At 42.3% G+C, this 144,179-nt stretch overlaps 1 protein-coding gene across 1 annotated transcript; it reads left to right on the top strand.

The window, feature by feature from the left end:
• Positions 1–54,762: 54,762 nt before the first annotated feature.
• Positions 54,763–139,128, top strand: gli2a (GLI family zinc finger 2a). Its single transcript, XM_051402834.1, has 14 exons — positions 54,763–55,256; positions 73,805–73,944; positions 102,464–102,569; positions 112,616–112,821; positions 115,963–116,181; positions 124,019–124,220; positions 124,782–124,980; positions 126,929–127,039; positions 127,821–127,961; positions 130,375–130,524; positions 132,307–132,471; positions 133,150–133,431; positions 134,785–135,151; positions 135,262–139,128. Exons 2-14 carry the CDS (start codon positions 73,830–73,832, stop codon positions 137,583–137,585), a joined length of 4,587 nt encoding a protein of 1,528 aa, XP_051258794.1. The 5' UTR covers positions 54,763–55,256; positions 73,805–73,829; the 3' UTR covers positions 137,586–139,128.
• The last annotated feature ends 5,051 nt before the right edge of the window (positions 139,129–144,179 follow it).

The following is a 144,179-nucleotide window of genomic DNA, read 5'->3' as shown; positions in this document are numbered from 1 at the left end:
CTTAACAAATTCCTTGAATCATACATGTTTCCATGGCAGTGAACCCACACAGAACTGTTACTGCTGTCACAGCAATGTTCCAAAGTCTTTATTCAGACAGAAATGTTGATGTTCATCCACAATCTGTCTTGAATGCAGTGTGCCGCCTCTGTTGGGGAATTTCATGTTTTTTGGGATGTGGTCCAGGACCTGTGGGTACAGACTGTGCGATCTCTGGAAATGCTGTCAGTATATAACATGAGAGAACCACAGCCCAAAGGCGTGGTTTATTGTGTTTGCTGACAGAAAAAGGAAAACATGCACATCCCCAACATCAAAAACCCATTCACTGCACTGCTGACAGGCATAAAGTATATATACTCGGCCTCACTCAGGCTTAGACAATGTGATTTTTCTCTATTTCACCCCTCCATGCTGGCACATACCTGTAACATCAGACTCAGGTGTTACTTTCATGTAAGGCAGTGCCTGAATTGGACCCAAAAAGGTGTCAGTACCCTAATTCAGCACAACCCCAACCCTAAACACAACATAACCTTAACCCCACCTTACTTGCTGTTTTCTATCCTTTCTAACAAGGACATTTTCAGTGCTGTTTTCTTAGCTTTCAGCTAGCTACATGTTCACACAGAAACGCAGTTGTGCAGGTGTTCAGGAGAAACTCACCAGCATTGCTGTAGGCAGGGTTTAAGAAATACTGAGGTCCAAAAACTGAACCTACAAAGCATCAAAGCAGTTATTTTAAGACAATTATTTCACAACTTTTATTGTATACCCTTTGATAAAAAATACCGGTGACCCCAATGGTGGGCACGGCCATGCTCTCCAGAGGCAGCAGTACTCTAAAAGAAGTAAAGGTACTCAGTACTGGTGAGTACTGGCCCATTTCAGACAATGACATACCATGTCTCATCGTCTCACATTAAACTGTTTGGCCCGTGGCAAGAAAAAAAGATCTGACCAAGATCTGTGGTAGATCTGGAGCTGATTTATCTGAAGGCCTTTGCAAACCAAGAATGCTACTTCTCTTGGCCCAACAAGCAGTGCTTCTGTTCATGGCAGCTGCTACAATTATATGCATCATAAGAGACAGTGATGAACACACAAGCAGGAAGTGATAGAGCAGAAAGGTTATGTCTTGCTTTGTGGAAAGTGATGTATTTATGGAGTATTTCTCACAAAGGTTTTTCGAGTTGTGTTAACAAACTGTCATTTAGTAGCAATAAATTGGAGGCGCCACTTTATAAATGGATGGTAAAGGGACTGCACTTTCACAGCGCCTTTCTAGTCTTGCGACCTCTCAAAGCACTTTACTCTAAATGTCACATTCACACTCACTGATGTAAGGTGCCAACTGCTTAGACGTCCTCGTGTTAAACTGTCTTTGGGTAAGATGCTGAACTCCAAAGTGCTCTCGATGATAATTGTTCAAGTCATTTTTCATGCAAAGACATTTCATGGTTCCAGCGAGTTTTGCTCCTTATTATTCTAATTTATTTGTAATAGATTTGGACTGTTGGTTGCTTTTAGGTAACTGTAAAAATTCTTAAAATCATGAGAAATGCTGTCACAAACCAAAAATCAATAGATTCATCGAAAAAATTATAATAAAGCAGATGAATCCATAATGAAATATCATTTTTATGCATTGAGTACTTTTAAATATATTTTCCTGATTATAATTTTAAGTAAGTAACAACTTTAATGCAGGACTTCCACTTGTAATGGACTATTTTTACCGTGTGGTCGTAGCATTTTACTGATGAAATACGATCTAGGATGTCCAGATTGTTTGAGAGCTTATCAGACACCAGGTTACTGCACATAAGTGTATCTAATGCTATGAGACTGGATTTTACAACTCTGTATAAAGTTACCACTGACAACCAGTTTATCCTGAGTCAATGATCAAAAGATAAAACTAATTACACCACTCACATTACAAAAGTAACTCCACCTTGACCTTGTGATTTTGTTTCTGTTTGTTGTGTGATGGTAACCTTGCTGCATCCATGCAGTGGCTCATTGAAATGAACGGGAGGACGTTTTCTCAAGGTCTGTTAGCATCAACAAAGAGAAACAGTTGTCACAAGTTGAGAGTGACCAACAAGGATAGGGTTGTCAGTGTCTATTGTGATGCCACCCATATGATCCGTCTTTTAAGACGTGTTTGCAAAGTTCCATAAAGTCCTTTGACATGTGTACACACAATTATTTCCCACTCACTATTATCTGGAAAACAGCACTGTCTTTATAACTTATTAATGGAGGCATAGCTTGAAGAATTCTCTACATCATTAACCACATATACTGTGTGATCATAAAACCTCTGATACTGTATCCTGTACTGCCCCATCCTGCTGTTTCCAACTGACAACCCCAGGAGAGACCTCTCTCTCTCTCTCTCTCTCTCTCTCTCTCTCTCTCTCTCTCTCTCTCTCTCTGACATCTTCAACATGTCACATCAGGCACAGGTGAGCCATGAGACAAAGGGCCAGGGAGGAATTTACAATCGGAAAAGGGAGCAGGAAAGAGGGAGCGATTGAGAGAAAGCCCTATTTTTCTCTCTATGGTTTTCATAAAGGCAAGCTCTCTGATTGCCAGTGTCAAAGTGACAGGATCTTTTATGAGCACTTGGCGGGTCCCCGCCCTGGTTTGTGTAGCCAGGCAGTGATAGCAGTGACCATTGTTGGGCTACGGGGAGAGGAGCGGCCCTGTGCTATTGAGAGGGGAGGGGCCCTGCCCTGCTTGCCCGCCCTGTGCAGTGTGTTGGCTGAATAGGCAGCTAAGGTGTCCATGCCCTCCAGTGCCCTTCAGTGTGGGAAAGCTGGTGGAGAAAGCACCTGCAGCATTCTGACAGCGGCTGACACAGGATCGCGTGCTAGCTCGGGACCCGCAGACCACGGTGAGGTGACACTCGCACTGACGGGTACAGTAGGAGTGTCACACTCCCATGCTGTGTTAACATCTCCTGTCAGAGATCAAACGGATCAAGTTCACATGCTCCGTAATGTACAGTACATGCTGCATTGTGCATGCTCGCGCTGGGCACACAGAGATACGCTATAGAGCACACTGACAGTGTAATATAATGCTCTGTACAGTACAATACGTATACAATCACCACACATGCACTTACAATCATATCAGTGCACATGTATACATGTTATTCAGCAACAAATTACAGTACATAATGCAACATGCCTCTAATGCTTTGGGAAAGTAACACACAATCAGATCAGATAAGATGTTTGAAAAGCTCCTGTGAACAATATAAACTATAATTATACAGCAAATATTGGTCAAATTAAGGCTAATATGTGCTAATAATGTATTCTGTTGTGAATTTGTCTGTAAACCTGCGGTCGGGGTCAGCAACTGAACAAAATGCCATCAACACTCTTTAATACTGAGTTTGGTGCATCAATCAGTCTCTCATTTATTGCCTGGCATGTCCCATGTGATGTGTCTGTGTTGCAATGCTATCATTCCTAGCATTCCTCTCTGGAACGCACAAATAGGACCCCACAGAATGGGATCAAGACTGCAAAACAAGACAACATTCCTGAGGCAAGTTTTAACAAAAAATACTGCACTGCCTTATATACAGTAAGTAGCACATAGATGGGAGATGCACCATATAATGTACAGTATCGGCACAGGAAGCAGAGGTCAAGTGTTATTACAGCTTAAGGTTTTTAGAGTTGAGAGGTATAAGCATATGTCTCTAACTGTCTTTAAAGGACTGCTACTTGCAGATGTGTTTTAAATTTTATGGGGGAAGAAAGTTGCCTTTGTTGTCTTTTTCTCATTGCAAGAATTCTGCTCAGTTTGGTGCACTTATTACACATAGAGAGCATAGAGGGGAAACTTTGTCCAACACAAACATTTCAGTTGACATTTAAATATGTCTCTCAGGTATGATTAATGTTATGTGTCCATCCACATGCTGAAAAGACTCCTGATTAGCACTGATTGGTCACTGCTGTTTCCCAGGACAACAAGTAAGCGGCAAAGCCAATCGACACATGACGAGCAGCTTGAACTAACTTGTTTTCTGGGGGGGGGGGGGTTCACCACAGTGTGGCTGTTGTTCCAGCGCCCAAGGATTACAATTAACCAGCCACTCCTGTTGGGGCTTAATGACCAAACACTGCAAAAGCCAGCAGCAGGGACACTTCCTGAACAGCGCTGGGTTAGCCCTAATTGGTTCTGGCACAGCAATCCTCGCTGCTTATCTCACAGCCAGCTGAGAAAAATCACCACTGAAGTGTGAATCAAAACATGTTGATTGCAGGAAATTCAGATTAAACAACCACACCTGAAAAGGCTATCGTGTTCAGCCACAGTTCAATGATATCGCGTGGTGCTGTTCTTCATAAGGTCAAAATGCGGGATTATTGGTGTGATGTGTGATGCAAGAAATATTAACATAAAGTCAACTGAGATATTCCTGGATCCAGATCATTTTTTCCAATACCAGTTCTGTCCAAAAGCTTTGGAAATAAATTAATACATAAATAACATTTGGTGGATTTGGGAGGGAATCAAGGAATCTCCTTTTTTTTCTTTTCTTTTTTTTAATAGGACCCTGCCAACACATGTCCAAGCTCAGAGTCAAATGGGGCGGAGGGTTGGGGGGGTTGGATGGGAGGTCCAGGGGATTTGGGTAAACCATCTGTTGACCAAAGCTTTTGGGAAAGAGCACTAATATGGATTTAGGATATTATTCTCTCTGCAGGTGGGATGGTCAAAACCCCTGTGGATTTCCCTGCGAGGAGGGGGCGAGCCTTAGATATAAAAAAAAAAAAGATTTCAAAAGGGGGACAGGGTGAAATAGACTTGAACAAAGATGCTGCATTATTGAGCTTTTCCCTAATCTCCACAACTCATTCGTAACTCAGTGGAGTCAGGTATGAGGGTTCAACAATGGGACGGAACAGAAAAGGAAAAAGCTCCCCAGAGGATCAATACAATTTTTCACTGCACATATCCGCGTCTATCTGAGGTGGTATTTCCTTCCTTCCACATTCCTCGCACAGTTAGAGCAGCAACAATAAGAGCTGTAGGACCTGGGTGGCTCTCCACATGAACCCGGACACCATGCGGAGTGGACTTGGGTAAGCCCAGACGCCGACCCTTGTGCTGGGTAGAGAAAGAGGGACTCAGGAAGTAAGAGCGCTCTTTGGTTCTCTAGCCGCCAGGGGTTATTCCAACAGCAGCCGTCTTTACTGGGCTTAACAGCGATTTGCCCCCTTTTGCTTACTTGTTTGTTTATCAGGATTGTACAACAGAGCTTTAAGCTGCCAGGTGCTTTCACTGTACCACTGGGGGAAGATGCACAGCTGCTCGCATCTGCAACAGTGAGACGCCCGTAGTCTCTGAGGCAACAAATAGTCGGAATGCCTGTTACAAGTTTTTAATGAAATTGTAATCTGCTTAAACTCCCAGAATAGAGGAAACTGACTTTCCTGTAACTGTCTAAACATCAGTTCAATCTCATATCTACAGAATGTATGCCAAAACAAACCATTAAAGGTATTTGCAAAAACTTCTTGGCCCAGGGCTCGGACCTTACAAGCCCTAATCTAAGCTTTAGAGAATAATGCATTTCTTAAGAGGCAGGTTGTCGGTCTTTCAGGTCATATGATGCTCAAACTATTGCCCAATAAAAGCAACTGGACTTTGTATGTAGTCAGGTGAGGAGTGTCCAGACTCAAAGGTATACATCTGAGACTCCTTAAACTGTTACGTGCCAATAAAATACTTAAAAAAATACTTAGTAAAATTAAAATTACAAAGACAAATCAGAACCAGAGTTATATGGCCTGAGGGTGATGGCCAGAGAAAGAGGGAGTGATGATGGGAAGCTCTTTCCCAGCTCCCAGTCAGTAAATTACAGCTTCCCTCTAATCCGGCTCTGATCCCACCTCCCCCCCTCCCGGCATCCCCCCTCCCACCACTCCATTTCCCAATCTGAGTGAATTTATTCCAGGAAATGTCTATTTTGAGGAACAGATTGTGGCATTGCTGTTGACAGTGGCATGAGGCGCCAAAGTGTGTATTACACACGCTGGTCCAACGTGGCAGTGTCCCATTTTTTATATGTTCTCATTTTGCAGTCAAGTTAGCAATAATTACGTGCCTGACGTAAGTTAATTATATTATGTAAGTTAACTTAATATTATGAAAGTTAGCAATTTTTGACTTTTGGTTTCACATGGGACTCAAACGGGGTTATTCCTTCCACTCTTTATACTGAACCTTCATACATGAGTGTCCTTTTTCCATCTAGGCGAAGCCAAACGTGACACTGACACAGTATCCTCTAGTGGATCAGCTGGTCTATTACATGCTTTGAGCAACACGTATCTGACATGCTTCCTTTTTTATTTTGACATGTCTGTCTTTAAATATGCACAGATGTGAGTGAAATATACTCCGTAAACAGTCTACAGCCATGCTCTGTGAGGCTTTACTTAGGCAGCAGGGCTTTAAACTAAATGCTAATATCTGCACGCTAACATGCTCACAATAACAATGCAAACATGCAGATGTTAATGTTTATGATGTTCACCACCACCATCTGGGAGTGTGAACCAAATCTGGTGCCAATCCATCCAGTACAGATATTTCACTAGATAAGCGGAAACTGTAACCTCCTGGTGGCGCTGTAGAGGCAGAGTCAGGGATCTCCAATAACAGTAGTATTAATCCTCTGGAGATGACGAAATTTGATGCAATCCATCCAGTAATTGTAGATATTACTGTCTGTCCCTACCGACCACTCGACTAAAAATACATAACTTAAAAAATTAAAACAGTGGCCCAACGTGGATTAAATTCAGAATAGGAGAAAGAAAGCTCTTAGACAGATTAATTGCTCTATCATTAAGCCATTAAACATCCATCTCGGTCGAGTTATTTGTGGGGGGTCTCTGGAATTAATTCATGGTCAATAAAGATGACTTAAAGCCAGATTAGTGGACTTTGCCCATATTAGATACAGGATCTGGCTGGGGTGATCCCATGCGTAAGGATATGTGAATCCGGCCACTTAAGGGGCTCTGCGGTTTTGGGTTGATTAGTTTCGCGGATGTCCTTCCTGATGCTGTTGGGATATCCTGCTGCTTTCCGGTAAACTACACATTTCTGGTCAAATGCTGCAAGAAAAAGGAAACTACTTTCCCAGCAAGCAATTTAATCAGAACTCAGACACAGGATAAAAATGACCTCGAAATACGCTTTGTGTAATTTCTTAATTCTTAGTCCTACCACATTTAGTATTGCACAGTAGGTTCATTTGGATCTTTGGCAAGTGACCAGCAAGTGACCAGATTGCATGTTAGCCATTAAAGAAGGAAGAACACGTCCAAGTAGAATGTGAGCTTGATTAACCAAGAGAGGCGTGTTGATCAGGGACACATGGGACACAAGTCCTATCGAGCATGCAGTTCTCAATGAAACAAGACAAGGAAATACAATCTCTCAAACTGTAATTCAGAATAATAGGCTAGCTTCCTCCAGGAATGGTTCTTTTTGATTGCTTAATTGTTTGCAGACATGTGGGTGAACTAACTGGAATCTGGTTAGATTTTTCTCCTGGGGATTAATGAGGAGCATGTTGGGGGGGAAACCCAAGAAGAGTTTTACAATCTGGACAGAGGATTCGTTACAGAAGAATGATTGACGTTGTGTTGAACTGAAGAACACAGGCACTATATTGGTGACTAATTGACTGATTTTCTTTTTCCACTCTTAATAATCAGAAGAGCCATTACTACTGCAGATCAGTCAGTAATGAAACCGAAGAAATTGTTAAGGTTTTGGTTAAGACTTTTGTGAACTGCACTTACTCATCTGGCACGTTCTCTCAATATTCCCAGTCACTAAAATCTGGTTCCCTCTGAATCACTACTTTAATTATCCTGAGTATTGGGAGTTCCATGACATTTAAAACCAGACTGTTTTAAGTTTTGAAAGAACAAATAACATATGCTTCCTCTTACAAATATAAAGTTGAACACAAAAGAAGCACAAGTTTGGTTTGGTATGAGCTCATGGTGGCTAATGTTAGTTAATGGTAGCATATGTTACATGGATATTTCCTTTACTCTTTCTGTTCTGAAATGGATTTATAAAGCCCCAGTATAAAGCCAAATAATTTGTTTAAAGGTTATTTATGAGATTTAAAACATCAATATAATATAGTATTACAACTATCAGCTATGTAAAGACATAGAGTCATGGTGGTCTGTGTTGTATCGCAGCCTCTCTGTGGTTTGTTTCCATAGCCGGTCTGCTCCAACTGACACTGCTGTTATCATCTACGTCGGTGAATTAAGAATTTATTTCCACCTAACCAGAGTTGGTGATTGTTGGAAACACTAATCTAGTTTTGGTGATTTTTATTTTGTTTCTGTCCACTTTGAAAGACGTTACGATGATTCGATAATCTGCAAGGTAAAATCTATCTATGGAGTCTGGTGACAAGCAATAGCGATATTGAGGCTGTTCCTGGTTGACAACATTATGGAAAGGATCCCTGTTTAGACACTTAGAATAACAATATGAGCCTGTCAGTGGCAAAAACAAACTTTTAGTGGACGTACTTGGCTGGTGCATTTGTCCCCAAGGATTAGCATTAGCTAATGTTGTGGCCATGCAGCCTTTTCACAAATATTTTAGCATCTAACTTGGTGATTGTTGGTGGTTTTATGTTATTTCTGTCCCATTGTTTTGGTCTGAGAGGCTACATCAAGTGTGACATCAAGTGTCAAAACGTTCAGCTTGCATAGACACAGTTTGTTGTCTAGACTTGCGTCTGCCTACGGTACATCTATTCACCTTTCTTTTTGTCTGAATAGACCTTCCAATTGCCTCATGAGGACACCCTCAAAGTAGATGACTCAAGAAAGTCTTTGCAAATTAAGGAAAATAAAATGTTTCCATTATTATGTAATTAACTCTAGTGGGCACCGTTAAGCCAAAGTTTCGTTCATTTTAAATCTCCATCCTAATTTGTGATTTGGTAATTAAGGTCGCAAGGGAGTCATAAGTGTCACATGAATTAAGGTGTTAATTGAAACTGCCTGGGAAGGGATACCAGGATGGCACAGTAATCAGCTGATAAGTGGTGTCACAAGCCAGAGGGAGGATCTATCTATGGGAACGAGTGGCTGTAGCTGAATGTAGCTTCCCGGTCTGGGAGCTACATCAGATCATGGAAAAGCCCTGCAGAGTGACATCATGGTGTTGATTCAGCTCGGGGTCGGCATCTGAACAGCACCTGTGATGAGGCTACCCTCTTCCGAGCCATAAAGAAAACACCTGGACTGCCTCTGTCATGAATAACATCATGCTGTAAATGCTGTCATTGGACTGCATCAGCAACACACCACATCACAAACATTTGTGCTGATACAGTGAATTATTTGCTCATTGTTTTAATCATTATTTGTGCATTGTCACAGGGACACATTACATGGACTTGAGTGAGTCATGTGTTTGTCCATGAGGACATCACCTGGGATCTCGCTGTTCTCTGACAGGACGTGTTCACACACGTCAGCTATCCCCTGAGTTTTGGTTACGCCCATACAGCCCTATCTGGAAGTGTTTCGTTGCTTTCAGCTCTCTGGGAGTAAACAGCCAAATGTACAGTTTGTGAAAAAAAAAAAAAAAAGAGGAGAGGACACCAGAACACAGTGCTGGGAGCAGATTCAGTCTCATGATGAAAACGAGAGAACTCAGCCCCGAGGCTCCACATTCTGAAAAATATTCCAAAACAGTAAATGCTGCTGCTTGACTACAGACAACCACATGTCCAAATAGAACATGCGTCCACCTAGCAACACTGAAGATAAGCATTTTGCTATGCACAAGGTATTTTGTGTATGTGTTATGTACATACTGCTAGACTCAAGCTGACAGAAATAGTAAGGCCTCAGGCAGCAAAGATAGAACACCTTGACATTTTGAATAATTAAGGTGTAATTTCTCCTCTAGGGGAGTGGTTCACAACCTTTTTCCTTAAGAGACCTCTTTTCTAGTAAGTAGTCGAGTAAACTGACTTAGTGATATATTTTTGGGGCATTTCATTTTATATTAATGGCATTACAGTAACAGTACAGAACAACTGATTACATACATACTTGACAGATTCAGTTTTTTCTTCTCCTGACAATTGTTCTATCGTTGCTCTTCTAATTTCTAATGCAGGATAAGGCTGTTTATCAGAGAGTGAAGGCTGTGAATAAAGCTTGTATTCAGGTCTTCAAAGTAGCATAATAATAATCTAAACTTTAAAAGTAAGAATTTTTCTGCAAAGAAATTAAGGAGTCTTAAGTCTTAGAAATACAATTTTTTCCAAGTATACAATAAAAGTAATGATACAATTGCCTAAAAATATTTTAATGCTTTAATGCACGCTCCAATCCCCGCCCCTAGCAAGTTCAGTTTTTGGATCTCAGTATCTTTAAATCCCTGCCTACAGCAATGCTGGTGAGGTATTCATAAACACCTGCGTAACTGCTTGGACACATTTCTTTTTGGCCTCTTCATCTGATGTGTTGGTAATAAGAATGCAGCCAGTCTTACCCTTTAACAGTTTGCACTGCTTTGCACTTGTTGCCATCAAACTGAAGATGCTTTCAGCTTCCTTAATGAACTGAACAAGTTAAACACACACACAAAATGTAAATGAACATGCTTGGCACAAACATCTACAGTCTTCAGCACTTCAGCTATTTATTTGTATGTTATCACATTATCCTCCTCCGACCTTTCATACAGCTTTGAGATTGAGATAACAGTCGAGAGCGCAGGCATAATTCAGCACAGGACACATATTTCTGTCAAAAGCCAAAAACTTACATCAACAGTTTTTATTATGTCACACTAAAGTAGCGTAGAGTAGGCTGGAATAGTCGGAATTCTGATCTCAGGAATTCTCACCAAATCTACACCCTTTTCCAGGAAGCTATATCTGTGAGAACACATAATTTGTAGCATGTGTGTGCTTGTGTGTTTCACCTGCAGCCAGTGTCTCCAATTAATTTTCATACCAAGATGACAAAATACTAGAATGTAAATAGAATAAGTGTGAGCAGAGCTCGGTGCAACCTGTAAACACTATCTATGCAGGCGGATCAACAAGTGGCTTAACCAAACGCGCAGACCTCCATCCCAATCGAGAGCATTCAGTTTCCAAAGTGTAGAGCGCTCTGCCGGTGGAGCATCGAGTGTGTAAGGCAGCCCTGATGTTACATAATGCTACTGTTTCTCAAACCACCAAAACAGCACACAAAAGGGGTGGAATGTTGTTTCATGCCAATGCACAGAGTAATAACCTCAGGTCAGCTCCAAAAACATGTAATTCACCCCCTCATAATCACTCAGCCATTTTAAAACAGATAAATGGATCTCCACTACACAATTATTGATATAATTATATTGTCATAAAGAAATAATAACAATGCTATCTGTCAAAGTCATCTTTAACTGTTACCTATTATTCATTTCTTTCAACTATCGTCAGTACCAGTATGTCTCCACACCCTAGCTGAGGGACTTTACCTGTGAACAGTCACACTGGTGCCTCTGCACTGTGGTGCTGGGAGCATGCTAACATTTGCTAATTAGCACGAACTCAAACTACAGCTGAGGCTGATGGGAATGTCGATTGGCATGAACCAAAACTTTGACTTGATAATGGTGTTAGATGAAAATTCAAGGGGTCACTACAGTTATAACTAAGGGGGAATGAAGGTCAAAACCTTGCATCCCGTTAAAGAGAGAGAGATAAAAAGTAAAACATGAAAGTAACAGAAAGGCCATATCTCCATAATATTAGTGGCGCTTGGTAGCAGTCGACATTCTCCTGTGCTGTACTTAGATACGCTGTGTGCTGTTGAAAAGACAGCCACATTTTGAAGATGGTTAAAAGCGACATAAATAGTTGCATCCTAAGTGAGCTAGCTAATATACATCAATGTAATTTTTCCAAACCTAGCTAACTTAATTAGATATATCAGTTTAACCTTTTAACCTTCTTTAAAATTAGATTAGATTAGCCTAGCACATAGCATATGTAGAAGTACAGGATTGAGTTGACCAAAGTTCTGGGTTTACTTGTATTTGTTTACAATATGGCATAGACATATTATGTATTATATATGACTATGTATTATATGTCTATGGTTGCCCCCTCTTCCCACTTCTTCTGCAATGGTTTAATGGCACCTGTCTGCAGAATTAGCCGTAAAGTCGTGCAAAGAAATGTATCTTAATTCCCATTTTCTCTTGCTTATTTTCTGTGAGAAAGAAAGAAGAAAGAATATTTGTGATTTTTACTTCTAAAATGACAAACAGTTCATCATTTATGGCCTTAAGCAGCTGGTTTTATTAGAATATGTTAACATTGTAGCAGTTTTTTTCTTGTTTTTGTAATGAACATGGTTTTGTGCGCCAGGTATATGACTGTGGAAACCATGTACAATGTTGCAACATCTTATTTGGCAACTGTGAGAGAGGTCACAAGGTAACCAAGCGCTGTCACTTTGGCATGACTTTCAGCACAGGCACCAGTCCAGAAGATGCATGAATAAGGGGCTTTTTCTTTTTTTTCTGCATTCCTAAACTGAAACCACTTTGGGTTTTTTTACAGGCAAACTCATAAACAAAAGCCGGCTCATAACTCATAAGCATAAACTCCTCTGCTCCTGTTACACCCCCTCAAAGCTTACATTTATAACTACGCAATTAATTTCCTCAGGGCAGATTTTCTCTCTGCTTTGAAGTGGGAAACAATATAATTTTTTGTACATTCTTAATACCATCACTTCTAGTTTGGTGACTTTACATAAAAGGCGTTTGTGTAAACAGCGCTGTGCGGCAGGAGGCCCTTTTTTACGGTGGAATAAAACAGCTTTGGCCTTCATGTTTTTTTACAGCTGAGGAGGCTGATCCTGAACCCCTGTGTTCTCAAGCTTCTTGAGCCCTGCACAATCCTCTATCCCGCAAAACCCCCCGCCCCCGCTTCTCGGCAGAACTGCTTACAATGGGCCCTCATTCACCCTATCTTCCTTTAAACACCAATAAAATCTTTTACATTTCCTCAGCAGGCAGTTAAAATTGGGCTGACTACCGTTCGTTCCCCCTGTACTCTGCAGAATCTCCCCACGCCAAGTTCTGTTGTTCTGTTGTTGTTGTTGTTGTTCCCAGCATTCACATATCGTCACCTTTGCTTTAACTCTCGCTAACCTCGCTGAGACAACACAAGAGAAGAAGCTTATTTTATGACCAGAGCTTTGGCTGCCTTGTTTGTTTTCCCGGGTCACCTTTTGGCGCGAGGGGGATTCTTTTTGACATACGAGAAGGGTGCCAGGCCTTAAATATTTCACAGCTTAGCGGCCATTTGTAAAAGCTGTGACGCGCACACTTCCCGACTGCCTGAAAGTGTGCTGATCTCATCCTTCCTCTCTCCCAGCCTCGATTCCTTTCGTCGTTCTTTTATTCCTCCTCCTTTGTCGTGCCCATCTCCCCCATCTGGCCGCTCCTCCTCTCCCTCTTTCCTTCACGCTTTCCACTCTCGCTTGTCTCTTTGTTGTCCCATCTGCCTTGCTTCCTCTCTCCGATGCCTCCATCACTTCTCTCCTTCTATTTCTATCTTTTTTGCGTCCATCCTACCCTCCACTCTCAAACTTCGTCCTCCTGTCGCTCTCTGCCTACCTTTTCCTATACTTCCCTTGACTCCATGCCCTTCATTCATTCATTCCTTCCTTCCTCCCTTCCTTCCTCTCTTCCTTCCTCCCTTCCTTCCTTCCTTTCTAATTAAATTCCTTTACTTGGTTCTGTCCTTTACCCTCAGATGTCCCTGTGGTCTTCCTACCTCCTTCCTTTCCTCATTCCCTGCATTCTTCCCTTCTCTGCCTCCCTTCCTTTCCTCATTCCTTCTCTACAATCTTAGATGTGTTCAATCTTCACCTCCACCTCTCATTACTCCTGTCTTTCCTACACATCCCTAGCCCTCATTTCATCTCTCCTATGTTTTTCCCCGTGTCGATTCTGGTCTCCACACCCACATGATCAACATCATGAGAAAACCCTCATGACAGCACAGTCTGCCAGCTCTACCATGCGGACAGTTACAGCCCAAGAGCAAGGAAGTAGTTTTGCACAGAGCTCCCCAGGCAGGCATTGTACCCTCACCTCGGTTAACTGTGAAGAATTCATAGCCCATATTCAGGGCGGGAACTTAACCAGAGAAATGTTTTCAGGATCTCAGGAACCGTTGCTGGATTTTGACCGGAGGAACCAGACTCTAAAGTTAGTTCCTCATACTTCCTGGCACCAAAACAGTCCCCGCTCTGGGGGAAGTATGTGCTATTAGCATATTACCGCTGAAATAAATAAGTGTAAGAATTCATAGCCCATTTTAATGGTTGGGAATTTTTCCATGAACCCAAGAAACTTTTTGTAACCATATAGAAACATGTCCACCCTCTTCATGTCTCCTTTGCAGCTCCCATTTAAACATTACAGCTATGTATCAGTAAACTACAAAGAACAATATGATAACTTTGCATTGTGGTTTCGTCACTAGTAGAAATTGAATATAAGAACATTTGTCAGGATAACAAATTAAAAAACAACGGCACTTAATAGACACTTTCTTTCCTCGGCCCCTGGTGCCTGCGTCCTGGTGGATATGGAGATGACTCTGCAGCCCCTTTTTGAACAAACAGTTCCTGAAACTGTCACAGTGGATGCACCTGTAAGCCAGTGTTTGTGTTTTCAGCGTGCTTGTCCGTGAGTGGAGTATGAAAACAAGGAAAAGAAGATATAGAGGAGATCAAGTTCAAAATGTCAAGTTAATATAGTTTGTAAGTTCAATTACACCATCATCAGTTAAAAATAACCTTTTTTATAAGGCCCCAGGTTAAAGAATCAATTCCATGGTTTTTAGAGTTAACTTATTAACTTATTGCATGTTCAAGTAATTATGAAGAGTAGAACTAGTAAGAGTATTAAGGGTATTAAGAGTACAAGTGCAGACAAAAGTTTCCTCAGTGTTTCAGCAGAATTTGATACAGCACTGCTCCGAGGTGTGGGTGTTAACCACTGCACACTGTGAGGCATTTCTAACATGAATGCAGCCTACCATTAGCCTAGCAGTGAAGATAATACAACTTCCTCTTTCCACATGTTAGAACCTGACAGCCAATTGGAGCCATAAAAGTCCAGAAGGTTCCCATAGCCAGCAGTTCACACCAGGCAGACTGTTGTTAATGTTAATGAGGTGTGATGGCAGGCTGCTCGGTTGTCAAGGTCAAGGCTAGCACTGCTAACAACACAGAGCGGTAGCAAGGTCTGGAGACAAGTGGCTGAGCACCTCATTGCTCTTGGAACAAGACTTTTTTGTCTTTGTTTCTTTTTTGTCTTTGTTTCTTTTTTGTTTTGTCCTTGTCTTTTTCCTGTGTGTGAAACCTGCTGAGTTGGTTCAAATTAAACTGTATGAGGACACTGATTACCTTAAACCATGAAAAAGATATTTGATTTGAGTAGAAGTAACTAAGTATTTATTGTTAAGGTAACTTAGGTAAATTAATAAATTCTACTAATTCCACTCAGTTTATTTAAGTTACACTCATATGCAGTATTCCTCCAAACTTATTTAAAATGTGTGAACAGAATTGATCGGAATAATGTAATTTTAATGCATCTTCTTTATAGAAATTTTAGAAACATAAAAAACTGTTAACATTTAATTAAGAAAACTAACATCAAATCTTTACACTTTGGTGGATCATTAGAATTATTTGGATGTTTACTTGGGCATGTGATGATTAATAAACTGAAAGAAAAACAAAAATGTAAAAATCCTGAGCTATACGGCATTATAATGCTTACATTTTTAAACTTAATTGATGTGAATGAATTTATGTTGACTATTTTATTAAGAGTTGTGTTGAGGGTTTTCTCAAATTAAGTCTGTATGTCCTACTAATTTGTTATCATTGAAACACTAACTGATTTTAAAAAGGTCAAAGCAGATTAATAAAAATCATTATTTATCATTTCTGAGTCATTTATACTTAATGTAATCAAAAGATGAAGAACTTGGATGCTTGGACTCAACTTCATCAACTCTATTTTGCACTCAGCTGTTCATTGCACGTCACGTTTCCCTACACGAACCATATGTGATGAAATGACATCAGTCAGGAAACAATGAATCGCTGAGAGAGACACGCACATCTTAAATCCTTTGCCGGGTAGTAATTATCTGCAATAAAAGAGGAAAATGCTGCATGCATGTCTTTCATTGCGGCCTAGCTTTTATTGTGGTAGAGTGATGTATGTGTTTTTAATGTACATATGTGTAGCTTTTGTGTGTGTGTGTGTGTGTGTGTGTGTGTGTGTGTGAATGGTATGTTTCTGTGTTAGATGTTTCACTTAGTGCTCACATAATGTAGTCTTGTTTAATATATGTCTTTTAATATCAGTAGTTCCCAGTGTTATGCTGTGTATTGTGTGCTTAGCTTTGCCTGTGATGTTCTGCATGATGAATACACTTTTTTATTGCTTTGAATGCTTATTATCTGCTTCAATAACATCTTCCATTTCAACCCTGTATTCTTTTTATTATCTGTCCAGGGACTGCAGATGAAAAACATTATTTTGGATAACTCTAGCACATTTACACAAATGTTTATTAAAGTGCACAGTCCCTTTTCACATGTTAGAGAGAAATAAAATATATTTTATGATATAAATCAAGTATTAGATTAAATGAAATACAAATTATAATATACTATAATCTCCCCTTAGATTTGTGGTACTGGTACAGACAGAAAATTGTATAAAAAGTCCCTGAAAATATCAGGAAAACTCATGAAGAAATAATCTGCTAGAAAATCATTTTACTCTAAATTTCCTGCAGTTACTGTGCTCACTGTTTGGGTTATTGTTATGCATTGAATATAATATGAAAGATACATAAAATATGTCTAGGGACTGAATGAATGAAACACAGCAGTAGCAGTATCCTTATATATGTATAATAATAAACACATACATACATATTTATCACACTGTCCTACTTTTACATGAAGAAGTTCATGTGTCAGTCATGTCAATATAGACTAAAAAAAACCAACAAAGAGTGAAGGGCTGCAAATAACAGTTATTTTCAGTATTAACCATATAGGGGAAGCATTTCAACTGCTGTTTACACAAATTCACATATGTGAGGACACGCACATGCACGTACTAGCTATATATACACACTATGTAGCCATTAATAGTATGGGAGTTCCACAGCAGTCAGATTGTAAGTATATAAATCTTCAAACAGCAAACACAGACCAGGTTCTGTCCGTGATGACTGAGTTCAGAAAAGTAGAGCGACCCAGCAGCGAGTCTTATCTTTAGTCATGATGAACCCAGAACAGATCCTGACAAGGCCAGGTCACATATTTAACCTTTGACCCTAGCACCACCACTGTGAGGTCTGCCAGGAGAGGCAGAGAGAGAGAGGGAGGGATAACACGGAGGGAGAGAGTGTGTGTGTTTATGTCAGACTCAGTCCAATGTAAACAGCTTGGATGCTGTCTGTCACCACAGCCCTGTAACACGGTTGTCCTGTTTTCACTGTCCCATTTACAGCTGTTATGAAACGGCTTTTAGGAGCCAGGTTATGGAGGCATACCATGTATTGAGCAGTTTTATAGTGCTCTGAGGAGAGTGAGGTAAGTTTGCTGCATTACTTCTGTTTGTAAAAAGGAACAAACTGTGCATGCCTGTGCTGAGGTTTGCCAGAGGTCAGAGACACTGATGGGATACGCGCTCATGTCTCATGTTTGATGCCCTTGAGCAAGGCACTTAAAGTAATCCCTGGTTCTTCAAATGCTCATCACAGAGAAACTGCTCCTGTTCAAAACTCTCCTTTGATACTTAAGAGTGTATACAAGCATAAGGGGTTTTCTGCATGAGTTCTCAAATGTATGCACATTCAGAATGTCATATGAGCTAAAGACAAAAGCAGTGACAAACTCACTCCTATTTTAATATTGGAAAGGCCAGTGGATTAGATGCGTCTGAGAAAGCCAACAAGCTATCAAATAACTAATTATAAACATCCTGTGTGAATTATAAATACCATGATGACAGAAAACACTTATTTTTCAATCCCTAAAAGGGTATTCCAGCATCTTCCATATTATTTATGGAGTCTCAAAAGACGTTAGATGTCAAAAAGTAGCAGAGTTTAAGTCCCTATATGGGTCAAGCTCCAAAACCAGCCGTAAATACACTGCATGGTACGGCTTGACTCATGTTTGGTACCTCTACTTTGTTTTACACTGCAGATGGTAAATTGTAAATGGACTGTACTTGTATAGCACTTTTCTAGCCTTCCGACCACACAAAGCGCTTTTACACAACATGACAATTCACCCATTCACAAACAGAAACTAATTTATTCATACACATTCAAACATAGATGCACAGCATTGGGAGCAGTTTGGGATTCAGTATCTTGCTCGAGGACACTTCAACATGCAGCGGGAGGAGCCGGGACCATCAAACTGCCAACCTTCTCTACCTCCGCTCTACCTACGACCTGCTCTACCTCCTGAGCCGCACAGTCGAGCTGACGAGGAAGAACAATGCAATCGGATGCTTTTTTCAAACTTTCCATCCATGCTAAATTGAATGCACTGGCTTCTGCTGCCACTGGTACGAGTCACCCATTAAGTCTGATTGGCCATATGGTATCATATGAAACTGGAAGACCTAACCAACCATGTCAGCACGTCGGGAAGGAGGCTAAATTCCCTCCAAAGGTAGTTTACATTTTGGCAATTAAAAAACTAGCATAGCCATTTTCAAAGTGGTCCCTTGACCTCTGACCTCAAGATATCTGAATGAAAATGGGTTCTATGGGTACCCATGAGTCTCCCTTTTACAAACATGCCCACTTAATGCTGATCCCATGCAGTGTTGGGCAAAAACCATGAAGTTTGCACGTGGTATAAATATCTCTGCATACTGGGGTCCATACAAAGTGTTGGAATTGCATAAATTGGGAATGACTGCAAAGCTGAGACACATCCTTCGTGCCACTCCTGCATCAGTCAGTGCCCCACTTGTTATCCCCCAAGTCAAAAAAGGTGTGCACACGCCCCTGCTTGTGGGGGGTACAGTCAGATAATTATCCACTCCACATGAGGTTTGGGCGATTGGCATTATTGTGATAACCCTGATGACATCATGAGGATTACTTTCCCACACTCGATAAGTTTCAGAGCCACAGAAACTGTTTTCATAGACTAAACACTGCTCCTTGTGATGTCTTATCTGACCTTCATGTGTAGAAGATTGCCTCTTGCCTTGTGCATAACTTTTACATTTAGCCACATCTCACTGTTTATCGCCCTTTGTTCTTTGTCTTTTTTTCTCTCTCTTTTTGGACCTGCTCTTGACCCCTGAAGTGGAATTGGAACTCTATTAAGGTGGTCCTGACTGAACCGAAAGTTTTATGGTCGCTGCTTTGTTGCTGCAAACACAGTCTGCTTCTTATATCATGACCTCGTACCCCTTGGCTATGTTTACATGCACATAATAATCCAATTATAGCTAATAATAAGGGTAAGGCTCTGCTCCAGTTAAGATGTTTGCATGGGTATCATATGGGGCTGGTCCATTTATATTCCAACATAGTCCCTGTTACATTATAGCGATGTCAGAGGTGCCGCCATGCGTGTTGTGGCAATCTTTGCAAGGCTACAATAAAATTGTGCTTCGAGCTGTTGGTAGCTTCAACATAGCAACATAGTAGAGCAAATATTTTCTTCAAAGGCTGTAAATGACTAAAGAACAAAAGAGACAACAGCAACGATGTCTTGCATTAAACATCAAGACTGCCATGTGTGTTGTAAAATGCATGGAAAACTTTAATAGTGTGGCATGTGTGGATTTAAGTGTTTACATGCCTAAAATACCCTTCAATGATGCAGCGAGTTCTGTGCATGTCTTATTTATTTCACTGAACATAATGCATACCACAATCACAGTATGGTTTCCATCTTACAGAAATACCTGCCTATACAGTGCTCTTGTTTCTCGCAATGATCCTTGAGCACTGTCCCGGATCATCATTGGTTGTATATAATATGCACTCTCTTTATTCTTTCCTCTTTTTATATACAATGAAAACTTCAAACAGATGTGTTATAAAACCCGCTATACAGGATTATGATGAAGTGGAATTAAATGCAGACAAACGTCTGGCTATATGGCCAGTGCCCATATGTCATTCATCTGAACTTGGATGACATGGTGTGAAAAAAGTTTCTGCATCTCTCTTCATCATCTCAAATCTCACTGTGGTCACGTTGCCAAAGAATGTTCACTCGTTTACATGATCCATCATTTCTAAGTGATGAAACGTATAAACCGAAACACATTCTTTGGCAACATGGTCAGTTTCAGAAGTAATACTATGAGACGAGATATATTCTGGTAGCTCTATCTTGAGATGCGGGTGTTCGTGAGATAAAACAAAGTGCTGCAGAGGTTTACAGTAGATTACTGTAACTGTGAGAAGTATAGCTATCTTTAAACCTCTGAATACCAGAAATTGTCTGTGTTTGCATGCCACATTTTTTTCAGTAGCAACTAAGGTTTAATGATGTGCTGCTTGACAAATACAATTCCTTTGGTATGCCTCATGTTTTAAGATGTTCGTTTCCAGTATTATGTAATTTTTTATGTAGAGCGCATAAATATTTAGGACAGTGTGACCTGTGGTGCAAGAATAAGTGTGAATTTGTTAGTGTAGAATCTTCTGTTTTAACCTTACTGTAGTGGCTGTTTTACCTCATGCTCCAAGTTCTTGGGCCACTTAGTCTGCAAAGTATATCTTCTGTTGACTCGTGTCCAGGGTGCGATCTACATGGAAGCCAGGGGAAGCTCCTCTTAAAATAAGACATGAGCTTCTCATGTTTTGTGAAAATCTTTCTCTCTTTTGGCAGAGACTCACTGTTTTACCCCACTTCAAGTCTTTGTGCTCGAGTAATGCTGAGATAAAAATGTCCTGGACTTCTGAAATTATATCAGCCTTCTCATCCAGCTACATAAACACTAAATTTGAAATGTCTTACAGTACTCTTTATGGGGGGAATCAAATACTGAAATGAATTTCTCTAGTCAGAATATAAGTTATTGGGTGCTACTGTACCTGCAGTATTACTGAGTAACACTGGCTATAAACCCACATTTGTCATGCAATCCTGTACAACAAATGTGATATTGGTTGCTTATGTGGACATCCTTAGTTCACATGACGTGTTATAACAAGCGACCAATCAAATATTTAACCATTTAATTAACCAGAATTCAATCAATTTATAAGCTGATCAACCCAACCAAAAACTCTATAGAGAACTATAGTCCGGCCAGGCCAAGCTTAATGTCAACACAGTTCTTCCCCACTGCACATTCCAGCTTATAGGCTGGGCAACAGTCAAAGGAACCAGGCAATTACAGTGCAGCCGCCTGCGTCACTTTTTTGTTTACTTCCTAAATGTTCAGAAGTCTCTGAGCCTTTTGAAGTCATTTCCCTCTGTTAGGGGGCTCCTCTTTCTATCTGAGGGGAAGAAACTATAGCCACAAGCAATGTGCACAATTCCAGCTGTGTGCCAATGATAATCAGCTCAGGCTCAGCTGGCTTACAGTCCACCTTAGCAGAAGGATCACACAATGGTCACACATGCAGGGTGTACACCGGTTTGGTTTTCCACCTCAAAATGAGGATTTCTAAGATGTTCAGATTGACTAATTGATTTTCAACCAGGTTTCATGCCCCACAAATTTAAAAGAAACAGGTCACTGTTTACAAAACTGACAGAAGATTGGAGCCTTAAAATGGAGAGAAAATTGAGCAATTGAGCTGCTGATTGTGTACCAGAGTGATAACTATAAAAAAAAAAACAATAAATGGTTAAACTACAAAGTGCTTCCTCTACAATTGGTATCTCCAGATGTCCCTCTGTATTCTGTTTTCTTCGTTTGAAGATGATTGGAGCTGGCAGTTTGGTGAGGTCACCATATATTCAAAAGACTGATAAAGATGTAAATTGTCCCAATTTACAGGGAGCAGGGAGATGGTAATCAAGCACAGTCTGCAAAGCACAGCCAAGTGAAAACACATAGTACACATTTGACTGATCTAAATGTTATTTCTTTCTTTTATTCCTTTGTTAAATGGGCTTAGTCATTTTTGTACAATAAGATGGATTTGTTACTAGCTTGTTTTGTTTTGTCGCACTGGGTGATTATTATTATTATTAATAATAATAATAATAATAATAATAATAATAATAATAATAATAATGACAATTCTGCAATAAAAGTTTTTTTTTTAAAGTATGAGTATTTAATACATGTAATTTGCAAGGCATCTGCACTCACACAAGATTATGCAAGAAACTTGTTGTCACTCACACCCAGCCTTAAACCAGTTCCTCATAGGACGCTGGCTGGTCCAGTACCGTGTTTAGACAGAAGTGGGAATAATGAGTGTTCAAAAACAACAATTGCAGCTGCTAAAGAGGTTAACGTAGTTGCTGCTAACATCAGTTATATCAGAACTGAAGAGTATTTCTTTATTAAAAGAAGAGCCAAGAACAACACTTTTCTCAATGGAAAAGATGTTTTTGCTCTTCTCCCGACGGACTTCGGTAAGACTTTGACTACGATATGTTGTTCGTTGATTGATTGAAGTTGGCCTGTGATAGACGCCATTTTGAAAGTGCCTGCCCTTTTCCAACAGATGGTTCTGTGTAACAAACAGGTTAAGCAGGCTCAATAAGGCAGCCTAAACTTCCTTCTCCATAGCCGTGTCCTCCGGTTCCTCTTGGGTGCTAACGAGGCGTTCGTGGCGCAGACAGGATATGTAATACCTTTACTGTATTTTGGGTCTGCCCTGGGCTTCCAGTACAATGTCTGCATTACTGCTGACACTGCACCAATCCCGCTATCATTCTCAGATTCCATCGTAAACCCAAATCATTCTTTCCATGTAGCCTTGAGGGTTTGTGAGGTCTAAGTGTTCGTGTCTGGGATGTCAGCAATCCATCCAAAAGCAATAAATGCGGATAGTAGACGCCTACAAACATGCTGATTTCACATGTGTGGAACACATTAATGTACGGCAACACCCAAGGTACTGTTTACAGAACTGTGTGTACATTCGCCCCAACATTCAGAAAACTACCATGGCTTTAGGCAGTGAAGTGACCCAGCACCTGCTGGAGGCGACGGTTCGATGAAGCCACCAGAACTGCATCATTGACAAAAACAGCCACATCCATTCCCTCCAATCTAGGTCTATGTAATGGCAGCAGGCTAGATTGCTCTCCTCAGCCACCTCTACCAGCTCTTCCTAGGGGATCCAGAGGCATTCCAGATGGGACATATAATCCCACCAGCGTGTTTTGGGTCTGCCCCTGGGTCTCCTTCCAGTTGCCCAGGATACCTCCAAAGGTATTGTAGGTATCAAGGACGTATCTTAAACAGATGCCTGGAACACCCCAACTGTTTCCTTTTGCTGGAAAATTATGAAGCAATGAAAGTTTGATTCAAAGCATTATGTAATGATGTTGCCTAGATATGTGCCCTTGAAATCAAAACAGCAACACTCAGAGGGAAGATTTCCCTGCAGATAAGAAGCACAGTAACTAAAAAAGAAGAGACAACATAAAAAAGCCCTTCTCTGTTTACAGATCTCTGTTGCAGGAAATATTCTCTGCCATGATAATTCCCCTTCACTCTCTGTGGAGCAACTGAAACTGCCTGTGTCATAAAAGCTTTGTTGAGTTTAGGGCCTATAGGAAGCCCAGGCCCCCAGCCAACTCAAGCAAGCTGCTCAGTGAGTGAAACCAGAGAAATGGCAATGCTACTGGGAGCAGGGATAGTGCCTCAAAGACACCCATTCACCAGCCAAACACTCTTCCCAGGGGTGTAAGCCATACAAGCAGGGCTATACACAGATCACACATTCTCTGTTGTTACCTAAATGCTGTAATTAATCCTTATTTTTCATTGATTAGTTTAGCATGCTGAGTAAATTGTTGAGTCTTGTTGAAATCTATTGACTTTTGAGAGGTTGGAGTCTGTTCCAACGGTGTTTGCGCTGAGCAACAACCCCATCATTTAACCTCTCACTCAGAAATAAAATCTATTTGTAGAGTCATCTTCTGAAAGCTTATTAAAAAAATGTTGGGTATTTGTCAGCAGTCATAAAGTAACACTAGGAAGGCCATATCCCATCAGATGCAAAGACTCTAATCTCTCCGGTCTATCAGGAAAACGTCCTCCTGGTAGAATGTTCATATGGCAGTAATTTGATCAAACTAGAGTCGGGCAATATTCTGATTAAAGCCACTGTCAAATTAACACCTTTATCAGTTTTAGGCAATCAATGATTCCACTAAAAGATCTTTCAATTTACGCATGTATTACATATTTATGTATAGCATAAATTGGTTGTAGTAGTACAAGAAAGACTGACAAATAAAGTCATAATGCTTAAACACATCCTGGAACAGTTTTGCTCATGTTCTCTCTCTTTCACTAATCAACTCACCATTGTACAGCATGTATCTTTGAGGTTTATCAAGCATCATTTTTAAAGATCATTTTAGGGATGGCATTGTCAGTCCACCACTGTCAATCTGGAGAACTAGATGGATTGCTGTGGATGTTTTTGTACAGACATCTGTGCTTCCCAGAGGATATATCCTACAAACTTTGGTGATCCCCTAATTTTTCCTCTAGCCAGGCTCCTCAATGAGGTTGAGATTTATGGTCGAGGGTGAAATATCTTGAAAGCTGTTGGATAGAATCCCATGAAATTTGAGGATGAATTCTAATAACTTTAGTGATTAGAAAGCTTTCACTTATTCAGTTAATATATCTCAACATCTACTTGATGCACTGGTTCCTCTCATTATGTGCAGGTATTCAGTATCATAATGACTTTGGCTTTCATCTTTGACAAGCAGGTTGACATTCTTGCTGCCATGGAATTTTGTACAGACAATCATTTTTTAAATTGTTGAAATATTTCATTAACTATTGGATGGATTTCTGTGACTTTGGTACAAACATTCATGTTCCCCTGATGAGAAAACAGAAAGCCTCTGACCTTACAATGCGCTGGCTTATGATCAGAAAAATATCACAAATTGAACTATTCAGTGAGTGGATTCATGTGTCACGTTGTTTTAATCAAGAAGACAGTCAACAATGTTGTCGTCTGCATTGTGTTCAGTACTAACCAGAGGTGGGAGAAGTGTTCAGGTTCATTATTTAAGCAAACCCACCTGTGAATGTCACTACAGGTACTGGATTAATATTCCAGCTGCATTAATGTGCATGTTACATTTTACTGCTTGTATTTATCAAAGGCCCTAAAAATTGACTCAATTCCAGGTTTTGTTTTGTGAATCTCTTGTGCTTGGTATACACAATATCAATATATAGATATATAATAGAAGGGTAATTACACAGCATAAACACAGTAATGGGCTATTACTAAAAACTTCCAGTCGTGAAAAGATTAAAAAAACTATAAAACACCTCAACTCTCAATTTTCCCATCACAATCCTCTATCTTGTCTCTGTCTGACCTTCCAAATAATAACTCAAATGTTGTTTGGGTTACTGTGAATCATGTAAAAGCCTTAATCTAACTATTACCATAATCTGGATTTTCACAGTAAGCGACTTGTTTGTGAATGTTTTGCGTGAATATTGCTTTCAAGTATTATATGACTCATGTTTGACTGGAATAACCCGGCCGCCCGCTGCCTGTCCCCTGCTGCCCTCCCAACACAACATCACACACTAATCAATATAAATATTAAGACACCATAATCTGTGTGTGTGTGGGTGGGTGTGGGTGTGTGTGTGTGCGTGTGTGTGCTTTCTCTTGGTACAGGGGAAAACTCTGTGCCCTACACCTCACACAGTCTGTGTGAGTCCTTTAGCACACATTTAGCACATTAAACAATTAGGCTCTGAAAGGGGCAATTCCCCCTTGCGTGTCCACCCATGTTCAACAATGAGACTACACATGTCAGTGTCCACACAGGCCGACAAGGGAGTGGCAATATGCTGAACATAACCACACACAAGTGAAACTCAATAGATTAGACACTTACACAGCGCAAAACTTGTGTCTAAGTGTGCGGATCAAATGCAAATGTGTGGAGCGGGCAAAGTGGGAACAAGCAGCGACGACGGGGGTGAGTCGGGGTGATGACGGCTGGGGCTTCTGGAGGGGGCAAAGCAGCAGAGAGGGTTTAGCAGCAGCTGCCCAGAGAGTGACGACTGTACGAGAGGGAGACAGAGAGATAAAGAGCGAGGGAAGGGAAGAATGGAGGGAGGGAGGATGGAGAGAGGGAAAACCAAGGGGGGAGCAGGAGGCAGGATGGGGACGAGACTTAGCTGTCAATCGAGAAGAGTGGATGAAGGAGGAGGAGGAGGAGGCAGTGTTACACTCCAAAAAATGCAAAGATTGTCATTTAGCTTCATGCATATTACGTAATTTTGGGAAAAGGAATCCACTGGGATGGAAAGAAATGGATTGGTGAAAGCACATGTTTGTATTTGTTGTATAATACTCACTAGGTGTGACAGTGTTGTATTCTCTCCCTGCTTATTTTGAGGAAAAAGGTGACATCTAGATGTTATATGACAAAATTACTAATTAATATGCCTCTTTTTTGCAGTGTGGATGGATCCCGAGCTCCCACCAGCTGCCAGGAGTGTCACAGGGTTAGTGAGGCCTTGAGCCACACAGATAATCAGCTTTATTAGTGCTGCCGCTAAAACCAATTTAAGAGCAGACTAGAGGGATCAGACGGGCCAGCTGTCCACACCAGCGCCTCGGCAGGCACCCTGGCCCCAGCCCACACAAAACACCAAAACAACAACGAGCCAACTGTGTGCGCTGCCAACTCAACTGTGTGAGCAGGCTTATTACCATATCTCAAACAGTGGCTCAGATAAATAAAACGCTGCAATCACACAATCTGTTTGCATTGATACGTTTGAGATGAATCATTATGAAAATATTCAAAAAGCGAAATTTAAAGCAGGATTTGTGAATTTTAGTTAGCTCCAGCTTGGCATAGCGCTGACCCATGATTTTTTTTTTTTTTTCCTAAATCCAAATCACTTCCAGTTCCTTCCACAGGCCAACTAACTCATCAGCGCAGTCAAAACATCCTCGCCTCATTAACAAGTCCCTGACCCTGACAGTGACCCGCCACCAGCCTCATGACCTCATGGTGTTTCCTCTCCACGTACAGTCCATCTTCCGACCTGCCTCCACTGCTAATTACAGAGCGTGGCGAAAGGAGGCTAACTCCATATTAGACAGGGCAAGCGTGCGGCTCCAGGCGCAACTTCAACCTTACGTCACGTTTCTGTCTGGGTTGAGAACAAGACAGTGGGAAGATAATCTGGCCTGGTCACAATCTCAGTCCCCATTCTTTACAGCGGGGCCAGGTCTTGTCCACTCAGACAGAGGTTTCAAGGCCAGATTAGCCAGGGAAAGGGTAAGTGAAAAATAGGACACTGTAATAGATTGGCCCTCAAACATCAGGGCACCAGGGCAGTGGAAATACTGTCTGAATACCCAATTAAAAACCAATGACTCACTTACTCTTTTTAACGTACATTGAGGGGAAAACGGGTTGCCCTGACTCCAGAAAATCCCTCAAGATCAGTGTCGGCCTTGTGCACATGAAGATTGAAAACTCTGTTAATGTATTATTAAAGCATAGCTTAGTTGCTATAATGCTGTATTTTGATTTACTTCTTTACTTCAGTAACTTTACTGTAATGCAACTGACAGTATATAGAACAATACTGTATTACTACAAAACTTTTTACTGTCATTTTGTAATTTAGTCAATTTCTACTGTATTTTTTCATATTGTACCATAACATATTCAGTTCCAGCTGATTCTACTATTATTACTACTACTAACTACAGTATAATCTTCAGTTAGTTCAACTTATTTTGATTTCTTTTGTCTGAACCAATCAGTAGACAGATTGTTAGGAGTACCAGACATTTTCCATGATGATCAAATATTTATGTTCAGATGATGATGATATTTCTGTAAATCGACTTACTGCTGCCTGCACATTTGCATTTACTCCAGTCTTGTTGTCATTTTTCTGTCACTACTTTTTGTGATAAATAGTATTTTTTTGGAGCCAGGTTGCTACTTAAGAAGGTCAGTGACATCCCCATCCTTAATCCTACTAAGCTTTGATTGGACAAATGTTTTTCTAACCTGAGGAAACAGCTGTCAGTGGGTGCAGCACGAGATTATTTTGATTTGCTCAGTGAGTTGAATGAATTCTTTTTCCACCAACCAGCAACCGGCTCCGTTCCGGTTCAAGCATCTAGTTTGGAACCTGAAATATTGGTTCCAAGATGGAACCAAAATATAGCATGTTTTCCTTGGGAACAGCTTGTTGTGCATTGTGCAGCGCCCTCTGTTGATTATGCATCTGATTACTATGGATCCACTCAAAACTGGTGGAAACTAGGTTCGGTAGCTAGCACCAAGGGTCCCAGAATCTTGAACAGAAAAAGGGGCCATGAAGAGACATTGTAATTAAAGTTTAAATTTGTTATAGACTATTATTTTCCTCTCAAGTAAATGCAGCATGATTATATGATTATATATATGTTATGCAACTATATCCTGCATTAAAAAAATGTATATTACTCATCAGTAGTCAGAGTCTTCGTTAAGTTCAGTTAGCATATGATTTAATGCTGTAACCTAACATTTCAACCTCCCTGTTGAAAGTGTGGGTCATCAAATTTGGTGTAAAATATTGTTGGTCAACCAATAATCCAAAAAGGAAGAAAAATAAAGATTCCTTTCTTCTCTCTGAAATTGGAATGACAATTTTGTGTTGAGATTAAAGATAATACTTTCGTCTATGAGGGGGAAAAAACACCATCTTGTTCACACCTATTAGATACATTAACAATCCATCAGGGAACCATTAGAATCCAAAACTTGGTTAGACATGACAGTCCCAAACTCCAGCAGCAATGCCCCAGAGGAAAGTAGGGCATGAATGATCTGTGTGTGTCTGTGTGTGTGTGTGTGTGTGTGTGTGTGTGTGTGTGTGTGTGTGTGTGTGTGTGTGTGTGTGTCTATGCACACACATAGCAACTTGTTTTTCAGACATCTGTGTGTGTGATTATGTATGCACATGCCATGGTGTGTGTATGCATGCTGTCTTGTATTTTCTTTTGTGAGTGTGCACTCGCATGCTTGTATTTGTGCATGTCTATGTGTGTGTGTGTGTGTGTGTGTGTGTGTGTGTGTGTGTGTGTGTGTGTGTGTGTGTGTGTGTGTGTGTGTGTTTGGGATCTGAACAGCAGATTCTTCCAACCAGGAGTGCAGATCTCGCTTAATCTGCAGTTAGGGTTGTTTAAACAACCTCCATAAATGTTTAAGGTTGCTGCCCATGCCCTATTGAATGGGAGGCATTTTACTTCATGCAAAAACAGGCCACCAGGGGCCTCAAGCCCCCCCCCAGAATTGCATTTAATGTGTGTAAGAAGGCAGCCATTATCAACCTTACAATGACACAATTCACTCCGGCTGTGTCTGCTATCCCATCGGGTTAGTAGAGCCCCAGTCCTGCTGATGGTTATCTAATTGGAAGAGTTAATCAAGAGCTAATGTCTGAAGAGTTGATGCGTTCACATTAGACTGTACACAATGTGTTTCCTCTGGTAATTCTTCATATAAAAGATCCAATGAGGGGATGAGGTTATGCACAGACTGGACCTCATCACAAGGATGAGATTTTATCTTTGGTGAGGCTCTTCATTTGTTAATCACATATAAAGTTGGGTCCACTTTTTGTGGGCTGCAGAATTTGTGCTTTTTTTCTTTTCGTACTCCATCAGAGTCTTTTTAAAAAATGTTACACAATGATGTTGAATACTACAAAAAAAAACATTTTCTGGATCCAACCTGAGTAACAAGCTCAGTGTCGTTTTCAGAGGTTTCTTAAGGACCTTAAGGCCTTAAAGAACTAAAACTAATGTGAAATTGTACATATTTAGATATATTTTCTTGTGCCAGGCTTGCTGTTCTGACCCCCCTGAAGCAAAGCATTCACACACATACGTCAAACTCATACACACACACAACTTTACTTGGATCACATTCATAGTTCGTAACCCCTGATCTTTAGAGGCCTTTAAACATAAAAACAGTAAGAAAATGGGCCTCTGCTACCGCCACTGTTGAGCACACACAGAGTCAGTGGTGTTTGTAGAATGATGACCAGTGCATTTAACAGGGCAGGACTCCCTCCACTCAGCGCTCTAGGGGAGCACAGTGATTTACTGTTCCTCTCAGCAGTGTTATGAACGCGGCTCCGTTCCCTAATGAGCCTCTGACATGCTGCATGTTTCTCGCGTGTTTTCCTTTGGCTCAGTGGCGACGGCCGCCTGATTGCAGCCCCCATTAAGAGGGCATTCCCACTGACACCAGCGTGCGCCTTCAGCCATACGCACTCAGGCATTACACGCAATCAACTAAGGCTAGGCAATAAGGGGGGGAGATGTGCAGCACCTGCTGTGCCACTGCTTTAAAACAAACACATCATCCTAGAGCCAGGAGGATATATATGATACATTAAAAAAGTATAAACATTAGTGTGAAAAGTATTTGAGTCTCTGCAGTTTTTATCCAACAGCAGCATCACATTCTGTGTGTGTTCCAATCACACGAGAGGCCAGAAGCATCTCAGTCATGTAACCAGCTTATATCTCCTATAATGTGATTATTTGGCCTCTCATTCCTATGTGTTCCTTGCAGTATGAAGGTGGTGGCTGTACGAACACTTCTGCAAACACATTGCAATACTAAAGCGTACTAATACTAAAGAGTATCAAAACATATAGTGCCATAGCAGTAGTAAAATAGAAGAACGAATAGAAGCAAATCCTTACTCTGGCAAGCTATGGTAAGACTATTAGACTGTTAAAGGACTACTGGGATACTTTCACATTCAACCTAATGGGTTTCAGACTGTATCTATCAAACTAATACTTTGCTCAGACTGGACATGCTCTTGGCAAATTAATTACACTCACCCCAGGTATGTGTTGGACATGCACATGGTGGTGCTCCAGTGATTCTCCTAATCCATGGAAGTTAAAAGATATAAATCAAAAATACATCCTTGTGAAATCTGGTGTCCCAATCATGTAAATACAACCTGTCCCCATATGCGCACACACAGTCCAAAGACCTGTCACACAGCCAGTCTACAAGCCAATCCAGTGCAAAGGCAGGTGGTGACTGACAGCTGCCAGCACAACAGCTGACACCCAATATCTGCACGCCACCAGTTGCAGCTGGACCAATGGGACGTGGCAGCAACTGTTGCTGGGTCGGCCCCGGCTCATTCAGTAAAACCCAGGACTCTACTCTGAGGACCACAGATCCCAGTGTGCCCCAGTTTCCCACTCCTGCGTGACCAAATCCCCTCTCTAGGTCTGTCTGGTCTGGACCTGCCGTGCAGAGCCGTCAGTCCCAAGGATGCTGTCCAGACACCACACGACACTCGTGCTCTCTCTCCTCACAAGGCTGGATTATTCTTTAACCACCTGGACCTCAGAACGAAGGCACGATGAGCAAGTTCGGAACCTGTTCACTTAGAATTCAATTGTTTCAGGAAGGACATTTCCCTTCAGCTGTGAATCTGGAGATCATCACTGGGATGCAAATTAGCATGTTGTGTACCATGAATGTATGAATACAAGAATATACACATTATAGTTTTGTTTAGTAATTTCCTGTGTATAAAATGTGCATGTGCATATTGTAGGTTTCCCAAGTATTGCATTGCATTTGCTATTTGCACTTTCAATTAAAGTGCGTAGCTCTTTGTTTCCAATGCCAACAAAACCCAACTTAATTAACTAAACCCAATAAAATTCAATTGCTCCAAAGTGAAATAGCACACGTTATGAGGAGGAGCTGACTAGTGGCAGAGACCGCTTAATAAGCATTAAGGAAGGGACAGTAGAGGGTTCTTTGCCTATTAGCCTGCACAGCACATGAGCTAATCCCCCCTTCTGCACACTGACTGCTGCTTTGGTTAATTTGACCTCAGGTTTCTAGAGGGTAGCAGCAAGCTACACAGGGTGAATTATGCGAATAAAAAAAGTTGAAGAGCTCATATGATCACAAGATGTTGTAAAAATAATACCAAGAGGAGGTTCTTCACTCACTGTTGGTGCCTCATTCCACACAATTTGGAATCAGGAGATTCAGCGTCACCTCTAGTCTCTTCTCCCTTCTGTGTGAATAGCGCATTTGAGTTTAGTGTGAATGGGCAGTCTGTCTTCTTTCCACATCCTCCTGGATCCCTGAGGCAAATTGTGATTTTAGGCTTTATAAATAAAATTTGACTTGACTTGACATCCAAGTCTTTATGGTGGAGATGAGTCTGTTTGGCACTTAATGTTGCTTACAGTCCTCCCAGATTGGGTTTTTATGAAATTATGATTTGTGATGAAAAAAATGGACATTGCTTACCTTCAAGTACATATATTTTATCAAATACCAGAGAATCCCAAGTATTTTTTTCTTTATGAAAAGAAAATGGAAGACAAATGCCTCATTTCAGAATTACATGTCATTGTGTTTATTGTCTTTCCAACAGCCGAAAGACTTTTCTTCCTTCTTATAGAATCCAAATATCTTCCAAACCTTAGATTTTAGATTTGAGGGTGCACTGGAAATTGTGTCGCCATTCTCAGACATGTTTGTTTATGTACCTACCTTGCGAGTGCAGACGTTGTTAGGAGGAACACTTCAGTCAAAAGATTCACAACTTTAGAACTGGACCATCAACAGGTCCATGGTACATTTAGAATGATTCAGGGGTCCACGTACTGATGTGGTTGCATCCATAATGTTAAAACTTAATGATTAGTGGATGCTACTACATAAATGACTGAATGTTATACTATTTGTCCAGGTTTTGGGATATCTGTCCTTTGGAGTTCTGACAATTCCTCAGAGATGAGTGGAATTGTGTTGTGGTGGTCAGGGTACTGAACAATGACACTTAAAAGCAACATCTCTTTTCAGAAACAGTGTCTTCTTACTTACTCTTGTGTTGGATCCACAAAACATGTTTTCATGGGGACTATTCCTTCAGTTGAAAGTAGATTCAATAACAACTGTTCCCAGTAAATGGGACACTGTTCCTGGAAAGACCTTTTTAGATAAGAAAGAAGAAAGAAGAAAACATATTTATAGAAAAATGTTAAATTTAAGGGAAACAACCCTTTAGGCCTCTCAGATGACAGGTTTGGTAAAATGTCTCATTACAAAATATTGACATGCAGTTTTGACAGAGTTAAATATAAAACAAGACACAGAATGAGAGAAAGATTTGATGTACATGTAGTAGTTGGTGTGTGTGTGTGTGTGTGTGTGTGTGTGTGTGTGTGTGTGTGTGTGTGTGTGTGTGTGTGTGTGTGTGTGTGCGCACGCGTGCATGTGCCTGTGCATACATGTAGCTGTATATGTGTGTAAACCTATACCTGCCTGTCCTCAGGGGGGTAACACACACTACCATGACACTTCTCTCTGAGGAGTTGCTGTATATTGAAATCTGAAATATGTGTCGCATCATGACCAAAACACAGAACAATGCCTTTGTAATTCACATGTTATTGATACTACAGGGGGACACAAAGGAACACGAAGCCAAATAATAACATTATAGAAGATGTAAGCTGGGCACTGTTTCACAACAGAGACCTTTCTGGCCTCTCACACGATCGGAACAAAGACAAAGACTGTATCGCTACTGGATGAAAAATTGCACTCTAAAAAATACGTATTTTTTATATTAGCTGGCATACATTTTGGAATTCCTCACAGCTGTTATAGGCTCTGGGAAGATGAAAATGTTATCTATAGTGGGTAATCGCTGTCACTTAAAATCTCATTAAATAACCACAACTGTAGCGAGTGGGTATTCTATAACACTAATGATACTTGGAGGGCCCCCAACACTAATTTTCAACCAAACATTTCCAAAGCAGTGAAACTAGCCCTGGGCAAAAAAAGACTCTAGTGGACAAACAATGTAGCGTTGCCCCAGTATCACTAGCACAGAGCTAATAGATAGCAGGTGAAGGATGAGAAAGAGCAATGTCAACACTGCAACCGGAGCTCTCCTTTGGCAGACCTCCAGACCTGCTTAGCTCCTCAAATCAAGTGGTACTTTAGTGCTCTGCAATGCCAACATGTGCATGTGCGGCGGGACCACTGAGAGATGTCTGAGTCCATCATGTAGCTTTCAGTCAGCCCTCTTATGTGGAACACATTATTATGTGGACCCAGAATATGTGCAGGTATTTGGTGTCTGGGTTCTGACCTTGTCACTACCTGCAAGGATACACTGAACTCGACGATAATTATGTAGAGACTATAGGTCTATATATGCATATGCATGCTTTATGAACAGAAGCAGTGTAGCAGTAATGCTGCAATCCATTGTATATTAGGAACTCGGAGAAAGATAAGTGCAATGAATGGTCATTCTAGTCTGAATTCCAAGTTGGAAACTTGGACAATATCCGTTCAACATAAATACACCTGACGTCACAGCATTATGGCGGCACACACAGTGAACACAAGTAGAATTAACCTTTTCATCAAGTTTTTACTAAATGTAGTGTTTGTTTTGTGAAACCTGCTATAACAGCTTTGTTTTTCAAACATCAGTTTCCTATTGGTATCCCTGTTTTCCTGATTAGATGCACTGGTATGCATTTAGATATTATTTGGAAGTTCGGAAGTTGTTATAGTTCATAGGGTTGGTGCAATGCTCAAAAGTGTTTTACAAAGCACTCTAAAATGTAGGTGAATGTAAAAGGGCACCAAGAAGCGCTACTGGACTCCCCATTTAGGAAACATTCAACAGATCTCTACATAATAGAGGTATCCGAATATATACAACTTTTTTAAGAGTTTAAAACTTTCAGTTACAAACTGTTGAAAGTGTCTCAAAGGCCTTCAGAGTGAGCTAGTATCCTCTGAAAGCAAGACAGAGGAGCTGACTGGCCTAGAATAAAGAAGGAAAACTAGGGTATGACTTTTATATAATGGAAGTTCCTCTTGCAGTTGTATAACAGTATTTACTGTATCTATGGTAGCTCAAATGCAGCGATCTTTTGGTGGAAGAACAAAAGGCTCTTGTGTGCCTAACATTACAGTAGCATCCAGCCTCAGTTGTATACTGGGCATTGTATCTAGACTACATCTTTGACAAAGTGCGGGTCATGAAAATGACAGCAATGACTGAATAATAATGCAGTTTTTTACATTTTTATTTTGCTAAAACACGGAAGGACTCCTCTCCTGCACTGTAATGGCTGTTTCCAATATGCCTTTATTATGCTTTGTATCATTGTGCAAATAAACTAAACAATAAAAGTCTGATTTATCTGTACATATATTGCATGCTCATATGTATGTGACTTTTTATTGCAGTCTGTGAAAATTCGACATAGTGCTAGCATTCTGCAAGCAGCACAGCGAGTGATAGCAAGCTAACAGTGTAAAGTACTGGACAAACAACATACTGAGGTTTTTGTGTGTGCTAGGACTGAATGCAAAGTGAATGTTAGGCGGGACACAATTGCATATAAAGCCAACAGAGAGATGTGAGCAGGCTCACAGTTTGCTGTAGGTAGGGAGAATTCAGGTGTAGATGGGTCTGCACAAGTTGAAAATGTTGAAAACAGAAATTTGCACTTATCCCGAGACTGAGCCAAAAGGAGAAAAAATGATTATTTATTTTATTTTGCTTCAGAGTTCCAGGTGAGTTCTGAGATCCGCCATAGGTTGAGCTGTCGGTCTACATGTGAAGCAGCTAACTGTGCATTCAGTACATTAGCTGTTTTGGAAAGATACAGAACCCAAGTCTTTATAGACAGTAGTTTTCCTTCAGATTCACACTAGCGGTTGATATAAAGACATTAAATTCATTCTGAGGCCTGTCTTAGAGGAAAAGTCATGGGGTGCCAAAAAAGTGCCAAAAGGACCAAAGTGTTCGTCAAGTGAACAGTTTGACCTGATGGTGTTCGGGGGGTGGTCCTCCAATTCAGCATATCACGCTGTATGTACCCTTCTCACATCATTTTTGGGCATGCAGGCCTCCGTGGTCAAGTTAGCAAGAATAAAAATGCAACTTCCGGTCAAGGAAGCGTCCAGTTACGATTTCAAAGTAAATTTCGTATAACTTACGTAATGTTCCCGACATAATTTACCTACGTTACTTTGAATACATTGTTTACTTTTGGTTTCACACGGGACACCAACAGCAGTCTCCTTGGTTCATCCCTCCACCCCACCACCTCCAAATGCGGCAGACTTTATAATTTTTCATTCTACATCACCTGACTTTGACAGCGTGCACATCAACAAACAACGCTAGTGGAATACCTTCAGCGCCACATTTTGAAGCGGAGAACTACGGATCAAGTGGCAGAATTTGACGACTTGGTCACTTTGGTCCAGCAGATGCAACCTGGTGTCACTCCCAACAATCCACAGTCCTCCCCCCACCAGCAGGCCAAAGCTGCAGGATTACATCCACTGGATGAACAACTACCTGAAATTGACTGAATGTTTTACATCATTTGAACTCCTCTCTGAGGACACTGTCATTATTTTCAGTTGTCCTACATTTTCATTGTCAGGGTGCTGATGCCCTCCATTTAAGGACAGCATCAGCATCATCATCAGTGAAAACACAAAAGGACATGTGAACTCGTGTTCATGGGGACAGTTTTAACTTCAGCTTGGCAGAGGAAATCCAGAACATTTTCATCTGCCTGCGCTTGGGTTACAATGTGTCCCTGTGCTCTCTAATCCACGTGTTTGTCTGGAACATGTCCCGCCTCACAAAGCAGACTATTAAGCACAATCAATCTACTTTGTGAAGAAACCAGACGAGACTGATAGGAGATGGAGAAAGTTGAAAAACAAAACAGAGTTGGTAAATGAATGCAAAGCATGAGCATACCCAAATGTATAATACAGCTTAGTGCAACGGATTCCACTCATTCATCTCTTATGCTGTATTTTTAGAAAGATCACAAATCCTCTACCCCCTCTGTCTGATATAATGCAGGGTTATGCTGTGCCGTTTGATTTAGGTGGATTATTGGGTGGGGGTTGGCTGTGTGTGTGTGTGTGTGTGTGTGTGTGTTATGGAGGGCAACCTCTGGGCTTCCGTTTGTATGTGTGGGAGAAATATAATGATATAAAAATCACGGATGTCATTTATGAGTAAAGGGTTTGGAGCACTACAGAGATCATGCTGTCTAGACTCCGGTAGTGCTATAATGGGATTCAGCCAGATTACTGTGATTACACTTGTAGTTGTAATACGGGGTAGCTTTCTGGGTAGCCAGAAGGCTTCAGTTTCATTCACTGATGTGCCAGATTGAATTCCTCAATGGCTCAGACTCATACTGCATGCAGGGAGGATTTTACCTTTTCTACTCCTTATAAAAAAAGGACAATTTCATCCCGTAGATGCATGTGACCGAAATCACTGGTTTAATCATCAGATCATCAATTTTTCCAAAAGCCTGGTTGCATAAGGTAAACAAACAAACTTAATTTCATACACTGTAAAACATATCTTAATAAAAGAAGAAATTAATCCTCAAAAAGTTTTGAGTGCACTTAAATGTGGATATTATATTTTAGTGATATTGTTCCATTGTTAAACAAATTGTTTACAAGTCTCTGGATCTCTGTCTTTTGGAAGAATGGTATTCATCCCTCCAATAATCAATCATTTGGTGTTTTGATGATGGTGGTGGAGAGCACTGTTGGTCCAAAATATCCCATAGGTGTTTAGTTGGGTTAAGATCTGGTGACTGCAAAGACCACGTCATCTGATTCACATCATTTTCATTCTCATCAAACCATTCAGTGACCCTTCGTGCCCCTATGGATGGGGGCATTGTCATCCTGGAAGAGACCACTCCCACCAGGATAGGAATGTTTCATACTCACCATCATCTCTGTAGACCAGAACATTTGGTTCTTATGATTGGTTTATGCACTGCTACCCTTTTATAATATCCCTCTGACTCATTTTGCAGGAAACTACCCCTTTGCACTTGGATGGGGAGGGTGAAGCGAGGGAGTTTCAATTTGTTCCTCCCCTCATTTATTGAGATTTTCCCTTTAATTTATCACCTCTATTGTTTCTATCTCAAAACCCAGGCTTAGAAATCTATTTTCATGTCAAGCCTATGAGTTTTTGTAAATTGGGTGACCTGACCCTGCTAAAGAAAACACAATATTGAGCCAAAGGTGGCATCAAGCCACTTAAACAGACACACAACAAGACACTCAGGTGAGTTACTTGAAGTGAATCCTGCCAAGTAAAGGTCTTAACGTTCTGAAATGAGGACACCCACGTCCGCCCTGCATTCTTACAACCGCTGAGACAACGTAAACAGGGTTAAGACAGTCGAGACAGTCACTTGGGGAATAGTCCCAGACAGTGCCCCAGTCTGGCTGATTTACCATAAAGATCTCTCTGACCTAAATGTCATGTTATGGTGTAAGAGCTGCTTACTGAGTTTCAATAGCTACCTCTACACTATGGCTTCATGCTTTAAGGGCAATAATGTGTCTTTGCTTTCCAAAGCAACTGCTTCAGGACTATAAAAGTGTTTTTGTTCTCAGTTTTTGTCCTTAAAATACCCAGTCACACACAACACAGCATATGTGGGCTCAGGTAATGTGATAGGAGGCTTGCGTTTGTGCTTTGTGGATATGTATCAGGTACCAATAGGGACCGCTTCAGTCACTGCAGTCTGATCTCTCTCAGCCATCAATCACAACAGGCCCTCAAGATGTTTTTTTTTCCACCTACATACTTCAGATGTAAAAAACAACACCAGTTAAGTAACGCGTCTATACAGACATAAAGACACTGAGTGACATAAAGCGTGGTCATCTGGGACTTGGACTTAGGGGGTTTTAAGTGCACTCTTGAAGCAAATCCCCTTTGTAACCTGCTCAGATACTCAAAGGTGTTTTTACAGTAGGACTGAGACTGTTGACAACACAATAAATGTTGTCTTTCATCGTCACTCACCTGTCTGAGAACATCACTAACCTGTCTGAGAAAGATAGCACCCACCCGCCCCTCCCACCCCTGTCACTTGCAAGCTCGTCTAATGGTACATCAAAGCACCTTAACTTAATCACCAAAGCTGCAGCGAGAGACCACAACAAAAGCAAGAAACAGTGGGGAAACTCCCCAACCTCTGACCTTTTCCCTCACGAGACTTCCCATGAGGAATCAAAGCGCTCAGATGTGGCACACATGAACCCCCTCTTTCCATCCGCAGCCCCCTCCTGCCCCACAAGCTTTTGCTTGCATTTAACTAGAGCCACTCATACGATGGGGGCTGCAGCTCGCAGGAACCGAGGGTCAGTTATAGCAACTGGATCATATCTAAGAGAACAAGTTAGATCCTCTGGAGACTACAATGTGCAGATTATTGGAGAGAAGTGGGAGGCAAGAGACTCTAAGTCCAATTTCCTTGACTGTCTCGACGCTTGAGGTTCCCAGACGGTTCGGTCATATGGGAAAAACAGCCAGGTATTTCTCTTGAGAGGAAGCGTCAAGCTGGCCAATCGTCGAGGTTACTAGGTAATATATCACAGGCCGACTATAATAAAAACAGAGGGAGGAAGGCATGTCAAAAAAGAATGGCCTTGATCTCATACATCTGCATAGCGTTTCGGCAACACCATTTGGACAGGTGTCTGAAAGCTCTCAGAGGAAGTTCAGACTGTTGATTGACACTAACAGGCAAAAAGTGCTACAGGAATCAGTGTCAGTGGTTAACTATCATCGGAGCAGCAAGGTTTTACTGCTAGACTCCAAATCATAAAGATAAATTAGAGCTAGAAGCCAAGGTGGTGAAAAGTTACTGAGTACATTAACTGAAGTACTGCACTTAAAGCAGCACCAAGGAACTTTCATTTTGTGCTGATTCTGGCGGCCCCTGTGGACAAAAGCCTTTCATTGATTTCAAGGGGACTCCGAGCCAATCCGACCCGATGGCAGGCATTAAAAATAACAGTTTGCTGATACTTTACCTGATTATTTTCAATTTTGTACAACATTTACATTTCAGAGATAAATATTGTCTATACTATAGTATACAGAAGATATGTAAATATGCTGCATTTTTATGGTAGTTGAAAGTAGTTAAAGTTAAAATTGGTAGTTAAAATTATTACCACCTCAACCTCAATATATTCAAAAGAAATATGTCTAATAATATAACACTCTTACAGGGTATGAGTAGCTTTCCTTTTCATACTTTAAGTATGTTTTGCAGATTATTAGGACACTTAATTTAAGTAAGCCTTTATTTACAGATTATTTTGTATTTGCTTACTTGCTACATTTTTCTGTTTGGTTGAACCACAAAATCAGTTTAAAGATAAGAAAGATTTTTCTTATCTGTTTTTTTGGCACGTTTGCCTTTATTGAATAGACAGAAAATAGACACCTGTTGGGAAATGAGTTCCCCAGTTGGACCCAAACCAAACTACATGGACTCCCTGAGCTTTCCTCTATTTTTGACACTATATACACGTTGTTCAGTGATGAAATAATTATTAGTTGCTGGCCTAAAATTAATGTGGGGGCTAATAAAGGATGAAGCACCCTGACAGGCAGTTGAAGAAGCAGGCAAATCACAGGGTAAACAGAGAACCGAAAGAGTTACAAGAAGGAAGACAAGCAAGCAGGCAACGTGGGAGAGAGATTGAGAGATGAGGGAGAGTTTATTTCTTTCCCCTCATCTGCTGTCCTTTTATTCTCCGAGGCTCAGGCCAGTGATGTGTATCTAGATCTGGCCTGCATATTTTGGACTGATCCCTCCCCGGGGTTCCTCAAACTGCCCCTCTGTGTTTGGGCAAGCTTGAAAGAGAGCTGATAGTATTCAAAGTACCATGACAAGAGAGTGACGCACACGGTCGTTGAGTTTTATCTCGACATCGGCAGCTGGGAGCGCGGCTTCAACGCATGCCCCGTCGTCTCATGTTTCTGCAGCAGCAGTCCCAGATGCAAAACGGGCCATGAAAGGTGCTTCATAGGTCAGTGGCTCGGTGATTTATGAGACAGTGAAGTACCACACAATAACAATACCATGCACGGTGCACTCGCCTGGTGGTGCCTGAAGAGATGCATTGAAGGTCTTGAAATTTCATCAGCTGTATCTCTGTTAAACCCCTCCCCAAAGCCATGGATGGATGAAAAAAAAGACTATAAATCGCTAACTCTTGCAGAAAGCCTTGAGGACCCGTCAGCTGATAAGTTAATTGTGTTAATGTGCCAAAGCGGTTGCTCTAATTTCAAACAGATTGTCCCAGTCAGAGAACAACAGGATGTATGTTGTAATTCAGACCAACCAAGATGCTTTCCTGCATTACTGTCAGAAAACTGGCAAATAAACCTCAGCAAAACGCGAAATCTGAAAGAACTGAGCGGATGTCACTAACATGGCCTCAGGTGAAGATGTGTGTCTATCTCTTCCTTGCTCATATCAGCACTGCAGATCACTGAGGATTGCTGGGAGGTCTTTCACATACAAGGCAGGTCATTGCTCCACTTGCTGCAGTTTTGATCAACAATGATTGTTTGTTTGATATGCTCCTCCGCAGTTATAAGATAATTTATCTCTCCAGATATCTCAGTAATCTTGTTAAAGGAGGACAAAAATACAGCCTTTAATTGAATTTACTCCATTTTGAGATTCTTTCTAAATGAATGTGACCAAAGAGGTCGTTGTACAGAGTCAAAGGTCCTCTGAGGTTACATCAGTGGAGGATTTAACAGAGGGTCTCAAGGACAGTGTGGTGTAGTTTTTGGGAGTATGCTGGTCTGGTGCCTGTGTTCCCTAAAGAAAGTAGGCGCATACATGTATGTTTGTGAACCGGAGGATGTAATTAATGAGGCTTGATTACCAACTGGCTAAAGTGGGAAATTGCCCCAGAGCCCTGGGTTTTCCCAGTGCTAACTGGTTTTTGGCAAATTTGTTTAGTAATGTGCACCATTAAAGCTACTGATGAATTATAAGACAATGAGCTCCTGGGCACAGACATGTAAAAGGCCCTACATAAGAGACTTTCAGTTTGGCATCTCTTTAGGATGATTTACATCTATTTTTTGTCATTTTGCTTTCCTTGTGGTTATTTTGGGTCTATTTGTTTTCATTTTGTGTCTTTTTTCAGATATTTTGCATCTATGTTTCATCATTTTGCATCTCTTTGTGGTTGTTTTGAGTTTTTTTGGTAATAACTGTCTGCTGTTTGTTGTCATTTTGAATTTCTGTAGTCATAATGTGTCTCTTTGGGGTCATTGTGTGTCTCTTGTGGGTCATTGTGTGTCTCTTTGTAGTTGCTTTGTGATTCTTCAGTGACACTTTACGAGTGAAGCCCAGGGGCCCAAGGGGTCAAGGGCCCTGGTAGGCCTGTTCACTAAACCATCCATAACAAAAGCACTATATAAGCTGAAATGATAAATGTGTCATTATGCAGGACTAACTGGTTCATACGGTCTGACCACATCCAAAGGCAGACGCTTGAAGACGGAGTGAGAAGCGGGCCATCATAGAGCGGGGTGAGATGTGCTGATTGGTCAGATATGGGGATAACAAACAAAGAGAGCTTCAGACAGACTGTGCTGGCTTTGGTTAAACACTGACACCTTTAAAGGTCCAGTGTGTAACATTAAGGTGGCTCTGAACAGAGGCTGAGGATCGCCTTCCGTGGAGTCCACCGTGTTGAACTGCCATGTTTCTACAGTAGCCCAGAACAGACAAATCAAGTTAACAACCTGTTCTCATTCCCAGGTCGTCAAATACAGATGCGAATGGTATTCAGTCAGTTGCAATCTGCAACTTCACCGCTAGATGCCACCAGATCCTTCACATTACACAGCAAAAACAGCCCTTCTAGAAACAATAAATATAATACAATTTTCTCGTATTGAGCAAACAAATCTGCCAATGGGGTAAGACAATTTTGCTTGTCTAGAATTCTTTAAAAGATCTAGCCACTGAAAGACAGTAAAAGGCCTTACAACTACAAAAAAGAAAATGTGTTTTTAATTAAGCAAGTTGTACTTAGCTATAAGCTATACGTTATTTAAAATTAACTTTCTTAAAATCTGTATTTTGGTCACTTTATTGAGCTGAATTTAGGAATTTGTACCTTCATCTAAGGTTAATAATTAGCACAAAACAATAAGACACAGATTCTTCAAACAGCATAATAAAAATAAGATAAGTGAGGCACCAGAAACATTTTTATTTTTAACATTTAAAACAATGAAAAACTAAACAGCTGCTTCATTTCCAACACTGGGACCAGTCGACTTTCTCTTAAACTGAGAAGTTGTGCGAGTGCTCTCACTCTGAAAATAAGAAGAAAATAATCTTGTTCCTCTGCTGGGATATTACGCAAACCATTGTTGTTACTGGTTAAATCGAGCTCAGTATTAGCTGTAATATCTTATTATGACAAAATTAGATATAATTTCTTAAAACCAGATTCTTTTTGTAATGCAAAACATGCTTGACAAGATTATTTTTCTTTTTCGACTATAATAAGACTCATTTCCCTGAAACAAGTCTTTGTTACTTTCTTAAGATTCCTTTTTTGCTGTGTGGTCCTTTAACACACCTCTTGCTTGGCTCCACAATCAAACCACAAACAGCTATGTGCACTGTACTTAATGAATGCTCAAAGACAACAGGGTACATACACAACTCACAGAGAATCCAAAGAACAGTGGGGTCCAACAGGGGTCCATAGCTCATTTTGGTCCATGACCTCCGAGCAGGGAAAACCAGCTCTGGTAATTTACACATCATGATTAGCAAAGAGCCTTGGGGTCTAATACGTGTCCTATATAACAGTGATGCCCCAGGTTTGAATCCGAGCAGGGATTTTATTGCATATCATCCTGCCCTCTCTCTCTCTTTCCTGTCTGTCTCTCGGCTGTATACAGTACTATCAATTCAATGTATACAGCCCAAATTATAATCTTAACTCAGTGACATATAGCAGCACTTGTAGTTTTTTTATTGGTTAGCAGTGATGGAAATGTCAGGCACCATGATTCTGGGACTGTTCAGAAGTCAAGTTCTTGCCTGACCTTACCTTAATCATTTAATTTGGCTTCTCATTTTCCTTACTTTACATTTGAAGGAGTTAGGACACAAGGTAGTGTGAGGTGTGAGGTGGTATTGATGCAAATTAGATGAGGCTTCAAGTCTCAGTCCAGTCATTCAGTGTTTGTCATCATAAACATACTGTAATGCTTAAATACTTAAAGCAATGATGTTACTTTAAAGAACCATTTGGTAAAAAAAGGCTGTAGTCTCTCTATATGAAACTTTATTTTAAAGAACACTAAAACAGTAAGTCTTCTTTTAAAGTTTCATATTTTATTGTAACATCCTCAGATCCACAGGTATCGCTGATGTTATTGGGTTCTCTATCATCGCTCATTTAGAAGGATTATGTTTAAGTCAAAAACAAACAAATATCGGCTTTAAAGATCACTAGAATATCAAAGGAAAGAGCAGATATGAATTTCAATTCATGGTTATAAATGTTTCTGTTACCTCGAACCGGCAGCAAAAACAGATCACTGGTTCCTCCTAGTGTTCGCCAAAGGTAATGCACCTGACGCCCCTGCACACAAGAGTGAGTGGGAATCTAAACTCAGCACAAACAGTAAAAGCACATTTATTACTTCTATAAAAAAAACACTGGCTCCAGCTGTAAACCTTTCTCTAATGTGTGATTTTGTTGCTTCTCTTTACCGTAACAGCGGGGAAACTTTTTACTGGATCATTTGGAGACATCACAGAACTCCCTCGCTGATTCCTCCCCCGAGAGAGACTGTTAATGTGTGATTAGTGGTCCTGGGTGTGTGTTGGCGTCTGATGCGCTTCCATAGGCTCTGCGCCGCACGCTACCGTGACTTGGAGAGCCAGACTGGGGCTGTGAGTCAGAGAAGACGGGGCACTTGTGGCCTGCTATACTGCCAGCTCACTCCGCCAGCTGTGACTGCTGCGGTGGGGCCTTGGCTGCACATAGCCTGACAGCTACTGTATCTGCAGCAATCTGCGGCCGGCAGTCTGGACCTCAAGTGACCAGAGCTGCGTTCTCATGGCCCTCGGAGGGGAGATGAAGGAAAGTCCCAGGCAAAGTCATATCCCAGAGAAACTGCCTTGTAATTCTTCCTGTAAAGTAAAATTAGGGATCTTAAACGTAGAAATGACTTGTTCCCACCTGCTGAATTCTTCAAACCTCAAACAATGACAAGCTTTTGACCACTTCTCCCAGTTAAGCCAACAAAATGCCTGGACCGGATGTTATAGACCGGGTCCTTTGAGGTTGACCATGAGTCACTAAGCGGGGACAACACCCTCCCTCCCCCTCCCTCGGTCCCCTCCCACGGCTTTGAAGTGGTGGCAGATTGTGCACAAACAACATAAACCTCCCTGCGACAAACGCTGTGATTTACCACCCAAGGCAAGGAAATGGCCACTAAGACAGTTCTATTCAGTTTATAGGGCTGTTTTGTAGCTTTCGTACCTCCGGACGGACGCTCTTTTGTGATGGTCACTTTGAGAATGCTGGAAATGAGGATTCCCAAAGCGGAGCCAGAACAAATGCCTGGCCAGGCACCTAACTGGGGCTTACAAGCCCAGGACAGATCTGTCACAACAAAACTCACACTCTCACCGCTGTGGTCAAGAGATCCAAAAGGCCAAATGTCACTGAATTCAGAGGTTAGCTGCTCCTCTGTTTCAGATCCAGTGCCTGAATTGGACCAAAAAAAAGTCCCAGTATCCTAATCCAGCACAACCCCAATCCTTTCCTAACAGGAACATTTTCAGTGCAGTTTTCTTTGTGTTAAACTAGCTGTGTTTTACACACACACAGTTGTTCAGAGTGCCTTAAAAGCTGCTGAGCTCCAAAAACTGAACTTGCTTGGGGGATTGCAGAGCATCAAAGTAGTTATTTTTAGACAATTATTTCACGACTTTTATTATATACCCCTTGTAAAAAATAGTGGTGGGTACGTACCTGTACTCAGGACTGGTGAGTGTCGGCCCACTTCAAGCACTGGTGTGATCCAACTTGAAAACCGAAATCCTACATATTTTTGTCAATGAAGTAACAGATTTACCCACAGTCCAATTATAAGGGTGCAAATTTTAAGTACACCCTCACTATATATAGTGTAGTATATTTAGAGTTCGATTTGAGAGTATGTTAGTTACACTGTCACATGAAATGTTCATTCTTGGGAGTATGAATATCCCAAAAAGAACAATGTTATGTCTGTGTATAACAAACTATAGTTAAGAGGGATGTGCATCTGGCGGGACTCTGCCCGGCCCAGGACGGCGGGACTCTGCAGCGGGTGATTAATTCTGCCCAGAAGTCTTAACTCCATAGTTAAGACTGGGACTGAATCTGCAGCTTGGCTTCCTGATGAAGAACAAGAGGTGTTTCTAATGTTTCACCCACCGTTTACGTGAATGAGGTGGGAGAAATATTAGAAACACATCAGTCCCATATGCCACCACGACCAACTGCAACCTACACGTGCAGTTAAATGACTAAACTGTCTCTGACAGTGTCAATCAAAACTGAACATCATTACATCATTCTCTTTGTAACGGGAGCATTTATTCCCATTACTTTGATTTTAATAAACAAAACTGGATTTTAATTGTCTGATAATGAGTCTGAATTTTGGAGGGAAGGGACAGAATTACCCATTTTGGGGGTAGTAGCAGAAAAGTAATATAACTTGTGCAACTTATTACTGTTGGAAGGAAGAAATAAGTAAGAAAAAATACTTTTTATTCATTTTGAGAAACTAGCTTAATATTAAACATACAGTATAAATTAACAAACAGGGGTTATACTCTGGTTGGTAATGTGCAGTATTGTTAATAGTAATCTGTTCTTATGTACAATAAAAACAGCCTGTTTAGCCTTATACGTGACAGTGACAAGACACACAGTCCTGCACCGTATATATTACATTAACAAAATGTGTGTGTAGTGCTGTTAGACTCAATCTAAAGGCTTATAATCAGAGCGGTCAACAGGCATTTTTTCAATGTAGATAAACTGAGAAACACACTCTTTTTTTATCTAGAAGTAAAACACAAATAACTGAACTGTGAATTAATTTGAAATTTATCTGATGATTGAGCCTTAAATGACAAACAAGCTGCAATATTACAAAAGGTAACTAGAGGGCAGCATTTTCTAAGAAATCCAGGCCACTGCTTCCTGTAAGGACTGACAGAGACTGAATGCATCCCCTAGTTGTTTGTTCCAGGAGACTTTTTATAATCTAATTTCTCTAATTTGAGCTATTTTTGTCAAATACTGAATGTGTTCACTTCTTCAGGCCTCTAAAAATCCTTCAAATGAAACTGACTCTTTGGTTGGACCATAACTTGCTGAGGGGAAGCAAAAAAGGTTGACAACCACTACTTTAGTATACTATATTGTATAATAGTCAAATATAGTAGTGTAACAGGCAGAAGAGTAAACCAGAATACATTTCCCTTAAATAGTTCTAATAATAGTTACATTTATTATTGAAAAATAATAACTTTTTTTTATTTAAAGGGGAACTTCGGCAGATTTTTACCCTAGTCTTGATCACTAGAGGTCACTGAGTACTGTCGATAGGAAAAAGAACGACCAGAATTGGTTCTAGCAAACTGGATATCCTGCAGCTAATGGCCAGAGCTCCCAGTTAGTTATAATACACTTCTTGGGGGCATATCCTAAAGAGTGCCTTTTGCTCCTCTTAACAGACACAAAATGCAATTAAAATGTCTGTGCAACATGATCAGGGCCCTTACGTGACAACAACATGCCTTTTCAACTCATACATTGTGCAGAAACCGTACAAACAGTACTGTCACCTACCTGTTTTTCCACCGCTCGCTTCACCGAAAGCCCAGAATAATCGATCACAGAGATAATGCCATCACGAGGAAAAAAAGTTTATTTCCCCCTCAAAAATGTCCATGTCTTCACACACTACTCTCCGATTTGCACACTTCCTGCAACAATCTCTTCTTCTGCGTTTCCCTGCAACAAGTGAAATCCCACGGGACGGAAAGTTAAAAATTTTCGCGCATGCGCACATAGCTTTTCTACGTGTTGTTTTTACCGGAACACGCCGCCTCTGTTTACTCCAGAGAACAGCTGATCCCGCTAATGCCGGCCGGCGTAGTGGCCAGACCAGCTGATATACCACCTGAACTCTGGAGGAAAACACACCGGGGATGCAGAGGAGGGAAGCAACGTCAGGGAATGAGAGGAGGATCGAGACGGGACGGGCTTATGGAGAGGGTCCCTTAGCAACAAAATGGACGAGCTAACGGCGCTGACACGGAGCCACCCGGAGTACCGTGAGTGCAGTCTGATGTGTTTCACTGAGACATGGCTGCACAGGGACATTACGGACCAGATCGTCCCTGAAGTCCCGTGGGATTTCACTTGCTGCAGGGAAGCGCAGAAGAAGAGATTGTTGCAGGCAGTGTGCAAATCGGAGAGTAGTGTGTGAAGACATGGACATTTTTGAGGGGGAAATAAACTTTTTTTCGTCGTGAAAACGTGAAAAACAGGTAGGTGACAGTACTGTTTGTACGGTTTCTGCACAACGTATGAGTTGAAAAGGCATGTTGTTGTCACGTAAGGGCCCTGAACATGTTGTACACACATTTTAATTGCATTTTGTGTCTGTTAAGAGGAGCAAAAGGCACTCTTTAGGATATGCCCCCAAGAAGTGTATTATAACTAACTGGGAGCTCTGGCCATTAGCTGCAGGATCTCCAGTTTGCTAGAACCAATTCTGGTCGTTGTTTTTCCTATCGACAGTACTCGGTGACCTCTAGTGATCAAGACTAGGGTAAAAGCTGCCGAAGTTCCCCTTTAAATAACTTTTTAGCACATGTAAAACAAAAATGTTTTACCTTAATTTTGCCCATAATTTCTTCACTCAAAGCTGCTGTCTGAATACTCACTGATACGCACCGACAACCTGAACCTTCCCACTGTACCTGGAAGACACAGGAAAGGTTGCTAAAAACACACTGTGGTTCTGCCAAAGGCGCAGAGAGTCTGTTTGAATAGACTGTCAGGGGCCCAGCGATGAGAAGATAAGAGGACAAAGTCACTACTGTGCTCCAGCAGAGGGCTACCTCACTTACCTCATCCAGATTTCATGAATGTGAGTGAAGTCAACTGCACTTTATCAGGTCTAAAGATAGAGAGCGTTGTATGTCTTAACCTCTGAGGCAAATCTGTGATTCAGAGCTATACGAATACAACTGACTTGACTCCTCCATGGAGAAGTCTGTGAATCAGAACAACCCTTTCTAACTATTTGGTCTACATGCTTGTAAAACACATATAATAATAAATTAAATCAGCACATATCACAGATTTTATGCACTGTTGTTGACACTCTCTTGATGAGATAGTGGAAGAGAATACAGCACAACAGTAATATATATAATAGTAATGTTGATTTTTAAAGGTTATATATACTACCAGAAGACGCACAAGAGCACAGCATCTCAGACCCAAACAATGGGCACTACAGCCTACCAGACTCCATTGACAAAACCAGTAATTTTGCAATTTTATTTCGTAAATAAACGTCAAACACACTTTAAACTACACAGAAACAGAATAACATTCAGCAAAAACATTTTCCACAGTCTTTCCACCATTTATCAACACTGGTTTGAGTCAAAATAAATCCTTAATTCATTGAGATGTGAAGATAGCAGCAAAATAGCTGCTAATTAGATAATTCTCTGGAACAAATGTGCCAAAGTCCGTTGTTGTTGCTATATTAATGTTTGTTCTCATAGCTGGAGGGTCTGATAGATGATGCAGACAGTTTCACCCGCCTAATGTCTGCACATATTTATAATTTTCAAGCAGGAAGATGTGTTAAAACCTCTGCGCACATAAAAAAAAAAATGCTTTAAAGAAGCAACGGAAAAATTTCAGAGGAAGCATTGGGATCATTGTCAAATATAACACTGGCCCTTAAAGTGAGGAATACATTTACTAAATAAATGAATGAATAAATACACAAAACATATACATACTGAACAATTCGATTCAAATATTGATTACAGACGTGCCTAATGATCACTAACCTACAACTACATCAGTGAAACCTTGACCACAACATCATTTACATTTGTTTTAGATTACCCACGTAGTACATGAGCAATGAGTTCATTTAAACAGTGTGTACCCCATAAACATTCGGGTAAATAACGAGTTGCACCATCACGGGCTGCAGATGTTATCATAAAAGAATGCATGAGGTAATATGATCAAACTATAATCTCATGGCCTCCCTATCAAACTTCAAATCCTCTTCGCCCCCTCACCTTTATTCCATTCCCTCCTCTGTGATACTCTATCCAACAGCTTTACTGTCAGCGCTCTGCACTTACATTCTTCTATTACAATCAGAGAAGCCCAACAAGCTCATTAAAATTCCTGCTTGTAAGACCATGCTAGTGCGGGAGAGAAGGCCAGTGGGCCTGACACTGGCATTCACCCTCTTTTTGAGGACGAGGGAGCTGCAGAGGTCGCTCATGTGCACGGCCTTGTTTTGAGAGTGGGCACTCAGGCATGATGCAAGCACAGAGAGAGACAATAGGTGGCAGCACCTCGAGCCCTGGAACCAACCGGGCCTGACAATCCTCCTGTGAGTCAGTCTCTTTTCATCCTCTCCGTCTATCCACCTCGTTTTGTCTCCGCTGCTGAACAGTGGCTCAGTAGTTTGAACTGAGTTTACATGTGATTCCCATGTTTTCGGGGAATGTCCCCCACATATAGAAGACCAGGCAGGTCTCTTACAGATGCCTCTAAGACTCTTTTTGTGCATGGGGGGTGCAATATAGGGATGAGCAAGTAATGGGGAAAGAATGAATGAATGAGGGTGGAGGCCATGAAGGGATGCAGCCCCATACTGAGGGATTGTGTGCTATCATTTCATTTCAGCCCCATTCAACCCAACTTCCAACAATCATCAACGCCGGTTTGAGTAAAAACAAACCTTAAACCTTAATTCAGAGAGTTAGATGTTAAAATAGCTGCGAAACAACGTTAGCTGGTCCTTGGGCACAAATGCCTACAGTAGTTGTTTCTGCCACTGACAGACTCAGGTTGTTATTGTCAGCGTCTGACAGCATTATGGAAAGGATCCCAACAGAGATAGACCTTTAGTTTAACCACAGACAGCCTTTGAGTCAATTGACAACAATGCTAATTTTACCTTGTAGCATTGTAACTTCATTAAAGTGGACAGAACCAGAATAAAACTCATTAAACCGTCTCTGTTAGTGTTTCCAACAATCACCAACTCTGGTTTGGTGGAAATAAATCCTTAATTCACCGACGTAGATGATAAAAACAGCAGTTTCAGTCGGAGCAGACCGGCTATGGAAACCAACCACAGAGAGAGGCTGCGATACAACACAGGCAGAGGGAGAGAGACACCATGTGACTCTGTAAAAGTTATAAAAATAATAATAGAATAATAATTAAAAATAGTTTTTTATTCGACCAAACTCGACCACACTTTGGAAGGAAATTATGCACTTGCTTCACAACATTTATCAAAAAAACAGATAATGAGTTAATAAGACATTGTCATGAACTGATTAACAGCAGATAACACTCTATTTGGATAGTCCACCCACAGATTTAGGGAGTGTTTATTTGAGATTCAACAATTAAACTTCCACAAATAAAACCATTTCCTGACATTCCATCACTGTGGTTAAGTTTTAGACTTGTATGTTCATGAATTGTCACATACACTCTATAGCCAAGGTAGGCCGATTATCAGAATACCCAACAGTGGTTAAAATGACCTCCACAGCTGTAAGGTTAAAATGCACAATAGTCCAAGATAATAACCCAATAATATTAATAAATGTTAACATAACACACTTTAAAGAGGCTGTTTTGTGATATCAGTACTTCAACTTTTGATACTTAAGTGCAACTTTTAAAAAAGGTTGGCTTTGTCAGTGAGTGTAATGAGAATGAGAAAATGAATTACATAATTAAAATATTCTCCTTTATATGATAATGTGTAGTAACTGCAGAACAAGATGACTTTTTGTTTGAAGATGCTGAATTAATGAGAAGACACAGAAACGGATGTCTTTAGAGACATGTACATATAGTGTAGTTACCTTAACAATAAATACTTTAGTTACTTTGACTCAAATCAAATATCTTTGAGTTAATGAACTTAACTCAGGTTAACTCGGCTTCCTCAAAATGTTTGAGTTGAACTAACTCATCAGGTTTTACAGTGTATGTATGTAACAGTAACAGATTACATTTAACTGAGTTATGTAATATAGATATACAACAAAAATCTAACTGTGATCCATTACAGTTACAGAAAAAATAATTATATCGTTCTGCTGTCTTATAGAAAACAAGAGGGAAAAAAATCAATAAGATAACTTATATATATATACACTACTCACAAAAAGTTAGGGATATTCCACTTCCGGGTGAAATTTATGGAAAATGCAAAAAGTTGATGCTACAGTGATATTATATCATGAAAGTAGGGCATTTAAGTAGAAGGTCAAATTAAGATCACCTGGAAAGGTTATAGTGCATTTTATGTACATTCTGAAATTTCATCCGAAAGCCGAATATCCCTAACTTTTTGTGAGTAGTGTATATATATATATATCTTTATTTGCATATTTGGAGTTGAGGTTATCCAAAGGTAATGCAAAGTAATCAAGTCACTTATGATGGATTAGGTTACTGACTACATTTTAGTCAGGTAGTTAGGTAGTTAGTAACTGTATCAGATTACATGATTAAAGTAACCCTCCCAACACTGCTAATACTTATACACTGAAAATAATAATTGCCCCTTAAACTAAAGAAATTGACGCAGCAAAAACAATTTTAATTCAATAAATTCATAAGTATTATCTTGTCCCTGGAGCTTGGCCATTGTTCTGTTAGACCATGTATTTTACTTTTCTTCACAGAAGTGAACCAGCTGCTGAGATATCGGCCCACTGTGTATATTTGTAAAGTTTTCTTACACCCATTAAAATCAAGAAGGCCTCACAACCCCCCTGTGAAGCTTTGGCGACCCCTAGTGGGGGAACCACTGATCTAATTACACATTATTTTCAAATGTAATCTGGCTTGATTGTAGTTATTTATTTTTTGCAATCGGATGAAGTAATCCTGAGTACATGTAATCAGTTACACTGCTGTCATGTGGGCTGGACTGTTTCAGCTGTATGACACAGAAATAAAGAAATCATTCACTGATACATCTCCTGTACTCTCTCTAAAGTAAAATGCAGAACTTTGACCTCGGATGGAGCTTTTTTACATGGTGGTGGTGGTATTCTGATGCAAACTGAACCAAGGGCCCTGAGAGCTTCAGTCTTACTCTGATTCCACTGGTTTGTGCAGATTTAACAGGAAAAGCGAAAGTGAAAAGTAAAAAAGAAAGTGGCACAATAAAGACTTTTAGGTGGGGTCCTGCTTTATGATCTAATCTTGGCAGGGCTGCACTGTGTCCAAACCTAGATTTAAGACCTTCATCATTGCACTTTTTGGATGCTGCATATTCATAAATGAATGTTCAATAATAAAATCACAGTTTTATTCCAGCGTAGAGAAACTGCACACTCTGCGCACAGAGTGGGAGGAAAAGGGAGGTTCCTTTCCTTTCTTCTCTTTACGTCTACATTTTAATTTAGCTTTAAGACAACAAGAGGACTTAATGAGCGTTTAAATGCACTGGCACGGACAGGGTTACTTTAGGTGAAATCTACATGAATCACATAATAAATGCTGTTTGTCCGCAACCTATCACCGCCCGCTCCACCGCTGCCCCCGCTGCGCTCCTCAATAAAAGGTTCCAACCAACATGAAAAAGCCTGCATGGGAATAAACAAGGCATGAATTATAAAGATTGTTTGCTGTCTACTTTTTAAATCAACAAACTGTAACTATAGGCTCTGGATGGATCTGTTGGTAAATGGGAGTTTCATGATCTTAGAGTGCCTTGATTATCCGTCCACCCACTCAGAGAATAACTGCTCCTACAGGGGAACACAACACAATTAGGGCTTCATGCGCTCTTTTTCCAGCTGTAGGAAACTTGATGAGACAATATCACCATAAAGCGCGAACTGATGCACATGTGTGTGTATGTGGGGTGTGACACCTCCTGCACCCCCCGGACGAAACTGGCTCTGATTCTTAACTGTAAATCCCGTGAAACATCCAACAATAAATGAAACTTTATCTTAACTCTCCCCCCCTCTCCCCCTCTCCCGGTCTACAACTGCTGGATAGAGTTAGCCCGGCCCATCTGGTGCAGCAAATGGCCCAACTCACCAGGGAGCAAGGGGAGTGAGAGAGGAGGAGATGGTGAAGGGGGGGAAAGAAGGGGGGGGGTGTTGGATTGAAAACAGATCAGCAGCCAGAAGATCTCAACACCACCGCATGTCTCTGCTACAACTGCCGAGCGAGTCCACACCGCCTCCAGTTCCAAAACTTTACGCAGAAACAACAACAAAGCCTTTACGCGTCATGTTGGTTTGCTGAAACGCGCGCACAGCACGCACACAACCGCGCACCTCTCGGAGAAGATGGATTGTAAGAAAAAGTTCGAGTCGACTTCTGCTCCGCACTGAGCCGCTCTCCGGGACGGCGGGGGTGGGAATGCCGTGCAAACTTTGAGCGTCTCGACAAAAACTTTTCTCAACTCGGTTCATGGAGTTTCGCGTCAAGTCCGGAGAGGCTTGTTTGCGCGTCGTGCGTTCAATGGTGGTGCCAGCTCGGTCCTAGTTCACGGGAATCAGACAACCAGGCAAAGTTTTCCTCGGACAAACAGAAGAGTGAGTGGAAGAGGCTCGGGTTGGGAGTGAGCGGAGGACGGCAGTGAAGGTAAGGAGACTTTGTGGTGATGCTGACAGCGCCGGGGTTTTTTTTTTTTTGGTGAAGCGGTTTTAATTTCTCCTTTTGGTTCTGTGTTTTCGCCCTTTCGGCTCTTGTGTTCGCACTTCGGGGTCGTAAAAAGTGTTTAACTGGTGCGTTTTCTCCTCCTTTCCCCTCTGTTCCTGCTGTCCTGCGTGTCAGCGGCAGATGAGGCTCAGGGGCAGCTTCACATCTCATTTGCACTTTGAACTTATCTGACACAGGAATCCAAAAAATTCTTGGTCCTGCAACTTGATCCATATGGGAAGAGATGCGATCAGAAAGCTCGGCGCCAATCCCTCAACAACGCTTTTAATAGTTCACAAACTCCTGTAGTGTTTCTGTCGGAGGCTCCAAACTGTGGAGCTGCTTTTATTGTGAAATCTTTTATTTTAAATCCAATAAAATAGCCTGCAGACTCAACTTTAAGCACATTTTCCAACATTTAGAAAACCACTTTTTATTCTTTTTTTCTTTTTAAAACTTAAATGTAAAACTAGTCACACTCACCCACACACTTTCTCACTTTTGGGAGCTCTTCACTTTTTTTTAATCTCTTAATGCTACAAAGCAGAGGAACAAACAGCAGGCAGAAAGTGCAGTAGCAGCAGCGTGGACACATTGCTGCCTGTGACAGGGCTGTGGGAGATGTGTACTTATTGTTGAAAGATTCAAAGTTTGCTGTTTGCTCTCCAGCCTGAGCAGTCAACAAACACTTGACGCCTTTGTGGGGCCCTTAAGCAGCTATATTTGCTGTTGGCTTTTCCCCCTATCTAACAGGCGCTGCTAATGATCTCCAAACTCATGTGTGGACTCCCACTTTTTTGTTAACTTGTTTTGGCCTACATATAAGTGCAAAAAGGGGGCTGTGTTTTGGTTCTCCACTTAATTCACATTCGAAAATCAAACCTACTTGCATGACCTTTTTTTTTTTTTTAAGCACACTGATGAGAAGCAGAGCTAGAAAAGTTTTTTGGGGTTTTAAGAAAACTTTAATACATGTAAATTAAAAAAAAAGGAATGCATGTGTGAAAAGTTTCAAATAATAACAATATCCCTAATCTCGCATGTGTGTTTTCCGCTTCACATGATGACAACCCCGGTCAGGGCTGAGGGTGATTTGCATGAGAAAAAAAAGAAAAAGTTTTAGTGCATTTGGCCATTGTGAGGAATGAAGAGTTCCAACAGTTAGGGCCTACGGAGAGTGAAAGGAGTAAAGAATGGATGAGCCTATTCAGCTCATTCAGCCTCAGTTCGGGGGCTCCGCTCTGCAGCGTTCAGAGACCCATAGTGGCCATGTCACTTTCATCTCCACAGCCCGGCCCCTGTTGTATGTACGCTGCCGTAGCCCCCGTTTTCACACATCGCCTCCGTGCACAGGCCCCACTTTATTGATCTGCCTCCTCTTTTTTTTTTTTGTGCCTCTTTTCTGGAAGTCCACAGAAAATTTAATGAACCAAATACTGGAAAAGGAGTGACTGTGTTGTGTGTGCGTGTGTGTGTGTGTGTGTGTGTGTGTTGGACTGAGGAGGAGGAGGAGGAGAGGGTGGGAGAGGAGGAGGAGGAGGAGGAGGAAGGGGGGTAGCAGCTTTTTTTGAAAGCAAATACCGATGAAGTCTAGCGTACAGGGACAGAGAGGAGGGTTAGAGGAGAGGGTGAAGAGGGTGAAGTCTGAGTGACTCTGAGGAGGGGGGGGGAGAGCACCCCACCACCACAACCACCCACTCCTGCTGAGTAAACTCAAAAGTTGGGGGGAAAGTAGAGAATGCCTTCAACCCCGTCCCGTCCCGCAGCAACCCTCATTCCACCGAGCTGAGACACTGCACCGTCCCAATGAAGCCGTTCAGCTTCCTGTCGCCTCTCGATGGCTGCCGTAAGAAAACGCAGCCTGCGTGGGGATGCGGTAGGTAGGTGGATGGGTGGGTGGGGGGCTGCTTCTGAGGCCTCTGTGGTTCTTCTGAGAAATGTTTGCACTGGAATTTAGTGGCTGTGGATGAAGGGTAGCTGCTGCTTCTTCACTTAAGCACTGTGTAAACCTCTGACCTGCTGCTAAACAGCACAAGAGTCAAGTTTTCTACAATATAACAGAAATCGAATCCCATTTATTCTCAGGGTTCTGTTGTTTAAGTAACCAGGGCTGCATGATGTGGTCATTTTCTATGAAAACAACTAATAAAATCATGATGATGTGAATGTTTTTGGGGTCTGTAAACAAACAGGCCAGGGTATCTCTACTTCATCATTATAATGCTGTTTGTCACACATTTTATCTTTATCAAACAGTGTTAGCCGCAACATGTGAAATATTACTGAAACAATATTAAAAAAGCTCACTACTGTTGAATCTTTTGACAGCAGCCATATGAGTGTTTTAACTGGAAGACTAGGGGTGTAAGAAAATATCGAAAAATATCGTATCAGGATATTTTGTGTTTTGATATTCTATCGATTTTTGTCTTTATACCCCCAAATGCTAGATAGCAGATCTAGCATTTGGGGGTATAAAGACAAAAAAAACCCAGGGCTGTGATGTTGGATGTTACAGCGACTGTGATTACTACAAATGCAGATTTCACTGTTCTGGTTGCAAATAAAGTAAAATAAAGTAAAAGTTAACATTTCTACCATTGATTTTATTAAATGGTGGTGCATTGTTTATACTACAACAGTTAAATTAGTCTTAAATGTCAATATACCGTCTTGGTGACAGTATCACATGGAATTAAAACCCCTGTATTCCCATATGTATCGTATTGGAAGGTTCTTGCCGATACACAGCTCTATTCGTCTGCATATATCTGCCTGGCTTCAGTTTTCAGACTCGTAGCAGCCACACGAGTTATGAAGCAGAAACCCTGCTGATTTGCAAAATTTGTAGAAATATACAAAAAATTGCAGCTTCTGCGATTTGTATCTTTGCACTTGGTCAAATTGCAAATTATTTATTTATATATTTTGATGAATTGTGCAGCTCTATAAGCAACTTCTCAATTTCCCTCATTCACTTCATTTAGTTGATTTCCTACAGTAACTTTGTACGAGGGGCCAGAGAATTAATGTTTGGACGGCTGTAGCAACAAAAAACTGATTATACGCTGCAGTGCATTCTGGTCTATTGAGGATGTAGACATTACTATCTGTGCTTGTTCTGACGAACATTTGCAGGTGCAAAATGGCCATTCTTGCTTTTTGATTCTGGAGGAGTCAAACACAGGCAGCCATGTTGCATTTTTGAGCTCATTTTCATTTTTAGACACCGGAAACAGGACAAATATTTTCTCCACAATAATGTCAGCGTCAGGAAATATCACATCAATAACTATCTGGAAAGGTTTTGTGCGTCAGACGCTTTTCTTTTAAGAAAACGCTGTATACACTGAACTGGGTGTGCAGTTTGAGTGAGATCACACGTTTGTCACAGAGCCATGACGAAGCATTTTATCCATTTCTGTGGTCAGTGAAGGGCTGCAGCAGTGATTACGTATATCAATATGTTTTCTTACTGATACTGTAGTTTAGTCCATAAAAGGCCTGAAATTAATTGTTATTGTCATTGTAAATTTATTAGTGACAATCACATCTTATCAGACAAAGAGAAAATGGTAAAAAAAAATGCACATCACAGTTTCCCAGAACCCAAGATGACGTCTTCAGATTAGGTCACTTTGCACAACCAGCAGTTCAAAACTCAGAAATATTTAATTTGAAATGATACAAAACACAGAAATGCAGAAAATCTTTAAAGCGGAAAATCTTTAAAGCGGAAAATCTTTAAAGCGGAGAATCTTAAGCGTTTTTGATTGATAAATTGCTAAATATATTGATGAAATTGAAATAAATTGATAAATTATAAATATATTTGATTAATTTTCCTTTGATCGATTAGTCGACTAATTGTTTTAATCCATAAAGTGATGTTTTAAATTAGATAATTGAAATTGAAATCGAGAGAAAAGCAGCTTTAATAGTCACAAATGAGAATCTGTAAGCAGCAAATGTTTGAGCCTTTTAGTGAATAATTTACTAAAATAATAATTAATGGTAATGAATATTATCCCATCATCAGTGATCCGAGTGGGACTTTTGTTGTGGTGTCTCCTCCACTCTGTGAGGCCTGCAGCCCACAGAGGACGGGCTCGTCGTGGACTGACGCTTACTCCTGTGCGGGGATGAATTGATGAGACTTTAATGGCCATTTAGGGGGCTGTAAAAGGCGGCTACGTGTCGAGCGATGTGCCACCGCGATCCTTCACAGTCAGCCTGCACTTCAGCTGGAGGGAAAAGTGGGAGAGCGAGGGAGAGATGGCCGCTTACATTCAACTGTAGAGCCCTTCACTGAATCCCGTCTCCTTCGCCTTTGGCATGAGGACGGCACGGGACAATCCCCCGCTTGTTTTAACGCCTGTTGTTTCATTCTCCCTCAAGTGTGCGAGGTTAAATGGGCTTGCATCATATCTGGGTTTGGGAGTGCTTGCCCCCCCTCTTTACACTAGAGCTGCAATGAGTGGGCACTCGAATCCCAGAACAGAAACCGGGGTCACGCTGGATTGTACCAACGCCGTCAAAAGGACACGCTCACACCGGAGGGCCTCTAAAAACACACGTCGTTGAGGAAACGGCACAGAGCCTGATGTGCGTTTAACAAGCCGTTTTAAGGGCTGTATGGTAAAATAACTGACGAGCTCATTACTGGCAGATTGACCTCATCAATCACCGGAGAAATAGGTTGTCTCAGGAATACAACATGTAACAACCCTCTGTCATTCTTCAACTGCAGAGGAAGAAGGTCCAGTATCTCCAAAAGGGAGGAAAGCTTAAACAGATTATTTTATACAGCGTGTCTGTGTGATGCATCGTGTGTCATCACCAAAGATCTTCCCATCGCGGCCCAACTGCTCTCACACTCCTTAACTCACACACTGACTCATCGGAAACCCAGTTTCCCAAAAGCATTTCAGCGGTAACATCATCATTGTCTGTCGGCTTACAAAGGAACAATGGTGCTCGTAGCTCCGGGGTCTGCTGGGGGAACCCTGCCCAGGTCGCGGGAGGTCAGTTAATTTGTAGGAGGGGGATGGTGGAGCTAATTTCATTATCTCCACACAAGATAAACTCTCCGGACAATGGAGAGTGACAGGTTGTTGTTTTATCCCAACACTTCTTATTTGCCTTCACTTCTCAGGGCACAGTCAGTGTGGAGCTGATGTTAACTGTTGTTGTTTTTAAAGCAGAAAGACACTTGATGCAAAGTGTTCCCGTGTTCCTCTCAGCTCTGAATGGCTTAGCTTGGAAACACAATGAAATCAGAGTTTTAGGGCTGCAGGGATTAGTCGATTAGTCACTCCAAAGGAAATTAAAGCTGCAGTAGGTCATTTTTATAAAAATATTTTTTGTTATATTTGCTGAATCTTTTCATGAGACAGATAATCTGTGATAAAATCAGGTTCCTCTGGCTCGTTCTAGTGTTCCTAATGACATTTGCAGAAATCCAAAGGGCCTGAACAAAAACAACCAATCAGAGCGTAGAAAGATATAAAGACACTTTGGGTTGGAGGCTTGAAGATAGTTGAGTCTCACTCCCAGGTTCCCAAAGTGTCTGAATTTGACGCCCTGGGAATGAGACTTAACAAACAGCTATCTTTCCTGGCTCTGATTGGTTGTTTCCGTCCAGGCCCGGTGGATTCTTGCAACTTTTCAAATGCGCTGGTTTCATTAGTCTTCTATGATCGTAAACTGAATGTCTTTAGATTTTGGACTCTTGGTCGTACAAAACAAGACTTTTTTCACCGTTTTCCAAAGATTTTTGGACAAACTACTAACTGATTATTTCAGAAAATATGTGACAGATTAATTGATTGTGAGAATAATTATTATTTGCAGTACTACACAAAAAACCCTAAAAACCTAAGAGTGAAGAAGAAAGGAGAAAGATAGGGAAAGAGAACATTGGTAGCCCTTTTAAAGCATGATCGTTGGTGATGGTAAAATAAATTTGAGTTTGTCTCAAACAGACATTTATCTCAAATCTGACTGATTCTCTTTATTTTGAAAGTTTAATATCACAGTAGTTTGGATAATATTTGCCTTTGTTACTGCTTTTGACTGTTCACATGATCATCAGAGGATTATTGGATGGCTAGAATCTGGACCTTTCAGTCATTCAGAGGACTTAAAGGTGTAAAGTAAAATAAAACATGAATTATCATGATTAAGAAAAACATGCTACAGTAATAGCTAATTCACCTCAATACCTCAGGTTGGGATAATGTGTGGTTTTTGTTACTTTACAGCAGCCTGACCTATTGCCTAGCATCCTGTGAGTGTTTCACATTGTCCTCGTAACAGATTTGATATATAGAATATGGCCGTCCAGGACCGTGAAATGTAGAATGACGGTCCAGGCCTTAAATTATGTTAAATATTCTGCAACTCTGTGGGATAGTATGGTGAAATATGAGAGCTCATGTTCGCTCTCCTCGCTCCGTCATGTGGTAAATCGTTGTAAAAAGATAATCAGCTGTTAGCACCGTCAGCCATAATGTAAGAAAGATCATGATTTCCCCTCACTGTATCATTATCACTTCCTCATCAAACACCCGACAGGCTTTTCTGTGTGACTGTGAGCTATTGAGATAGACCGACACTGGCTCGCAGACAATGGCGTATTGTCTGCGATGTTTGCCGCGGGCCCTAATCTGATGCAGAGGCAGAGATTGGGGTCTACGCAGAGGCCACTGACAACAAAATGCAGCCAGCATACAGAGAAAGAAAGAGGAGAGGAAAGTGGGATCTGTTTGTGTTTGGGGTTTGCATTGGGAGGGGAGAGGGCAAGGAGTTTGTAAGTTATGATTTACGCTATAGGCCCTCCCATAGCTATAAAGTCGACGCAGCCTCAAGGGCAGGGCGGTTGGGCTCCTTTTCTTACGTTTCCATATGATGGGAGATATTAGATTCCAAATCGCGCTGACTGCGTGCCAGGCCACAGTCTCCTCTCAGATAGAAGCTGGAGACAAGAGGCAGAGAGTCAGAGTTGAGCTTGGATATAGAGACATGTGGTTGTCTTTAGCAACAAGCTCCACGACCTTCCCCTCCTCCCTCGCAACATGTCTGTTGCCGCCATCATCTCCCCTCTCTCGGTCTCTCGCTCTGGCTCGGGGCCAGAACGAGGTTTGCTCATGTTTTGTAATCAGCTCATCAGAGAGAAAGTGGGATGAAAACCGCGCTGGTTACATGCAGGGCCGCCTTCGCTCACATGCACGGCTTTGCAATGTCGGGCTGCTCTCGGAGTGAACCCTGTGGTGTCAACAGGTGGTCGTAGCGTTACAAAGCATTCCAGGAGGAAAAAGTTGGTGAAGACAGCAGAAAATCTACACACATGTCATTCTTATTCTCAGTGTGGAATGCTGTATGCGGTTCATGTTTCTGTTCAAACAAAAGTAGAGTGTGAAAGTTGCATGTTAAAGGAGGCAAGAATATATAATGAATTATGTTAAAATGGAAGTAATGGTACTGTGGCTCTGATTTAATTCATTACAACTTGAGCCACATCTTTATATATTTTAGAGTTAAACTCCACACTATACCAGCTACATGAGGAGTATTACTCAGCTTGCGGATAATGTTTTTTTTCCCCTGAACTAAACTTTTTTAGTTAATTCTGTCTCTTGTAAGTCTGCCAACTTCATGGAAGTACAATAGTAACAGATTGAAACATCTAAACAATGCAAACACTTTTCCAGTCTGTAAATCTGGTAAGGAGTTGGACAGACTTTTTCTGATGGAAATGGCAAAGGGGGGCACTGACTTCTGCAGGGGTGGCAGTGAAGTATATTTCCAATCATTTCTAATTTATGCAATTCCAATACTGTTTATGGGTATGCAGACACATTCAGACACACTAGGTGAAAATAACACACTTATAACGCTGCAAAAAACATGCATTGGATTAACGTAGCGTATCTGCAAAGGGGAGACCCGTGGGTGCCCATAGAACCCATCTTCATTTAGACAGTTTGAGGTCAGAAGTCAAGGGATCCCTTTACCAGTTTTTCCAATGCCAAAATTTAGCCTAAGTTTGGAGCGTTATTTAACCTCCTTTCAGACATGCTAACATGACATGGTTGCCACAGACGGATTCATTAGGTCATCTAGTTTCATATGATATTCACTCTAGCTTTGAAAGGGCCTCTGAAATACAGTATGAGTGGAAGAGGGAGGGATAAAGGGGTGGCACTTGGGATGGATAATTAGATTTCCAGGGTGGCCACCCCAGGCCCCCCTCTGAACGCCCCTGGGACAGACACAGTCCGATTGTTCATTCTTAGCTGGTTAAACCTTCTTTCTGTACCGTCTTGCTATCTATGATAACCTTTAAAGTGTTTAAATGCAGCCAAGCTCAGTATTTAGTTGTTCTTGCGTACAACTGAGGGAGCGTAATGTAATAATTGCAGCAGATACGTTAAGTCTGTTAACCAGGAGAACAGAATCTCCCATGCTGCTGCTCTAATCTTTATTTTATGATCACAATGTTGTCTGACATCATAAACAGAAATATAGTTAACGCCTGTTTCATGTGATCGGTTGTTCTGACATTTAAAATGAGTGATCATGCAGTGGGTTAGAGTTGCACATAACCCTAGCACTAACCCCAGAGGGTTAGAGGTGACAGAAGGATGTCTTCCTGACTTTACTGCTTCATAGCCTGTCTGAGCAGGCTTATGTCATACTTTTCTGAAAGGTCAGTTTTCACCATCCACAGAAAAACAAAAGGGCCTGTGTTTTATAAAATGTATCCACCAGACCAAAAAGCTCCTTTTTGGGTCGAGAAGAATGGTGAGAAAAAAATATGCATTTTTAAATTTAGCCGGCTTAGTTAGTTATCACAACATCTCACCTGGTTACATGCTCGGACAGCTGCTACCGACAGGTCCCGCGCCAACACAAACACACACATACACTGACCCCCCCCCCCCCCAACTTCAAGGGGAGTCCCCCTCCTGTCACCAAAGGCCCGAGATCTGGCTTGCAGCAGCTGGCTTGTACGGGCCAGCGATTCACGGCCACAGACGCAGACTGTCAACTATCACAAGCACTTCTACTGGAGTGCTGAATCCACCGCAACAATGTGGAAGTTGCACCACAGTGAAACCTGAGCGTAGCAAATGCCAACTTTGATTTGGCCAAATCTTTACTCACTGGCTTGTAGGCATATCCGCTGTGGTTCTGCACAGGAACACACACACACACACACACACACACAAAGCCAGCCTTGCTTAAGTAGTTGTCGGGGTTATTGACAGCTGAAGCAGTCGAGAGTGAGTGCTAACAACACATTTAGGATGAATGACCCAGTCCAAATGCTTCAGAGAGGAAGCCGGCTCGACTCAGCAGTGTGCAATGTGGCACCAGTGACAGCTGTGAATTTTACACACAGACACACACACCTCCATCCCTCCATCACGTGGTTACAGGGTGGGTTTAGTGTTAATTCAGCTGTGCTACGTCAGCAACAAAAACATTACGTTTTCAGCTCAAGATTGTTTTTATTATCAATGAATCTGAATTTAGTTTTGTTGGATTTCAGAATATAAGATGTTTGCAAAGAGGGAAACGTGCAGTTCACAATTTTTCAAAGCAAAACTAACTTATTCATATTGCTTGTTTTTTAGATTACAATTACAGAAATCGGAGATGAGCAGAAAATAGTCACATTTAGCATTTTTAGCTATGTTAGCAGGATGGCTCAGCGTCGGTCGGTCAGTCTACCAGACTAAAATATCTCAACAACTATGGGATGGATTGGAAATACATTTTGTCCAGACATTCCTGGTTCCCAGAGGTTGAAGCCTGCTGATTTCAGAGATCCCCTTAAATGTTTCCTGTATGCCACCATGAGGATGACATTGGTATTTTTAGTGAACATTTGGATGGACTGCTATAAAATTTGGTACACACATTCATGTTCCTTTGACCTTTTGTCTTTCACATTCATCTGGTCAGTATTTCACTGTATTTCACATTATTTGTGAGCCTTATCCCATGCTAACCGACCCATAGTGTTGTTGCTCAATGATTAACTTAAAGGTCCTTTATCTGGGAGCAGGTCCACCATGCTACAGTAGCCCAGAACAGTCAAATGAAACACTGGCTCTGGATAAGACCTTTCCAGTCTCACAGCCACCGTAGTTTCTCCTGCTCATGTAGGTTGTCGGTACGCAGTTGGTTGCAGTCTGCAACTTTGCTGCTAGATGCCACTAAATCCTGCACGCTGACCCTTTAAATGTTATTATCCGTTATTATCTTCGGTCGACTGACTGATCGATTGACTACCTGCTCACACATCTTCCTACAGTACCTGCCTGTAAATCTGTTAATTTGTACGTTTATTTACTGTAGTTATTTGATTCTCTGAAGACCCCAAATTGCATCCATGTAGATTCCTCCCTGCCTGGGACTTTGTGTAGGCCATGAGTTCCACATCTGTTTTCTGTTGGTTGAGGGAGACGAAGAGATCAACCACAGGATATTGCCTTTACTAGCAGGAAAGGTCAGGTTCAGGGGTGGGGTAAGAACTCATCCACAGGGCTTTTCTCTGCTGTTTTAGATGCCTTTTATATTACATCAGTTGTTAGATGCTCATTACTCTGTATCTTCCGCAATCCACTGGGTGGTTGGGTTTTGGTTAGGGATTTAAGTCCCCATGTGCAGTCTGCAGATTGTAAAGATTTGGAACGGACAGGAGATTAATAAAAAACTGGAATGTGGCGGAAAAAATCTCTGTTTAAAAGCCCTAATTTACATGACTGCATGATTAAAAACGTACAATCTTGCGCTAAGTCCATATGATAGATGATTTTGAATTCAGACCCACAGGTTACATTTCCTATACTATCTAATTTCCCTAAGCCAAGTGAAGCACTTAAAAGGTCTGCCTAGAAAAAGAACCTGGTTTGAGGAAGCATATTGTGGCAATATACTCTCCTTCCCGCTTGACTGACCTGAATGTATACACGTGTGACAGCCTGTAGTGATGTTGTTTCAACCTCTGAATCAGACTAATGGCTAATGTGTTGCTGTCAGGCCTCTCACAATCTACTCCGTGACCTTTTAGACCTGAGCTTATGTTTCTCCAAAGTCACAGTGATTCACCCACGGAGAATGTGTCCTGTCCTAGTCTCTACTTGTCTTCTCCACTGCCATGTATCATCTGTCAACAAAAACATCGTCAGTCTCAACTGAATGGCCTCGTTATGATACCAAATTTTGACAGTACGAAGTTATATGAAGTAAAAAATCATCAAATAAGATGCTGACAATTTGTATCTAAAAGAGATACAGGAAAACAATTTTTTTTATTTTGGCAGAGTGTCAGATTTTGTTGCTGTCTCCAACATTCCTTGCTTAAGCTAAAGGTCTTTAAATTCACAACAACTAATTGTCTCGGGGGCAGTGGAAACAAGCTGTAAACACCACATTAATATATTATCACTTTTTAGACTGATATGGCGAACCTGTTAGCATACAGTTGCCTATTCCAGCAGATAAAGAACATTAGCATCAATTTTGAGTCTTGTTTTCTGTCCATCTGACAATTTAAGTCTAATATTCATTATTCTTTCATCCCTGTTTCAGTTTCTAACTATCACTATCTCCTCAGGAATATGTTGGGCCCTTGAGCTGTTAAATGCTCCACAGTGTTCACCAGCTGGTTGCTAACATTGTCTGCCATTTGGTGCTGGGTAAGTTGTGTACAGTGTTAATGTTAAATAGTTTAAGCGTGTTAATGAAAACAGCTGAAAACAAGGCTATGAGAGCAATGACAGTGAACCATGATCCAACTGGCCTGTTAATATTTTTCTCCTTATCCTGGCCCAAAATATGCAGAATTCAAAAAGTTCAATCGTTTAAGCGATGGAAGTTGGCAGGAATACAGTTTCAAATGTGGTAAACCAAAGGTGAAAGTTTTAGCGTGTGGTTTAAAAACTAGAGAACGTAATTTCTGAAGAAATTGCGGTGGGATCGCTGGCTGCTCATAAAGTTGATGCTCAGCTGATGGACTGTAGCTGGGAGCTGAACGGCATTGCTTTGTAAATGGCCGGGAGCTGCATTGCTGGGTTAACTTCATATGAAGGAGCAACTGAAGAAATATGAAGAGTTGAAATAACAGGAAAGGCACAATATAGTGTAAGCACCCTCCTTTGTTTAGTTATAGTGTGAGAACCTATACTGTGTATGGAGAAGGAGTTGAGGTGTCATTCAAGTGTTTTAGTTGCAATCAGAGTAAACCATCAGACGAGGTCTAAGCCCTATATGCACTGTGTGAAAAAAGTAAGTACATTTTATATTGAAAGTCTTCAGCTCTAATGAAACCTGGCATAAGCTCTGGCTTTTATTTTGAAAACCCAGCCTACTCCAGAGCCACCCAGTAAGCTCCTGTTACTGTCTGGGGTTTTTGTTTTGAAAAATCCCAAATTAGGTACTTGTTCAAAGGTCCATGACTTGCTTTGTTTCTGTGTGCGTGTGTGTGCGTGTGTGTGTGTGTGTGTGTGTGTGTGTGTGTGTGTGTGTGTGTGTGTGTCAGTTAAGAATCCACCAACTGCAGTTAACTGCCGAGTGACTCTTGGCTCAGACTGGTCACATAATAGAGATTAACATGAGAGGCAGGACTCATTACTCAAAGGGAATACATGATGAAACAATGTGTTGTAGCAATGAAATGAGTTACAGTTAAACATGTTAAATGTTTGTAGATGATACTTGGCTATGCTGCTGTGAGATACAGTATGCAGCAACCCAGTGGTTGGTATACAGTATGTCTCAGTTAACGCTGGAATCAATGGGGCAGTTCACTTTGAGGCTCAGTCAAAATGTGGGAGTCAGTTTTCTTACATACCCACAAATATTTCTACGTTTTGATGAAAAAAACACTGTAGGACTGAAAACAAGCTGTGTTGTCTAAGGAAGGAAGTATTTGGTTAGTGAAGCGCTCTCATGGAGAGAACATTTGGTGAGTTAAATTAAAGGTTTCTCATGAAACTGTCACAGAGTACCGGAGAGAGCCCCGGCCAAGGTGGTTAGAGCTGGCTGGCCATGTGAGGGGAAAAACAGCTGTATTTTGTATGAATTATGCAAAGAGCTTTCTGGATCCGGATATAAAGGTACAACTGAAGCACAGTGAAAGGAGAAGCCTGTGTGGACTCCCTCACCGCCTCCTGCCGTCTCTCCTACACCTGTCCACCTGTAAATTAGATCTGACGGTTCCAGCATTCCTCCTTGGTGTATCACCGCGTTTAGCCTTTTGCCCACTTAGGGAGCAACTGGAGGAAGGGTGAAGAGCTGCGTGAGTTGAAAGGACAGATCTGGAGCCTTCAAGTCTCTCTTAAAGAAAGTTATTAGTCACTGGAATCATTCCTCCTCTCCTCCTTTGAGAATTGTATAAAGATAGACTTTTAAAAAATCCCAGCCTATTATTTAATGTGTGCTCCTCCGCAGAGCTGAGTGGAGCTACATAATTCTCTGTTGGTTCGTCACAAGAAATCCCTTTCACATTACACTCATTCGATCTCATTGTCCATATAAAAATGAGGATTATAAAAATCACCACATACGTTTAGTTGCCTTTAAGGTCCACTATGAAACATATAGAAGCATCTATTGACAGAAACTGTGTATAATCCCCTGAATGTTAGAACAGTGTTGTAGTTTTTGTTACCTTAGAATGAGCCATTTAGGCTATATATACAGATGGAGAGAGTCCACCATGTTTCTACAGTAGCCTAGAATGGATGAACAATGAAACTGGTTCTAGATAGGGGTGTTCGCTTTTCTTGCGCACTTCGCGTCCACAGTAGCTCCTCCTTCGTACTTGGAAAGGGAGGGTGAAGCGAGGGAGTTGCAGTCTGCAAATATATAGCTAGATTAGAAGCTAATTTTAACTACTTTATATATAGAAAATAACTCTTTGAATGATCATGGAAAGTATTTCCTTGGGATTAAATGGTTTTCTTACCACATTAAGCAATTATTTTGGTCCAACTTAATTTACTTCAGTTAATTTAGTAAAGTTGAGTCAATTTACTTACCAGGTTTGGATCTGACTTTAATTTAAAAGGGTCGGTCCAACTCATTTTACAGCTAGTGAATGATCCAACCCAAGTAAATTAAGTTGGTACAAAAGAATTACTTAATCCTAAAAGAAAGCCATTTAATCACATAGTATATCTCCATGATTTAATTAAGTTAAATAATAACTTTTTAACCCTAGTAGTTGTTGTCTGTTTTGTTTTTGAGTGTATACTGTTTGTTTATATCTATAACAATCCATCAATTAGGAAGTGAAAATTGTAATCTGCAAAGTGAAGTTATTTTTCACAACAAACTGGTGGAGAACCACATAGGAATAGCACAATAAAGACAAATCTCAACCAGTCCTCAAAAACAACATGTCAACATCTCGTCCGTGATGAAGACACAAAAGTATGTAAAACAAACCATATTTTGGCTTTTGATGGTTGTTATGTTGACCTGCATGAGTGTCAGCATCAGAAACCTGAGTAGAGAGGTCTGCAGGAGGCATAGGGGCAGGAGACCTCACCTATCTCTCTCTCCTGCGTTTGCCAAGTGAGCAGAGTGTGGGACAGCAGTTGGTGAGCCTGTCGTTGTGTGTGTGTGTGTGTGTGTGTGTGTGTTTGAGCTGCCAGGAAAGCGAGCCCTACCAGCATGCGGATCACATTGACTGAAAGATAGGAAGGAAGAAAGTAAGAAGAGCAAAGCCTGGAAATCTTCAAAATGAGAGGGCCCCGTTTGATGTGTGTTTGCATTCCTTTCAGTGTTGGTGAAAGGAGAGCTGTTGAACGGTAGTGGTGGAGAGGAACACTTGAAACTGATCGAGGCGCTAAGAAAAACACACACCAGGTCTCATAACAAAAGTCTGGGACGTAGGGGGGCTGGAGGTAAATTAACAGAGAGAGGAAGAGGACTTCAGAGGGGACAGAAGACAAGATTTAAATCTGAGAAAATCAGCATTTTCTCAGAAGAAACTCAACACAGTGATTCCGCACTGGAAACAAGTGGAATTATATGAACTCCTTATGATTTTAAGGCTGACCTTGGCAGAAGAAAACATAACAGTGACTTTCCCCATTACCTCAGTCTTTTTCCTGTTCCTTGTGTGGTTAAGTGGCATGTCTGGATGATCCATCAGAGCGAGGGCTGGTGGAGCAAAATCAAGATGTACAATCTCCACTCTACTCTTCTCTCTTAATATTTGCCAACCTGTGCACAAACCCAGCTGAAAAAGCGGACCTTTCTGCCATCTATTTTAACTACGAATCACTAAATGTAATAATTTTTACATTCAGCCAACACATACACAGTCTTCCCAGCGTGGAGTTTGAAAACAGCAACGAAGAATTTTTATTTAATTTATTAAATACAAGACATTGGCATCTGTGTTCACTTCATCAACACTCAAACCAGAAGTCTTGCACTTTGGAAAAAAACAAATGCACAGACACAGATTCCTCACCAGACCTCACTTTAAATGTTTGGAAGATATTTCACTAAAGGCAAAGACATTTGTCAATGGAAAAAACATCCAGTTTTGTGGCTGTGTGGCAGGAAGGAACAAGAACAAAGCAGCCTCACTGTAAAACTGCTTTCGGATATGGTTAGTCTAGCCTTACCCGCGAGAAAAAGCAGATTCCCATTGGAATGAACTAAATAAATCACTTAAAGCAGTAATCTGTTAGACTCTTGTTTTTGAGATTTTGCTGTTAGACAGACATTGTGAAGGTGTTTATGCTCTCCACTTCCCAGAAACCATTTGGTAAGCAAACCGTGAAACCGATCCTGGGCCGTTTTTTTCCTCGATTTTCAAACTTGTAGGTTTTGAGGTCTGTTCACCAACACTTCCTGTTTCTCCAAGACACCAGATGTAGAAGTTTTCATGATGTAGCTTAAAGAGGTGATATGTGCAACCTTTGAGAAAGGATCATATGATTTCTTGGGAGTGTGGCGACTGCGTGTGTTGGGGGGTAATCCTGCCCTGCTATCTGAAGTCCCCAGCCTGTGGTCACATGGCGCAAGAGGGTGGGGTAAGGAGAGGGGAGGGTGGGGGGGGGGCTTATCCTGTTCGTGCCGCAACGGGCTGCCCAGCCAACCAGAAGATGAGAAAAGAAGTGCACCCTTGTTGTTTGTTCGCCTTTGGCCCCTGCCATCTGTCCACTTGGTTCCTGACACCTGTACCAGCCTGTCAGAGCTGGGCTTCCCTGTCATCGGGGGCAACACGGGTCTGGCCTATAGGGAGACACGGGGTAGGAGTGGTAATGTAACAGCTCCACAGAATTAGGGAAAGTGGTGGGTGGGGGGGATCAGGGTGAAGTTGGGGCCACTTTCTGAGAAATGGACTCAAAGCTAGCAGTTTTTCTTGGACAGTTTCTGGTCCAACGGTCCCCTAAACTGCACCTGCTGATATATTTTCTTATTTTTCAGTAAATGACCTTTACAGGTGCTTGTACCCCAAAACCTCCCTTCATCAAAATATTGGCACGAGGTTCAGAGGCAATTGGAAAGCAAATAGTTGGCATGCTGTAAAAGCATGGAAACAGCTATTAATGTGGTGCCAGATGTTCATCAGACGGTGATGTTAAGGGGAGGATACTCAGTTATTTTTAAGGGGCAGGCTGCTTGGAAGGCATACTCTGTTTCTGTGAGCGCTGGTGTGTTCATGGGCACATCTTATCTGGGCCAAGAGGGGTTCACTACCAAAAAGAGGCCTGCTTTCTGGCCAACTCTGAATAAGATAAAAGCCCATGAAAGAGCACATTAAATTCTATCACAAAGGTGATGTCAGAGTGACGGAGTTCTCCGAGACAAGACTCGAGGACGTTTTGGCACCAAAAAAAAAGAAACAGATGCAGCCTAAACCTGTTAGTCACCCACCTCTAATCGGCTTACATTGGCTCGGTGACAGGCGACTGGCACCTCCGAAGGGTCACACACTCGGCTGCTAATACACACACCTCACAATAAAGGATGACATGTTGGATATCCACATGAAACCAAAAACAGCACTTCACACATTCGGCTAGCAGTAACCAGATCTCTGAACAATTACTTATTCCTTTCAATGACAGTATAATTCTCAGCCCTCGTAATTATGTATTTGCATGTTCTCATACCCTGTAGTATTACAACGAGTATGTTTTTAATCTGTTCCTTTCATCCTTTAGAATTTTTTGTGGTCTTTCTTACGGCCAAAAATCACATTTGTTTCCCTGACTTGAGTGAGAATTAATTTCCGGATTGCTGTTTCAGGATGTTGTTTGTGTCCTTTGGGCACAAATCAACTCATAAACACTATTGTTTTATAAGACTGCAAAATGATTTCTTCGGTATGTTCGTGTAAAGTTTTAATCAACTGTCTTCCTGTAGCTGCCAACAGGTGTGAGGGATGAAGTGAAGTGCTGCATTTGGATTCTCCAGAGCATTCAGATGCATGTTGTGTTTTTCACTTTTCCAAATATGGAAAGATGTCCTTCTCCCCACACCTGTGAAACATAAAGTCGCCCCCTCTGATTACATCCAGTTGCTCAGTCTTACCGTAATGTCATCTCAGCATTCTGTCAAAGCACACAGACATTTTCTCGCCAGTGTCTGAAAGCAGGTGGAAAAGCGTTGACCACAAGCTTGCTGAAGAGTGTGGAATGACCTCTCCCTCCCATGCTGGGACCCGGTCCTGTTTGTTCTCGACAGAGGATGATCTTGTAGGTCCCACCAAGTCAAACAAGTGGCACGTTGCCAAGTCATGCAGCCATTCACACAGACGTGAGGAGGTATTGACACAGTGTGTGTGGCTAAAACCTCAGCGCTAAGGGCCACTCGCATTTACAATTGGGACAGAAGAGCACTGTGAGCTCTTTACATCAAACTGAGAAACCTGCGTGTGTGTTTAGGGCCTAACCTGACATTAGTTACACTGACAGAATACATACACACCTATGGGGAAATCACAGTGTCAACATTATAGTACACTTCACGCTTGTGTAATGTACTATCTGTAGCTTAAATGAGGAATGAGAAATTGGGTTGGGCGATGTTCAAATCAAACAAAACAACCGTCGATTACTGAAATGTGAAAAAAATGACAAAAATTGGCCGAAACAAACGAAACAAAAGATTGTAGTTACCTGTCTGGAGTATTTTTATGGCTAAAAAATCTAATAAATATGGTTTATTCCATATCCGTAATATCCACCAATGCTAATGTAATTTCTCTTGCTGTCTGTGCTGTTCGGCCATTTTGCCCTGCTGTTATTGCAGCCATGTTTGGCTAGCTAGAGTAAAGGTTGCATTGGGGAACAAAGCCACTTTGGAACAGAACCAGGTGTTTCTCCTTGTTCAGCCATGTTGGCGATCACTGCTACTAAATTTCTCACTCTGCTTCAAATAAGTCACTGTTTTTCTTTTGTGTGTGTTTCAAATATTTTACCTAACATTAGCGTCTCTCGCCTCTCCAGGTGGTGACAGAAATTGAAGAGCATCATGGAGACTTCAGCTCCAACAGCCACTGAGAAGAAGGAGTGTAAGGGTTCAGGTCTGGACGGAAGCAGCTTCTCAGAAATCCCAAAGAAGCCCTCGCCCACCACTCTGACCAGAGGTACGGCTATTTTCCAGTTTCTCATGTACCCTTTATACTAGATATTTGGCATAGGGTGGACATACTACACTCAGTAGCTGCAGAAAAATACTTATTAAGGTTATTTTGTAATTTGGTACAGCTCTGTTCATTTTCTATGCTAGTAGAATATAGCACTCTTGTATGAAGTACTTTTGTTTTTCTGTAGGATCATGTACTCTGCAGAGCAGTGAACTGAAACATTATGGCTACTCACATAAGTAGCTGGGTGGCACATGAAAAGAGTTAGACCAAGAGATGGGGGCTGCATGTTTCAGAGATGTCAGAGAATGGGTAATGAAAAAATGTTATAATGAGGTCGAAAGACCTTGTTCTCACCTCCCGAGTGTAAATTTCATAAATTACTAAAAGAGGCTGGCATAGCAGTGGACAACATGGTGTATCAGAGGCCTTGGATAAAGGCTGGGAGGAGGGTAACACCTTTGAAATGCTAAGAAGATGTCGTATGACATTGTGGCGTTAGCGGTATTTCTGCTTAATGATGGGCTTGGTGGCCTGCCACAAGATGAGCCATGAGCATTAATTGTTTAGGGATGCGGGGTGAGAAACTAGGACGTTTCAGTGCGCCCTCCCTGGCACCTCCACAAAGAGGCCGCAAGTTTTTCAAACCAGCAAAGAAGAAAATATTGTGCTTGCCATGGCATAAATTATTCAGTCATTTACACAGTTATGACCATTGTGTGTCATGTAGGCTGTAGGGGGTTGAATTTCCATAACCTTGCACCACTGAAAAAAAAGTAGTCTGCACCCATCAGGGGTTATTTGTGCTTGTGAGGTAAAACATAGGGTGCAGGGTCTGCAAAATCCCGCTATAAAGGGGTCATAATTTAAAGATGAGAGCTCATGTTTTCATTAGTGAATGTGTGATGAAAACTCCTCATAACGAGGTTTGAGGACCTTGTTCAGGCCTCTGAGGTATCCAGAGTTATAAATTACTAACGCCTGCTGGTAAGAGCCGGCTGTTGGACACTGAAACCCCTCAGGAAGACACACTGGCATCATGCGAGGGGCCACCGCAGGAACCTATCATTCAAGTTGCTTTACAGTTTAATGAAGGACCTGGTGGCCTGCCATCACAAAGCTCACTTTGTCACACGGGAACAGTAAAAGTAGGACGTTAGTGTGCCATTAGATACTTTTAATTCTGCTTTTGTTTTCAATTTGATTACTCCTTCTTTATATTTGAACCGGTTCTCAAATTAATATGCATGTGGAAGCAAAAATATGGGGCAAATGTGAATAAATCAAGTAGCTTGCAAACAATCTTTGTAAGATGTCACAAACTTGCTTACTTAAAGGTCCTCTTTTATTATTTTTATTTATATTTTGTATTTGAAACAGAATTGCAAAGCACTCCGAACCATGCAGAGTGCATTATAGCGTTTAAGCTTGACAATGAAACCGCACAACATAATAGTGTAACTTAAGAGGAAACATCCTGAGAACATCATGTTCACCCTAATCCTTTGTGTCAGCTGGCCACGAATCTCATAACTTGTTTCATGAGAGCTCACTTTGCTTGTGTTTCATGGAGACATGCCTTGCCCTGTTGAACCTGTCTGTGTCTCTGAGTGCAAAGACATAATGGAAGTGTGTCTGGCCTCTAAAGCAAAGTGTGTTGATGAAGAAAAAAGTGCACTGTTAGGTCCAGTCCATATGATAGGAATCCGGCTTCTTTCTCAGGACCTCGTTAATGGTTTTTAATGGGCACCCACATTTTGTGTGACAGCCTGCATCTGTCTCGCAGCTAAAGGGCGTGCTTCCACAGGCTCGGCCCCTGCAACCTGACTCCCAGGCCCCCGGGATTTACGAGTCTGTGTCGGCTTGTGCTTTACCATGTCAGAGTAACATGTGTTCAGATTAGGTGCCCACTACCAGGATTGTAAAACATCTCATGGTTTCAAAGGAATACCTGTGATTGATGCACCCCCTCCTCCCAACTTCACACCACAAAGTAGCGTACGGACGCTCAGATGTGCTGTATTCTGCTGCCTTCCTCTGGCCTCGACTGAGGAAGAGCGACGGTTTCAAACACAAATCTGCCAACTTGTTGTTTTACGGCCCTTATTATATTCTGAGAAAGTTTGCCAAAGAGAATTTTTCCATCATCCCTCACTTTGGTGTTGACTGTACGAGGCCAGTGGAGCAGACAAGCTCGGTAACACTCTGATTATTTCTGCCTAACCAGTGTGTTATATTCATCTTTCTTAGAGTTTGGCTGTAGCTTGCGAACTCAGGACAGAGATTGATGTTCTTCAGCATAAAAAACACGTTGTCCACAGATAATTATTCACAGCTTTGATATATCTGAGGAGGAAGCCAATGAGAGGCGCCACAAAAAAATTTCCTCACCTTTGTCAACACTTGCCGTCTCACTTCTACTCAAACAAGAATACAGCATTAAATCACCCGACCTCCAGTTTTTCCCTGTGAATATGGATCAGCTGCAAGTCTGACTCAGAGTGGTCACTGCAGCGTAGATGGATGAAGAGGAGAAGTCTGGTATAATTAGTCTTGCAGGGAGTAGAGCGTGGCTTTGCGATAAGAACCTGTGTGTTAATCATGGCCATCATGGGTAAGTCTCAGATGGAGCTGGAGTCTGAAGGGTCTCCACTGGGGTCTCGGCACTGACCACGGGGCCTTTCTTTGGAGGGTGCTCTGGAGCGGGTCACGGCCCCCCCTGGCAGAGAAAAATGTCCCAGAGAAAAATAGACCCCCGCCTCTCGCAGCTCCCTGCCCGTCCACAGGCCTACTCCAAAGGGACAGCCACTAATCTTCCTGAGAAAGAGATTTCTGCCTTTCTTTCTATGTTCCTAAATGAGGCTCTTACGCTGCTGTGGTTCCACAGACCGGGGTGAGGAGGTGGAGGAGGCGGGGCCGGGGCCGGGGGCTCAGTGACCAGGGTTATGCAGGGATGACCGCATTCATGCCAGATCCCTGTGCCCCCTTTTGGTTTAACTCCTTGGCCCTCCACCTTAGTTGAAAGAATCAGAGAATTCATCTCCTGATGCCTGAAGTATTAGCAAAAAAGAAAGAAATGTGCAGTTAACAATAGCCACCCATAACATCCGGATGAGTGAATTATTCTCTGACCAAAGCCAACTCGTGGGTTAAGTGTGCAGTGCAATGCAACTTTATGTATCTTTCCTATTTAAAGAAATGCCGTAGATCGAGTTACGAGGCTGTACATACAAGAAACACCTCCCCTGGCTCCAAACCCTCCAAACATGTCATATATTTCATTTTTAACAGCCCAAAGTACATATTCGTATCCCCAGTGTTGAGAAAGAATCAGCTCTATCAGGTGTCATCTACAGTAACATTTTGTAATAGCATATCAATAATGCCTTTCCTGATACTTGAGAAGACCTGCAAGCAACAAGCTTACAGGAAGGCCTATTGACCAAGTCCCAATGTTGTTTATTTTCCTGTCAGGGTCTATAGCCGCACACTATCAGGAACTCAATGCTGTCCTCCAAGAATGACTTCAAGAGAGACCGATATTGTTTCTGTCCCGGAATGACTTTCAATTTATGGCCTTCTATTCGCAAACATATTGCTTCATCATCTGCAGAGTCAGTTTACACCTAGCCTTTGTGCCTGATATGTCCAGTATGTGCCCCAACTTGGGACTGGATACATCTAATGCAACATTAAATCCATTTTTTTGTCATTTACATATTCACATATTCCCAGCCAGCCTGCTAAAAAAAAACCTTGCTCAAAAACTTGAATGGCTGAGCGGCTATCTGGGTTACAGAGATCAGTGCTTGCATTAATTCATGTGGCTTTTATAAACAGTTAACTTGGTCGCTTTCCAACTCCCCTCCCAGCTTCCATCCTCACGTCTTGTTCTCTGCCGGTCTTATGTAGAGTTTCATTTTGTTAGCTGGCTGGCCAAGACTGGATTTAAAGATTAGATATGCTAAGTGAAAGCAGAAGGGGGACATCTTGTTTTCTCATTGTTTTCTTGGCCTTGCTGATTGCTGCGTAAAAGCCAAAAACACAGGTTTTTGAGCCTTCTTGTACTCGCTGAAGTTCCTGCCTTTATCATCACTCATTACAGGGCGTTCTCATCACAGAAGTGCTGGCCTACATATTAAGAGAAGGGAACTGCAGCAGGAGGCAGCCTGCGTCTTTGGTAGCAATTGTTCACAATGATTCTGAAGCACAATATACTGTATATACATGTATTATCATTATTATTTATTTCAAACTGAATTATAAATAAGTTCCCTGGATTCTTTTTTATGTTTACTTGAAACAAGTAAGCAAAGAAACCCCAAGCTGAATCCAACCATAGAGTTCAGAGGAATTCTTAACAAGTTGAAAGCACCACAGAGACTTGTCTTCCTAGTTTTGAAAAGGAATTTCTCAAGACAAATGTTTATTTTAGTGAATGCTTAGAACACAGTCTTACACACTAACAAACACTGGGTTAAAAATGTACCCAATGTGGGGTCAATAAAGCAACAACACAATACTGGGTTAACTTTACCCAGTACAGTACTGCGTTACTGGATCAAAACAACCTTCTGTTGGGTGGTTTCTACCCATTGGCACTGGGTAAAATGAACCCAGTATTGCATCGGCGCTGTATTGACCACACACTCAGTTTTACCAAATATTAAGCAGTCTTGTCCTCAAATTGTATTTTCTGAGGCTTCCTGCCTGTAGCATGTTGAATGAATGGAGGACTGACAGCCATTGGCAGGTCTCTAATGTGGTTATGAAAAATAAATCAGGCTCAAATGAGAGGACATTTCTGATATTGGTTGTTTCTTTGGAACGCGCTGCCTTTTCTTCAAAGCCACCAGAGTTAAAAAAGCAACGCGGTATGCTTTGGGCAACGTCTGTGAATATAAATCTCTCTGTACCAGAGGCGTCTACACACACAGGGCCCAAAGACAACATGTTACATTCCTCGCCGTTTACAAGCAGTGGGAGAGGAGGTGGAGGCAATATATGGATGCTTTAGGGGATTAACCAACACCCCGTCAGCCAGCTTTCTCTCCCTATCCCCGAGTCTCTCCCTTCTCCCTGGCTTGTACTTCCCTTTTTCTTTTTGTGCTTCATCCTCTCTTAAACAGAAAGCTCTTTCCCAGCATGCAGAGTGTAATCCATGCCCCGGTCTCTAAGACACTTCCTGCCTGTTTTGTTTGTTGGACTGATGGGAATCAGCCCAATAAGGTGCCTAGCTCTTGCCTCTTCTTTAAGGTGTCGCCTCAGGCAACCGCTTTCTTTTGACGAGAGGCGTGTTATTAAAGAACCTGTTGAAAGTCCATGCCCGTGCGTTCCTACTCTGTGAACTCTCAATCTCCCCGACCCAGCGTAACCCCATCAGACTTGAGCCACCAGCCTGCCGCGCTCGGCTACTTTCATCTGCTAATGTAGCCCCGACACTCACAGTTCAAGTGAAGCAAAATAAACGTCCGAGGAGTTTAGACGTGGTAAAACAAAAATGTGTGCTAGCTGTAAACACGGGCGGGAGGCGCTTATGTAAACAGGCCTGGTTCCTATGGCTGAGTTGGTCTAGAGGCGGACAGTTTGCGGTCAGGCTCTTCCGGTTCGAATCCCCTCACCCCCTCCTGCCCCCCTCGCCTGCAGACACAGCTGCGGTCTGCCCTTGTAGAAACGCTGCTGGAGGAAAAGAATTAATCACAACGCCGCACGGAGCAAAAAAGAAGCCCACTCACACATGATGAGGATTGCATGTCTGCAGTCAGTCAGGCATCAGTCGTGAATATATAAAACTATATCACACCTCCAAAACTTTGCATCAGAATACATCCCTCCTGGGAGGAAGTTAGGGTGTTTTATTAAATGACTTCTGATCTTAAGACCCCCAACAGCCACAGTTGTCAGCCAGCGGATAAAAGGTGTCTCTGCAATTAATGCTGTGGTGTAATTGTGTTGTAGCTGCTCCAGAAAACAAGAGGAGGAAATTGATTTTTGCCATCAGTGAAACTCCTCCTGAGGGAAACTCTGCTTTTTGTAATTACAGATCTAAGGTTTCACTGCTGCTGCTCTCAAGCCTCTGCTAGCATTTAGCTAGCAATTAGCCTAATCACTGGGAGCTCTGGGGCACATAGAGCCAGACTTGTTCATGCATATCACCTGCCAGCCAGTGGGTAAACTAAGTGAAAAGAACTGGGCTCAAACTCTTAAATAAAATGGCCGTCGCCAGAAACAATAGCAAACCGTCCTGCAGAGTCAGCGGTTAGGTTTGCAGCGGAGGCGGAGGAATTCCATAAACATTTATGAAAAAATAAACTTTTACTATGTATTTTAACGGTCACATCCCCAGGAGGGTGAATCTTTCTCCAGACGGAGTGTGCGGCCGTGACACCGGCCATCTCTTGTGGCCTCTTTCCAAGGACAGGATGCAGACGAGTCACAGTAAACCGTGCGACCAGCAAAATAAGCATACGAGGTTGCTTAAGCAAATACAGTGGATGCAGGTATAATAAACAAAAGCTGTCCATGCACAGCACACGATTGGTTGTGAAAGAGAAGAAAACCTGAAAGTCTTCCCAAACAAATATCAAACATATCAAACTTGGTGTCATTTTTGCCTCCTGCTGTTTATTGGTGAATTTCTTATGAGTAATTCAGGCACCAACTACATTTTCAGCCTCTTACAAAGTCAAAGATCAGAAGAAGTATATGTGAAAAAATATCTCATTTGAAAGGTCAGCAGAGATTCTGGCTCAGGTTTCATCACCTGACCTCTGTGTTGGTCACACTTTAACAAGTGAAGACCAACAACCTGCAAGCACCATGCTTGAACTGCGACAGGGTTAAAGGTTGACATTTTGTCTCACATGAATGAAATGAAAATGGCAACAGTCTCATCCGTTTGTGAAGTATGGAGCTACAGTCAGGAAGCTAGTAGCTTAGCTTAGCATAAGACTGGAAGCAGGGGGAGGACAGCTCTGTCCAAAGTAAAAAAACAAATACACCTACAGTAACGTAAAAACAACAATTTGTGGGTTTCGGGGGAGTTGTAAGTATTTCTTGGGTGGAGAGATAAACTGTTGTTAGTGGTCATGGGATACATTTATTAGTGAGCTGTAGAGATGCTGGTAGGTGAAATTTTGAACTTTCCAAAGAGTCGAGCTAGCTGCCATCTCACATCTTTGAGATCAATCTTCTCATCTTACTCTCAGAGAGAAAGCGAGTGTCCTAAAATGTCCTGTAAGACCACCCTACTAATATACAACCAGCTGTTATCATATGACCAAAGATCCACACTGAGGACACCTTATGAAATCTCCAAAAAAAAGCAAATGAATTGCCTTTTTCTTGACATTATTTTGTCACACATAGAATAGAATACACATTCACAGTTCATGGTCTTCTTCAGCAAACAGAGCTAGCTCTTGGTGTCATGGTCTTGGTATGGTATCACATGTATGGCACCTGATGAAGACTCTCAGCTGTGATAAGCTAGTAAATAGAATCTATTTAGTCAGACATAGGATAAAGAAGGAATTCCAACTGGAGGCTGGTTTTCCTGCTCAGTTCTTGTATTGTTCTTGACTCCGGGATAAAAAAGGACTTTCTGCTGCTTTTTCCTACAGTGTCATATTCTTTGTGAGAAAGTGCGCTGCTATTAGTTACACCGCTCTGTAATCACAGCAAATCCTGTCATAAAGCCGTTGCATGGTTGTCATGGTCCCTCGAAAAAGAAAGCAAATAAAATGCTGCCATATGGAAAACTGATTTGTAATGTCATTCATCATACAGCTGCAAGAAATATGCCGGGAGAAACGGGAATAAAGACGGTCCTTCTGTAACAGCTGGGTAGCAACAGATGATTGAGTGCTATCCCTGGCAGAGGTTGGTAGGGTAGTGGGTTTTTTTTGGTATGAAAGAAGCCAAATACGTTTCTAGAAACAGGATGTCTCAGATTTGAGTCTTAAATTCTCCTCATTTCCACTTACCCAGACATTACATTTGCCCCTTGGCTGATACTTTCACCCAAGTGCTTTCCACTGCCATTTCTAGCAGATTCATGAAGATGGTGGTAAACATGCTGCAAAGTAGATCCTGCAAGATATCAGCTGGATAAAGTGTCATTGTGACTTTTGTTTTTGTGATTACATCAGTCAGGATATGGAAAAGTGTAATGGGCAACCTGAGAGTCATGAAATTATGCAGTAAATAACACCAAGCCAGTGCCTGAATTGGACCAAAAAAGGTGCCAGTACCCTAAACACAACATAACCATAACCCTAACTCTATCTCCTATCTCCTATCCTTCTTTACAAGGGCATTTTCAGTGCTGTTTTCTGGCGTTAAGCTCGCTACAAGGTTACACAGAGACGCAGTTATGCAGGTGTTTCACCAGCATTGCTGTAGGCAGGGTTTTAGAAATACTGAGGTCCAAAAACTGAAGTTGCTGGAGGGGTTTTGGGGCATCAAAGTAGTTATTTTCAGACAATTTTTAACTTTAATTGTAAACCTTTAAATACCGGTGACCTCGATGGTGGTGGAGGTGAGGTGGTGAGGTGGCGGTACGCAGTGTTGGCCAATTTCAGGCCCTGCACCAAGCGATAAATGTTGCTAAGAGGATGTGTGATAAAAACGAGAAGCCTCTTGTGATATTTCGTTCCAGTTGCAGATGAACAAAGCATTAGACTTTAAAGCCTATGGTGTTCAAAGACATTCTTTAATTCTTTCACAGATACCAACAATGAAAATACCCTCAAACACAGTTCTGTCAAATAAACATCCGTAAGTGCAGAATTAAAGTTTTGTTCTATGAAGATATAATTACTCTCCGAGGTTCATCACTTTGGATTGGCTTCATTACGTAAGTGGAAGGAGGCAGCTGTCTAATAAACAGTCTACGAATGAAAAGGGTTTGTCGAATGAAAGCCTGTGTGTGTGTGTTGGTATAGCGTGTAAGCCTGTTGTGTTTTGTTTGCCAGGTGATTTCCCCAACGGTGTTAGCTAAGCCTGAGAATTTTTGGCTCCGGCTTCAAAGAGCAGCGGGGTCGTCCCCCCCTTACAGCAGCGAATACAGACATGTTCACGGCAGACGTTGAACTGGCGTGCAAAGTACTGCAAGCAGACCGATCGTCAGCTTGACCACCAACATCCCACATTTTGTCCAATAATTTGTTGTAGAATTGTCTCAACTCAGCAAGTTGAAAGGAAAACCATCTATTATTCCGCACTTACTGTCTCACAAGCCCATACAATCACTCTACAAGTTACATTCAAGTCATTTATCAGGCAAAAATGCCCCCAAAAAATGCCATTTATGCTGTTTCAACTGTTAGTCTAACGAATAACAATGAGGACGCTCTTGACTCTGGGAAACTGTGTCGGTAATTTTCAGATTAGATTTTCAGATGGGCATTTTTCAGAACAGATTACTCAATAATGAAAACTATCATTACCATCAGTCAGCCCTATACTTACATTCACATACAATGTACACAGTAATACCCTTCCAAGAGTACATCCACTCTAAAGCTGTATTTATATTTGACACAAGGGGTTTACTGTGGCCTCAGATGCCTACCGGGAAGGTTTTGATTTATAAGTCAGCGTTGGATATCTCCTGTTGCTTGCACCACCGCAATGAATGTATCGTACTGTATGTGATGTGGCCATATTGTGCGTTAGTTATGTTCCCTACAGTAATTTTTTTACATTATGTCATTTCCATTGTTCAATAACAAATGTCATGTTAGCAAGTTGGGAAGGGGCTGAGTAACGCTCTAAAGTTAGGCTACATTTTGGTAATTGAAAAACTGAACTGGCTATTTTCAAAAGGGATCCTTTGACCTCTGACCTCAATATATCTGAATGAAAATGGGTTCTATATATCTTCAGTTATTATGCCATAATTACATTCTGTCATTCACTATGCCAAGGCTTCAACCCAACCCCTTAATGCACAACTATAAACCCAATGTGAAATTTGAAAACACGTCTTTTTCTCTAGATTTGCGTCTTTGTTCATATTTTACAAAGAGTATTCAAATGTAGCCTCTTGACCCTGGAGGCTTAACACAAACCCGTCGCCAGATCGTTGTCTTATCAGAGATTAGAAGGTCGGCATCAACTGTCATGGTAAACAGTTGTAACGTCTGGCATGTTGTGGCACGGAGCCTCCTCTGTACGCACACTCAGGTAATTTAACTCCCACATGCAAAGCATATCATAACAGTCAATGCACACATCCCCAGGGCTTAAACGCTTTGGAGCCCCACAGATAGCTTGGACATTTTGCATTCATATTTATTTGTCACCATCTTGACTTGCAAAAAAACCTGTAGTAGCATGTGTAGCTCAGCTTAAACTGATGAAATTTTATAAACATGTGCACTGGCAAGAATGTGTGTGCATCTGTGTATTCTTTCTGCATGAGTGCAGAGCACATTCTCAGAGTGTTAGCTTTGGCAAAACAGGTTTGAGATGCTGAAGCAATAAAGGTACTGTAAATCCTCTTTATTCAGCGGAGTTGTAGTCTTAGAGAGAATCTGGCCCATCTGAAATTCCCACGGAACAAAGAGGGATGCAGGGGGAGGCGAGGGGGGTGATGGAGAGAGAGAGGGAGAGAGGGAGAGGGAGCGGGTACTCAGCTGAAGAGGGGGTATTGTTTACATATCAAGACACTTCCTCTAACTCTGAGGAAAAGCAGTAATTTACCTTGCAAGGTTTTACAGTTTAATTTCTCCATTGTGCAGGGGGATAACCCCTTAATTATAGAGGAGGAAGTAGCCCTAAGCCCCGGACAGAGGGTGAGGGCTCACAGAGAGCCTCAGTGAGTCTTTGGACCCCCTCTTCCGCAGCCTCGTTCTGGATTTCTCACTCCCTCTCTGCCGTGGCCATTTTGCCTGTTCATTAGCACTTGTGGGGTGTCTGGGTGTTTGCCAATTAGTGCTCCGCTCCAAGTAATATTTCCTTCCGTGAGGCCAGACCAGCTCTACTGGTGGAGACTTATAGGCGTCTGGGCCCGAAAGACGAGGGGGGTTGGGGGTTGGCACAAGCTGCCAAAACTCTGCGGACCCTTCCCTTTACAGACTGAAAATCACTTCATAAAATCATCTCGACTTTTGGAACATTTAATGCAAAAACCATCTCATAACAACTTTGGTAATTAACATCCAGACCGGGTACTTGCACAGTGAGCCATAATGACAGACATGAGCAAATGTTGACCTAAGTTATAAATGTTCCAAGGAGTATGTAGGGTCAAATATATGGACACTGCTAAACTATCCATCAACAGGTTATTAAGTTGTGTGTTCAGTCTGAATAAATGTGCCGAGGCTTTGGGTTTTTTTCACTTTCACTTTTAAATGCACTTTAACTTGAAGCGACAGGTGCCAAAAACCTTAATGGAGGTTAATTTTTCATCAAGACATTTTAACATGATTTAGGACTGGTTGGGTTTTATGGCAGGTGAGATTATTTCAAACAAATGAGGTTAAACAATGAGCAGAATTAGTCAACTAGTCGATCGACAGACTTTGAATTTGCAACGTTTTTGATAATCCTTTAATTATTAAGTCTTTTTTCAAGCAGAAATGCGTTTTTTAAGCCAGCTTTGGTGTTTTCTTGAATCAGGTCATTCAGAAGCCATCAAGGACATTTTTTTGGTTCTTGTTTGCTGGCTGAAAGGTGAGAAGAAAGTTTTTGTGAAGGCTTTATTTAGTGTCTTGTACAGCGTCTTATTGCATTGTCAGAATAAATCAACTAAGTCATGCAAGGGAAGCTGCAACAGAGCTGTTTTTGCAGGTGTGCATTAAGTTAAGTCAATACTAGATGGCCTGTGATTTTGTGAAATGAGCCTTGTGCGTATATCTGTGTGTGTGTGTGTGTTTGTGTGTGTGTGTGTGTTATCCTGACTGGTTAGTGTTTAGCTTCGGCAGCTTGTCATAGCTGTAGAGACAGTGTAATTGCCCCAGAACTTGGCTGTGTGGCAGATGGTGTAACAACAATAATACAAGGTTTTCATTTTGGGTGACTCACCTCTCCACACACCCAACAGGCAACCAGAGCAGCTCGCAAAACTACCCTAGTTCTGAATATTTCTGAATGCTTTCTACAAGGAGTTTATGAAAAATTTGTGTTTCGGCTTTAATGGAATATTTTCCTTATTTATTTGAGCAATTATTGCTGAAGGCAACACCTCAGACCCCTGACTGAATTTTAGTAAACAGAGCTACAGGTTGAAGATATTATTTGACCTGATTTTAGTTCAAATCAAAATCCCTAAAACATTCCATTCTAATAATTCATTGTTTCCCTAAAAGCTGCACATCCTTCTTTTGCTCTGTCCTCCACCCATGCTTAATATAGACCTTGCTAAAACCCTGATCTGTGTGAAAGACAAGCATACGCTTAATAACCTCTGTCTTACTTTCTCACTCTCTAACTTTCTCTCTCTCTCTCTCTCTCTCTCTCTCTCTCTCTCTCTCTCTCTCTCCTCCCTTTCCCTATTCACTCTACTGCCACACAGTTACTAGCACCATTAGGCTGTCATAACACGGCACATATAACCTGAGGTGATTCCAGGACTGAGTGAACCGAGCGTCCCTGGGGCCAAGGCGCTGCGGCAGCCAAACAGGATTGCTACCTCATGGTCTGGGGTGATGGGTACCACATGTAAGCAGAGGCAACCGCTGGCCCTAATAGGAGCTGACAAGTGGCGGTCTGACAGGGGGAGATCAGATGGCTTGGGCTGGCCTATCGCTATAGAAACAGAGCTCCGTTTCTATAGCCCCTATGCCCGAGTGGTTTGCTTTAAATAGAGTCTTTGTACAGAAGAAACACTCAATCATGGCTCCCCTCCTGCTTGGTCTCTCCATCATTCTAGCCTGGTAGATGCACATGCTGGAATTCATATGGTCCCTCGTCTTTAACTAATCCTTTTAATTAAAGGGTCCTGTGGAGTTGCAGACCTCTAGTAATGCTATGGAACTGCTTTTCGATGAGTAGGTCTCCGTTTAGTTTATCTTGTGCATGCACATAAGGTAGCACGTGCACGTGGGTGACCCAATACACAGTCCAACCAATACGTTTCACACTACTCCACTGATGTCCAGGTGGCTGTAACATGCCAAGATGTGCACCAGAAAAGTGAAGAAGAAGACTGTGAGCTAGTAAACAAGGATAAAACCAATACGAAATTTAAAATATTTTATGTGGCAATTGTTTTCTGAGGAATGTACTCAAGGTTTGTGAGACCTCGAGGATACACTCAATGACTTTTGATGAGTAACCCTCAATATAAACAGACAAGTTTTGTCTGTTTACAAGAAAACTCCACAGGGCCCCTTTCTGGAAAGGGTAGTACGCTTTAACAAAACAAAAATGTATCTAACACAGTATTTGATTTAGTTTTTGCCAGGTAAATATACATAGCACAAGGCATTTTAACAAACAACTAATGCTGTCCCTTTTTCTTGGGACGACCGTCTCGTCAGTTGCTCCTTCACCTAAAGATCCGGTCTCTTTTTATACAGTGTTTCCCTCCTCACCAGGAAATGTCTTGTTGTGAAAAGTTATCTTTATATTGGTGGGACAGTGGCACGCTAACATCTGCAAATAACACCTACAACACCACACAAGAAGACATGCTATCACCAATCCATGGGGAAATGTGGAAGATTCACAGCTTTTCCGGAGTGTCAACTGGTATTGAAAATGGGGCGGTGTTGTGTCCTGACATAGAAAATGCACCCCAATGCTGGTGTGTGGGCTAAATTGGGATTTCTATCTTTTTAGTTGAGTTACTCCACATATCCCTCTTGCAACTGCAGAAGTACCCCCTGGGGTATGACTGGTTTAGAGAGATGGGTGGAAACGAGTGGTTACGTTATCTGAAATTCTACGCTGGATCTAGCTGAAGCCGCAAAAATCTCAACCCTCTTTATAGCCTTTTCTGGAGTCATGAATCATTCCCCCCTCTCCTAAACCACAGCATACAGTCTCACTTCACATGGTGTTTGTTGTGAGTGCTTAATGTGGTGCATTTAAAGGAAAGATTAAGAATAATACAGTGGCAGCATGTGGCACCCTTTCCCCACAGAAAGAACAAGAGTTGGTTGATGAAGATCACAACTCTGCCACATGTGGGTCATTATCAAGAGCCAGGCAGGGACTGTTAAAAAACCAATGTGCTCTTAGATTGGGGCTTTGAAGCAAGGCAAAGGGAAAATGCTGTCTAATCAAGGCCTTGCAAAAACAAAACCCACAATGCCTAAACTCTAAGAAGACCATCCCCGACCTAAGGAGCCAGATGGTTTTGGTTTGTTTGTTTCTATTGAATGGAAAACCAAACTAAATAGTGAAAGAATTATATGATAAGTCAGTCTGTAGTCATTTGTTTGTTTAGTACATAAAAGCTGAGCAGAAATTCCCTTAGGGGATTCTTTAAGACATATAAAACAACACCATTTTCTAGGTTTAATAAATGGAATTCAGCACTGGAAACAGACTGTAAAGAGAACTTACCAGGCGATTTTTTTTCCCTTTTTGAATTGAATCAAGATAAGTGTACACGACTTTACCCTGGATTTGCTCTGGAGTCTGGAGTTTGGCACAAATCCACACCGTAATTGCTTCACCATGTCGCCACTCAATTGCGCCGTCACTAAGACTGAGATAGAGTATGCAACGTTCTCCCATTTTCGGCCGTCTTATTTGAGCCCTCCAAAATGTCAAGATATGATGAAATCCCACTGTTATCATCACTGTTGTAGTCTGAGTAAGAAATACTTAACTGACAGTGTCTTCAATTTATTCCCCAAATGTTTCATTTTGTATGTTGATGGAAGCTCTCTGGCAGTACTTCAGTCTAGAAATGAGCTCAATGACAGAGTACACTCGTACAGTATGAAGCTCTATAGTCAACATATTTTAAGTATGGGTCACCAAAACATGTTGTAATAATACAGTACAGATTTTATAATCAGAAATGTTGTATGTTTTTATTGTCTAAGCTATGATGGTGCAGATAGGGATGATAAGGTTTTCATTACCAATTCTCAGTTTTGAATATCGGGCCCATTGTCCACTCCCTTATTGATTCCTGACCAATCTTCTGTTTGAAAATAAGAAGGCCTACGCAGGTGTTCGGCATCACCAGAACTTTTTTATTATTCTCTGAGTCTGAACACAGTGTAGAAAAGGAGTAGAGCTAAAGTTTCTTTCTAAAACGCGGCCACGCTTTGGACCGTTTCTTTTTCTCCGCCATGACTCCTTGTTACAAGTTTCCAGCAGCAAAGGCACATCAGACAAACATGCTGGAATTGGTTGGAGGTGTACGATTCCAATGGATCAGACAATTTTGGAACCAGTTCCTCAACTGGAATCGCTTCTTGGTTCCCATCCCTGGGTGCAGATTCACATTATTCAACCTCTATGTCACAAAATGGTGATGGTTACAACCGGTTTAAAGGCACACATCAAGGATTTTGTATGAAACTGGACGACTCACAGGAGAAATAACACTGCACCCTACATTCCTTTTCTTTTCACATGCACAACAATTGTGCTTTTAACTTTTCTACAAATGAGGCCCCCATCTCTGCAATCACAGCTCAGTTGCCTGCTTCTCTTTTAGTTTCAGGTTGCATGGGGACCGGGGGGATATAGGGAGTTCAGGCTTTAATCAAAACCTGCATGCTTTAGCTACATTTTCAACTACTTGATTGTATCGCTGTCATCGCCATTTCCATTCTATTTTTCATTTGCTTTGACCCCCCCGAAGCAGCCTTTAACTTTTTGATCATATGCCTCAGTGTGGAATCATATTCTTCTATTTTGACATTTGCTTGTTTTGACATATTTGCTGAAACACTGTAAGGGCATATCTGTGTAGTGTAGAGCAAATTAACACACAATGCAGTCCAGATGCAGAGGGAATGTTCACTGAGTCGATTGGAATCCAGTAGATTCATATAAGAGTCACTTCCTTTTTACTTATTCCATATGAACAGTGGAAACTGTCAGTGACATAACCCTTGTGCTTTACGTCCCCGTTGAAATCTTCAGAGGAGTAATTTCACCCTTCACCTGCAATTGCTTCATCTCAAATTGAAGTCTCTTGTTTGACAGCTAGATCTTTTGTGATCACTAATGGCCTTTCATAGCTTTGACAGCCTATTGATTGATAATGCCCCCAATCTAGTGATTATCATAAATTAGGACTTTTATAATAAAGATAATGTGGCGTCTAATGTGGTACAGAAATCTATTAAATTTAGTAGTTACAAATCTGTGCTATTAGTGGTGTACCTCACACAACAATTTACCATTTTTAGCAAATACATCTCTGCTCTTTAGGACGTCACAAAGACAGGATGGATGGAAAACGCCTAGTGTATAGAATATTTCCATAAACAATATTGGAATTGCATCAATTGGAAATGACTGAGAAGGTGAGACACTTTCTTCATGCCACCCCTGCAGAAGTCAGTGCCCCACTTGTGCTACCCCAGTCAAAAAAGTCTGGAAATGCCCCTGCTCAAAGAATCAAGCCAGCAAAGAGGAATTCTGCTTGGAGCACTAATACCCTCTTAAACACATACACGAGAAGTCAGCAACACCAAAAGCTTAGCACGTAAGGAGGAGGGTGGGGCCGCCACCCTAACTTCCTCCTTATGTGCTGCAGCCACTAATGGTGTTGGCATTATAGTGTCATCAGCTTAGTGATAGTGAGAAGAATTATAAGGTTAAAAATCACAGGCAAATGATTTGGACTTTGGTGTGTTTAAATGTCAGGTGACTTTTAATCTGGTTTGGCTTTCATCTGGATAAAAAGCAAAACATACAGCGAGTATTCCTTAAAAAAATACTTTTAAGTAAAGTCTTGTAAAAGTATTATAAACTAGTTTGACACTAGAAGACTGTTTTCACATTCATCTGCTGACAGTGGAAAGTTTCTCTGCGCTCATTGAAAATCAGATTTTAAGGGGCTAAGAGCATGATTTGTGACATAATAGTTTGGAAGTCAATTCTGGTGCAGTATGCAACTTATACAAGTGTGATCCACCAGTGCACAGTCACTGAGAGTTGGCTTTACAGTGAAGTAGGAGACAACTTGTGTCTGGCAGCAAAACCTTAGAAATGAGAATTACTAGATTCTGTCATTTTTAATGAGATAGAAGGAGTAGATGTCTTTTTAAGGATTTTAATGTGGAAATATCAGACACACATTATTGTTTAAAGAAGACCATTAGTATATAGGTCTTAATACCTGTGTGGAGAGGATCTTTAAGGGCAGAGAGCAGAGATATGGAGGCAGTGTTTACCAATGAGATTGCTCCGAGTGTCTGAACATAACTTCTCAATTGACTCCTGGGCTTTACTCCAGACATGGCAAGCATGGCCCTCAGTATGCAATCCTATTAGCAATTAGAGCTTGGCTTTGGATGCTGCTGCCTGCTTTAAACATCAGATATACATGATTATGTGCAACACAGTGCTTTTTCTTATATTTAGTTATTGTAGGAAAATGTGCAGTAGTGGGGAATTTTACTAGCCTGTAGAGGGAAATCTAGTTTGGTTTACTAAATCTACTTAGAAAAAGTAGTTCCAACTACACACATGCAAACAAAAGTGCCAACTTGTTCACAGGTCATATATAAACCAAAAAATAAATAAAATACCCAGATTGTTTTGTAATTTCCATAGTTAACTACACAAAAAATGGCAAAAAAGTCCAACTGAATCACTATGCAAATATGAATGTAGATAAACTACCAGCTAGCTACTGCAAAATATAGTTAAACTGCTAGATAAATTACATGTAGTTACTCCCCAACACTGAAATTGTGGTTTTGAGCAAGGCACTCCCTGGAGCCAAATGCTCCAGTGGAGTTGCTCAGTGGTCATCAATAGAGGTCTGTGGTTAAACTGGGCAGATTCCCAGTGTGAATGTTTGTAACTGTGCAAATGTTAAACAGAGGAGTGAAAACATCTCAAACATCACAACAATCCTAAAATTGTGTTTTAATAAATAGCTCATAGAATCACATCATTAAACTGGAATCCATAGTGTGAAAATGTTTTTAGATGTACGATAAAATCCTAATTATATTAAACCAGTTTGGTTTAATTTCCTATCTTGTTGTCATTCATTATTGCCTGATTTCATCATAACATAATTTAAACTGATAAAACATAATTACTATTCAACTCGAAGCCAAACCCTTACACACATATATACAATTTTACAACCGTTTAAACGTATTGTCTCCAACAATTCAAGCAGGAAAAACTTACACTTAACTTGAGTATTTATTGTTAAGGTAACTTGGGTAAATCATATTCATTGTACCATTTTCATTCAGTTAATTGAACTTAAAATAAGTAAGTATATTACACTCATATGTAGCATTTCTCCAAACATATTTAAAATGTGTTATTTATCTAAAGTAAGACTACCTTCAATGCTTTTTCTTTTTACAAATGTTACCATTTAAATTTAATTTGCTCAGTTTTCTTCCTCTAAAGCAAATTATTACATTACCCGTCAAAGCAGCTGACGTTTTGTGTGTTTTTGAATTAATCAATTATCAAAATGGCAATTCATTTTGGGGTTTACATTTTTGTAATGATATAAAGGCAACTTAAAGAAAATGTGGAACAAACTAGAATTAAGTCACCAATACTTTAAATCCTGCACAAATTTAAGTTCACTCAAAACAACTGAGTTATAACTTCAACAATTTATTTTTCATTCATTCATTTGTTGAAGGATTAAATCAGTTATCTTACTTTATTAAGATGTGTTGTTAGTATTTATAGTGTAAATAAAAGTTACAAGGAGCAACTTCCTCATGATTGAGAGCCCTTCCTCCTGCCCATATCCATAACAGTGTTTGTCAGATAAAGGAGATTCCCCCACTGGCTTACCCCGAGGTGACTCAACTCTCTGTGTCACACAGGGGAAGCGGCGTGTTGGCTAATTTTATCACACAATGCATGCTGTTTGTCAGTGCAGCCCCAGTGACAAACGATTCCTTATCTCAAGGGCTGTTGTTTGTTGTTGCTGAGTAATGTCCTGGCCACTCGCTCTTGTCTCTGGAGCCTTCAGAGGCTTCTGCCGGCCTGCTGTCAACTGTCAAGAACCACGTTCGCATTACACTCGTGTGCACATACAAGCGAAGATGCACAGGATTACGAGTACTGCTTCGCAGAAAAACAAACTTTCTGTGATTTGTGCACAAGCTCAGGTGTCATTTATCCTGTAGGCTAATTGTTTTCTGTGTTTGCCATTTTCCACCACTCAGCCATTGAGCTTTTCCATTTGCCTGCACACAATCTAATGAAGACAGACATGTAGACTAACACAGAGCAAGCTCCTTTTCTCTTTCAATGTCGCAAATCCCTCTCTTTTATAAACGCTTCGACCCTATTGCCAGCGAGGGATTGATGAAAGCGACATGTGTTACTCATAGGACCCCTTGTTTATTTGACTTCCATACTTGCATTAAGGCCAAGTAAACATATCAGCTGCCCTCCGGGCTGCTTTCACAGCGCCACCCTTACTGCCAAAGGTAGCTGCAGGGAGGAGAGGGAGAGAGATCTCCCTGCCAGTGAATGAACCACTGATTAATGTTATTTAGCTCTGATATAAAGGATTTAGTGCAGTTTTATATGTCAGACTAATAAGCCTTTGTATCTGGAAAAAACTAAATATATATATATATATATTGCCACAAGAGATAAAGTTTAGTTCACAAACTGCTCAGCTCGAGGGCCATTTAGTAATCCTGGCATCCCAGAGGTTGTGGCCCTAATAATTCAGGCCATTGTTGACCCATGGCCTCTTCCCCAAGCCTTCTTCTTCCTGCTTCCTTTCCTCTTTGCTTATCACAGTATGAACCGACTCTCTTCGCTTCAGGCAGTCTTCTTAACTGTTTTTCTTATCTCAGCCACAACGGACAGGTAGGAAAACTGGTGATTGAATTGACCAGTAACCAGTAGCACTCCCTGTCCCCAAACCTACACTTCAGTCCTTCCAGCCTTGTATAACAGATCCATCAGACCGGTATGAGGGAACAATGCATTTTTGTGGTTCCCTGTCTTTGCCTCTTTTCATACTGAGCCTTACTCTGTGTAAAACAACCAGGGTTTTAAATCACTGTGATATTAGGAGTCATCCTTTTTCAGGTAGTGCTGACATGAGTGTGTTTGTGGATAATTTACAAAATGAACTTCATGCTGCATGAAAGATGACTTGAAACTAGAGATTGAGACCATAACAAGACAAGACACCTTTTGAAACAAGATAGTGTGTGTGTGTTGAACTAATCCCACAGTGTAAGAGAGCGCCAGCCAACACACACTGCTGTTATAGGGACAGATAGAAAATATTAAATGTCACACATAAAAACCGTAATCAAATGCATCTTTTCCTCGTAAAACACAGACCGTAAAATGAGGGTCACTTCAGGAAAAGAGAAAGAGCAATGCAGCATTATCGGACGGAGGGAGGGGGCGGTTGGTCGGAGGCCCTCTGACCTGCTTCACAGCTGCTTCTTGTTAGTGCTTTAAAACAAATTCCCAGAGTGAGACGGTTTCCACTCTGAATCCTGCCCCGAAGAAAGAGGCCAGACAAGACTGGAGTTTATAAGACCCCGTTGCTGTGTGTGTATGTGTGTGTGTGTGTGTGTGTGTGTGTGTGTGTGTGTGTGTGTGTGTGTGTGTGTGTATAAACAGCCCAGTCTTAACGTTTTATCTTATCGGGATAGATGACCTGAGAGCGCAGGGGCCTGCACTTAAGAGGCTCTGCCCTGCGCTACGAACGCCACCAACAGTCTGCTGAGCTCCTTCAAAATCTCCAGCTTTAAAAGTATCAGCCCTTAACTGAGCTTCAGTAACACTCAGAGGATGTTTACGGGGCTTTAGTGAGAGTCGACCTTTGATTCAACTGTTGCTGAAGCTAAACAAATGTAAGTAAGCCTTATCTCAGATGGTACAGTATACAGAGGTTGAATAAAAACCCACTCGCCCGCAGATTCACGTCTTAATGCGACATTCGGGCGGACCAAATGTTTTTGACAGTTTATTCTCACCTGTCACCAGACTTTTAAAATACGAAGAATGGGTCTGCTTTGTAATGCAAACACACGTGTAGGGAAAGTAGAGGGATGTTCGCTGTTTCCTGCAGTTAAGTCTGAAACGGGCCACATGTTTTCAGAGCTGTTGTAAACTTTTCCCGCTATTAATGTCACTATGAAACTAATGGATATCAGTTGTTTATTTAATAAACCTCCATGCTGATGGTTATAAACGTTTTTAGGGACATGAATTATTTTAAACAGGAATTATTTTAAAGGTCCCTCAAGAAGAATTTACCTCTGGCCTTTTTAAGCCGATCTGTGTCTTAAATAACTTTGCTGTCTTCGCGGTTCAAATGGGAAAATGTTGTGTGTCATTCCGTAAGGCCGCAGACACATCTAACGGGTTCAGCTTGATGGAGAACAGGCCAGGTCCGTCAAGGAGATACTCCCCAGCCTCCCGCTCCGGCCTGGAGAGCAGTCTCCCCGGGGGGTGCCTCACCTCAGAGTGACCCCCAGCTGAGACGGCTTTAGATTGATGTGCGCTGCCTCCTTCTCCCACACATTGTGTGCTGTTTTGGGTTATTTCCTCTGCCTTTCCCTTCTTTCCTTTAATGAAAAAAGCCCTGTTTACAAGCCGGGGAGGGGGAGTGCTGAGCTTGCGCTGAGGATGCCGTCATAGGGCGCTGAGGACGCTCTTTGTGTGAACTGGCAGCTACTCCGTCAGCTGTGTCTGAGAGGTTAAAGGGCTCAAAGAAAGACAGAGGAAAGCTCTGAGTTCCCGCTGTTTGAAGGGATTTGGCTTGATCGGTGCGTTGCCAGAAACTGGAAAAGTTAATGCTGCTCAGACCTGACAGAATGAGGAACAGATTGATGAAGTCACACATGAACTCACATTTTTTTGTGTTGTTTTGATAAGTGCAGAAAGCATATAAAAGTGACAACTTAATATTACAAGGATCAGCCCTGCATCCTTCCGAATTGGCCCCCGGTTTATTCTTACCATTGCCGCAACAATAACAGACCCATTGCATTCATTTCTTGATCAGGCCTACACCTGCGCTCTAAAGGGGCCAGGCGATAAATCAGAAGTCTGCACGGGAAGCTGATTATCCTGACACCTCATCAGTCTTCACAGAGAGGCCCAGTGCCTGCCACAAGGAGAGGCTTGCTAAGCCTAGCTACCTGTATGCTAACATCACACACTCACACATGAAGGACACACCCGGCCCCGCTAAACGCCCAACACTCGCCGGGTGATCCATGGCGGTCGTTAGGCAGTGATCCCCCAGGTGCTACTGCTGGACACCAGTGATTATACAGTACCGCCATTCCCAAGTTGAAAACCTTCTAACTCTGATTGCTGTCAGTTTTTGGTAAAAGAACTACAATTTTAAAGATGTTTTTAATATATTTTTAATGACATATCGGATATCTGACAAAAGCAAAAGTCTCGTCATTCTTTGCTACTTCCCTCGGTACCTATTTTACACTGAACGGATGTCGGTACTGCCAGTTAATGGCAACCCAGGTGAGATAGGGTCTTGGTAGCACTCAGTCTTTAGAACAATTAGGAGAGGCGGTGCAGCACCTTGTAGCCCGGGTGATGGATCATACCTGTGGTGGGTTCGTGAGGTTGACGCTCAGACTAGCGAGTGATTGGCTGAGGCAGGCCTACAGATTTGACAGAGACTGATCGCAGAGGAGGGAGGCCAGCTGGGTCTGAGAGGGATCTGTAAACACGCCGGGACAGGAACGGAGGCAGCAGAGGCCCGAGCCCCTACATAACAGCCCCTGTGAGATGATACAACACATCTGGGGGGGGTGTAGGCTGGATCAGGGCGTCATGGCGACAAGATATAAACACAGGCCCTCATAGTAACCCGCTCAGATTTTAATCTCACACTGCAGTTCATCAAAAAAAGCATACAGCTTCACTGTTTTGGTTCAGTTTCTCTTTTCTCATCAACCTCATTGCCTTTGGTCGCCAGAAACACAACTCTTAAATTAATGGCAGTGTGTTAACATTGTTTTGTCATTGCTTGTTGCCACCAGGTGGCCAAAGAACTGATTAGTGCTGCTTTAATACTAGTTAATACAGTACAGAATCAGGTTTATTGACAAGTAGAAGGACTTTGCCTTGGTATATTGGTGCATAACAATACACACAGGACAAGAAAAATGTAAATAAAGATAATAAGATAAGATATGTACAGTATAAAAAGACCCAAATAGTTCTGGTACCTTACCAAAAGCAAAATGTCTCAGATATTACATGTTATCTAAAAACCCAAGGAGCTGTAAAAGAACTGTCCAAACAAAACAGTCACAATTACTAATCTGAGTATGAACTCGATGTCAGTCTGACAGTTTTGAATATTATGGACTTTTATGGACACATTTGGGCCCGTACTATAAAAGTGTTGAGGTTCAGGACCCAGCCCTAGCCACAACCACTGACTAATAACACTGTTGTATCTGAAATATAAACATCTGATTTCATAATGTGCCATAAAGCAGTGAGAAGCTTCAAGCCCCCTTTACAGTGCTGACTCAAACCCACTGGAAAACAAGTGTGTTAGTCTTCCCAGGGAGGGAGTGTTTGATGTGTTCATCATAACATATACAGACTTTGCACGAGTTCACAGGGACTAATGAATTTCCGCTCAAACCATCTTGTGTCATTACAGAGACCATTGGCCTAATCCACTTACCTTCTGCCCAAAATCCCCCTATCAATAAAAAAGGTATCATTTTACCCTCCCCGAGGGCTGTTAAAAGTAAAGAGCCACTCTGTTAAGACTTCCTTTCATAGATGGCAGTGGTTCCGTGCTCTCCTGTAAGCCTCTAATCCCTCTGTCGCCATCACTCGCCCATGTACTGCCCTAGAGGAAGCGACGTCTTGCAAACTAAACCTGCAGGTCTCATGTTGTGTGTGTAGTGCGGGATTCCCGGATTAGGCTAAACATACACTTTTTATTAACCTTGGGCATAACACTTGCTGTAGTGTGTTTTGTGCGTGTGTGTGTTTAAGAAAGGCATTTCTGTTCAACCTCAAAGTAACACGTTTGTGTTTGTCTCAGTCCCTCTTGATGGTTGCTTACCGAGAGCGAACTGCAGAACAAATCACTGTCTGTGTGTGTGTAATTGTGAGTGTGTGTGAGTGTGTATGCATGCACATGAGCATTTGTGTATAGCCGTTGGCACGGCGCTGTGTAGTTAGGATGCAGGCCAACTTTTTCTGCTGGAATTTCCTGTCTGAATTGAGCACCCCCACCTCTCCTGCTCCTCTGCTCTTCACTTCTCTTTCTCTCTCTCTGTGCTTTCCTCTCCCCCTCTCGCCCTCTGTCTCTCCCTCACTGCCCCTTTCTCTCAAAGCACGACAAAGGCTTTTTTTTCCTTCCCAAAATTATTCCTGGCCTGGCCTGGCCTCTCAGGGCATTATTATTATCGTTGAGTACTTCCTCGAAGACATGAGCCCACTCCACTCTCCACTTCAGCATGGTCCTGATCCGGGGCTTCATTTGGACATAATGAGAGAGTGCTTTTCCTTCTTCTTTCTCTGAGTCATGAGACTCGAAGGGGCCTTTGTTAACATCGAACACCTGGCATTGTCTTTAGCGAGAGATCAAACCGGGGCTTTAAGATGCAAACTAAAAAGGAGGAGACGATGTGGGGCTCTAACCCTGCTGCTTGGCAGGATGTTTGGCACGTCTGGAGCCTCGTTATGGGGGCTAGGGGGCAAAGATATGTTCAGGCTTAAAACAAACATGTTGATGAGAGATCAGAGCAGATATGGTGCCCAAGAACGACCACCAGCTAAAGGTTCCTGTGCGTTGGATTGATTTATGATATAAGATTACACTAATATAAAAGCCCCTCAGTGCACTTAACTGCATTTTAAACTCCTGCCATGGTTTAAAGTTAGTTAGTGACCTTTTCCAGGTAACAAATTATAACACAGGGATCCATCAGTGCTGTGTTAGGCACATGTGACAGGATGAAATACATTTCAGGAAGTCCAGTTTGAGCAGTAGATCCATGATTTTTGAGACTTATCAAGAATTAAAACACACCATTGCCTCATAGCAGGACAGGATCTTACAACTCTGGAAAGTTGTCGCAGTGATAACTTTCTGCTTCAATGTCACGCTGTGTTGCGGTAAAAGTTGAGACAAGTTGTGCTAAAGTCGGTCTGAACAGTCCTCTGCTCTGTTTTGGATATACAGTATGAAGCCCAGGGTGGAGTAACCCTGCATGCCAACACACCCAAAGGAGACAGGAGGGCGGTAAATCAAGAAACTGCTGCGTGTGAATCGTCCCAACCATGTACCTGTCTGTAGTTGTCCCTGCAGCCCAGGAAACAATGCAGCTGTCTGGGTGATGGAAGGGCCTGTTCAGCCCTTATCGCCCCCACATCCAGCAGCCCCAAGCTGGGAGCGGGGTGGGGGGGGGAATCAGCCTCTGGGGCTTCTGCTTGATACTGTTTATTTTAGTTTGCTTGTGTATTCGTTTTCACTAATGGACTGAACATCATTCCTTAATGGAAGATTTAAACAAAAATCATGTGATTAATAATCTATGACTTTTCATATAAACAGTGAGACCCGATCATAAAGGCTTTTACATCCTGCTGAGTGCAATCACATACATCAAAAAATACATCACAACACAAGTACAATGCAAAGTAATGAGCAAAAAAACAACTAAAGACGAGTCCAGGTTTGACAGTTTAATTGATCAACTCTCCGACAGGTCCAAAAGAATCTCCTGCGCCGCCCCGACTTCCAGCACAAGCTTGTTGTCTTTCTCATAGTCTAGTCTCCTTGTCCCGTGGCCTTCCCACCCTCTCCACCAGAGATGTGCCAGGCAGCACAAGCAGGGGGCACCTCCCAGACAAAGCCTGAACTTCTGGCTCCACTTGTGAAACAAAGCTCGGACTCCTTTTTCCCAGCTCTCACTCCCTCTCGCTCATTTACTGGGCGCCTCTTTTTGGCTTTGTAACACACAAGTTGACTCGGAATTGGCCGCCTGTCTCGCACACAAAAGCAAGGGAGGCTCGCTGGCTGAGATCCAGCGGCGTGGATCTTGATAGAAACGCAGAGCCCCATGCCTTCTGAGCTCAAAGACAAGAGGAGACAGCAGACATTTTTACAACTCCCTTTGGCCTCGCACACAATTTTGACTATTCTGTGTGTGCAGTGGAACGTCCAGTGATTTGTAAAAAATTCAGGGTATTCATTAATGTTACTGCAGTTCTGTCATGTCTATCATTTCTGAAGTAAAATTCCTTTAGAAATTATCCCAGCATGTTTTGAAGACATCGGTCTTCTGGCAGTGTAATGTTTTTATGGCTAGTGTGTCTAGGCACACGCCTGACGGACATCTTTTCAGTAAAATAATAACTATTTTTGGCACAACCTTCATATTTTGCTTAACAAAAACAGGAATCACCCAACTGCACAAACGTCTTTATCTTAATCGACTGTATGTGTGCCACGGCTGATTTCAGCAAATGTCATGCAATGCAACACCCATGCAGACTGGAAAAACAATCATCGTTGGGTAATGCTCGTCCTTAAACAAATTCCACACCAGTCGAATGTTTCACAGTTCGAAGCTGCCTTCAGGGGGACTCTCCTCCACCAGTCGTGTGTAATCCCGTCAGAATTAACTAAGAACAAGATGGTACAACGTCACAATGATTACCTCGAGCACAACAACAAAAGGCTCAATCAGGGTTAAGTAGCAGTAATGTCTGTCTTTGTAATTGGCATCACCTAAAAACAACATCCAGCATTCTGCCATAGCCCACAGGCACAGAGTCCTGTTGCACCTTGTTTAGGGCGTTAGGACCCCTTAAGGCACATTTCAAACAGGAAGGTGTTTACAAGGAATGCAAACTTTGAAAAGAAAATCCGTAGCATGACAAACTGGACTTTGAAACATGAACTATAGAAAGCAGCAAGTAGATTAAGAAATATTCAATAGCAGAAACCAGGCTTTTATTTTGGAAAAGGCTTATATCGGTATTTAATTTCCACTCTTTTTCAGTATTATATAAACTCAAAATCTCTTTCATATTTACCTGTTGTCTTGATACAGTCAGCATAATGTACACTCACCACTCTGTTGATCATATTTTTTTAAATATAAGTTTTTTATTTACACATTTTTTCCAGCCGTTTCTACATTTCAGTTTTATTATTTTGTTTTTTTTCTAATCTGCTAAAATACCATCAATGAAACACAACACTTCCTGCACAGATGTTTCACATTAAAAGCAGTCCATTGGCTGAATCAGCATAATCAGTCCCTTTCCTGGCAGACATTTAATGTGAAAAATTAGCAGGAAGCATTGGGTTTCATTGACGGAAGCTAACAGCGATCCAAAAAAGTGGAATTAATTCACAATCACAAAGTGAATGAAACTAGTATTCCTGCTATAAAGGGAGAGAGAGAGGAAGAACAGTGAGTGTGGCGTGACTGTTGTTTTAATTCTGGCAGCAGGTCATTTGGGCTTAGTCTTCTTGGCATATTGGGCATTACATTGGTGTGAAAAGACGCACCCATTTCCCCCTTGTTACCCAGTCCCAGAGGTCCTCTCATATAGAAATAATGATCTGCTCTCACTGAGCTTTGACCTTTAACCCTAGTGGTCTCTGCTCCCAGGTCATCCCAGGCTTACTGGACCGTACAGCCAGAGAATCCTAATAGCAAGCAGGGATCGACCCAGGGGGTTTGCATTGCTCTACACTCTCTGTCTCTGTCCCCCCACAGTGCACACACACACACACACACACACACACACACACACACACACACACACACACACACACACAATGTGAGATCATTCTGGGGTTTTTTGGTTTATTTTCCTGCAACAAACATGCCAAACTTCAACATATCAAACCAGAGAGAATTAGTAGGCTTTCTGTCTATGATTAGAGCTCTCCTCCCCCTTCAATCATGACAGTAATGTCTCCTACTCAGCGGTTGTAATGACAGTAATTAATGAAGATCGGCTGTGTTGTCTTAATGAGACTTCCCTCAAGCCATCAGACCATTTATGGCAGGAAATGGTGGATTTGTGCATTCTTTGTCTGACACATAAAAACACATTCATTGTTGTGTAAACCCTGCTTTGGTCTCATGGATAGAGAGCCATTAATGAACGTACAGTTCCCAGGGCCAAAAGCCACAGACAGTGTGGAAGGTTTCAATTACTGGTGGATTACGGGAACTGTAAAATGGTGCAGTTGCATCTCATGCTGCGTTGCAGGCACTAGTCAGGAACTGTATTTCAGCCTCAATATTAGCTTGTCTTGCTCTACGTTATCTCTTCTTATTTGGCCAGCTTTGAAAAATGTGTCAACATATTTGTTTCACTGTATTTTCTCGTTTTTCTTTTGTGACCTTTACTCTCTTCTTTGCCCTCACAGGTGCCCACCACCTCTTCCCCACGTTTCACACACCCATCCCAATCGACATGAGACACCATGAGGGGCGATACCATTATGAGCCACACCCACTCCATGCCATGCATGGGTAAGTATCATTCTGAAACAGTCATGGTGACGTTCACAGTTTAGGCTCCCTAACAAACTGTGGGCCAGTCGATAGGCTCGTTTGAGATTTTGACAACAAACACAGCGTTTTCCTAATTTTCTGTGCGATTTTAATATTTAACTCTAGATTGCAGTTGTTACAGGTCTCATGTTGTGCAATGAAGGTTAAATCTGTTCACCAATAGGTCTTGTGTGGTTGATAATAATACTAAAGTGTATTTATATATCCAAACATGGTCTGCAAACTACAGGCAGCCTACAGATGATCTAACAGGATGCAAAGATTTCTATGACTTCCTGTATATTCTTTAAAGGCTGCTGGAAACTGTCCAACTTGTATGCAGCTTTTTGTCTCCGCCTCCTGCTGCTGCTGCCGCCTGATCTCGGCCATTGACAGGCGAGGCACAGTTCATCTCGAACAAGCCTACTGCTGTGCAACCAAACATTATTCAACTCCGCAGAATTTTAGCAGCAGATCTCTTTCAGAGATCCAGAAGTTTCCAGAGATAGCAAATGTGTCAGGCAGAGCTTTGGGGAAATGTGAATAAAATGACACACAAGAAGCCTTAGTAGTCAATTCTGATTTATTGCTCACATTATTTTTTGAATGTGGCCCATATCAGATTCCAGTGTGAACAGGTTGCGGTCCTGAAGTCCAACATAATGTCTGATATGACTGTTCACACAGCCTTAGTGTAAAGACAAGTTGCTATAGAATATAAAACACATATTATACTGCAAGGCAATGTGGAATACAATGATTTTTGCTGCTTAAGGGAAAATTGGGAAATCAGATCAGAATCAGAAATACTTTAATAATCCCAGGGGGAAATTTTTTTTGTTGCAAACTCCAGATATACAAACAGCATATATTATACAAACAACATATATTAAGAACAAAATATAAATATATATATAACTATATATATATATATATCGTATGTGTTCAATTAAATAGAACAAAAAGCATTCTTAAAACTGCACCAAGCTAATTCTTATCGTTGGCAGTGAGCTACGTTTAAAAGTTCATCAAAAAACATCAATACTCCAACATCATAAAATAATCCATCAGTAAATCCAACACAGTATGATTGTATTTATCATTCATACTGCTCTGTGGTTGCCTTTTACCAGCAGCAGGGAGGGACCACTCGATTGTTGCGACACCACTTGGTGATGAAGGCTAAGACTTTTATGTAAAACAGTCAGCAGTTCCACTTTTCACAAGGGTAAATAATGTCTGAAAGCTAATGTGACTTGTGAAGGTCAGTTGTCGCTTTCCATTGTTTTATCTCTCTGAGAGTTCCCTACAACTCCTTCCTATTTGATAGAGCTGGGGGGGGGCAGCCCCTCTTTCTGAGCTTCAGTGACGGAGCCAAGTTCAAATACATCAAAGCCAGACAAGATACACAGAGTGAGAGGGAGACAGAGATGAAGGGAGACAAGCCACATTAGCACAATACAACAGACTGTTAACATTTCGACTCCTATCTCCTCTCCTAACCCAGAAATGAGGAACTCTGCCAAGAAACATCGTCTCTAGTAAAACTGCCTTGTTGAGAGAAAGCCCAGTGAAAGACAATGTTGGAAGAAGTACATTGATGCTTCACTAAAGTAAAATGGGCAGCACTAACTCTTAGAGTAAAGTCCTTGGTTTGTATTGGATATTAAAGTAGAAATATGTCCGAACTTATACCAAACATTTATTTAATGTCTAAAAAGCTTTTAAAAACACAGTATACTGCTTAGGATAAATAGGTTGGCAGTCCAGTTGTGTGCTTGGTTTTGAAACTTGCTTCCTAACCTGACCTACAAAGAAACACTAATTTATTTTCTGACTTTATTAATGTGGCATTACCATAAAATCCTGGCCTTGCTAACATTGCCAGGCCTTCTTATGCTTATCTAAAATATTCGAATCCAGGAAGGGAACCCGGGAGTAAGATCAATAGAGGTTTTGTGAGAACTGTGCTGTTACATTTAAATTCAGCAAGATCAGGTGATACACAGTGTAGGCAGAGCTATTCATCACCTGCAAAGCGAGGGAAAGGAGGGGGAAAAAGTGTGGCTGTGCACCCGGTTTGTTTTGATTAATGTGATGTGACTCTGACAGAGTGCTCCCACTAATTCATCAAGACCTTGATATAGCTGTCTTTTCCCCAGCATGCGCCAAATTCACCTAATTACTGCGTGTTGTCCCGGGGAAATGGAGCAGGGTGTCGGCGCAGGGCGCTTGGTGGCAGCACTTTGTCAGTGGTTGGTTGCTGTGTGTCAGGGTTGTACTTCCTGTCTGAAGGATCGTGCTAACTCCATATGGAGCGCCCGTCATCGCTGTTTGCATGTAACATAATGAGGGCTGCAGGTCAGTCTGTCACAGCTGTCATAATGCAGATCCTGCAGTGCTCACTGCTTTATTATCTGCCTTGCTCCCTGGCTGACAATGTAAGAGAATAGACTGGGGTATTCTGTGGGCTTAGGCCAATGCATATGTGCACACTAGCTTTGAGCAAGCTGTTATCTATGTTTCTTATCAATGTTTAAATAAGCTAACATACTAAAAAGGTTTGATTTTTGATTTATCCACCGATTCAGCCTCACTGTCCTGTAACTCACGGTGGACAGATTAATGAAAAGGATCAAAATCGATCAGAATTGATGCAGCAGAACCAGAGAGATTGTCTTTTTTATTTCATGCAATATTCATCCTTGATTTAAAAAAACCCTGCCGCCTACATTACCCACAGTGCAACCGCCAACAGGTCAAAGATTTGGTTGTGTTATGCTACTACTAGTAACTACTTCAGCCTCAACCAATCATTTGCGAAGCTGCCTCTGGAGCCAGACAAGACTTTGTAAAACTTTTTCCCATATACAGCTGTTCTCCCCTAGATCTGGACTATGATGTGTAAAGTCGGTGGAGTTCCTCTGTAAGTAAGAAAGAATTGGGCTCAACGCTTATTTCACCCTAATCAGTGAGATCAGTGAGATTACCACAAAGTAATTCATAAGCCATGACGCCCAGGTTTGCCTAAAGGACAAAAATAGATGTTCCAAATGGTCTGACTCAAAGGCGGGATGAAAAGCTTGCCACCATAGCCTCCTGGTTGGCTGCATCCCATTTTTGTCCAATTTCTTTGCAAGTTTTGGATGTACGGTTTCGGAAACAGGGTTTTAAACACTGATTGGACAAGCATTTAAGGAAAGGGCCCAAAGGAAGCAGAAGTTAGCATAGATAAGGGGTCAGTGTTTGTGGGATTGTCCAAGGCCCATACAGTCCTACAGACCTCCTTCAAAAGCTGTGACACAGACAAGTGGTTGGACAAAATAGTCTCCTGGGCTATGAATGAATATGAATCAAATTTCAGTACATAAAAATCTTTCAGCACATTTCCAAATGCTTGATCCAGGATTTAAATGTAGCAACCTTCCGGCTGTGGTCTCCCTGCCTTTCACGAACGTAGCATTCCAGAGAGAAGAAACGTGCCATATCCGAACTGTCTCTGGAACACATTAGGAAGAGCCATTTGTAGGGTGACAGCAGAAGTTGGACTCTGAGACAGCACTTATGTGATGTTTGCTGTATATTGTGGAGTCGGGCATCTTCTCTGCAAACCCACAAGCCAGGAAAGCCAGCCAGCGTGCCAGCATGTTTGACCGGGTAATTAGCATCCGAAATCCAGCCTTCCGTTCCCAGAACCTCAACGACAACGCAATGGATGAGAAAAACAGATCCCCCGCTCATTCCACAACCCGTATTTATGCTTTTTGGGAAGCAGTCGGGGGGCAAATTGCAGCACTGAAAAGTTGAAATATGCCCAAGGTTTTTGTGTGGCAGAGCTGTGGCCTACACCGCCCCTGTACACAAACAGATGTGGTCCCACACACCAGGCAATCAGCCTGTTCGGGGCCCGCAACCCCACACGGAATGTGTTGATTAAATACAGTTTACAGATCAGCCATTTGGGTTGATGTTGTTTTTTCCTTTCATTGTTTTGGTTTGGTTAACATGGAAAGAGGAAGGGTAGGGAGACGAGCAGAGGGTGGGAGGTAAGGGGGGGGACAATCTGACGATTGGTTGTCAGTGGTTTTGACAGACGTGTTGTTATCTCATGTTGTTGTTCGCTGGCTCCAGCCCCGGCTCATCGTCACGGGTAATGTTTGAATTTGGATGCTCCCCTGAGTTACAGCCAGGAATGTGCTGCTGAAAAGACAAGGGACCCATCAATCAAAAGACGGCAAAGTTGCAAATCAATAGCCTGAAATTTCCACGGTTTATCGCACAGTCTCAATGTAATTTTCTTGCACTCAAAAAGACTAAATGGTATGTGACAGCAACGGAGCCGAATAATGGATAATTACCCTCTGTAATCCCATCTCATTTAAGTATATTATCCCATCGTCTGACATAGTTCTACTGGGCCCCTCCTTTGTGCACAGTCCTCGCTTCTCAGGGAGTACAGTATCAAGTTGTGTCCAAATCCTCAGCATCCTGATCAGGGCCCCAAAAACAACTAAGGCAGGATCTTAGCATGTCCCCTGTGGGGCAGTGTGGTGATTTATCTTGATCGCCTTGGCTGCCCAGAAGTACAGAAGGGAGTGTGTCACATCATAATTCATCCCACCCCGAGCCAGTAGGGAAAATGCCAGAGAGGCAAATTCTAACTTGTTGGTCAGCCAGGAGGGCAGGGAAGCAGGCAGACAGGCAGAAAGGGAACTTGATGTTGGAGTGTGGCTTTAACACCTCACCTTGAAAACAGGTTACATGGGCAGCATCTTGTCATCGCTTGCAGACAGACCCATTCAGACTTTGTGAAGCTAGAAAATCTGGGATATGCTTTAAATTAAGTTTTTATCAAGTGTCCCTTCACTGTGCCCAAAAGCAGAAGTGTTTTTACCTGTTTCAATTGGCTACACTCAAAAGCTGGGCAAAAATAGGGGGGACGAGACATGAGGAATTACAAACAGGGATAGTACAAACTTTTGTCAGTCTGTCTACAAAGGCATTCGTGGTGTTTCACTTGGATTTACACATAATTATGGAAGAGCTTGGGGCAACAATGGTATAAAGAGAGCTAACCCTAAACCCTACCACTTTTCTCACCTTTTACACAAAACCACAAGTTGTCGTTGGAAACTGTTTGGAAAAGGGCAGGCAATTTCAAAAAATACTTGGCAGGTGATTGGATGAACCATCTGTCTATCACCATCTACATTACCCTCTTTAGAAGCCACTATTGTTACTCATAGCTCTTGCCGTAGCTGCCAGTAGTTCTTAATCAGGATGCTGATTGGTGTGAACCACTGTGGTTGGACACAAGCCCATACTGAAGCCTGGCAAGATGGATTCTCTGCATGATTTTGTGATCTTGAGTCCAGCTTCCTTGCAAGGTTAGCACACATGGACAATTGCTGGCAGAAGTGGACCTGATTGATTGATTGTTGCTTTCAGAAAGTTGAAAAAATTGACAAACACAGCCCCCTATAATTCTGATGTGGCAGTGTTTGTCAGACACTTTCTGACCCCATTGTTCTCTATAAACCAATACCAAAACGTATTTTTACTATGTGTTTCTGTGTGGTACAGCACTGGCTAGACTATAAAAAGAGACTTGGAAAGGCTGAGTTCTAATATGACATCTTTCTTTTCTAATCATGCTGCAATCTGCCCTCGCCAGCAATCTAATGTACATGCACTCTGGTATGCACTTACTCATAGGGTTACTCATATGCTCAACAAGCTGTACCATGTCCAAATCACTTTTTCTCACAGCATAGTTTTAACAATGGAACAACAGAGAGCATGTAATCACACAGTACAGAACACAGAGACAAATAGCAATTACCTTGTTGAAAGCATGTCATCTACTGACTTACATGGGTTTCCCATTCCTCTATCTATCCCTAGTTCTCCTCAAGTATCATCCTTACAGGGACAAACTCCCGGCACTTTTATTTGGCTGTGAAGAAGAATTCTGTTTGCAACTGTATGCAAGCACTGTTACCATTCCTTAGTCTTTTTCCAACAGCCACCCATAGTGTTCAGGTATGATGGAAGTTTCTTTAAATGGCAGCCACTGATTAAGAGACGGGGCTCTCCCAGGGCTCTGAGGCCCTCTATGAGCTTCCCATTCAACCTGTGACTGAAGGCTCTGGAAAACACACAGACTTCAAGTAACATCTTGTCAGAAAAAGGGTGGATCGACAAGGCTTCAATAATGCTACCTGCCACAGAGGACTATTATTTGTAGCCTCCTGACAGGCAACAGCAGTAAATTTCACCTTATTATCAAGGCCTCATATTCACTCTTGGTTGTTGGAGTGATTTATTGCAGCCAGAGAGATGCGTGCCGACACGCTGGTTTGCTATCGGCCCAGAAACAAATAACTTTTGTTGATGGATATAGGTTGAAAGTAAAATCTTGCTAAATGGTTGTGGTAGGTGGATCATGGAAAGGGGTCATGCTGATTATAATGGAAATGTAATTAATTTCTTCTCAACGCAAGTTTGCACTTGAATTTTTTGATTATATTTTTGTTCATACGGCAATTTAAGGGTGGCTCATATTGTATTATCAACAAACATCATGAGACTAATTTGGATGAGGCTGTTGTTCCATGTTTTCTCTCAACAAATGAGACTATGTTGTGCGGAAAGGTATTGCCCATATGGCCAAAGCCAGAACTATTAAAACATATTAATGAACCATACTGTTGCAATGTTCCTTCAATACTATGAACACATGGGAGTTTATTTTCACAAGAGCACATGCATTAATGTGCAGGTGAAAACAGTCCCCAAAAACCATGTAGGTGGATTTTAACAGGTTAATATTACCGGCACAGACAGTGTAGAAAAGCTAGAAAGTATTGAGAGATGAGGTTCGGATTTGTTAACAATAAGATAATATAAAATGTACAATAATGCCAGCTTGATTCTTTAAAAGAACGCAGCATTTTTATGACAATACAAAATATTAAAACCACACATTTTCAGGAAACTTAGATGGAATCTGGCCTCCATCCTTGGATGGAGGTAAAGATGAAACAGGCTCCTGCATTACATTAGGCAGGTGTTTCTAATATTCTGTGAAATTTCAGGGAACATACTCGACAATATTGCACTGTAGCTTCAGGCTTTAGCTTAACACTGGGAATCCTAGTGTGTGATTACTTTGAGGAGCTTTGAGTCACTCAGTCTGATAAGAAAGAGAGCCAACACCAGTGCCAGCTTACCCAGGTATCCTTCAGTGAAGCACCCGAGCACTAATCTGAGGAGGCACTGCCAAGCTCTCTGTATGCTGCTTCGAGGCGGACCGAGGGAAGCGTGTTTTTGTGTATGGAGCGTCTGTTTCTTCTCACTTCTCCCCTCCCGCCCAGAACAGAGGGCTCTTTATGGTTGTTTGTAGGGGAAGAGTGGGCCTGACGGCAGAAAGTTGGCCCTAGGACAAGGCCAGCAGTCTGCAGGCGCTTACTGGAAATGGAGCGAGGGCCGAGGCTCTGGGTTGGTTGGCTCGGAGTGAGTTGGGCAGGGCTCGGCCGGGAGCAGGTTGGCGTCTGCACAGGGACAGTGAATGAGAGACTGAGCAGGGAAACTCTGAAGGGAGGATGGAGGGGAGTTCTGCCAAGTATTCTTGCTAGGTCTCAGGCCCACCTTTCATAGCCAGAGCCAGTAACTACAACCTGGACCAGTCACACTCATTTTATCAGTCAAATGATTTGACACCCCTGACTGATTCCTTTCAGATGTATCAGCACGTAAACGTATCATCATTTCACATATTCACATACCTGGTAGCAGTCATACACTCATCTTTATATTTAACTGAATAACATTAATGAATGTTGTTACCAGCTAGTGTGAGCCTTGCATCTGTCAATTAACCATTCCTTACGCCCTTCTCTTACACATACACACACATGCTGTGTACCCAGCATGCAGTTGATGCTGCCAAGAATCAAAACCACACTTATAAACACTCATGTGTTCAGCCATCGAGCTGCTTAAGTGTCAGCCTAAACAGCATTTGCTCTCAGACTCATAAAGACAGCCATTCTGTTGTTTTTATTACATTGTAGTGGCGTATGCGAGTGTCACTGTGGTCATATTTTCTACCAAAAGATTATGAGGCAGAAGTGAAGCAGGCTGTGATGGTGATGACCAAAGAATCAAACATTTAGAATGAAAAATGTTGAACTAATAGTGACGTGATCTAAAACCTCAATTCCACATTGTAAGGAGGCTATAATGCCTAACATTTTACTCATTTGTTACCCATTGTGTGAGGCCCTCCTCTCCCCCCGCTGACAGCATTATGACTCATTAGTCTGGTCATCTCCCCTGAAGGGAGGATTTGCTTTCATAGGTTCGCTTAAGGCTGTGGTTCCCAAACTTTTTCTCTAATGTACCCCCACAGCCCTGTCAGATAAAGGTACCCCTCCATTGCCACCACCCGTCATGTTCTAAACGTGTTTATTTGGGTTGATTTTAAACTGCATGTTGTACAGTTGAATTGGAAATGTTTAGTTCAGTTTGCACTGCTACCTTTTGGAGTGACAGAAACTGGAGACATTCAGCCCTTTATCCATTATTATAGTTATTTTAACCTTTCTTTCATAGTCTTTGGCTATTTCAACTGTTTGTTTGTATTTTATGCCCTCCTTTAGGTCATTCACTTTTTCTCACTCACTTTTAGCTATCTATGTGACCATCCATTTATAAGCATTACTATAAGAAGTTATGGGTAAATACTTGAAAAACAGTAAAATGGCTCTGTGTCTCAAATCAGTTTAACTTCTCTTCAGTCTTTGTCCCAATGCAACTGCAGAAGTAAGTTTTTCTTTTTACAGAGATGACTTATGGGGGCTAAATTTTGAAATAACAATTGTAGCCAGTTAGCCAATTAATCAATTACTAGTTCTTCTAGCTTCTTCTAGCTTATGTCTTAAGGAAGTTTCTGGATCAATCCCTACTTGTAAGAGTGTTCGTCTGCTTTCTTTCTCTTGGATCAAGTTAAGTCAGATACAGCACTGTAACCCACCTGTCTGTTCAACTAGAGTGTAGTTTCAACTAAAAGCCCACTTACATTTAAATCCCTGCAAACAGTTTCAATTGATCATTTATTGGTTACCATTAAAACAGTAATATAACCACACTGTGTCATTCAGCCTTTTCTCTATTAGTCATCGTTCCTCCCGTTTAAGTGTCTTTCTGAGGGCTGAATTTCTACCAGGTGTTTCTTACCACACACTGAGGGAGCGACAGGCCGCTTATCACAGCTGAAGCACACTAGGTCGACATAAGTACCAGTGCCCCTTCAAAGGGCTGTGCCACCGCCAGCGGCCAGCAGACATTTTTATCTAGAGTTCAGCCCCTCGGGGCTATTGAGGATTACAACACCCACTTGTCTGTGTTTCTGCAAGAAGAGCCGCCAATTACCTGCCAGGGATGACAAATTTACTGTATAGCCTGATGTGACCGGCAGGCTGCTGGAGAACTTCAGAGGAGGCTTCTTTGTTTCTTGTAAAAAGGTTGCTTTAAGCAGCTACTTAAGGTTTCAAACATCCAGTTGCGCTCTCTTATCATACACCTTGTAATACCTGATGTGAGAGACCCTGTAGTTTTGCCCACCCAAACAGACAGAAAATACTCTTCCCGGTAGCCTCGCAGTCGAAAAGCCCTTGGTCTCGACTTGTCTGTAGCTCCGGGGCTTAATAGAAGACGGCGAACAAAAGGGGATTATTATGTATTAGCTGTGGGACTGGGGAGGGGAAAGGGTGTAAGTGGATTGAGACTGCAGACACTTTGGTGGAATAATAGAAGTTAAGGCTTGTCTATGAACATACCAATGAAGATCACTCAGGATGATAAGTGAGCACAATACAAGTAATCAAATTAACACAGGCTTGTTTCCAATCCCTCCATGTCTCACTGTCTGTTTCTGTTTATCACCCTCATATTCCATCCCTTCTTTCATTCTCTGTCCCACATTTATTTAAATGTATCTAACTTTTACTTCCTCTTCACAGACCTCCAGGACTGACAGGCAGTCCAGTCATCTCAGATATTCCCCTGATCCGTCTGTCACCACACGGGGCGCCGGGTTCGGGTGAATCACCGTTCAGCCCTCCACATCCTTACGTCAGCCCCCACATGGAGCACTACCTACGCTCTGTACACGGCAGCCCCACCCTCTCTATGATCTCCGCGGCCCGAGGACTGAGCCCTGCTGAGGGTAAGACTAACCCCTCGTACCAGTGTTTGTTGACTATAATATCAATCCGTTGCTAATAGCACAGAAAAAGAAAAACCAGAATAACCTCGACCACAATAGCACCAAAAACCAGCCTGGATAGCAATATCCTAAATATCTTCAGCAAATTCATCCTCTGCTTTAGACCCATCGTAGGAACTAGGAGCACCCAGGGGACCAACTCCCTCCCGCACTTTTTTTTAAACTTTTTTTAAATGGTGGTTTTCAACCATTGTTAAAGTATATTACCCTATCCCACTGGACTGCATTGCAGAGTTAATTTGTCGAGCCAAAGTTGTTTCCTTATATATCTCCTTCTCACCCCAGTACCAATCACACATGCTGCGTTCATGTCCTCACATCAATCAAATATAAAAGTCATAGCTGATCGGTATTCCTCTCAATCCTTGTGTAATCCATATACACAACCGTATATTCATCCTCTGGTGATGACTTTGGGATTTGTATTGAATGTCTGATTCAGCCTCTCAAAATACAGGGCAAAGTTTGGTTATGTTAAAAGTATGCAAACACATTTTGTCTGTAGTACACTTCCAAGTAGATACACTCACTTTGCATTTATAGAACTTACCTATGGCTTCTCACATGCCGTCGTTGACTTGTGCACACGCGGATGTTTAATGTGTGAATAACTTTAAATGCTGAAGCACATGTGTTCATCCATAAACACTCGATTAGGTTACAGTCACCGTCATGGAAAGTCTTCTTATGATCTATGCAGTGTTCACAATATGAAGAATAAACTTCAAGTGATGTGGAAAATCTTTCAAGTGGCGGCTATTCTGCAGCTGCTTTAACCAGTCAACATTAAGGAGGTGACATTAGAGTTGAGCCGGTTTAGTATTTATGTATCCTGTTCACTGTAAACCAACTTGGCTGCACTTCACTGCATACACACTTTAGTTCACACTGTTTGTTATTCAACCAGCGGTGATAATTAGTCTTGCACCTTATACATTCCTCTACACAAGGCACTGAAGCACACCTTTCATCAAGCATGTTTAGGTGTTTTGCATGTGTGTGCATGCTGGTGATTTACGGGTGTATCGGGCCTATGCTCTGCGGTACGTGCAGGTTGTTTGGGCTGGAGAAACACAAACACCCTGAACTATTGAGTTTGCACGACGTCAGACCTGTCCTCGCTACCCCGTGTTCAAACAACAGGTTGGAGAAGTGAGGACCCACAGCCCTGCACTCGGCACCAATAAATCACCAAGCACACGCTGCTGGCAAGTAATGCCCACCCCCGCCTTTCAAGAGAAGCAATGCGGAAGAGATGCTGTTACTGATAAAGTGGCAGGGAAGCATGGCACCAAATGGAAGGCACTCCGCAGGTCTGCAGAACATAAATAAAGTCTGTGGAACCATGGAGCTCAGTGGAGCATGTGTAAACCTCTGATAGGGATACCTGAGCATGTGTTGGAGATTGTTTGTGCAACCCTAACTGCTCAAGGTATACTATGTTATTTACCAGGATCCCTAGTGTAATTTCAAACTCATTTAATTCATTTAGTGTAATCAGAATTGCAACAATATACACAACTTTACCTGCAGTATTTCTAAAGCATCTCTGGAGCCCAAAATGAAAAGATATTGTTGTAAAGGCAAGGAGCCTGTGCATGTCTGACTGCTTGCGGCAGAGCAGTCGCATCTACCTTTTAGCCGTGCTAGCAATGGCAATGGCAATGTCAGTTGTTGTTCAACACTTTAGTCCAGTCCAAATGTTTGCTGAAAAACGCCACTCAGAGCTGCATAACTGCTAAGCTGTGTCTGCAATCACCCCTATTTACTATATATTGAGACATAGTAGAAGTGAGTTTCCATAACATGCACACTACTTTCTCCGAACAAACCCACAACTCCATACATATCATTATGCACAATTATGATTAATTAGTGTTCGGAAAAAACATTCAGGCTTTAAACCAGTGTAACTTTCTGTCTGCTTTTACTGGGAGCAGTGGGAGTGTAGCTGTCTCTCTCCCTCTGTAGTGAGGTCACACACACACACAAACACTAAATGTAACTCTGCGGAGGTTGTAACGTGATCTGGCAGCCATGGAGAAACCAAAAGAATATGCCCGGGTCGCTGCTGCTGGAGCACAAACACACTGCCTGTGGACTGTTACTGCAGCCATGGCCTAATAGGTTCTGATGGATCCAGATTTTTTGTTTTATGTGTGCGCTGAGGATGGGGGAGGCCTTGGTCTGGCTCCCTCAGTATCCCACTTGGCCCCTACCCAGTGATCCCAACCCCCACTCCTACCCCTGTTTCCACCAGCATGCATATTAATCCACCATCGTCCCACACCCCTGTCCCCTCCACACACCCCTAGCCACTGGGGGAGGGAGCGGGAGAGAGCAGGAAATGGTGGAAAGGGGGACACAGGCACAGTTAGATGTAGGAAAGAAACAAACCAATCCATCTCTCACTCTTATAGTTCCTGACACTTTTAAATGCGGCTTTACTGGGTGCAGGTGTTAACACATTTTACGTCAATATCACCTTTGCACATGCAGCGATTAAAGCTTCCTCAGCATTATGAGTGTGCACCTGCACTCTGTGTATGACTTCAGCATGTCAAACCAAATGCATACACAACACCAGAGAAGTGCAGGAATGTGGTATTCCTTCCTTCTGTAGCCCCCCCCTCTCTACCCTGCTCCATCCCTCCCTCTGCTTCCTTTACTCCCTCGAGATATTTTCACATAACCCAGCAAGCCTCAAAGACATCAGACATCTTTTATCGAAAGCCTCATGCCCCAGGGCATGCACACAAAGCACAAATCTTCAAATCTGTAAAGCAGGGCACTCGTCTCCAAAGCTGAGTCCTTCTTGCAACCTTTATTCTCTTTGTTTCTGTCATTCTGTCAAGAGGTATGTCAAATTATGTCACACAATATATTACTTCATTACAGGAAAACAAAATAAAAATGTTTTTTTGCTGCCCCTCTGTCAAAAAGTGTTAGGCTTGACTTCATACTGTACTGACAGAACTTACTCGCTCATTGGTCAGTTGTGCAGCTTTATATTAAAGGACAACGAAGCTATTTCTGTCTGATTTTTACATCTCCTATTTGTTCTTCCCCTTTCTGCTGCAGTGACCCACGAGCACCTGAAGGAGCGCGCCCTATTCAGTCTCCCTCCTCCCCCACCAGGGGCCAACCCAACGGAGTACTACCACCTGATGGCCAGTGCCAGCCAGCGGAGCCCCTACGGCGACCTGCTGATGCAGAGCAGTGCAGCGGCGGCCGCAGCAGCGGCGGCGGCGGCAGCGGCGGCTGCAGCTCATCTACCAGATTACATCAGCCCTGTGGATGGTGGGGATCAAACACCTTGCTATGTTGCACATGTGCAAATAGAGCTGCAGCTTTTATCAAATCTTAATCCAGTATCCAATTTCACTTATCTAATCCGAATCCTTTCAAATCTGTTCAAATCCCTGATCAACTCCACCCCAGCTCTCAGTATTTTACTCCTTGTTAAACCCAGTGCCTGAAACGGGCTTCTACTTTTTGTCCATATGAATACCCTTACTTCTAATTGCGTACCACCACCTGTGAGTCTAGCCTCTGCACCCCTAAACACCTGCGGAATGCTTGATTTCCCCCCCCACCGTCCTCTGATTGGCTGATTGGCATTAGACTGATATGGTTAGACAAAACTCAGCCTATTTGGGTTTCACTGGGAGATTCCAACTCCTGAAATTGATAACATTGAACATTGTCTCACTGCAAGACTTAACACTGTCTGTTTTGCTGAACTGCAAAAACCCACAGTCAATGTGTACACTGGTACAGTGGAGTTTGTGAGGGAAACTTTTTCTAGAAAACAGTCTTTATAGAAGCAAAGAGAAACCTGCTGTAGCTGAATGATTTGCATATCAGTGTAGACTAATAAAATAGTGAGAAGAGACAGAAGATTCAAGAGATTCATTAGCTTTGGAGGTTAGCAAATGTGAGTATTTTATAAACCTGGAACCTGATCCAAGAAATAGACCTGTAATAGAAAACTTGAAACTAGAATTACCACCATAGTCGGTGTGATATTTTCCCAGTAATACCAAAGCACATGCATGTCTTTCATCCCCGCTACAGGAATAACAGCTAAACTTTACAGCCATCTTGCCCTTTGTTCTCAGCACCAGGCATGTTGATACCATCCTCTTATTCTTCCTCTTGAGGCTTGTTCATGGAAGAGTTCCCCACATCAAAGCTTGCAGAGGTTTTTAGACTTATACATAGCATGGGGGCTAGTTGAGGGTTGAGGGCGCATTAACACTAAAAGCCCCAAGGCCAGGAGCTCATAAAAACACGTGTTACCTCGTAGTCTCTCATTCTGATGGTGTTTCAGGTGTGTTTGTACTGTTATTAAGAGTAACATCCAACAAAACAAATCCAGGGTAACTGTAAAAGGGCAGCATGGAGGGAATTTGGCCATGTGAGGCGGAGGAGCGAGACCTTTGTGTGTCAGGCAGTTAAGGCAGGGATTAACCTCATGGGCTGCATGCGCTGTCCACTTTAATGGCAGGGATGGGGCAGCTTTACACTGACACACACAGCGGCACACAAAAAATTAACAGCCTGGCAAATGGGCGGCCAAATGCTCACAAACTCGTACACGTGTTTGCACACAAACTCACAGAGACCAGCCTGTTCTCTAGTACCTCGGCCCTCTATCAAGATGACGGTCAGGCACCAGAACAGACGTTTGATTTCAGCAGCGAAACGCATCCAAGAAACCTTCAGCCCTTATGAATGAGGAATAGAAAGCGCACAGAGTGGAAAACTGTCCGTGAAAGTCAGCCTTTTCGATGCCTGATAATCAAACACTCCCCTTGGCCCCGCTCTGCTCCAGGAGCCCTCGCTCTTTCTTTCATCCCGTCCAACCACCCACCCAGAAAAAAAACTGCATGACACTAATGCAGGCATCCTCACGCACAGGTAGGAAAACACAACAGAGGGAGAGCACTGAATCAGATACAGGATTGCTCGGCAATTAATCTTTTAAATTACCTCAATCACTTAGCTAAACACAGCGGCGCTGAAAGGGAAGGGTGAGGAAGGTTGGGGGCCTCGCAGAAACTGTAGACCACCTCTCTCTCCTCCCTCCTCCTCCCCCTTTTTCTTCCCTACCTCCAACCACCTCAGTGACCGCCGCTGTGCTGCCTTGCCCACACTTGTTTGGCGAGGCTGTTTGCTCAGATAGCCACAACCCCCACCTCCCTCACCCCCACCGCCTGCTTCAACGCAGCTTCCACACTCACTGCCACCATCCCAGCAGCTTTTATTTAGTGTTCTACCATGCTGGGAGTGATGTGGTCAGGTTTCGGGCCACTCTGCCAGTCTGGAGGCTCTTCCATTGCGGCCTCCAGACACAGGGCCCATATTGACCGTGGCGGCCAGTTAATGGTCATCGCGGGCAGCCTCGGCCTGAATCAAAGGCCTCATTTACTGCCAGAGCGTGGGAGGAGGAGTGGTAGCAGAGGTGGCAAATATGTGCTTCATCCCTTGCAGTTAGTTTTGGAAGGCAGCGCAGATAAAACCCATATTAAAAATCAATTTATGCACTAATATTCAACGGACCCACCACAAAAACTGGGAGCCCTCAGTGAACCCATAGTATGGCTCCTCACCCGCCTCCCGCTCCTCCCCCCGTTTTCCCTCTGGATAAGTGAATTGCGAGGCTTACCATGATACACTGCTGCTGTGAAGAAGTGTGCCGGTGGAAAAGTTCTGGATCAGTAAAGGTTTTTTGACAGGGCTGCAGGTCTTACCGGTTCACTTATGAATTTTAGGATTTACTGTTGGGCACACCTCAAGTCAGGCACTTAAACACAGGAATTTCTCTCCTGAATATGAGGAAGGCAACTTATAAAAATGATGTTTGAACTACAGACTACTACTACTACTACTACTTTGGGGAACTTCCAGTCCCCAGTTAAAACACAAACCTACCCAGCAAAATGGTTGTTGGATTCATCTTGTTTAACTGTATAAAGATCCATAAGCGTCTCCTCCCACAGAATTGACAGCATGATGGACAGGACTGCTAGACAAACATGGTGCTACCAGCGGCCGTTAAGGCCTCGCTGAAACGCTTAGCTGCTTCTGTAAGTCAGCGTTGGTGTCTATGGTGTGCTTTTCACACATTAATCATTATCCTTATCTGACAAGAGTGACATGGAGACTGAAAGGAACAGACTCGGCTAAAACAACCAAAATACATTTCACTCCAAAGACACCAAATATCAATTTCAACAACTCATTAAATCCTGTCTTTGTACTTGTTTAAAACTGGCCACTGGTTTAGGGGCATTCCAGTTCTCGAATAACACATGCATGATCACACACAGCATACATTTACATACCGGTATGTAAATGTATGTTTTTTGAGATCAGATTAGCGTCATAAATTCTTGCAGTGGTTTGTCCTTGTGTCATTTAGATGACCTACTGCATCCATTGGTACCAAACATGTCATACTAGCATGTCAGGAAGGAGGCTAAATAACGCGCCAAATTTTGGCAATAGAAAAACTGGCATGGCCATTTTCAAAGGGATCCCTCTGACCTCTGACCTCAAGATATTTGAATGAAAATGGGTTCCATGGGTACCCACGAGTCTCCCTTTTGCAGACGTGCCCACTTTATGCTAATCCCATGCAGTTTTTTGTCTGTGGTATGAATGTGTTATTTCCGCCTACTGTATTTGAATAATTCTGCACACTGCATACCATAAACAGTATTGGAATTGCATAAGTTGGGAATGATTGGAAATCTGAGATACATACTTCACATATAAATCAATGCCCCCCCCAGTCAAAAAAGTCTGGACCCGCCCCTGCAGTGTCACGACATTAGCGTTTGGTTCAGACTTCTTATTTTACGATGTGTTCATCGTAGAAGTGGTGAAACTCTGTCTTTCTGAGATTTCCTGAGGCGTCCCAGATGCTGTGTCGGTTAAAAATCTCAGGATGGTCTGTGTGGGCGCCCGTATGCAATCACTTCTGCAGGTGTGCACGCACTGTCTAACATAAGTAGACAGAGAAAAACTAATTCCGACATTAGGGAAAGGACATTTGAGCATGGTTAGCATTAGCATCGGTACACCACCGCTACTGTAAGTATAAATAAAGTCACATTATGGTATTTCACATTGGGAGGCATTGAGAAGACTGTTTGTATAGCAGTGAGCAGGTATGTAAGGGGTGGGTGGGCAGAGAAATATCAGAGCGGCTTGCGGGAAAACGCTGAAGCTCCCACGACAAAAGCAGCGGCCAAAGTAAATGTCTGCCATCCTGAAGAAAAAGATTTTAGTGTTGATGCAGCGGAGGGAGTGAGGGAGATAGATTTGTGTACTGATGTGGTGGTGAGGAGTGAGGGGATTGGGGGGAGGAGGGGGGTGTTCCCTTCAGACTGCATACACAAACACTTAACTATATGTTGGTTCATGAGCGCATGGGTGGAAGTGTGTGCATAAACACACTGGCAAACACAACGGCGGCTTTGGGCTGGACACTGGGGGCTCATACAGGATTCAGCGCGAGCCCCCTCGCTAATAAAATTCACAGTGTTAGTATTAGTGAGATTTAGCAGGGAAAATAAACATTTCCCCACTCCGGCTGGTCCGGGGGGGTGGCTAGGCTGGCTGAAGATGTGGAGGCCCCGGGGCCCTGTTGGCATGAACTCAAGCTGCGGTGTGGTGGGGGGGGGCAGCGTAGAGCATGAAGGGGGACTTTGCTGAGGCCTGCTTCACCCCAGACAAGGTCAAGGTTGACAAGCCAAATATCCATATAATCCAAGGCCAGCTTTGCTCACTGCATTTGCTCCTTCTGTACAAAATGATTTAACATTTCTTGGAAAGCCAGATTCACATCACTGTAATTTCTATTAATTTCTACTCCATACATTAGCAGTGTTGCTAACTTGATCTTCAAAGACCTCTTGGATTTTCACTAGTGTAGTGATGTCTAAGGGGGTTAACTGAATTGTGGTTTCTATCCCTACACGCACAAACCCTAACCCTAACCCTAACCCCAGCAATGCATCCACCGCAACCCCCCCTAACTCCACGAGCTATGTATTTAATTTAAAAGAAAACACACAGGATTGACCAGCTGCTTGTCAAGAGAGCTTGAAATAATGGTAGCACTGGTCTGAGTGGCACTGATCAACAGCTCTTGTGAATCATGACGGTGCCAATGTCCAGCTAACCATACAGCCGTCTCGTTACTTCCCATGCTCTTTGCCACATTAGGGAAGTACTTTGTGTTACCAGCAAGGAGGCATTACCTTCAAAGTTAAAGTCAGGGAACAAAAGTCTTATGTGCCCGACTGATTGCATCAAAGATTGTAACATAAGTGGCTGCAGCCTTGCTCTGTAAGATGGACACTGATAACACATCTCTGGCTCTTTTTATGTAGCTTGGTATACCCAAATCCCCCCGGGACAAAGTTGTAGCGCACATACTAAACTATTCAAACTTAAACAAGATGGACAAAGGAGGAGAAACTGTACTGTACAGTATGAAACCTCTCCAACCTTTAGAATGAAATAATAAAATATAAGAGTAAGATCTTCCTCATCTTCTGTAGAACAGAACAGAAAAGCACATTTTTCTGTTAGCAGAGACAGTTTGTTCACACGTTCAAGGATGTTTTGAGGTTTCTCACTACATGTTTGAGGATGTGTTGGCACCAAGCTGAGGCCTTGGCGCTGTTTCTGTATCCAACTCAGCTGCAATCCAACTCAGACTGCTCATCATTCGGTTACTGGTGTAATCCAAATGTCTCTTTTAGCCTCCACTGTCTCCATGAAGTCAAGGAGAGGCCACTGGATTCTCAGAGAGGATGAAACTGCTGCTGATTTCACTCATAAATAGGCCACTAATACAAATCTGACCTATCTACCTCTTTTCACAATCCACTGTTAAGAGCTCCAGTTTGAGAAGCACTATTATAGGAGAAAAGGCTACATACCAATTCTTTGCAGAGCCTCATGGTGACCCTCCATGTGCTCAGTGGCGAGGAAGACACTGAGAGTTAGCTGCTTCTGGGGATTAGCACAACCCTCCAATTAAAGTGTTTTCATTTTCCACAAAGCCATTTCAGTTTAAACAGCACAAGCAAATGCTTAAAATAATCACACACACACTCCCATCCTTTTTAATATATTTTTTTCTTTACTGTATCGATGTGCACTGGAGCGCCTGTAATTATGACTCTCTATATAAATCCAGATCCCACAATTACAACCAGCCCACGATGCAGTCCCACAGAGCAATGGCACACACATATATGCACATTCGCACACATGCCATATTACCGCATACTGCCGCGCCGCCGTGGCCTGTGCAACATCTGTTTTCTCACTCCCTGCCGGAACCTGCTCACCCTTTCAATTATAACCGCCACCTATAAAACACTCCTTTACCAAGTGGTGAGAGTTGCCTGTGTGTGCGTTTGTGGGAATTTTGTTCCAGGTAAAATTGAAAAAACCACTGACATCCAGTGGAGCGACACTGAGCTAAACAAAAGTAGCCTGTCCACACCTTCGCTTCAGACATTTAAGCTTTGTTGCTGGAGGCGTTAAGAATTCTTCTGGGCTGAGGTCGATGTATAGATTGAGGGGGCGGTTTGAGGATGGAGTTAGAGGGCGGTGTTTTGGGCACAGTGCCCAGAAGGGTGAGACAGGCGCCAGGCTACCAGGCCACCAGGCTGCGAGGCCTGTTTCCTGCTTTTTAAAGGGGAATATTAATACACTTATCTCCCATTAAATCTGTTGGCAAGGCAGCAAGCACACCTCGCTGCAAAAATAGCAAACGCTTGCGGCAGCATGGAGCAATTCACAGCTTATCAGAGAGCGCTCCTCATTCATGACGATCCGTGTTCCCAAGTGGAGGATCGCCTGCCTCGCCACCTCCCTCCTTTACGCCATTCTTACTCCTCCATGTAGTTAACCGAAGATGACACATATATTTATTAGCCCTAAAGAGGCACATTCCTGAGGACCGTTTGTTGTTTTTGCCAGCTCTTTCATACACGTCTCTATCATCTCCACCAGTTCTTCTCAGGGCCCCCAACTACTGTCGTCTGCCTTCTTAAGTTCCCGGGGGCCTTTTAACTAAATGCATATGCCTCTGCTTTACGACTCGCCACCTCCAAACATAATAGTTTTGGAAGTAAGATCCTGGTTTACGGCTGTAGGTCTGGCGCGGTGATTACGGCGGTGCCTGGATTCATTTGGCTCGAGGCGTTGCAGGTCCTACCAGGAAAGAGCCGGGGATTGGTTTCATATTGGCAGCAGTGGAGTTGACATGCAGCAAATGTGTGCTTAGGTGAGCTGTGATGGGCCTATTATGAGTTTCCTGCCTCTCGCGCCTCTGGTGATGTCTGCTGTAAGACCTAATTACACGTGTGCGCAAAGCCTCACATGCCGGTGCTGTTCTCCGTCCCCTCACACTGCAAGGCAGCACCTGTTGGTCCCAAGCAAGTGATCTGTCTCTGTTTGCATGGGCGTGGGAGCTACATACCTCGTAAATTTAAAAGAAATATCAGTAATCAGTACGTATGGAAAAATAAATAGCCTTCTCTTCATGGGAAAGTAGTCCCCTTTGCTGTTTTCCTGTGCTCTTTTCTATGAGAATAAGAAAATAGTGCAACAACCAGGTCTAGCGGGAGGCCATGAACCCTACCTTTGTGAGTCAGCCTTGTTCTTTCTTAATGGTATTCTGAAATCAATTTGTTTAAATTGCCTCCATTTAACTTGCCCAAGTACAGCGGTCTGAAAGAGATTGCTATCACGGTAATTACAGAGAATGATTGGGGGCGATTCATTATGCATAAGAGGATGCGAATGTTAAATAGGGGAGCTGTGTGTGTGCGTGAGAGAGAGATGCGGGAGATAGAGGGTTGCTTAGCATGGCTGTGACCTCCGCTTGAATGCTCAGGGCTGAATGTAACATGGTCCAGGGTAACTGCTGGTTTCTGTTGAGGCCAGGCAAAGATTTAATGGAAGTGCGAGGAATTTATGCATTAGTTCCCTGATCTGAGCTGGTCTTCACGCCGCATACATTCGTTAGCAAGTGGTTGATTTCTTTCTCAAGTCGTCCATTAAAGTAACACCGTCTCTATTGTGTCTCTTTTCCTGTGTCTAGTGTCCCGTTTCTCCAGCCCGCGGCTTACACCCCGACTGAGCAGAAAGAGGGCGCTGTCCATCTCCCCGCTGTCAGATGCCAGCATTGACCTGCAGACCATGATCCGCACCTCACCCAACTCCCTGGTGGCCTACATCAACAACTCCCGCTCCAGCTCGGCCGCCAGCAGCTCCTACGGGCACCTGTCAGTCGGAGGGATCAGGTAGTTAGACAGTGCACATGTACACATATTCAGCAAGTACAAACACACTCATACAGGCATATTGGAATAGTATTCAATAAAGCAAAATTCCCTGATACATTGTTCAATAACTGTCGTACTGGAATCCAGTGGTGCAGATTTAACACTGAAAATAATAACTAAATAAAAAATAAATAAATAAAAAAGATGTACTACCTATTTGTATCCTACTGTATCCAGTAAAGCTAAAACTGTCACATTTGTTCCAGCTTGTGAATATTGACTTTATCTCCCACTCCCATTTGCATTTGTTGAAACGTAACCAGCGGTCAGTCAACAGAAATGCTTTTTTCTCGATTTGCACGATTTAGCAACCAGCTTCTCTCTCAGCGGTAGGCTTAACCTTATAGTAAGACTCCTTCATTAGCAGCATCTATAGCCTAGCACACTATTAGCTTACCCGTCCATGTGGCCAAAAAACAGGACATTTTGGTTCAAATGAGTTGGAATTCCTTAAAATATGATCCTAGTGTGAGTTCAGTCTTTGAATATTTTCCATTAAATAAGATTTTTCTTGCTCAGCCCCTCGTTCAGCTTCCCTCATCACATCAACCCTGTGGCGTACCAGCAGCTGTTGTCCCAGCAGAGGAGTCTCAACGCCTTCGGCCACACGCCTCCGCTCATTCAGCCATCGCCGTCCTCTTTCTCTGCTCGCCAACACCCCCTCACTGTGTCAGCTATGGCCGCCTCCCACAACAGCTCCAACTCAGAGGCAAACCAGGTAGGAAGCATTTGAATGTGACACATGCTAATAAAATGTATACCCGGATTCATGAGCATCTCTAGGCTCTATTGGCAGAAATGGAATATAATAGTCGTAGGTATGTTTTTATTTGTTTATAATCACCTGAATATAGAAATGTTTGTGTTTTCATTTCTTTTGAATAAAGCATTTTTATCTCCTTCCATCACCTTCCACAGAGTCGGTCATGTTGAACCGCCATGTTTCCACAGTAGCCCAGCCGCTGTAGTTTCTTCTACACGCTTCACAGCCCGTTCTCAGACAGACGCCAGCGGTGTTCAGTTAGTTGCAATCGGAAACTTCACCACTAGATACCCCTAAATGCCACACACTGGTTCTCCAACAGTTGTTATTCCCCTTTAAAACAACCGGTACTGTTGATCTCATTCATGCTTGTGTTGGCGCTTTTGTGGCAATTTTTCTGTCTCATCCTTCTGTGACGTCCTTATTCTTAATCCCGCCCAATATAGCTGATTGGCTGGATTGATTTTTCTAACAGAGGAAACAGCTGTCAATGAGATTAAGTGACCAGGCCTATTTACACAAACTGCACACACTCTCAACTCAGATATAACATCCCCGCCAAAAACGTAATGTATTATAATTAACCCTTCAGAGTAGGGCTGAAACTAATGATGATTTACATTACACAGGTTCAGAGAGGCAAAGGCTTTAAATTGCTACTTAAGCCACCCAAAAAGTCCTAAAAACAATATTTTTCTCTTCATATATAGACTTAAATTATCATTTGATGATCTAAAATGTTGACAGTTTTATGTCGATCAACTAATCATCCAATTGTTTGGTCACTTCTTCAGATTTGAGGTTGAAGGCTTGTACTATAAATGTAGCCTAAATGTACAAGTTGCCATGAATGAAGTATTATTTGTAAATTGTCTCAGGTCCGAAATATGCAGGAGGCTCCCTCCCAGGTCCATCTGTCTTACTTCCTACTGTCTCCGCGGCCTCTCTTTATCAGCCCACTGTATACACCACAGCCACTCGTAATGTAAACTTCCCACTCAGTGAATCACTCCTATCAGCTGCCTCCAGCTCTGTTTCAGCACAGCGTCTACTGACACACACCAAGAGTGTCCAGGAGTGTACATTTTGCATACACTCACACACACAAGACACACCCCCATTCACACACATACACCAACACACATTCAGCTGCATTTCAACAGTAATCAGAACCATATTTCCCTCTTGGTTCCCAGCCAACCGAATGAATCATCAAGGCCCCCAGAAATACTGAATTGTAGCGTCTGGGTGGGATTAGGAGACCCCCCTCCAATATTGGACCGCCTCCAATGAACCTCAATATACACACACATACACAATAATTCATCAGCTGCTTTAAATTTCACATCTTTCCTTTCTTTTCGTCTCCATTAGAGCTTTACCAGGCCTTATGTGTCTGTGTCTTTCTGTCGTCTTCAGAATCTGTTGGCAGATCAAAGCCCCCGCCCCCGACAACCCCTCGACCCTGCCGCCTTCCCCCTCTGTACAGAGGGTAATAACTCCTCTTCTTTCATATTTCCTTGCGGCTTTGGCGATCATAAAGCAGTCTAAACTGTTTAGTCTCGGCGGCGGGTCCTAGTCTGACTTATGGGCCACGGTGCCTGGCGCAACCAGGACTCCACACATCTCTTTGCAGCCGACTATAGAGCCAAAAACAATTGCACGCTATCTCTGGGACTCCATTACCTGATTCCCCTCCGGCACTCCTTGTGGTTGTGGTTTAATAATTTGTGGTTGGTATGTGTTTGGATTAATGGAATGATTCACTGATTATGAATGAGAGGGCTGAAGGACCAGCGGCCAAAATGTGTTTTATTCTGCTTCCTTTTCTGCTTCAAAAAGCCACAGTAACAGACGCTACAGTAAAAATAAAACCCTGTGTCTGTTCTTACCTGTCCTTCAGAATGCCAGTGGAGACCCAGCAGTGAGTAGCACAGTCAACCCACTGACCACCAAGAGGTCAAAGGTAAAGACGGAAGCAGAGGGTCCGCTACCCATCTCACCGTCCTCTCAGGTAAAAGAAAACACTGGACATCAGAAGAAAATCTGAAATCATTAGTTTTCTAGGTTACAATATTGTTTTGTATTGGTTTCTTTTTCGTTAAGAATTAACTTTTTGGATCTACAATCACCTTCAGTTTGCTATTTAGCTATCTCTATCACATCTTCAGGTACTTACGGTGGGAAAATAGTCCCTCCTTTACCTGGAGTTGTTAATTTGACTCTCATTGATTATAGGTAGCGAATAAATAGCAGCTTTAATCAATGACAAGAGGTGTTGTCACACATTGAGATCAAACAACAACTCATTAGGATTTAAGAAACAGATAAGATAAGAGAGATGCAAAACAGTGCAGAATGCTTCTTTAACATATTGACCACAGATTCAAGTAAAAGATGTTTTTATTCTAGTCATTTGTACACTTTAGAGCACCAGTTCTCACACTATGGTAGTGGTACGCAAGCTGCTTCTGGTGATACGGCGGAAATTTTAAATACGTTTCAGTATTGTTCATGCACGTAGCACACGTATACATCCAGGATTAGTTAGGAGCTAAAATGTGATGGAAAGATAATAAGCAGAGGTAAAATGAATGGTACAAAAACACTACAATCGTGGATGTAAATGGGAAATATTGGAAAGAGAAGTGTGGACAAGGAGGAACCATTTTCTCATCAAGCTCCTCCCTAACCCTAGCTGAATAGGGTTGGCCATGACATATTTTATGAGGTGGTACTTATTTCTCTACTTTTTGTAAGCCCCCTTCTGACAAAGTGCTGTCCCCTTTCTTCAGGACCACGGTGGGGGGATCTTGGACCTGAGTGAGGATCTGGATAAAGACGAGTGCAAACAGGAGCCCGAGGCCATATATGAGACCAACTGCCACTGGGAGGGCTGTACCAAGGAGTATGACACACAGGACCAACTTGTTCATGTGAGTAGAGACCGGGTGTCCTTATGGCTACAGATGTTCCCATATCAAGTATGCAAGCAAACAAAAAGTTCCTGTACACACTTATTACCTCTGCATTGAGTTATTAAATCATTTATGAAAGCAATGCAAACGGAATTGACCTTTTTTCTTTGGAATTGTTGTTTGGGGGGATTTGATTCTCCTGATGCTGATCATGGCTCAAGTTATTTGTCAGATTTAGGGCAGGACGGGTCTTGACTTTGATATCTTTGAGGAAAAAATTGCAAACGAGACACTTTAGCAGGGTGCCCTTTCAGAGCTAATAAATTACGTGGTATCAGATCAGTGCCAAGACGTACTTGCCAATATCCAATATCAGAGACATTTCCAATACTACTATCGGTATCGGAACAATGCTACTTATGGCCCTGTTATTAAAAATTATTGAGTGACAGACTCAGTTGCACTTTTTTATTACTGCCCATAGACCATAAACTGTCCAATGTCTTTCTCAGACATTTCACTTTGCTATTCTGGACGCCAATATCAACATTATTTGGTTCCTTTGCTGCAGTGAAAGTAAACTCCACACTGTGCCATCAGAACCAATGCATTTTGTTGTGAGGAAAGTGAAAAGTTCAACCAACTCTTCTGCTACTCATTAAATCCACAGTGATTGAGTCTGGTCAGAAAGCTGTCCAGTAACTGATCCTTTCCTGTTGGGCTGACACGCGCAACGTTAATGAGCCTGCCGGCTCTCGCCAAATTCAAGCCCAAGCCCTGCAGCTGTGCCGACTCCCCCCACCCATCCACCCTCAACCCCCAACCCCTCAGCCCCATGACCCCTAACCCCTAACCTCTTACTGCCAGCAACACCCCCAACCCCCGAAGCCCAGAGGGTCGACCATAAATCCATCGTCATGCCAAGAGCTCTGGAGTTATGGAACCTCGTGCTCCCCCTCCTTTTCCAGTCCAACTTCTCTTCTTGCTTTCCGCTTTCTGACTGGCTGTCAGTCATCTCAGAGCTCTGGTAGGAGGGGCACGTGTCAGGTCCATATACCCGGAGACCAATGGGATGGTGGTGGTGAAGGGGGTTGCTGTGGGCTGCTATATGTCAGGACCAGAGTTACCTTTACGAACTTTTGCCCCAACTCCAGCTCCCAAGCCACAAACTCTATGAGAGCTTGCCAGGATTAGTGAGTAGCAGAGGAGCGGCGGTTTGATCTCGGGTGTGGATGGACAATGTGAGGCCAACGCATTCTTAAATCCTCACAGGACCAAGGGTTTTTAAAAGCTCTCTGCTTTCTATCAAGCAGAAATTCATGGGTGTTACAGCCATTTTTTCTATAAAAACCCCTGACAGCATCTCCCTGAGCACATCCAGGGTTTCACACAATGTTCTCCTAATATCAGCAGAAAAACACACACCTGTGGGTTTTTCTGGCTTCGGCTTAACCAAAGTTTCAAGAGCCCCAAAATTATGGACTCGCAGTAGTGTGTAACCTGAAAATAGAGGCCTCCACTTGTTTCCATTCCTCCTCCTTCACCCAAAAATAGATCTCAGCAGAATCGTCAACCACTGAGCTTTTTCGCTGGTGGAGAAGTGGCCACATAAGTGGAGCATTGTGGGTCTGGATGTCCTCAGGAAATGAAGTGGTTCCTCAGGGTGTGTGGATATTTGCATGTGGTGCACGGGACGAGAGTTTTTAAGTGTTCAGAAACATTGTGTGTGTGTGTGTGAGTGCAATGTAAGCCGGTTAAGTTTGATTAAACCTGTTGTGTCTGTGTCCAGCAAAGCAAATCACTCATTTTAACAGGACATCAAATCTTTAAATATGATGAATTTCTACAAAGTGGAATACATGCTGGAATTGATAGCTGAAAGATAATCATTTTGCTGTGTAGATGGATCATTAAAGGAGATTTCACATTTGGAAGTTAATTTAATTTGTCTGAAACTACTAAACTAGCTTATACAAAGTTTATTTTTAAGTTTCAGCATCACACAGGAAACTTTGTGACTTCCTGATCCATCAAAAGTCCGAAGAATGGAAGATAAATCCTCTTCCTGATCACTTTTACTGGGATCTGAGGAAGTTCCTCTTCCTTGAGAAACTAACACACACAGACACAGCCTGAAAAAACACACACAGTGCTTTTATAGGTTTTGTCTCCTGTTGACAGATACATAATAACTGTCGGCTGTAATGGATGGCACTGTCACTCACAGTGTGTGTGTGTGAAAGCATGAAAGAGGGAGAATCTTCTGGTGGGAAAAAGACAAGAATTTGCTGACTCATTTTTAGTAATACACACACACGTGCGAGCGCCCACACACACACACACACTTGGTGTCTAGTGATCATTTTAGCATTTATCTCATCGTGTGCATGATACTTTGTGATGATTGAATTGAATTGAATTGTCTCCTCAGCACATCAACAACGACCACATCCACGGTGAGAAGAAAGAGTTTGTGTGTCGCTGGGTGGAGTGTTCCCGGGAGCAGAAGCCCTTCAAGGCTCAGTACATGCTGGTGGTCCACATGAGGCGTCACACTGGGGAGAAGCCGCATAAATGCACAGTAAGAAGCTCGTATCCCTGTAAACTTACTGATAGCAACTAGCTGGCAAACTGACTGAGCACAGGATCATCTGACTCACGGTCTGACTGACTGGTTTCTGTATTTAAAGGCGCACTCCAGCAATTTAGTTTGGCTTAAAGTCCACAGGAAAGCAAAGTGCTACTTGCTACATGATTCCTTTAAAAATAGGCAGCTAGGGAGGGACTTGTTGCGGTAGCCAATACGCTGTGTGAGTGTTACTCCCATGCAGCTACAGTGGTCCTATTAGCTGACTCTGCCAAACTCGGAAGTCCCTGGGAACAGCACAGCCAGACCGGGACCAAACACAGCATCCGAGACCAACTGGTGCAGTTTGACACCAGGGAATACAACACCATGGTGGTTTTCTTACTTGGTAGCTTACACTAGAGTTAGAGTTACTTGAGCAAGTCCATCAGGACACATTGTTTGGCATACATTGTTAAATAGGAGCACAATATAAGTATTTAAGTAATTTCCCCCTGGGATTATTGAAGTATTTCTGATTCTGATTCAATATGACCGGGATGTGATCTTTCATTTCATCTCGACTTTAAGAGAGAAAGTTCAAAAACAACACCGGCTCCTACATTTCTCATAAAACACCACACCAGCAGACTGTAAAGCAGGCTTTTTATTCTAAATTTAAAGTCTCAGACCCTGAGCTTAAATATAACATATCAATTATAGAACTTTAACAACTGTCTGATTGTTATTTTTAATAATATCCTCCAAAAAATTCACAAGCAATAGGATTTTAATTTATGTATAAATCTGCGAAGTGCTGAATCGCTAAAGTCCCGGGGTATGTAGGAAGATTTGAGAAACAGCCATGCATTCAAGGGTTGACTGACTGGTTAACCAACTACTGGAACTAGAACTTGGATGTTACTCAGCTACATTAGCAGCCGTACAGTCTCTACCCTACAACCCTTCCCTCTGCATCACAGAAAAAAATAATGATTTAAATAAAATGTTCATGTGATGTTCTTTGTGCTGAGCACCAGTGATATTTTCCATGTTGATAAATCATGGGGGTTTTATTGAAGCCTTCATTTGCTGTGGGAAGATCAAATTGAGGGCCTGTTTGCTTGGCGGCTTCAAAGCCTGCTCACAGGCTCTTGTGAATGCATTAAAACAGATGACTTGTGAAAGAGAGAGTTAAGAAAGCTGATTGACAGCGTGGGTGTGTAATTAAAATCTGCAGACAAGCAGGGGGCCCTGGGTCCTTATTAAGACCACGCTGTATATTCCCTGCACAAATCCCACGAGCATCTTCTCATAACACCCTAACTCTGCTTCAGTTCTTGTGTTTTAAGGAAGAATCTTCTGACTTCTATATCCCATTCCTGAGCTAGTCTAATTTGATTCTCTTTTCATTTCAAAGCCAATTACGTTCACAATGACTGCTCAGAAGGAATACCAAATTATAGCTTGTACAGTACAAGTGAATACAAAGGCTAAACACAGACTTCTCTTTGTCTCAACAAAGCACACCAGACAAAGAGCTCTACCACACCTCACACTTAGTTTAGATATTTCGCATAATAGCCCTTTTTACCAAAGTGTAGCACTGCTTTGCTTTTGTGTGGCACGCCACAGTAGGTGGGCACGAGTCCAAGAGTAGATTACATTTGAAAACTGAAACACGCAGCTTTTTTTTTTTTTTGCCCAGCTCTTTTCTCTACCCAGCTGCCGACAAAACAACACAGCACTCAGTCAGTCAGTCTCACTGTCCATCTGTCTTTCTCTGTCTCTTTGCAGTTTGAGGGCTGCGCGAAAGCTTACTCTCGCCTGGAGAACCTCAAGACCCACCTCAGGTCCCACACCGGGGAGAAGCCGTATGTGTGTGAACATGAAGGCTGCAACAAGGCCTTCTCCAACGCCTCAGACCGGGCCAAGCACCAGAACCGCACACACTCTAATGAGGTATGATCGACTGACTCACTCAGTGGGGTTTCATGCATTTGAGCCACCATCGGCACTCTGAAATGCAGTCAGTACAACGGGCCTCAGACAGGTCATGTTAGTTTTTTTGAGAATGAGGTTAAATAACGCTCCAAAGTTAGGCTAAAGTTGGCGATGCAAAACCTGGCATGGCTATTTTCAAAGGGATACCTTGGCCTCTGACCTCAAGATATCTGAATGAAAATGGGTTCTATGGGTACCCACGAGTCTCCCATCTACAAATATGACCACTTTATGCAAATCCAATGGAGTTTTGGGCAAAAACCATGCAGTATTATGTATGCAGTATGTTATTTTTGCCTAGGGTACTTTGATATTTGTGCATACTGGGGTCCATAAACAGGTTTGGAAATGCATTAATTGGGTTTGAATGAAAAAGTCTTGTGAATTCAATGAGGCCAATTGTATTCATGTCAATGTTCCCATGGATCCTGGAAAAAGCTGGGAATTTAGAAACTAGTTTTCCAGGAAATAAAAATAAAGTGACCAAATATCCAGGAAATAATCTATGTTGTCCTGGAAATGTTTGTATTTAAGCTCCTCTCTCAGATCACCTACGTTCTCAGAGCAGATATGTATGTTGTACCACACAAAAAAATGCAACTGAATTTCAGTTGGACTTTCAACCGTTCTTGGCAGAAACCATATGTGTGTAAGATCCCGGGCTGTACCAAGCGCTACACGGACCCCAGCTCTCTCAGGAAGCATGTTAAGACAGTCCACGGACCCGAAGCCCACGTCACCAAGAAACAACGAAGTGACGTACCACCGAGACTGCAGCCACCCAAAGGCAACGGGGAGAATGAGGCGAATTCCAAGCTCAGCGCAAGAGGCGTGGACGGCAAGATTGAGGCCAACAGCACCTCTAGAGGAGTGGAGGACTGCCTGCAAGTCAAATCTATCAAGACCGAGAACTCTATGGTAGGTCCTGATCACATACAATTAAGAGGTTATTCTGCACAAATCTTTTATATAGTTCATAAAGGATTTACTCACAGGACATCTTTGTTTCTTTTAAGTCCAACCCTCATGTACCCCATTTAACAATTTATGCCAAAACATTTACAAAAACTCAATTTCTTTTCATTTTGTCTTCCTGTAAAACAAAATCAATCTTCAGCTTTTAGCCACACAGAGTGAAGATTCATTAGTGTGCTAGTTAGCAACCACATCCGGCTAGCTACCGGAGCTCACTGATTACTGTACAAAAACTTAATCAGTGATTTGGTGAAACTGGATCATATTTTGTGGAAAGAATATGCTCTGCTTCAACCCCAGTAAGGATATTAATTGGATGGCTTTGTATATTTAGGAAACTGCACACACTCGTTTTCTTACTGTTTTCCACTCCTTTACTAACACTGCTCTGAGGTTAAATCTTTACTGCTGGTACTGCCTGCATCCTTCCTAACTCACCTCTCTGGTTGTTGCTTGAACTTGCTTCTCTCAAGTTAACCTTTCTAATGGACAGACTTCACTGAGGTGAGCGCTCAAACTGTCTCTGTGTCGTCTTGCAACTCAGCATGGGAGATGTGCGAATGCATCCTTGTATTTCATTCTACATCATTGTATTCTCGCATGATGTAAAATGTCCTTTTGCATGATTATCCATTTTCACAAATTTAGGACATTTGTATATGGGATGCACACATACACATGTATGGAGAAACTCACAAACTCTACCATTTAACTGAATTTTTCTGTTCACAAGATCACTGGCAGTAGCCCCTGCTGTCGGCCGATGATAAAAGTCATTGTCACATTAATATTCAAAGGCTGGGGCTATTTTAGCATGTGTGCTGAACAAATAGTGCCAGCATCAAGCTGTGATCAAGACTTTAGTTCATTTTCGGCCAGTTTAAATTACTGTCGCCGCTGTTCTCGGTGGTTGCTCACAGAACTCATCTATTATCTACTTGTTTTCTTGTTGTAAATAAATCAAACTTATCTATAATTAATGAGATTATGGAACTACAGGCCTACATTAGTTATTACAAAACACCAATACAATCAGAATTTTTTAAATGTGGTAATTATTTAATATTGAAGAATCCATAATGCGGTTCTCTGAACTTAGCATGAGACTGTTGCTTTTACTATTTTATTTTATTTATTTCCATTTTGAAGTTTTCACTTATTCTTTCTACCATTGTTGTCAGTTTGGCAGAATATTTATTTACTCGTGAAAAATTTAACAGTGTACAACTATCATTTATAATGAAGCTTTTATAGTTTGATTCATTTTACAAGTTCTTCCTTGCTGTCCTCCTTCAGACATATCAGTCCAGTCCTGGTGGCCACTCATCATGTAGCAGCGAGCCGTCGCCTCTCAGCAGCGCCAACAACAACGACAGTGGGGTAGAGATGGCCATGCACAGCGGGGGCAGCTTCGGGGACCTCAGTGCACACGATGAGTGCCCCATGGTTGACTCCACTGTTTCTGCTGGCGGACACCAGGCTGGGATGGGGCTTCAGATGAGGAAAGCCGTGGGTCATGGTGGCGCAGTTACCATCAAGCTGGAGAACATCAAGAAGGAAAGGCTGAAGACAGTGAGGGACTCCTGCCCATGGGTCAACTCTGCACCACAGCCACTGCAGGGCCAACGCAACAACATGAAGCTGCCTCCCATACCTGCAGTCGGTAAGTGGTTGAGGAAATCTGTTTGTTTTTTTAATTCCTTCACTGTGCAACTGTTAAGAACTGTAAATTATTTGGTGACATTATTTAATAATTCCCCTTTCGTCTGCCAGGTTCCTTGCTGGAGAACTCCAACGTGATAAGTAACTTAAGCGGTTCGTACCCTGGCCAGCGCATGGGTGACCTGTCTTCATGTGAAGTAACACTGCTAAACCAGCTGAATGAACGCCGTGACAGCACCACCAGCACCCTCAGCTCAGCTTACACCATGAGTCGGCGCTCCTCCGGCATTTCACCCTGCTATTCCAGCCGCCGTTCCAGTGAGGCGTCTCAGTTTGGAGGTAACAGGCACAACAATATCAGTTCTGCCGACTCCTATGACCCAATCTCCACTGATCTGTCTCGCCGCTCCAGCGAGGCCAGCCAGTGTGGAGGTGGTGGTGTCAGTGGAGGAGGCGGAGGAGGTCTCCCAAGCCTCCTTAGTCTGACACCAGCTCAGCATTATCGACTTAAAGCAAAGTACGCTGCTGCCATTGGTGGAGCTCCACCTACTCCTCTCCCCAATATGGATCGAATGAGCCTGAGGACACGCATGGCGCTCTACAGTGACTCCCAGGAAGGTTCATCACACCTATTCCACCAACCACCCTCTGGAAGTGTGCCTCGGCGATGCAGTGATATTGGATATGGCTCGCAGAGCATGATGCCACATGAGGTACCCAACAGCCTTCCACGCCGTGCCAGTGACCCAGTGCGTCGTCCCACACTGGACCCTCTCTCCTTTCCAAGGGTTCAGCGCTATAACAGCATGAACAGCATGAATCCCATGAATGGTCCATCAGCTGAACGCCACCAGGCACTGGCCATGCAGGGATACACCCGCTCTGATGGCAGTCTGCAACGCTACCCATTCGCCCCCAGACCACCTAGCATTTCAGAGAATGTAGCCATGGAGAACATGGCAGTAGATGGGATGATGATTGAGCAGAGTGGGGAGGATGATATGGTGCTTCCAGATGATGTGGTACAGTACCTCAGGTCCCAGAATTCTGGCCCCTCAGGTCACAACTCCGGGCAAGTGGACTACCATTCCAACAGTCAGACTCAGGGCTACCAAACAGGCATGCCCCCACCAGCATCATTTTATGCACAGAGGAGAATGGCCATGGTGGATGCCACAATGACTCAGTCTGGTCAGGACATGCAATCCTGTCAGATGGTTCCCAGTGGCTCCCAGCAGCCCTTCTCAGCACCATCGGAAAACATGAACAAGAACAACATGCCGGTGCAGTGGAACGAGGTGAGCTCAGGGACTGTGGACACCACAACCAAGCTCTCCAAACAACAGCAGCATCCTCTCAGAGGGAACCTTGCTGTTGTTCAGCAGAGGCACAATTTTGGTTCCTTCCAGGGACAAGGTCAAGGCCTGGGCAGCAACCAGCAGGTAGTGCCTATGAGTCAGAATATGTCTATGCAGGGCTATGTGAACCACAACAGCCAGAGGCTGATGAACATTTCCCACCAGCAGCATCAGCAACAGAGGCAATGCAACAATGTGAACTTTAGTGAGCAAATGAGTCCTCAGCAAGGGTTTGGCCAAGAGGCAATCCCAAATTCTATATCTGGGAGCACTAGCATGAGGCCTACTCGAAACAGTATGGCAGATCCAGAACTGCAAAGTTATAGAGCAAGGACACAGACTGATGGGTATTCTCATGTCAACCAAGTGGATCCGCAGCAAAATTACAGTGTTCTTTCCCAGCAGCAGCAGCAGCAGCAGCATAATATCCATAATGGAGGCAGAGGAATGTTACAACCTAGGCCTCCCACAGAACCCAAGTCCACTGCCAGACAACACACAGGGTCTGGCATGGTGCAACCGAGCCGAATACCCAAGTTATCTGATTTGAGCCCCAGTCGTGGTACTGACACCTCAGAGGCGAGCCCAAAGAGGCCCAGTGGGTCAGCAGCCCACACCAGCAACTCTGAAAATCCAAACTCTGCTGTGTTCTACACAGGTCAGATTCATATGTTTGAGCCAACTTCTGTCACCTTCGATGCCCCCATGTCCCCCTGTGCCAACCAGGCTCCTGCCAGCAACACCACTGCTGCAGCAAACATGGCCTCACCAGGAGTCAACCTGGTCTCCAGCAGTACGGTGGATTCTTCCACTGGTGGATCTGGTGGCACGGAGCATGCCCAGATTGACTTTGACACCATGCTAGATGATGGGGACCACTCCAGCTTAATGTCGGGCACCCTAAGTCCTGGCCTTCTGCAGAGCCTCTCCCAGAATTCCTCACGTCTCACCACACCCCGCAACTCTGTCACCCTTGCATCTGTTCCGGCAGGGATTGGCAACATGGCCATCGGTGACATGAACTCCATGCTCACAGCCTTGGCTGAAGAAAGCAAGTTCCTCAACATGATAAGCTGAGAGCAAACAAACACCTTATCATCCATCCAGTCTTAACCATTTCTACATCAGGACAACACAAGAAAGCACTGATTGAACAATGCAAAACTGGCTATTTCATACATTTCATACATGAGTTTTCCTCATTGTCCATAGTAATGTGCTTATCTTGTAATATTTGCTTCAGATTGTAATATGTTACATTAAAAAAAATTATAGTAAGTATAACTAGGGTCAAGGACAATTTTCTATCATTATTTGTTAAAAAGCCATACATTTTACCAACAAATATATGATAGCCCAGGGTATATAAATGCATCTACAACCAATTGCCATTCAGTATTTACTGGTGTAATAGCCCTTTACAAATTGGTGCACTGAAAACAGTTCCCATAGTACCTTGAGGAGGACATCATCTGAGAATGACATGAAAACAGAGTTACAAGGAAATGGACAAGATATGTAGATAACAGATCATATTTTCTCATGAAGACTTTATATGTATAGATTATACTGTATGGTACTTGCTTTAAGTTATGCTATAGACTTTTGATGTTTAAACTAGGGCTGTCAACAGTATCAGTAACATGTGAACACCCACTATTAATTCAAAAAGGTAATAATGATTACATTTTTAAAACTCAATCAAATGGTTCAGAATGCATGTGTAAATTGGCACATATCTATTATTACAAAAACACTAACTGCTATTGCAGTTTTTACAATATATGCACTTAACTTGCAGCATGAGGATTAAGCAAAGAAGTGCTATTGTAGCAGCCTGTCTTGTGCAGAACCTGTTTTGTACTGCTTTCAATGATGCCTTGATTTTGGAATGAAGGTTATTTGTGAATCTGAGCAAATTTCTTGAAATAGAGTATGCAATTAACACCATTCAACCAGAAGTTTGTGACTAATTGTAATTCACAAAATTAAGAATTTGGCAGCCCTAGTTTAAACACGTGGTTGATCAACATTATGATCCACAGATATTAAGTGCTTTTTGATCATAGTCTGAGCTCCTGGGGATGGCACTGTAAAATCAGATTTCCTTCTCTGCCCTCTGCATCAGAAGCGTAAACTCTCCATGGTCCCATCTCACAAGGGTAAATGATTGAAAAGGACAAGGATATGCCTCCGTGTTAAGTCTATCAGGGCACATGAACCCCTGAGTCTGATGAGGAGCATTCTCTGAAAGAATATACAAGTACCTCTGTGTGTTCTCAGTAGAGATCCAATCCTAATTAACACATTCATACCACCCCTCCCCCACCCCACCCCAGCGCTGCACCCCATACTTCCCCTGGGCTCTGGATGAACTGCAGAGAGTCCAGGAAGGGACACAGACTTTGATAATGAAATCCTGTTTCGGACATGATTGCCGAACTAGCCCTGCAAATTCCTCAGTTTTATTATGTTTGCTGAATTTCTAAGTAGCCTTTAAAATGTTTGTGTGTATGCTACCATTCACTTTTACTATGCTCAGTGTGTGTGGGTTTGTGTGAGTGTGTGTATATAGCTTTTGTACATTTCAAATAAACTATCTCCTTTTTTTCTGTTTAAATCCATGGGTTGTGTCGTCTTTGATATAACATGATCTGCGATCCCTGGTGGACACATGAAAGTAGTGATTATATGCTACAAGTGAGATCGTATCTGGCACATTCTCAGACTGCAGTTGAGCACAGCTCTGAGGGCAAACACCAGTATACTCACTAAAACTCCAGCAGCCGTATGTATGAAGGATGCACACATAAAGAGAATTCTGAGCACCTTGATTTGAAAAGATGGTGAATACATATCGAAAAACTTGAATTAATAGCCCAGGCTTTTATTTGCTTCAATCACTGAACTTGACCTGCCTTTATTTGGGACAGGTCTTTCTTCCTGTCCCTGCACAATCAGGAAATATAACAGGTTCAACCAAACCATGTGTAAGAAGTATAAAGCATATTTTTAATGCTGTCTGACGAGTCACATCTTTTTAGTCAGTTTCAAAACAGTGAGCAATACTATATATGTTGTTTGATTTTTTTAAATGGCAGTCATGTCTTGCAAATTATATTGGTTTATAATTGGTATATTAGTACTAATATTCATTATTTTCATTGTGATGACAAGGACCTTGGAGCAATGCTTTTGGAGCTCTCTCAGTGTTTTTATTCACTATTTGAAGATGGAAACATTTGACATCAATCTCTATTAGTTCTGTTTCAGTTAAAATGCCACAAGGCATTAAAACTATACATTTGGAAAGTGCGATTTTAATGCCATGAAGCATCTTATTTTCTTATCCATGCTTTGGCTTTGGTCCCAGGTCCTCAGAAATTTATTTGCAGAGTCAGAGAGACTTAATTTATCAAAATTGAAGAATCGTTTTTAAACGTTGTGTTCATTTATCCCTCTGCTGTAAATACTTTTTCCTTTTGCAGAGCTATGTCTTGGTTCACATTTTTAACAAAGATAACGTAACATAGATATAACACCATAATTGTATGCACATTCCTTTCTCTTGTGAGGTTTAGGTTGATTTGTTATAACCTCAGTGCATACAGAATCCTTCAATGATAGAAGAGCAACATTCATTCTGCTTTGAAGCCCTGTCTCTCCTCTGCATACATTTGTGTATATTCCTTACTGCTCTGCTTACGCAAAGATAATGTGTTACTTTCAGTTGCTGTGCTGTTTACCCATGATTCTTTGCTCTACATATCAGAGCAAAAGAAGAAGAAACTCCACTCTGAAAACCCAGGTGAAAAAGGATACTCCATACGCACAAAATGCATACAGAGCACTTTCTAAAGTTAGATGGCATGTTGTCCAAAACTAACAGTGGCAGGCCGGCCCTGAAGAAAATGGGTCTGAGAGCAACATAAAGCAGGAAAGAAGTAAGAGGAGACAAGGTGGTGCAAGAAAAAGGAGAGGAAAATCAGGAGAAGGAGAGCTACTGAGTTGAAACAGAGTGTAGCTAGTAAGAGGTGGGAAGCAGGAGAGAGACTAAAGAACAGAGAAAAGGGTATAGGGAAAGATGCAGAGTGTTAAAAGACGGAGAACAAATCACTTTTAATTTGACAGCAAATTCAGCTGGGGACTGGTTAGAAGTGGAGCCCAGTGATTGCTTTTGCCACTGGAATTCCTTATTCTCTTAGAGAGAGGATGGAGAAAAATAGCCCCGGGGTAAGGAGTCCCACCAGAGAGGAGAACAAGAGGTTAGTGAGGCAGAAATGGATGATTACACAAAGCACACAGATGAGGGGAGATGGCGTGCTCTGAAGCTCAGAGCTTCAGACATACAGTGTAACCATATGTGAAAAAGTGAAAGAAATCAACCTGTTTCCTTGACAATGCTTAAAATAAAATGTAGTCTTTAAAGTTGAGAGTGAGTGAGATTTTATCTGTTTGAGACGCCTGATTTTAAAGCTGCATGAAGCTTTTTGGAAGCAGACCAGTGTAACAAGTTAAAAATTCCATGTTATGGCCTTATAAAGTTTGCCTGTTAATACAGCAACAGAGACAGAGCAACAGTTGATTGGAATCAATATTCAATATTCACTCTCCTTTTCGCTCTGTTTTTGGTCTCCACCAACTCCTGAGAAAAATATCTGGCTCTTATTGCCCCTAAATTCAGTCTAGTCGCTAACTTTGTCTATATTTGTATGCCTTTTGCTTGCAGGTAGTGTACAGTGGGTTAATTAGGGGTCCAAGCCTACCAGTGGTATTGAAGGCACTCAGATTTATATTATAACTTTGGTACTGTGCAGAGAGGTACCGTGGATTATCATCAATCTGATTATTTCATTGCTGCGTTCTCTCTGCCCCTGCCCTCCGTCTTAAAGTAAATGCAAAGGGACGTTTGTCTCCTATACCAAAAAATAGCGGCTTCCAAGCTGAGCTAGACCTCTGTGGGAAGTTTGTTTTTTAAGCAAACTGAGAACTGATAATCATTGGACACAAAGACGACAGGTAAATAAGAAATAATTAAATTTGTATGACCCTCTGAATCAATTTCTCTCTTTTACTTTTTTTAACTTAGCAAAAATGGAACTATATCTGAATTTCATTCTATAACATTACAGTGTAAATAATAAAATAATCTTGAATCCTTGAATTTCATCATTTGTTCATATAAAAATATTGATTAGTGCAGCTTTAATGATTGAATGTCAGTAGTAAAACCCTTCACTCTGATCTCACCCTTACAATACAATAATGTAATTATTATCCAAGACCTTAGAGATGTGGAGAGGAATCCCCTTCCTTTCGGCTCAGCTGTCCGTGTTGGCCAACATCTCACTGCGGGGCTCTGAAGTGCCGCTGCCCGTTAAGACGAAGGCATTCGGAAGAAGTCAGCTGTTGGTTGGTGACATTCGCACCCCACACGGTGCCCGCTACCAGACAAAACAACACGCGTCAGAGGACCAGAGGGTCAAGTGGATGACAGACTGCTATCCTCAGCTGACCCACAATGAAACAAATGCAATCTGCAGAGACTGAAAATAGATTCTCATGAAGTGAAGTGCTCATAGATTAAAAGTGCAAGCAGCAGGAAAAGGTCATTGTTGGGAAACTTTGATATTTTCTCAAGAAAGTAAAGGTCTTTAAAAAAGCAGTAGTATTACTAAGATGGATCCCTGCTTTGATTATATAACTTATGTGTCTCTCATTAGCAATGCTAGCTGGCTGGGATGGCAATGTCAGTTGTATCTTATTGACCTTTGGTCTCGACAACTATCATACGCATTGCCATGAAATTTGGTACAGATTTTCGAGATCCCTTGAGGATGAATCCTACATACTTCTGTGATCCCTTGACTTTTTACATTTTTCTTTATCCAGTGAAATACCTGAACATCTACTAGATGCTTCTATTGTCCATGTTAGTGTCACTGGTAACATCTGTGATAACCCTCCTATTTCATGTCAAAACAGCTGCTGTTCATTTTTTTAAGAAAAAGTAAGAAACAATCCCAAATTTTTTAGAATTCTATCAAACGAATAAAACAATGTGGTGAAAATTATAAATATTTCCTTTGTATGTTGTTTTTGTGAGCATGTTAGCCTGCTGACTTTAGCATTGAAAAGCGGGTTGACTAAGACTCTTCTCATCGACTAGTAATTAAGTCGACTATTAGGGGCAGCCCTGTTGGATTTTAATTGTTGTAAGTCTGAATTTTGGAGGAAAGGGTCACAATTACCAATTTTGTGGGGAAAGTTTAACTAAATCCTTTTTGGCAGGGATTAATATAAATAAGATGTTTTATTAGATTAGAGCATGATAACAAGTTGATTACCCCTATGGCCACCAATTTGACTTTTTGATACTTTGATGTTGCTGCTATGAATGAATTGTCATTACTTTTGTAAAACTGTAATCCAATGGGCCGAATTGTAGTTTGAAAGGTATCCTGAATGAATTTGGGGCTATTTGTAGAAGTGTGTCACATTGTGCTCTTTGGCCTTTCAGGTCAGGTCATCATAATAAAGCGATTCACTGGCTGGGGCTGTTGTGCCTTTCTCCCCGGGCTTGGCTCAGTTTCTCATCAAAGGCTTCCTGCATTGAGCTCTGTGCCTACTGAGATCAGAGGGACGTGACCCGTGTCTGAGTCAGGGTTACCTCCTGCTCCAACAGAGCTTTGGTCCATCCTGCCACTGCTTGCCCAAGGGCAGAACGTGCCCCGCTAAACTCTGGAAGTGCAAGAATTATGATCAACTTCGCACAGAGCCTTGGGGATGTCTGTGATGAAGGCCAGCATTGTGGCCTTCCTCGGGGGTGTAAGAGTCCAGGGTCAGTCCCTAACCCAGATCATGACCTCTCCTAGGTTATCCTCTATTGGCAGCCAGAGTGGAGGTCAGATGCTCGGAGAGCTTCGTCATGAGTGGGCCGTTGAGAAATGCCATCGTTTGATTGAAGTCAGGGGGATCTTCTGATTAAAGGCTTATGTGAGCGAGAGTGAGTGTAGGGAGTGGGTGACCTCGTCTTAGCTCTTGGTCAGCAACATTTTGAGCTCCTCTTTTATGCTTTTTAGACGTTTCCTGTTATAACTGGCACAAAGAATGTACACCCACTCATCTCTCTCACCCACTGCACTTTCCCTTTGAAATGCTAACAGTACTCACAAGTCATTCTAATTACTGAAGCATTAATTGTGCATTCACTTTTTGTCTGCTGAATGCCACGCCGTTGGAATAAAACTCTTTAATATCCCCATGTGCATTCAAAAAAGTTAGAGATACATCTGTTATTGTGGCAAAGAAAACTGCACTGGGTAAAGACCACAGGGAGTATGGGCAGTTCTGTTTTCGCTAATGTTCATTTGGTTTGGCTCGCTCACATTTTCTCCAGGCCACATTGACCCGAGCGCCTCCCCAACACCCTCTCATTGTAGCATTTTTGCTTGCTTTTGAACAAACAGGCTAATAAACCAAAAGAAGGATTCCCACCCTGAACCTGAACCCTTGACCTTGTTTAGGGGCTGGGAGACCTGGGCTGCAGCTGATGTTGCTACATGGATGGACTGGTATTTTCACATCCACAACACTGTAATTATGTAGTGGAAACTAGAACTACTACTGAGAGACAGTGGAATGACTGGGCTTAAAAAGAAAGCCCTCTAC

Source organism: Dicentrarchus labrax, unplaced genomic scaffold (genome assembly GCF_905237075.1).
Source record: "Dicentrarchus labrax unplaced genomic scaffold, dlabrax2021, whole genome shotgun sequence".
NCBI classification, from domain to species: Eukaryota; Metazoa; Chordata; class Actinopteri; family Moronidae; genus Dicentrarchus; species Dicentrarchus labrax.
This window is presented reverse-complemented; position numbering and strand designations above follow the sequence as displayed.

Coding starts and splice junctions, on each gene's coding strand:
- gli2a (XM_051402834.1), top strand. CDS start 73,830: ATGGAGACTTCAGCTCCAACAGCCACTGAGAAGAAGGAGTGTAAGGGT. Junction 102,570..112,615: donor CCACTCCATGCCATGCATGG/GTAAGTATCATT, acceptor TCCTCTTCACAG/ACCTCCAGGACTGACAGGCA. Junction 116,182..124,018: donor TTACATCAGCCCTGTGGATG/GTGGGGATCAAA, acceptor TCCTGTGTCTAG/TGTCCCGTTTCTCCAGCCCG.